Consider the following 144179-nt stretch of genomic DNA (forward strand, 5'->3'; position numbering starts at 1 on the left):
TGAAGAGCGAGTTTCAGGAAAGGAAGAGAGGAGCCGCGACCTGGTTACAACAAAATATGGGTTTTAAGAAGTGTTTTAAATGTAAGGCGTGCCAAAATGGGTTAAATCGCACGCATTTTAAGACATTTTTTAACAAAACCATTGCTGTTCAAGGCTTTTTAACATATAGCTCGAGCTTTGTAGTGTACCTGTTGCAATGCCCATGTTTTAAGGTGTATATAGGGAGCACCACTCTACCTGTGTATCAAAGAATCCTGAAACATCGCAGAGCAATTATCAACAAGGATAGAACTTATCCAATTCCAAGGCATTTTGAAATTCACCATCAGAGTAATTCCTCTGGTTTACAGTATAGCTGTCTAGCGGAAATTGCCAAGAGACACAGAGGACAGGGAGAGAGAACTCAGGAAGCTTGAAACCTATTTTATTCTAGAGTTCAACAGCAAGGAGCCTCATGGGTTAAATATCGATGAGGACTTATCTACCTGCCTGAAATGAGTGTATGGTGGAATTTGAATATCCAAGAAAAAGATAGAGAGAAATGCTGCACACAAAGGAACCATTTGTTTTTATATTGGATATCTTTGACAGGCATGAGACAAAAAGACTAGGCACTGGATAATGATGAAATTTTAAATCTGACGTAAAACAGTACAATCAATTGGTGTATTTAATTTGGAAGTTTTTTTGTATAGTTTTGATGATCAAGGCAGATAATACTGTGTACAGGAGCGCAGAGTAAATGTGAAAATATTTACCCTGATTGAGCACTTGCACTTTAGAATTGAGGGACAACTTGTGTATAAAAATATAATAAGGGTCCCCTCTTGTTCTGTCCTATGTTTTTTTTTTAAATGCAGGATATTCATATATTTATTGTGAAGAAACAAACATGTAGATATTGGAAGTCACCCTACAGAGAAATCATTGTTTGTAGATTTATAAAAAATATTTTTTAGTGAGTGTATAGGAAACTATATGGAATGCATTCTGAGTTTTCATAGAATCAATATACTGTGAAGCATTTGCACTTTAGATCAGTGAAGGGACTGAGTAACGGAAATTAAAGCACTAGCACTTTATGATATTTTGTACTTTTATAGAACCGCCAGAAAAACCTGTGGCACTTGCACTTTAATGGAGTAAGACTGGACCATTTACTACAAACATTGTGAATAAGAACGTTTAAACAGAGGATAAGGGAATTGTACTTTCAAAAAAACTGTTTTTTACATTGGAAATGTAATTGGAATATGCAAGAAATTAACTTTTCTGAGACATATGTTAATTTCCTATTGTTTTTAACCCAAAAAAGCGTACTGTCTAAGTAAGCATTGAATAATAATTTACAGTTTAGAGCTGTGAATATGCTATATTATCCATTTGTGTTGTTTTAAACAATATTTTTTAAAATGGCTGCCAAACTTACAAAGCAAACATTGTGCGCTAAAGTATAGTCCATCATCAGTGTCTATCATTTGAATGAATATTTTAACTTTAATGGAATGGCGTTTCCACATTGTGAACAAAGCAGCGTGAGGCTATCGATATATATATATATATATATACGTATACATATACATATACATGTACATAAAGATTGCTTCTGCAAGAAGAAACCGGAGAAACACAGCAGGGGAGTCAAGAAGATTTGTTTATTTGCTGCATGATCGGCATGATGCGTTTCGGCGGTATGCCTTAATCATAGCCAGTTACGAATCAGTAGAATGCACCAATCACTATTTGAATGTTCCATCTCACTCCCGATTGGCGGGAGTCCAGCTGGGTCGAGTTAATGCTGACCACATCACTGCAACCTTCCTCCACAGGCTACAGTACCCAGCAGGCACCATCTCGGCCAGCTAGGTAAGTTGTTCATGTCGACCTTGAAATCTCATAGTGAGTGCTAGGGAAAGTTCAACACAGTGCAAAATGGGTGCATCTTAGAATATCCTGATCTTCCTGCCTCAAAAAACTCTTCTCCTTGGTCCCCAGACGTCTTAACCACACTGACCAAGTTCCGCACTACCGGAGACTCAAGTACATCATCCAGGTCTCTCCGTGTAGTCACGGACCATGAACACATGGCGGTGCTTTGCTGTCCTTGGAAGTGGTGGGCCGGTGTCAATCCAATACCTCTGAACCACACAACGAGAGACAAGCTCTTGCCCATGAAACACCAGCCACTTGCTAGACTGGTCCCCCAAAGCGCACCAGGGGCTAGAACGCTACAAATGTACAGAAAGATTGCTTTGGCAAGAAGAAACCAGAGGGACACAGCAGGGGAGTCAAGAAGATTTGTTTATTTGCTCCAGAATCTGCATGACGCGTTTCGGCGGTATGCCTTAATCATATGCCAGTTACGAATCAGTAGAATGCACCAATCACTATTTAAATGTTCCATCACACTCCCGATTGGCGGGAGTCCAACTGGGTCGAGTTAATGCTGAGCACGTCACTGCAGCCTTCCTCCACAGACTACAGTACCCAGAAGGCATCATCTCGGCCAGGTAGGTATGTTGCTCATGACGACCTTGAAATCTCGTAGTGAGTGCTGGGGAAAGTTCAACATAGTGCAAAATGAATGCATCTCAGAATATCCTGATCTTCCTGCCTCAAAAAACTCTTCTCCTTGGTCCCCAGACACCTTAACCACACAGACCAAGTCCCGCAGTACCGGAGACTCCAGTACATCATCCAGGTCTCTCCGTGTAGTCAAGGACCATGAACACACGGCGTTGCTTTGCTGTCCTTTGAAGTGGTGGGCTGGTGTCAATCCAAACCACACAACGAGAGACAAGCTCTTGCCCATTAAACATCGGCCACTGGCAAGGCGGGTCCCCCAAAGCGCACCCGGGGCAAGCACGCTACAAATGTGGCGGTTGCCAGTAGGTAGTTATAGTTAGGACCTATTTTCCATAGGAAATCTGCAACATTCTATTCGCAATAACTTTGGCCCAGTTGACGAATCTTCGCGAAATTTTCAAAACTTGTGGGGAGCTCCATCCGCTACTATTTTGAAAGTTTCGGGGTGATTCGTCAAGCGGGGCCCGAGAAAAAAGGGGGTCCCAAAACGTGTTTTCCCCATGCAATTTCCCATAGGAAACTTTAGACACGGCTACATCCCGAACTGCTTAATGGAATTAAACCAAATTTGCCAAAGAGGTAGTTTGTGGTTCAGAAAGAACCCTTTTTGTTAAATGGTGTAAATCCGTTCAGTAGTTGCTGTGAAATTCAAAATTAAACCATTCCCTATCCTACAGCGCCCCCAGCGCAAGTCGTTGTAACGACTTGCGTTGTAAAAGTTGCGTGGTAAAGTTAGTGCGTGGTAAAAGTTGCGTTGTAAACGCTATTTCCTCCCCGAACCCAACCGTGGTACCATGGACTAGAGTTTTTTTAGGAAACTCTCTTTAACTGAAGGGGGCAACTTCGTTGATAATAGAGTTCATCGACTTCAGGTAGTGGTCAGTGAGAACCTGTACGTCAGAAGCGCCGGTAGGGGGTAGGAGAAGATTGTAGCTGGGAGAGGGTAGCGAGTTGGGATTGAGTTTCTTCACGTATCTCTTCCATATCTTTGATCTGGTGGATTGAACCGGGTTAGATTTCACTTTTTCATTGATTAAGAATGTGATAATGTGGTGGTCAGACCAGTCACAGGGTTGGATTGACTCAAGTTGGATGGAGTTGTCTTTGGAAGTGATTAGATCCAGGATAGAGCCTTTATCGTAGGTGGTGCTGTTGCAAATTTGGGAGAGGACTAGAGCGCTGAGGAAGTTTTTGAGACTATTGACCACAGAGTTGTTGTGATCGTTCCAGTGGAGGTTGAAATCACCAAGGAATATTTGTGTGTGTTGTCGTCCAGAGTTCGTTGTGACCAAGTCCATGAGGTGTTCAGTAAAGGTGAGGTTGTCTCCTGGTGGGTGGTAGATAATATGTAGGGAGCATACAGGATTGCCTTCGCTGTTGATGTCAAGGCAGAGGTGTTCACAGGAGGAGAATATAGGGCATATGGCTCTAATTATTGAGAGGTTGCTCCGGTGAATACATGCGATTCCACCCCCTATCTTGCCACTACTATCCAATCTGATGATGTGGTAATTAGGGGGAACTAGAATGTCAATGAGTGGTGAGGAAGATTCTGTTAACCAGGTTTCGGTGAGTATGGTCAGGTCTAGGTCATGTGCGATAAAGAGGTCGGCAATGTCTGATGCGTGTCTAGGGGCCGATCTACAGTTCAAAAGTGTGCATTTAAGCCGGGGAGTGATAAGGCAGGAGGAAGGGTCAGGAGTGAGTGTGACTTTTTAAAGATTATTGGCAACGATACCTCTATCATTCTGTGTGGAGGACCTGTGGGGTTGAGTAGGATAGTAGGGATGGGAAAGTGTGTGGGGGCTATGTGGGTCAAGAGTGCGAGATCATAGTAGTGCAGGAGGGAGCGTATGTCGTACGCTGAAAGTGGGTTGAGGCTTCGCAGAGGACGGGTGGCAGAAATACGGGAGGGAATTGAGGTCCAGTAAGGAGGATTCTGTTTGTAAGAAAGTGGAGGGTGGGTGGTGGGCTTGTTGGTGAAAGGGTTCTGGAGGGTGTGGGGTGCCTGGGTTGATTCGAGATCAACTCTTTGACAGTATGAAGTTCATCTTTAATTTGGAAAGGAGTGGACATAATCTTGTCCAGAGTGTTTGGAACGGTAGTGGTGGTAGACCGAGGTATGATTTGGGGAGGTTTGGCTAGGTTAGGTGTAAAATCTGATGAAGGCAAGGGAGGGGAAGGGGGTGATGAGTAGAGTGTTGGGCACATCGTTGGCATGGATGTAAGGGAAGTGGAACTGGTTAGTGGTGGGAGAAGAGGTATGGTAGGTGTGTCCAGGAGTGTAATATGCTCTGGAGTAGTAATTGGTGGAAACACATTTGAGGGTGTATCTTGTGTGATTAGAGGGGTTTAATTGCAGCTAACTGGGTAGTGGGTGCATTAGGAAGGAGAGGGCAGGTGGGCGGAGTAATAGGGGGTGGGAAAAGTTTTAAAGGCAAGTTAGAGGGAGGTGGGACGATCATTGAGTGGTCGTGGTGTGGAGGCCTTTTATACACCACCTGGTGATCACAGGGGTGTTGAATGGGATGGAGGGGTTCAGAGTTCGAGATGACCACGTGGAATAAGGAAGGTGCAGGGGAGGGTGTAGGGGAAGAGAGAGTTAAGGTGGGAGAGTTGTTAGAAGGGGAGTGGTCTCTGAATGGAACCGGTGGTGGAACATCTTCTGTAGAGGGTGCGTGGGATGGGGGAGGTAGGGGGAAGGATGATGATGGAGGAGGAGGGACTAGAGGTGGTTGGGCTGTGGGCGTTGCGGGGAACCTAACAGATTGGGTAAGAGGTGAGTTAGTTGTTACAATCGAGCAAGTTGGAAGCATGTGAGGGTTAGGTGAAGAGAGGAGACGTGTGTTGGAGGGTAGGGAAGAACGGTTGAGGGAGGTGTAAGGCTCAGAGCTCCTTGATGGCAGGGGGTAGGGGGTGGGAGGGTGGCAAAAATAGTAGGAGTTGCGGTATCCGGGGTGCTAGGTGTGAAGGTCAGCTGGGTGGAAGTAGGTGGATTAGATACATGCTCTTTAATAATAGGGAAGATGTTATCCAATAGGTTTAGATATTTCAATTTGTTAAGGACCCCTCCAGCCCCGGGGACCACCACCCCCGGGGCTTTGTACATGTTGGGAGGGGGGCTGCGTGGCCCCCCTCCTGGAGCATGTGATGCCCTGGGGACTGCCACCCCCCAGGGCCGGCTCCTGCAGTGTCCCGGGGTGCCCACCCCTGGGACACTGTAGTTTGCTATAGCAGGGCGGGAGCATCGCGGCTCCCGTACTGCCATAGCAAACTTTGTTTGGATTTTGAAAGAGGCAAACCAAATTGCTTTTCCACACTTGGAGCTGCATCTTAGCAGCTCTCCATGTGGAAATGCAATGCTGGCTCCCGAGGGAAGTGGGGAGCCGGCGGGACTGTGAGGGTATTGGGGACCCCCCAAAGCCCACAACAGAAAGGGCCAGCCCCAGGGAGGGGGTCCCCGGGGCTACAAGTGGGCCGGCAGGGGGGCCACATGCCCCCCCTCCCCAAAATTTTAAACAAAAAAAAAAATAATAAAAAAACAAAGGCCGGCCCCGGGAATGGAGTCCCCGGGGCCACTTGGCCTGAGGAGGGGGGCAACGCAGCGCCCCTCCAAAAGGATTTTTTTTAATAAGGCCATGCTCCGGGGGCTTGGGTTCCCGGGCCAATTAAGGCCTCGGGAGAAGGGCCACGTGGCCCACTTCCAATTTGTTTTTATTTTTAAATTAGGGGGCAGGCCCTTGGGGATGGAGTCCCCAGGGCCAAAAATTAGAAAAAGATGGGGGGCCACACAGCCCCCCCTTCTTGAAAATTAATTGAATTAAAAGACCTGCATCACGACGGAGGCCACGCCCGCCCCTTGCAGCACTGGTGCGTTTGCAGATGGGGAACAAATTTCCCTTGAATATTGGGGGTCCCTGGGGGCCGACTAGCCCACCAGTAACCTCCACTATGTGCCAGGGGGCTCCGTTGCAGAGAGGTGTTCTGAGGCCACGCCCCTTTTTTCACCTCTCTGCAACGCAGCTCTGAGGCGCTTAATGGAGGTAGCTGGTGGCCTAGTTGCGCCACAGGGACCCTCAGGATTCAATGGGAGTTGATCCCCCAACTTAAATCGCACAGTGGTGAAGGGAGGGGGTGGGGGCTGAGGTGACATGTGTGCAGCCACGCCCTATGGAGCATTTTAAGTTGAGGAATTAATACCTCACATATGCCCCAAATCGTAAATATTAACGAATCCTCAATTCTGCAATATCTGTAAGAAAGCAATAAAAGGATTTCAGGTATAACTGATGCGCCCACGTACAACTCAGAGCGACCGGAATATAGCTCACCTCAAAGTAACTGAGCATATATTTCATCCTGCTGAGTACGCTGAAACGTAATACCGAAAAAGGCCAAATAACAATATAAACAATCAATAGGTAAAAAACCTCCATTTATTGCTTTCTTACAGATATTGCAGAATTGAGGATTCGTTAATATTTACGATTTGGGGCATATATGTGTTTGGGATACAGAGGACTGGATTTCTAATTCTATTTCATGCCATAATGAGGTGAGATGTTAATCAGTGATGTCATGAGTGATGTCGCTGACCATTTAATGAGTGATGTAATATGTGACGTCATCAGCAGTGCATTGCTGGTGCGCGAGTTATAGTTAGCTGAACTAACTATAAAGATATTTGAGAATTCTGCCATCTGATTGGCTGAGGCGTTAAGAGCAGGAGGTTGCTGCATATTGGCTGTGATGGTGTTGCAACTAGGAAGTGTTGGCAACCATTTTGTGATTTCGTTGATGCGAGTAAGGGAAAAAAAGAGCGAAAAAAGTAGGAAAGGAGGATAGGAGCACTGTAAACTTTGTGGGGGAGTGTGAAGCGAAGTAGTCACTGTTACCGGTCTGAAAGTGCGGTGTTGCTCAGAGTGACATGGTGCTGATATGATATGGTGCTACACTCAGGTATGAAACCGATAGTCTAAACCGTGAGGTCATTGCTGTAAAGTGATGTGGTCTGGTGTTTGTAGCATACTTGTGCAAGTAGTGTTAGTAGGCGTTTATACCATACAGGGAGTGGGAAGCGAACTACTGACTGCTACTGTGTGTTGATAGTATACCGGAAGCAGGAAGCAAAGTAGTTATGCCTACTGGTGTGAAGACTTGGGGATGAAACCGAGGTGATTGCTGTAAAAGGATGGGCTCTGGGCTCTGTAGTATATGTGTGCAAGTAGTGTTAGTAGGCGTTTACCATACAGGGAGTGGGAAGCGAACTACTAACCGGTATTGTGCGTTTATACTATACCGGAAGTGGGAAGCGAAGTACTTACGCCTACCGGTGTGAAGACTCGGGGATCAAACCGAGCTGATTGCTGTAAAGTGATGGGCTCTTGGTGCTGTAGGATACTAACCGCCGTAGTATAAGTGTGTTAGTAGTGTTAGTATGCATTTATAGTATATAGGGAGTGGGAAGCGAACTACTCACCCCTACTGGTGTGAAGACTCGGAGATTAAACCGTGAGCCTAAATTGTGAGCTCATTGCTGTAAAGTGATGTGCTCTGGGCGCTGTAGCATACCTGTGGAAGTAGTGTTAGTTTGCGTTTATACAATATAGGGAGTGGGAAGTGAAATACTTACCCCTACCGGTCTCAAGAATCGTGGATGAAACCATGAGCTCATTGCTGTAAAGTCATGTGCTCTGTGTAGTATTCCAATGTAAGTCATAGAAGAATGTTAGTATGTAATTCTACTAGAATCTAAAAATGTAATGTTAGAATGTAGGGCTGTCATGAGGGGAACCTTGCAGAGTTTGTACACGGTGCTGGAGAAGACGGTTGCCTTGCTGTCTGCTCCTGTTTGTGACTGTTTAAGGTGGCTTGTTTTTCTGTAATAAATCTACTTATTGGATCCACTGCTGTCTGCCTCTTCACTAAATAAATTTGGAGATGAGCGGGAGAAGGTAAGAAGAAAGCACCACTCACCAATATTTCAAAATTGCTTGCGTTGTTTTGAAGACCCGTTTTCTTCATGTAGCTGTTTCTACTCATGCCAGGGTCGTCGGCATATTGAACTATGTCATCCGACTTCTATTAGGATTTATATTTTTTAGATTTTGTGCTTCCTCTGCTTCTTCACTACATTCTGGTCGCTGTACTACACGTGTGTAAGTAGTGTTTGTATACGTTTATACTAACAAATGCATCATGGTCCTAGTGAGGGCGACATGTCAGGCGCAGCTCATACAATGTCCCGGGGTGTTCATTCACAGGACATTTGTGTTTGCTATTAGAGGGCTGGTGCATGGCTTCCACACTGTGATAGCAAATCCTTGTTTGACTACTTGAAGCAAGAGGAGGAAAACCTTGTATCGCTTTAATAGAGGGGATGCGATGGGAAAAATGGAGAGAAAAAAAGAAACAACCAAAAAAAAAGCGGGGTCTCACCCGCTCATTTAAATGAGGTCCCTGGTGGGTAATGTTCTGTGGCCAATCCAATTATTATATTGCGGGGTCTCTGTAGGTCTGGGGATCTTAATGTCACATGTAAATTAGGTGCGGAAGGACACAGAGATATTTTGCAGCCTAGGGGACTGCCACTTTCCTGGGTATTGTTTACTAATTGCTCGGGGGGTTCGAGGCCAACTGAAGTCCGGGGATCGCCACACTCCCGGGCTTTATTTAAATATGCAGGGTGGGCCTCTGTAGTCCCTGAAGCCTCGGTGGTCCTAGGCAGTGCCTTATTTGTTCTGTAATAACATGGGCAGTACTTATGGTGTTATAAAGTGATCCACTCAAAGAACTCTTGCAGTTGTAGAGTTAACCAGGCTTCATTTGTCTAATAGTCAGTTAGATTATGTTTAGTAGGTGCACTGTAATATTAGAATGGTTTGCCCTTAAAATCTCCTATAAACAGATGATTTTCACAATAAATAATAGACAAGTTTTTTCAGAAAAAGAAGACCTATACACTCAGTTATTTATTTGAAAAAAAAGGTAACTTTTATTAAAACACAAATAAATAGAAACATAAGTTTAATAGAACAAACAGTATAATATAAAAAACGTGGGTTGGACTCCAGTGGAAGCAGCGTAGGAAACCTGTAAGACAAAAATGAAACATAAGTATGTGTGCTATGTGGAAGAGGAATGAAAGGAAGATAATGAGAATGAAAGGGAGGGGGAGTGGGTGGAAGGGAGAAGGGGAGGGAGAGTCAAAAGAAGAGAGGGAAGAGGAGTCAGAGTGTCAGCCTACTGCACCCAGCCCTTAGTGTTAACCCGCCTGTCACCCATTTGTCTAGGACGCTGGGGTCCGCGAGAAAGAGTCTGGGTCAGCAAGTCCTTAAAATGAAACACATGAGGCCAGGGATTAGGGACCATATTATCAAGGATAACATTATCGCTGCTTTAGCGGCAGGAAACTGCCGCTAAAGCGGCGATGAAGGGTTGATAATATGCCCTCGTGAATTCCTATAGAAGCCCAGGTTCTGGTGTGAACCGGGGCTTCTATGGGAATTCACAAGGGCATATTATCAAGCCCATTATCGCCGCTTTAGCGGCAGTTTCCTACTGCTAAAGCAGCGATAATGTTATAGCCGTTCTTTGAGAATATAGTCCTACATTATTAGTTACGGGAAAATCGCTTGCATGCACCTGTGCACCCAGGGTGCTGCACCCCCACTTCCCCCGCACTGTACTCAATTGTAGGTCTTGCACACCGAGGCTTCACTGCTCACCTGCCACCACCGGTGTGTCCCATGACGTGTTGGTGCAAGCTCCGATTCCGGGGTGCCTCTGTAGGGTTCAGACTTCCTGAATTTGCGGCTGCAATACAGAGAGGCTCGCCTATTGCTGTGTGGAAGTACTTTGGTGATTTTCTCACCTGGCTCTGGACTCTATCTTTCTATTGATAAGGATAGATGCAGCCAATTTGAAATCCAATATCCTCTGGGGCGGGTTGAAGTCCTAATCGCCCTTTTTAATATCTTTTGAAATTCTTCTTCGACCAACTCAATTAAAGAAGGTTGGATTGCTATTTTAAACAGAACTGTTTGTGACGCTCAATGGAATTCTTAGTCCTGATGATGAATGTGTAACTCTACAGTGGTCAAAACGCCGTCGACACTCAAGTGGCCAAAAACTAACGGCAGAGACATTAATTTTGTACATGTTGTTCCTTTACTGTAACATATATTTTTTCTTTTGCCACCTGTCTGGTTTGTGATATGTATTGTTTGTATACCAGCATTTTGTCTTGAGCGCTATTGTCTTAATTGTTTTATAATATGTAATAAATTGTGATCATTTCTTAGAAATTGTTTTTTGCATATGGGTTCTCTCTTTCTATTTCTTTTCTTTTGTGATATTGTTGCTTAATTGTTTTGCTTGTGATTTGGATTTATGTGTAGATATTGTACTTTTAAGCAAACTGCTTCTTGAACCGTTGTTAGGATTGAGGGGCATATTACCAACAAGTAGTGATATTTATTGCTAAATAGGCTTAGCGACGATTTTTTTATCGCTGAGCATCGCTGGAATTTATTGTGCTATTAGCAACGTTTATCTCCAAAGCGATAAATTTTCCGGCGATAGTGGCGAAATGCGTAAATACAGCGATATTCACGCATTAGCGACAAAATGCTCTTAGCCATGTTATCCACCTCTCATTGGATAACATGGCTAAGAACTGGTCTAGGCAGGTGTTAGTATTTGGAGATATTTCCATCGCTACGCCTACCTTGCTAATAGGCGATAGCGATGTTAGCGACTGTTTTCAGTCGCTAACAGTTTGGGTACGCCCACTTTGCATGTCATTAGCGATAAATATCGCTACCATGCAAAGCGGGCTCCAAACCGCTCGCTATCACCTAAAAGCTGTCGCTAACTGCTGTTAGCGACAGCTTGCTATTAGGGCAATAGAATTATCGCCGCTTAGCGGCCGAGAATGGCCGCTAAAGCGGTGAAAATTCCCTATCGCCACCCTTGATAATATGCCCCTATATTCTGTAGGGTATGAGAGCAGGTCTCCAGTCAGGGACTGTGTCTTGATACCACAATGGAAGGTGTCAAAATGCTGAGGGCATCATTGCGGGGTCAGCTCCCGCTACGCCCTTCTTGAGACAATCAATTAAATGTCTGAAAAGGGAGAAATAATTTCATGGTGGAAATGTCTGGAGGTAAATGAAGGTTTATTTCAAACTTGATGGAAAACAGGAGTTGAGTGCATCCTTCGTTTTCGAAGTACGATCTACCAACTGTTAGTGGTATTCGTGGTTCAAAGAGGAGTTGGATTGCTCAAGCATTCACAAGGTTAAATAATAATACGTTATACGAAGGTTCATATGGAAAGGAACAGAGCTCATGCTAGAAGCATAATGTGCGCTTGTAATGCAGTGGCGGAAGCCTGTGTGCATGTACACTTAGTAACGAGCTCCCTACAGTGCCCTGAAAGCCAACGCCACGTGTCTGTAGGACAGAGCTGCCGGCTGGCTGAGGCCTACAGTATGGTACAGCAGGTCCTTAAAATGAGACAGATGTGACTGAATGAGGTCAGAGATCACATCATTACGCACGTCAACATCGCTTTTTTTGCACTAGCGCACTCAGGGTGATGCACCCTATTCCTCCCGCAGCATCGCGTTCAACAGATGTCTGTAGGGCAGCGCTGCCCGCTGGCTCAGGCCTACAGTATGGTACAGCAGATCCTTAAAATGAGACAGAGATGTGACTGAATGAGGTCAGAGATCACATCATTACACACAGCAACATCTCTTATTCGCACGTGCGCACTCAGGCTGATGCACCCCACCCATCCCGCAGCACCACGCTCAAGAGGTGTCTGTAGGGCAGCGCTGCCCGCTGGCTAAGGCCTACAGTACAGTCCAGCAGGTCTTTAAAATGAGACAGAGATGAGACTGAATCAGGTCAGAGAACACATCATTACACATGGCAACATCGTTTGTTCGCACCTGCGCAGCCAGGGTGAAGCACCCCGCCCGTTCCAATGCACCACGCTACATTGGAGGCCCTGTGCACCCAGGCCACTCTGCTTACCTGTTGTCACTGTTGTGTGAGCAAACACTACGGGCAGCAGTGCTCACAATTCAGATGGAATGATGATTGCAAGATGGTGTACACCTCATGGATCCCTTTCGTAGATGACGGGCAGTAAGGCTCACAATTTAGAGCCCATGTAGATTGCCAGGATGGTGTACACCTCATGGATCCCTTTTTTTTGTTGCAGATTGTTATATGTGAGGTGGATGCGGCCATATCACCTGAGGCAGTGTAGAATAACTGGGACCTGTGGCGTTGTCGTTACCCTATTTATACGTACGCAAAGTGGGCTGGGCTTGGGTACGCCAGGCCAGCGTAGGGGTGTGAATAATTATTCTGGGGACCTGAGCGTTGTTCAGTTCCTGTCTGGCCAGGAAGTGTGCTTATTTGTGTTTCTTTTGTAGTTTTGACCTACCAGAGTGTGCAATTTACATTAATGTAGCATGTGTTGGGAGGGCTGAAACTATCGTTAATGAGATGGTGTTTCAAAAGACTGAATGGTGAACATCACATGTCGTTGTCAAGGTTGTGGATACGCGCAGACACGCATGTCAATGGTGTGCGGTATTATTGAAAGTGTTGCTATCGCAAAGCAGACACATGTGAATGTAGTCGGATGGAGGGAGGATCAGCAGTGAGGCTACATCATACACAGTGATAACACTGATTACAGTCAAGGAATGCATGTCAAATGTGAATCTGAAAGTCTCACATATAACACATTAGTATATTGGTAAAGAGGGGCGTGGCTTGGAAGCCGATGGAGCTGGCTGTGTGAGCGCCGAGCTCCGCACAGATCCCCACATTAATCCTGTCTTACTAAAGTTCTCTGCCCTGCCCAACTGCATGGAGAACGATCGGAGGGGTGCTGTACTTTCCCTGCACTCACCCGGTTGAAAATCGGGAGTGGATCCGTACTCTGGGCTGGCTTCTTAACCGAGGTTTGTTGGCCGCGGCACGGCCCAAAATGGTGGCAGATCAGATGAAGAAAGTCTGAGCCTAGGCCGGAAGCCGCGGAGAAATACCCTCCGGGGGGACAAGGCATCAATTGAGCCGAAGTGGCGACTCGTCGTGGGACCAATCGTGGACCGGATTGCAATTGTGTGCGGGGCACCTGGGGGCTGAGACACCCTGCACCGAGGACGTTTCCACCTGGGGCGGATTGCTGAGCTGGGCGGGCTGTGTCCGTCTAAAGAGTCCCCGCAGCGCTGGACGCCTGAGACTACGCTAGGCGAGCAGGAGAAGGTGCGGCAGAGTGAATGCTTCTGACTGCCCGTGGAGGGGTTGTGGCGCCACCAAACCTGTTGCGGTGAGTAGGGTGCGATCTACCCGGGCCCCCGGCTGCAGAGGCGGACACAGGTCCACAGGAGGCAGTCACGACCTGCAAGATGTGGCGGGGGCGGCAGCGTGCACATTCGGCGGACGTGAGCCCGGAGCGAGAGGAGAGCCGCATACACCAACTAGAGACTGGAGAGGGGGGAATCAGCACCCCATAGAAGCCTGGAGCCCCAGTAGAGCTGCCCATGACCCCAGGCGATTGATTGTCGGTGCCTGTCTCGGGGCTCATGGGCGAAATCAACAGCAATGGTTCTGGCCTACTGACCAGAGTCTGTTGAGGGACCTGAGAACGACTCCTGCACAGCCCCCAGGGAGGTCAAGCACCGATTGAGTCTAGGCCTGTGGTGGCGCACTATGATATGTGGAAAGGCCCCAGTTCGGAGCAGTTCAGTGATCAATGCCTGGCAAGGGTCTCAAAGGGGAGCACATCTACAGTCCATCCCCTACTGCTGCTGGGCAGTAGCATGTGGAGCGGCGTACTGTGTAGCTGGGACTGAATGGAGCAGGGCCACAACTAGTGCTCACAGGTCTGCGTTGCCATAGGATTGTGATACTCCGTTTTCTTTTGGGAGGACTGAGCCACTGTGAACGGAACTGATCTATGAAGTGGAGAACTGGCGGATTGAATGTCTGTGCGCACACTATTGAGGAAGGTATCCATTAGAAATGATTGACACGCCTGGGTACACCCGGGGCTGCGAATTAGGACAACACATATGGGGCGGATACCATGGATGAGCTGGAACCCTGAACTTAACTGGGGTGAACTCGGCCGTTGGATAACCCCTGAATTTTGGGCACGGTGGCAAGTCTGCACATAATTGTACATGTTCCGGAGGACAACATCATGGGGAAACCAACAGCGGAAAAAGGTGGGACATCCCAGACCCCAGATAGCGAAACGCCAGAACAAGACACATTGGGCAATTTTGAGTCATCGCACGACCCCATGATGCAGCAGCAATTCGATCGGATACTGGCGGCGATAGATGACTAACGCACGGCCTTACAACAAGACATTGCACAGGTGGCAACAGAGCTTGGCCTCCTACGAGCGGATCACTGAAAGCTCTCTGATAGGGTAAAATAGGTAGAGACGACACTACAGGAGATGGCGCGGGCCCAAAGTTTACTGGAGAATAAAATGACGGGCGCCTTGGATCGGATACAGGCATTGAAAATGTGTGCTGAGGACGCGGAAAGTCGGAATTGGCGAAATAACCTTCGTGTGGTTGGCCTGCCTGAAAAGGTGGAGGGGGCGGACATGGTGCGCTATTTGGAGAACTGTCTAAAGACAGTAGTGGCTGCTGAGGGACTATCGCCCTTCTACACCTTGGAACGGGCACACAGAGTACCTGCGAAGCCTCCACAGCTGGGACGCCCTCCCCGCCCGGTAGTAGCAAGGCTACTGCATTATAAGGATAGAGACTTTTTACTCCAAAAGGCACCATTATCAAGTTGAAAATGGCAAAGTGACTATCTTTCCGGATTATACCCTGGAGATCCAGCGCAGCTGCGCATCCTTCCTTGCAGTTAAAAGAAAGCTGAGAACGGAGGGCCTTCAATACTCATTGTTGTTCCCAACCAGATTGAAAATAATGCTAGATGGTAGCACCCACTTCCACCATAGCCCAGAAGACGCATGGACCTGGTTGGAAACCTATCGAGCTGGAACAGACCGCATGGAGCAGCGCCTCCAAGTGTCTTTGGGGGAACCTCTTAGTCGCAAACCACAGCGCATTAGACGTCGTCGACAAGGAATGCAGAAACCATCTCAGTCCCAGACAGAAATGGAGAAGCAGGAGGCGTTGAAGGCAGTGACTGCTTTGTCGGGAAAACAGTTGTTGCAGTCACCTGGGAGTACGGACTCGGAGAGAGACAAGGCGTGATCAGACGCCAGAAGCCTGCGGATGCCACAGGTCACCACGGCCACGGCAGATGGACTGTTGGATGAGTGAGGTCTGGAGGACTGTTCTGGGAATTGCTATGCGGGGAGGCTTGGGTACAGGAACTGGATAAGCAGTAGAACGTTATCATGCTACAGACCATGGGTGCATTGGGAGCTTGATCCCTGATGGGACGTTCCACCAGTAAGCAGTAGTTTAATAAATTGAGTGGGGATACAACGGTAGGCCAGTGAATCTTGCAGCGAAGATGAAGGGGGCAGGTTTTTAGTACATCCTACTCTGCATTTACAAGGGGGGCAATGATTTGGATCAGGGCGGGGTTCCCCTTTCAGGTAACTAAGCAAACCATAGACTCAGAAGGGAGATTTGTAGCAGTTGAAGGACGCTTATATGGGAGGGACTTAGCGCTGTGTAGTGTCTATGCCCCAAATGTAGATTATAAATGGTTGGTGGTAATGCACTCTGTTAGTCAAGATAAATCACTTGTACGGTATGTGTGCTGCACTAGATTGGTGCCTGCAAAAACCCTAAATCAATGTATGTAGCCAGGGATCGCGAGATCACAAGGACTCAAGTGCGCACTAACTGAAAGATATATTTTTCAAAATTTTCCATTTGTCATATTTTTAATTCAAAAAAAAATTTTTTGTAACTTATGTCATTTTCAGTTCAAATGAATAAAGCACAGTTCATTACAATACATATACAATTATTGTCTTTTCACACATATTTTTTTGCACTGATCAATTGCTACACAACACAGTTATATTTACAACCCAATGCATTTCGGGGTTTGCACCCCTTCGTCAGGGGCCTATGAAAGAAGAAAGAAAGAAAAAGGAAACCTAAATTAGTTTCGATGCGTTTGAAAAAGTATTCTGTGTGAAAGCGACTGTTGTTAAATTACCTTACCTAACTAACTGGTTGGAGACGAGAAAACATGTTTTAAGAAGTTCCTGTAGAGTCTGAAAAAATATATACAAATAGCTTGGTTGTATATACTGAAAGCTTGCGACTAGCACAGTATTAGATCAATGTACTTATGTATCATTACCTTGGCTTCCAGTGGTTGAAAAAACTATCTGTGTGTAATTGTAGAGAAAATCTGATCAAAAAAGAGAGAGGCTGTCACGGTGTTTATCTCAAATAAACCACAATGGGTTGTTTACCATTTAAATCAACAAACGCTCACCTGTGTATTTAGGGACGTTTTAAATGTAGCGTTGAAGGAATCTAGTGGAAATAAATATGAAAATCAAGACCATGAATGGCCTGTCTTATATGTAAATTACCGTCCTTTCTGAATGTAGGCTGAAACTAATTTACCTGCGAGCTTTTATCCAGAATCACGGAGTCTCGCTAATATTCCACATTCTCCCGCACTATAAAAAACAAGTAAACGCGTGACACGTTTAGTATTGTGCTGTTAGAACCAGCGCTCATCTAAACGAAGGAATCTCCCTGTTAGTAACGCTTACCGGAGACTGTAAAGAAGTAGCGTTGTACCGGCGTCTTCCCTTGTTGGATACTCGGGAACCTTTGGTCCTTCTCTTATGTTGGTGTAACGGACCGGTCACGTTATCAAAAACGGACTGATTCTCCCGCGCGCGGGCGCCATGTTGAAAGGGTGTTATGTGTAACTTGTTTGCGCTGATTGCAAACTAACCTAACTATGCTAGTGAAAAAATACCTCCCTGATAATCTGGCTTATCAGAAAGAAATAACGCTATAGGGACGTTTTACCTGATATAGTACTAGAGAACCTTAAAAGCTGTGTTTATATGAATAATTCAGCGAAACCAATCGCGTGATGGAGTAAGGACAAGCGTGTGGACGCCCTATTAGAAGGGGGTTATTTGTGGCTAGTTTATGCTGAGTGCGTAGTGTCAAAAAGTCCTGTGGTATCAAAAGCCACACTTGGATACATAATCTGAAGTGTTGTCATTAGCATAGTGGCACTCAACATTAGTGAGATTATACGTGTTACATTCATCATAAATTAGATATTATTCATTGATTTGCATTTATAACTTTTTTACAGACACTAGAATATAAGAATATGAAATGTATGGAATTATGTTGACATTTACAGTGTTTTCCTCCTTTTTTTTTTTGCTCCTTTTTCTGTCACTGTCTCACTCGCTGTCATTAGTTTCTCAAACGCTGAATTCGTTTATCCACTTCAGATTATGTATCCAAGTGTGGCTTTTGATACCACAGGACTTTTTGACACTACGCACTCAGCATAAACTAGCCACAAATAACCCCCTTCTAATAGGGCGTCCACACGCTTGTCCTTACTCCATCACGCGATTGGTTTCGCTGAATTATTCATATAAACACAGCTTTTAAGGTTCTCTAGTACTATATCAGGTAAAACGTCCCTATAGCGTTATTTCTTTCTGATAAGCCAGATTATCAGGGAGGTATTTTTTCACTAGCATAGTTAGGTTAGTTTGCAATCAGCGCAAACAAGTTACACATAACACCCTTTCAACATGGCGCCCGCGCGCGGGAGAATCAGTCCGTTTTTGATAACGTGACCGGTCCGTTACACCAACATAAGAGAAGGACCAAAGGTTCCCGAGTATCCAACAAGGGAAGACGCCGGTACAACGCTACTTCTTTACAGTCTCCGGTAAGCGTTACTAACAGGGAGATTCCTTCGTTTAGATGAGCGCTGGTTCTAACAGCACAATACTAAACGTGTCACGCGTTTACTTGTTTTTTATAGTGCGGGAGAATGTGGAATATTAGCGAGACTCCGTGATTCTGGATAAAAGCTCGCAGGTAAATTAGTTTCAGCCTACATTCAGAAAGGACGGTAATTTACATATAAGACAGGCCATTCATGGTCTTAATTTTCATATTTATTTCCACTAGATTCCTTCAACGCTACATTTAAAACGTCCCTAAATACACAGGTGAGCGTTTGTTGATTTAAATGGTAAACAACCCATTGTGGTTTATTTGAGATAAACACCGTGACAGCCTCTCTCTTTTTTGATCAGATTTTCTCTACAATTACCCACAGATAGTTTTTTCAACCACTGGAAGCCAAGGTAATGATACATAAGTACATTGATCTAATACTGTGCTAGTTGCAAGCTTTCAGTATATACAACCAAGCTATTTGTATATATTTTTTCAGACTCTACAGGAACTTCTTAAAACACGTTTTCTCGTCTCCAACCAGTTAGTTAGGTAAGGTAATTTAACAACAGTCGCTTTCACACAGAATACTTTTTCAAACGCATCGAAACTAATTTAGGTTTCCTTTTTCTTTCTTCTTTCATAGGCCCCTGACGAAGGGGTGCAAACACCGAAATGCATTGGGTTGTAAATATAACTGTGTTGTGTAGCAATTGATCAGTGCAAAAAAATATGTGTGAAAAGACAATAATTGTATATGTATTGTAATGAACTGTGCTTTATTCATTTGAACTGAAAATGACATAAGTTACAAAAATATTTTTTTTGAATAAAAAATATGACAAATGGAAAATTTTGAAAAATATATCTTTCAGTTAGTGCGCACTTGAGTCCTTGTGATCTCGCGATCCCTGGCTACATACACCAAATGTAGATTAGGCACGATTCCTGGACCGCATGTCTGGCACATTGACACCTTAGTTTACGGGCCCAGTACTGATGGGAGGAGATTTTAATTCAATAACATATGTCATTCAAGATAGGTCACATCTCCCCTTACCAGACTCCCCAGTCCATAGGTTATCCAAATACAGGCATGATTGGCAGACCAGATGGAATTTTGTAGATGTGTGGAGAATCCAACACCCACGTGACCGGGATTATTCCTACTTCTCGGCATTACATGAACACCATGTTCGACTTGATGCAATATTATGTTCAGCATCCATAGTGCCCTCCATAATCCACTCTGAGTATCTTGCTAGGACACTGTCCGACCACAACCCGTTGTTGCTTACTATGCACTGGACACTGGAAAAATCGGAAATCCCTACTTGGAGATTAAGTCCCGAAACATTAGATGACCCGGTTTTTAAAAGGGAAGTTGGGGAAGGGACAGCAAATTATTTTAATGAAAATGCAGGAACAGCTTCAACTAGGGCAATGGAATGGGACGCCTTCAAGGTGGTAGTAAGAGGGTTGTGCATTAGTGAGTATGTAGGAGTGAGGAAAGTATTACTACAGTACGTGGAAAGAGCAGAAAGCAAGTCAAGATCAGCTGAACGAGCTCGACCCGAGCACCCGGAGAAACAAAAAGAGGTAGTGGAAGCCAAGGAAGCAGTGGCTGCAGAATCAGAAAGACCCCGGTGCTTCGATTATAAGAAATATGTTGTAAAGACTCACGCTGAGGGAGACAAAGCTGGGACTTTGTTTGCCTGGCTGGTCAATTCCTCACCTCGAGGCTCCCCGATATTGGCAATGACGGCGCGGGATGGGCGTCCAATATATACTCAGAGAGAGATTACCACTGGGTTCTTTGAGTATTATGAAATCTTATATGAGAGCGCTCAGGTTAAAGGGGAGGTAGACATCGACTACTTTTTGGAGAAACGTGCCCCTCCCACAGCTAAAGGAGGAGCAAGAGAAGCAACTGGGTCGGTATATCACAATTGAAGAAATTAGAGGTGCTGTTAAATACATGGCTCATAATAAAACGCCAGAAGTGGATGGATTACCAATAGAATTTTACTCACATTATGTAGATTTGTTGGCCCGAGGCTGCTGGAGGTCTATAGGGAAGCACGCAACCTTGGCCATCTCCCTATGACCATGCGTGAGGGACTCGATATCCAGTTGTTAAAACCAGGGAGAGAGAGCACAGACACGGCGGCCTATCGCACATTGTCAATTTTGTCAACTGACTATAAGATCTTAAGTCGCGCCTGCTTGAGTATATGACTGGATTGGTTCAAGGGGATCAGGCTGGATTTATCCCAACTTGAAATATAGCCACAAATGTACGGAGATTGCTGCGGATTTCGGGCGAGGACCACCTTGGTTCTCCTATGGCCACGGTACTTTCCGTGGACATAGAGAAGGCCTTTGATAGCTTAGAATGGCCCTGCTTGTATAAGGCAATGGGCTGTTTTTGGTTGGGAGAGGCGTTCATAGGATGGATGAAAGTGTTGAATACATCGGCAGTGGTAAGAGTAAAGGTAGGAGCGATGATCTCTCCCCGGTATCCAGTAACCCGAGGAACGAGGCAGGGCTTCCCACTCTCCCCATTATTATTTGCATTGGCCATAGAACCTCTGGCAGCATGTGCTCGGTTGGGGCAAAGATATGAGGGTTTGACTTTCAGAGGCGAACAGCAATTTATCTCGCTATATGCAGATGATTTGCTGGTGTTTCTGACGGATGCTGAGGGAGCGCTGAAAGGAGCGGCGGCCTTGCTCTCGGAGTTCGGTGACATCTCAGGGCAGAGGGTAAATTGGGCTAAGACGTGAAACCCGGAAGAACAGCACCTACACTAACGCGGACTATTCGCTGGGAATCTACTTGCCTAGCATACCTTGGTACGCATATATACCATGAGGCCAGTGCTATTCTGGAAGGGAATATTGGAAGGTCTATACGACCAGTAAAGGGTAGCATAGCATTCTGGAGCACACTTCCGTTGTCGGTGGCGGGAAGGGTAGCCTTATTAAAGATGGTGGCACTGCCAAGGCTGCTGTATTTTTTTAGAACAACGCCCATATGGATACCGAGCTCCATGTTTAAGTTGCTTAATACCATGATAGTAGGATTCCTCTGGGGGACTGGGAGACGGAGAGTGGCCCTTAAAACGCTGATGAGGCCGAAAGCAGAGGGTGGACTAGCGGTTCCTGACCTGGAGCTTTATTATATAGCAGCCCAACTACAGGTCTTTACGCAAGCAGTTGCAATAGAATTTCGGGGCCCGGAGGATATGAGAGATAAAGGAATACCGAGACACGTCATATCCTTTATAATAGTGCAACAAAGGCTTGACCTTAGACATCTGTCATTGGAAGAGAGAACATTAAGGTTATGTTGGTATCGGAGCCAGCATAGAGCAGGAGTGACGCATCCATACGCCTCTGAAATACCGTTGGGGATGGTTACAGCATTGCCCCATGGTGGAGAATGGACGTCCTTGCTTGAGTGGGAACAAGCTGGGGTGCTGGTGTTTGGGGATTTATACGAGGTTGGTGAATTATTGACATACTGGGCCTTACAGGAACGGTACGACCTCCCTAGAGGGGGATTCCTTGTGCACACCGCCCTGGTGCATGCACTTCAGAAACATTGGAAAGAGGGATTGGCAGAGCCCAAAACAACTATGGCAAGTCAATATGTTGTGATGGCAGCAGGTACGTTTAAAGCAGTTACATGTCAATATATGCGAATGCTGAATGAGGGGTTGGCTCCACTAGACACATTATGATTGAAATGGGAGATAGGTATCGGGAAGCCCATACCAGAAACTGTCTGGGGACAGATTATGCGCAGGGCTTGGGAAAGCACTACAAATGCACGATTTTAGCTGGGGCATTTTTTTGTATTGAACAGAGCATATCTTACGCCTGGTAAGATTAAAAAATACTTCAAGGTTGACAGTGCTGCTTGCCCCAGATGTACAAAAGAGGCAGTGGAGCTAGAACATATGCTATGGGATTGCCCGAACCTCGGGAGTTATTGTTCTGAAATCGGTGAGTTTTTAAATTCAGTTACAGATCGCCAGATAGTTTTTGACATAGCCACGTGTATTTTGCATTAGTTCCGCCATACCTCCAAGACAAAGGTAACAAGCAAATTTGTAGATATGGGCCTGTTGCTAGCAAAGCGGGAAATTACAATGCACTGGAAATCAAAGGAGGGCCCTAGCAGCAAGAGGTGGTAAGTAGAACTGATTAAATGGACTGGCTGTGAAAGTGTCATTCGGTTTCAACAGGCGAAACGCTTGCACAATGAGAAAGCACTGGATACGGCAAGAGCGTGGGAGGGTCTGGTACAATCAATGTCTGACCGGCAATAAGCGGAGGACGCAATACAGAGTGGTCCCATCCAAGACAATCAATTAAATATTCACTGTAGGAAGTTCTGGTACTTGGCTATCCGAGATACCTGATATAATTGTTGTGAGTACTTTGAACACACCGGTGAGGGGGGAGGGGAGGGGCTTTATTTGGTTTTGGGATTACATAATAGTTAGGGATGATTAGTGTTATCTTTACGGGGTGGGTTTCAGCACAAGTGGTGCGCAGTGGGAACATTGTCTTTCTATCATCTTGGAGCAGTGGCTTCCCGTTATATAAAATGTATGGTGCACATTCACCTTATGTTCCGGACATTTGTGGGGGCTATATGTGTCAGTGCTGGCCCTAAAAAACGTTCAGTGTTTGTCATAATGTAAAATCAATAAAAATTTGTTTAAAAAAAAAATTAAAATTAGTATATTGGTCAAAGCCTGTCAACAGAGCGTACAGCAAAATAAATCTAAACATTGCTGTTTACTGTTTGTCACATGTGATCTAGGATGTGCACACTGCCCGTGGCTCCTGATACTTCTTAGAGGCACGAATACCCAGGCCGAAATGGAGCACAATAATGTGCACACACACACACCAAGGGCATCGTGTAACCGATATTTGTTTTTTTATTTGAACATTTGAGATGTACGGCAATCACACGTGGAAGGCTAATGTACAGACCATGAATATTGATCAAGATGATCGTTGCATGTTGGGTGTAGTATAAGATATGTATACACAGCAAAAAAAGTTTTCAATAAAGCTCTCTAAGCAGAAGAGGTGTCTCATCAAAAGCTGTAGAGAGAATAAGTAAAAGGGGTGGGATCGTCCAACTGTTACAATGGGAAATGTTATGAAGCAATCAAATGTTTTTTTTTAAGGTCACATGGCAATCGCGCACTGAGCGCGCAAGTAGGCTGCACCCGACGCGATTTTGACAGTTTATTACAGTTAGAAATATATAAATGTTTGAAATATTTTAGATTATCGGTTTCTCTCATATACTGTTTAAAGTTATTTAGATATACTTTTGAGACAAAAAAAACTGAGGGAATGGTGTACCTGGTGAGAGACCATACGTCTGTGACGTAACACAGGGCCTAGCAGCGTGTACTTGTTGCATATGTAACATGCAACTGGCGCGACCCCATGCGTTCATGACGTAACGCGCGGCTTGGTACTGTGTACTCGTCGGATACCAAAGTAGCAGCGGGGGTGACTTCATGCGTATATGATGTTACGTGGGACGCGGTGCCACAAAGTCATTAGATACGAAATGCTCATCATTTACGAGTTTAGCAATATGGTGGATAGGACTTGCGTGGTGATGGAGCTTGGTATCGGTAGATATACCGAATCGGTAAATAGTCCGAATCGGACAATCTACCGAATCGGTAGAGTTACCGAATCGGTAAATTACCGAATCGGACAGGCAAAAACTCTGATAGAGATGTAGGGAAGCACAGAAATACCGATTTTGCCTCAAAATCGGTATTTCAAAATCGGTATTTACCATGGATTTGAATCAGGTGGTAACCAACTGCAACCTATAAAATGAGACCCAAAATGCAATGCTACTTGCAGGATGGCGGCATTGCAAGGCGGCTACAGCAGGAAGGAGAGAGGGAATGGCAAAGAGAGGAACAGGTCTACAGACAGAGGATCACCCTGTTCATGCTCACAGAGGCAGAGATCCTACAGAGGTACAGGCTGGACTCAGACACCATTCTGGAGCTCATCAGGGACCTTAAACCACTGTTGGACCACCCCACCCCAAGGGCACACGCCATCCCAACGCACGTGCAGGTGCTATGCAGCCTACACCTGCTTGCGTCTGGCAGCTATCAAAGTGGAGTTGCTGCGGTAGGAGGGGTGACCCAGAGCAGCCTGTCAAGGTTTTTCAACAAATTCCTTGACGCCATGATACAGAGGATGGACCAATACATTTCTTTCCCTGCAACCCATGCGGAACTGGTACAAACAAAAGCAGACTTTTACCAGATGGAGATGGCACTATTCCCCCACATCATCGGCTGCATTGATGGCACGCACATTCCGATTTGCCCCCCTGCTGACACAGAATACATATACCGCAATAGGAAGTCTACGCACACCATCAATGTGCAGGTGATCTGCAATGCTAAGTGCACCATCACAAACCTGGTAGCAAAATTCCCAGGGAGTACCCACGACTCGTACATTTTCCAAAACAGCGGCATCTATGCACGGCTGACGGCTGGGGAATTTGGTGAAGGGTACCTCCTAGGTGAGACACATCATCATACCCCCATAACAAAATGTAGCACTGTAAAGTACATGTATGCATGTGAGTAATGTTACCCCTTTTCCTTCTAGGTGACAGTGCATATGCCCTCCGCTCATTCATACTCAGCCCCTACCTCAACCCCTCTACACCCAGCCAAAGGAGGTATAGCCGGGCCCACAAAAGCACAAGGAATGTAGTAGAACGGACCTTTGGCATCTGGAAAAGCAGGTTCAGATGCTTGCACAAGAGTGGAGGTGCATGGCAGTATACCCCATCACCTGCTGCAAGATCATAGCTGTCTGTGTAATGTTGCACAACCTTGCGGTGAAGAAGGGCACTGAGGTGGAGTTGTCAGACTACGAGGACATGACGACGACGTTGCTGTGCCACAAACACAACCTGCTGGGGTGTCTACACCAAGTGATGGCAGATACAGACGTGAGGAGATAACAGAAAACTATTTCTGAGTGAGTACAGATGCACAGACAGGTCATGGATGTGAACAAAAAGAAATGTAATAATGTTGGCACAACGTTACTGCACTGATGTGCAACAAATCAAATAAGTACAGTAAAGGTGGGGAATGTAAATGGGCCGGGTTGCCTCACCCACCCTGGCAGTCTCACTTCCTGCTGCGCTTTGCTGAACCACTGGGATGTGGCTCCCCCCCTTCTGCATGTCCGGCTGCCTCAGCGGAGCGCCTGGTGCTCAGGCGCGGCTCAGACACAGCACTGGCCGGGCTGCTGCGGCTGCTGCTGTCCCCAGCCTCGGCCAGGTCCAGGGCAGGATTCACCATCGTATTGGAGATGATGAGGGCCTCCATGGCAGTGGTGATGCGGGCCATGCCCCTGGTCACCTCTGCAGTGTTCTGAGTGAGGCAGTCCTCCATATTTGCCCCTCGGCGTCATAGCAGGGCGGTTGCTGCGGCAAGCCGGTTGATTGCCCGGTTCTGTACGCGGGCATCCCTGCGCCTAGTGTGCTCATGCTCCTCCATCTTTGCACACAGCTGTGTTATGGCAGTTGTCATGCGCCCCAGTCCTGTTGCTATTTCCCGGTTACTTGCCACGAAATTCACAAAACCCTTCGACATCTCCCCAATCTGCAGGTTGTGTTCCCGCAATTGGTGCTGGCAAGCCAGGATGGACTTGGCCTGCATCCGTTGGATCTGGACCATGCTCCCCTCCAGCCCTTGGAAGACGGTGCCCTCCCGTGCTGGTAAAGCACTGCTGGAAGTGCGTGTCCGGCGCCGATTGGTGCTGCCCTGCTGGGTGGCCTGCTGTGCCTCAGGTGTTGCAGGTGTGGGTGCTGGTGCCTGACCCGCAGCTCCCTCCATGATGGTCAATGGGGCCACAATGATCCTCCTGGCAGGAGATGTGGCAGGTGCTGGCTGGGTCCGTGTGAGTGAGTTCTCCGGTGAGAACTGCAATGGGGGAGATAGTGACAGTAGGGGGGAGTGGGGAAATGAGAGGGTATGTCCTGGGTCATCCTCATTAGCCATGGCACTGCTGTCCTCCTCCTCCTCCTGTGAAGGAACCATGCTGCTTGGCCCTGCCAGCGCACTGTTCGCTGGAGCTAGAGCTGTTGCCTGTGGAGCTGCTGCTCCACTGCCTGATGGTGCCCCTAGGTATAAAGAAGCATTTGTGAACTGAGTGCAAATGTCTTACAGTCACTACAATAAAAGCATTGCACATATCATTTTCTATACTCTGATTCTATTTTTAAGTGCATTGCAGTTTAATGTGCACTGGCATTTGTTACTACATTAGCTGACTACATTTACCATGATGCATTGCTCATGTATGTTGCTAGCAGTACTGGGCTGGGGTTTGGCTGTGCATTGGGGCTAAAGGGGAGGTGTCTGGTAGGGTGTGTCATGCTGCGCATGCTTCTTACCTTTTGATGTAGCTCTGGCTGAGCTGTCCAGGTCCCCAACTCCCACCACACTCTCGGTCTCAATCGTCGTGGACACAAGTTCCTTCAGTTCAGTGAGGGGTGGCGCCGGGTTCCTGCCTCCACCGGTCAGACCTGCCTGCTTGTGCAGCTCTGCCAATTTCCTCTTGGTGAGGCTGCGTATGTCATAAAACCTCTTCTTGAGGTCGTCCAGGCTCCTGGGGGTGACACCAACTGCGTTCACCCTCTCACCGATGCCACTCCACAGCTTCCTCTTGGTGGACTCAGGGACTGTGAGGGACAGCCTCCCAAACAGCTGCCTGTGGACCCTCACCACCTCCTCCACCAATACTTGCAGCTCCATGCTGCTGAACTTGACCTTGCGCTTGCGCTCAGCCTTCTGGCTCTCAGAGCTGCTTGCCATTTCCACTGTGATCAGGATTGTGCTACCACTCTCTCTGCTGCTCACTCTGAAATCTCAGCTCTGGCTGCCTCTCCAGAAAGTTCTAATGAGTTGCACCTGCCTGGGTAGCCACTCCCTGCTAGGGTGGGGGAGGGTGGTTCCACCTCATTGGCTGTTGTCATTAGTTTCACTTTTACTTGTTCGCCGATTCCGTATTTACCGAATCGGTATTTACCGATTCGGTAATTGCCGAATCGGTAAATACCGATTCGGTATTTACAATGCATTCCTATGGGCCTTTTGGCCCATAGGGTTGTACTGCCATTACTGAATCGGTATTTACCGATTCTGTATTTACCGATTCAGTAAAGACCGATTCGATGAATACCGATTCGGTAAGTATCGAAACACAATACCGATTGTTTCCGAATCGGTATTTTACCGATTTTTTTTATCTACATCTCATTTTCCGAATTCAAAATACCGATTCGGTAAAAATCGGTATTTTAAATTCGGTAAATGACTTTTACCTACATCGGGGCAAGATGGTTTAAGTTATGGATGAATAAGGAAAAGAAGAACCAAACCAATGGATTAATATATTGTTGAAGGTTGGAGTAATTCCACTAATTCGCTGTGCTGCTGGGGTGAGGTGAAACGTTCCCTCACACTGTCTGGTGATATTGTACTTGTGTCATTGGGGCATGGCACTAACCCAGCATGCACGCACTTTATGATGATTTGACAAAAGGGGACAAAGAGTTGAAAAAGAGGAGTGCATTCCGTCACTACTTGATGTTCAGAATGAATTATTGCCCTTCAGACGGTTTGCACCCACGGAATAAAAAGGATTATTTGGACACTGGCTAAATCCATAAGTACGGAGATTCCATTGTTTTCATTGAGCAGTTTTTCAACATGAGACTGAGATCTAAAACATTTTTTGTGAAAGTAGCTGTAATAGTGTAGGTTCTTACATGTTAACTCATTGACTAAAGTTAATTGTAGTAAGTGGTTGGTTGAATCAAGTCACTGATCACTTTTGAAATGGTAATGAAGGGTCTTCTGGGTAATGTAGTCCTCGATAATGCCGGTAGTAGTTTTATTAATGAGCACCAATGAGGGAACGTTGTGTGAGCGGTTTTGGTTTAAATATGCACGATTGAGAGGGGGAAGGAAGTTTGTTCAAGCAATGGATGTTGGGAAGGCAGTGTAACAGTCCAAGCAGGTATGTGAAGTGCCATGATAGACACGGGTGCAATGCGTTAGGAAGGAACTTACGTTTGTGTTAAAGGAGTGTGAACAGTTTAAGCAGAAAGGGATTAGAAGCGCAAGGAAGGGGAGTGATGCTTGAAAGTTTTCAGTTTAAAGTATGTAGCATGGAGAGAATGAGAGAACACTGTGAATGAAGGGTGTAATTCTAGAGTTAGTGTTTCGTAGCACAAGAAAAGGTTTTTTCAAAAGCATGTATGAAGATGGGGGGTATTTCGGGAGTTTATGTTGGGAAGGTTAAAGGGGTCGAGCAGAGTTTGAATTAAATCACGTGGGTATTAGGGGGATGCATTTGATGACGGAGTGACATTTACATAATGTTTCATGAGACTTACGATTAATGGCCATATAATGAATAATGAATAGTGTTAATCCTGATGAATTGAGATCGATTTAGTAATGGATATTTTTTAATACTTACAGTTGCCCCAGAAGAAGAGCGTGCTGCGCTCGAAATGCATTGTTTTTTTTTTTTTAATAAATAATAATATTGTATTAAACATTAAGGGAAGCGGATGTGTTGTATTCTGTTATATAGCTTTAAGTAGTATGAGGTATAAGTGTTCTGTATTGGAGTGTTCCTGGCTCATGATGTAATATGCTCCTTGGAAAGTTTGTTGATGGCTGGCTGGAAAGGGAGCACCACCTACAGTCGTTGACTGCACGATTAAATACTTAAACCAAGTGTAGTCTACGGGGCAGATCTACAAGGAAGTGCTGCAGTGTGGCAAAGCAAGCCCTTTGGCGGCGCAACACTGCGGCACTTCCGAAGCACAGGAACGCGACATATTTACAATAATATGTCGCATTGCGGTGCTCTCCCCTGGGCTGGCGGACAAACTGCAGCCATGCGCCAGCGCAGGCACCCTTGCACCATAGTGCAAGGATGCCTGCGTCATGGGGGGAATATTGTTGTGCAGGAAGGGGCACCTTCCAGCACAAAAACAATCACTAGAGGCATTTTCCTCTTTCAATGCGTGCTGTAGAATACAGCACACTTTAAAAGTGGAAAAAATGAGGAGAATTAAAAACATTTCTCCTCGTTGTGCCTGGGGAGGCGTCGCATCGACAAGCATTTCCAGATTTACGATCCCTCGTACATCTGGAAATGTGTCTCGTTCCATGGGTGTTGTGTGGGAAAACCTACAGCAACACCCAAGCAACGCCCCTTCCACGCAAAGTGCTGAAGGGGCCATATTTACAAGGAGAGGAAAAGTCACACAGGGTGGCTTTTCCTCTCCTTGTAAATATGGAGAAGTGTAATGCGCCTCCAATACGTCACAAAAAGTGACGCACTGGTGGCGCAGGGGGCTTGTAAATCTGCCCATATGTGTTTACATTACAAAACCATTTAAGTCTTCTTTTTGGTTTAATATATTGAGGATGCAAATAATGTAATTAAAGGATCCATGAGCATCTCTCCGGGACCTTCCCTTCTGCTCCGCAGGAACACATTGAGGGGTATGCAGCCCTTATATGTGTTAAATTTATAAATGCAGGACTGCAAGTCCCAGAATGCAAACTAAACTAGCCTGAATGAGCTACTCGTGTAACATAAGACAACTTGTGGTATTTGTAACTTCTTGCTTGAGCTAGTTAGAACTTTCTGGAAAATAAATATATTGGCCTAACTCTATAGCGCTTATCTTTTGTTGTATTGTGCCTTTCTTATATATGGTCGATCTCATAGTTCTTCGTAAAATGCCAGTGTGGTCATTCCTGTGTATTGCTTGCTCCAGTCATTGTAGTCTTTCTGGTCCATGTTAAGTAGAGTCCTACTTCTAGTCTAAGGCCTGTCCAAATGATTGTTTTTAGGTCTCACCTGGCATTAGCAGCGCGCATTCGCTGCTCTCGCCATGCAAGAGCTTCTTGGAATCAATACGATTACAGAAGCTCGCTTTCTGCTCCACCTGTGTTTTCCATTGGTGTGCATCATTTTGCGTCACCAATTATACAAAACCGGGTGTTATGATTGTCCAGGAGGCTTTTTAGTCCCTCCTGGTTACCACCCTGTCCAATTTAGGCCCCGCCCACCGGGATTGGATCTTTTACTTGCGGCAGGAGACAATGTCTCCTAATTCGCTTCAAAGCGCTTTTTTCTTTTCTTACTGAGCAACTCTCACTGCAGGCATGATGTGCTTTTTTAACGGAGCATTGCGCTTTAAATGTTAAATACGCTCCGTTCCCCCTTCCCTCCTCCACAGCACAAAATCCTGCAAGGCGGGTGCTGTCTTAATTAAAAACAATCTGGTCTCATAAGTTACATACTTAAATGGCAGCCTTGTTTCTTTTCATTAGCGCTCTGCCAAAGCAAGCCTTCCTATTCATGCAGCGAGCGCCGCGCTTCATCTGACCCCTGCACTGCACCGCTCTGAAGAAGTCAGCGTGTCTAATATTGTTAGATAATAATATGTCTGTGCTTTCTGGTGTTGCATGCTGTCGCCCAACCCCCTCCTGATTCGCAGATTGACCCGTTAGCCACCCCCTTCCTCATCGCTGCTTACTTTGCACACAAGTGAGATGCACTAACAACATCTCTGCTTGCAAGCAACTTCTTTTTTAAATGTTTGATTTATTCGCACACATGCACCTCTTTCTGTGTGCTAGGCTACTCGTGGACATCACGCCCCCTCCTCCACGCCTGTATGAACCTGCCTGAGTCCACTGGAGTAGAGGACGATGTGCTGCCTATAACTACATGTGTATTTTGTTTTTTTATTGTTTATGCTATGAATCGCTTCTTTTAAACCTTTTTCCAGATGGTCGGGCTTGGGCTTCTTTTAGTAGCCCCTGACGATGCTTGGGCTTTTTTTCAAAGTGGTTATGCTTGTCACACTCCCACCATACACCCATACTTAACCCCTTCTTTCCTTTGTTTCCCTGAGCGCATGGGACGAGGGTTCCCTGTATTACACAGAAGTGTGCTGTTAGGGGCTGTTCTCTGGCGAAGTGAATAGCGCTTTTATAAATGCAAATTACATTGCAGGTAAAAGGTACTTTATATCCACTCCTAAAGCCATAGGTTTTCAGATTGCACACAGGTTTGCAGCGGATGTTAGCTCACTAATACAGCTGTAATTCTAGTCTCTCTCTCTGACTGGTGACATTCACAGCATGCAGTGAACTGATGTCTACTGCCTGCGATTGGAAACTGAACACGTTTTTGCAGATTTCTGTAGAGCACCAAGACAAAGCATTTCTAATTTACAAACACAGTTTCTCTCAATATTTAATAAGTCAATGTGTAAATTGTTGGACTTTTTTTTTTTTTTTTAGATTTGTATGTTTACTCTAGAAGGAGACTCTTTTTCATTTAAAAAATGTGTTTGAGACCGCTCATATTGTGAGTGCGCCCAATACAAATGTATAACCTATTATAAGTTGGCGGAGGGTGAGCCCCCTTCTTTAATAATTACTTGCGATGTTTGGACAGTTGTGGCCATACTTCACTTGTTCATACTTGCTCCCCCTGAAGGATGTGCTGAGCGGCTGAAGGCATGTAGCTTGGTTCTCTACGTGCCTGCACACCTCTCCTCACACAGTGGAGTCCTTCAACATGTGTAGCATTCATTCTGAAAAGGACATGCATGCACGCCTACGTTTTGTGGGGTAAGTTACCATGAGTAGTCACAACGCATACTGGTGTTTGGTTTAACATTACATTTAGTATATTCTTTACTTCAGTTCCCACGTGACTCGACGTCTTGCGTAGCACCTTCAAACACTCCTGCTTTTGAGCAAACAGCATTTCTCATGCTGGTATTTATAAATCAATACTATTTCCGGTTAAAAGGAAACCACAAGTTCCAAAATGCAAAGCGGTGTTGGCTCAAAAAAATCATGCACGAACTGGAAGTATCACATGGTCAGTTGACAGCAACACATCTGCGAAGTTAGTGTTCGTGCATTTTGCACGTGTGGATTTGTTTCAAATATCCGATAACGGATATTGTTTCAATATGAGAAACATTATAAACTAGTCAGTCATCAGAAAAGTATGAAAAAGCCGTCGTTGTCTTGCACTTTATTTGATCTTCACAGTTTGTAGGGATGATCCCTTAAGCATTACACTCGAAGCTTAAAAAATCGAGCAAAGCTGTGTATTATCGTATTATATGCAGTTGTAACTGAAATCTGCTATCTCCCTTTTTGTGCAAGGACACATGCTGTTTGCACCAAATTCACATCCAGATGTACATTTACGTTCATCTCCTGAAATCTGCTAGCGTGAAAGCATTCGCAAGAGTTTGCGCTTTTGACTTTGTAAATGACAACGCCTTTTATTTATGTGTTAATTATCAAAACAGATCAATAAAAGGCATTGTCATTTACAATGCCAATAGCTCAAACTCTTTCAAATGCGAGACCTATTGCATTGCAATTGCTTGTTTAATCTGGTTACCCTAGTGAGATTCTGTATAAAACGAATATATATATATATATATATATATATATATATTTTTTTTTAACTAACATAAACTGCGAATGTGGGCTCTGAGCTCCTTCTGACATAAATCCATTTCTAGGTACAGGAAACTGCCTTCGTTCCCCCTGACTGTGAGGGACAAGCTCTCGTCCCTCCTGCGAAGACATCCTCACACCTCCCTGGGGGAGAGCTCCATTGCCATGGCAACATGTAAACAAACATTCCAGAGCCTGTGCGCTGCGACAGCCAGGCTGGGACACGAGGACCTGCACCAGTACATACAGGCAGGAGCTCGGCTATCTCCTTCGAGGAGAGACGCGACCTGCGCCGGCTCCTGCAGGTACAGGCAGAGACTGACGATCCCTGCAGGAACAACCAGAGTCTGTACCGCCCCCTGCAGGAACGACCACAGACTGTACCGATCCCTGCAGGGACCGCTAGCGACTGTACAGACCCCTGCAGGAACAACCAGAGTCTGTACCGCCCCCTGCAGGAACGAACAGAGTCTGTACCGACCCCTGCAGTAAAAACCAGAGCCTGTACCGACCCCTGCAGAGACAACCAGAGCATGTACCGACCCCTGCAGAGACAACCAGAGCCTGTACTGACCCCTGAAAGAACCGCTAGCGACTCTACCGACCTGTGCAGGGATTGCCAGAACTCTACTGATTCCTGAACGGACAGAGATTGTACCAAATCCTGCAGGGACAGCCAAGCCACCCAGGGACGGCCAGGAACACAGAGAACCTACAGCTTCAGCAGGGGCATACGGGGCTCCGCCAGCCCATTCAGGGGCCTAACCCCCACTAACCCCTGCAGGCTTCCCCTCCGGTTACTGTAGAGGCATCGCACGCCCCGCGAGCTGGTAACGGCACTCTGGCCCATCACCTCCAGGGATAACCACTCGGGATAGAAGGGGTCTCCGCCAGCTCCTGCGGGACAGACGGGGCCTCCGCCAGCTCCTGCGGCACAGACGGGGCCCAGCTCCTGCGGACAGCTCCTCCGCTGCGGCACAGACGGGGCCTCCGCCAGCTAGTGCAGGGGCAGCAGGGTTCAACTCGAGGCCCCGCAAGGAAATTCGGGGATCAGGGAAGCCTCGCAGAGACAAATTAGGCATCCAGGAGCCACTTCAGTAATATTCAGCCCTGGGAACTCTCTCGACCTGGTGTTAACCCATTCAGGATATCCGAGGCCTTCAGTAGCCGTGCAGGCCACCCAGCGCCTCTGCCAGCTGCCGCCGGACGTTAGGAGCTACCCCCTCTGTTTAACTCCCATCTCTTCTTGCTCTAGAAGGATGACCATGGCCGTCCAGAGGAGGCAGGACTGGCACCTGACCAGCACCGGGGTTGGACTGGACTACAGCAAGCACCTGGCCTTTCCTCCCCCTCAGAACAGGGTAAGTGGACAGTGTGGGACACTGGGTCAGCAGTGGTCTGGAGTGGGAGGAGCCTAGGGCGTGTTGGCGCCAGAGGTCAGTTGTTTCAGTGCACCTTCCTTTGCAGTCTGGAGGCAGAACTCCCCAGACCAGGTAGGACTCTTCTGTGATCAGTTACTCGCATCCACCTCCACAGGAGAGAAGCATATGTGATGTAAGTAGAACAGCAGGACGTTGCACCGGGGCAAGAACTTGTCTGCACAATCTGGAGACTTCAAATTTCTAACACATCTAAAACTCCTGTATTCTGTTCCCCGAACATATGCACCTCATACTTAGTCAGGGGCGCAACTAGGTCTTAATTTCGGGGGGCGGGGGGGGGGGGGGGGTGGCTAACATGGCAGATGAAGGGGCGTGGCTAATGTAAATCAATGGGGCGGAGCTAAAATGGCAGATAATCAGGATCGGTTAATGCTCAGGTCAAGCTGATAAGAAAATGTGGTGAATTCTGCATTTGAAACTGGACAACAATTAAAGCACACATTTTTGTTAGCTTGATGCATTGCCCCCCAAAACCCATACTCACCCTGAATCTTAAAATTACCCCTGGCACACCAAAACACATACCCACGCTGAACCCTAAAATTAATCCCCCTCACACCCTAAAACCCATACCCGCCCTGAAATCTATAATTACCCCTGGCACCCCAAAAACCATACCCATCCTATCCCTAAAATTATCCCTCCCCGGCACCCCAAAACCCATACCCACCCCACACCCTAAAATTACCCCCTGGCACCCCAAAACCCAATACCACCCTGAACCCTAAAATCACCCCCCTGGAGCCCCAAAACCCATACCCGCCCTGAACCTTAAATTACCCCTGGCACCCCAGAAACCATACCCATGCTGAACCATAAATTCCCCCTTGCCCCCCAAAACCCAAACCCACCCTGAACCTTAAAATTACCCCAGGCACCCCAAAACCCATACCCATGCTGAACCATAAATTCCCCCTTGCCCCCCAAAACCCAAACCCACCCTGAACCTTAAAATTACCCCAGGCACCCCAAAACCCATACCCATGCTGAACCATAAATTCCCATCTGGCACCCCATAACCCATACCCACCATGAACCCTAAAATAGCCCCCTGACATCCCAAACCCACACCTGCCCTAAACCCGAAAATTACCCCTGGCACTATAAAACACATACCCACGCTGAACCCTAAAATCAATCCCATGGCACCCCAAAACCCACACCTACCCTGTACCTTAAAATTACCCCTGGCACCCCAAACCCCATACCCATGCTGAACCATAAATTCCCCCCCGGCACCCCATAACCCATACCCACCCTGAACCATAAATTCCCCGCTGGCACCCCATAACCCATACACACCATGAACCCTAAAATTGCCCCCTGACACCCCAAAACCCACACCTGCCCTGAACCCTAAAATGACCCCTGGCACACCAAAACACATACCTACGCTGAACCCTAAAATGTCCCATGGCACCCCAAAACCCATGCCTACCCTGAACCCTAAAATTGCCCCCTGGAATCCCAAAACCCATACCCGCTCAGAACCCTAAAATTACCCCCTGGCACCCCAATCCGTAACCCACCCTGAACCATAAAAGTACTCACTGGCACCCTAAAACCCACACCCACCCTGAACTCTAAAATTACCCACTAGCACCCCAAAAAAAATAAACACTACAAACTTACACTACATTTGCATATTTGGAGGGGACTGTCCTCTTTGACGTTTCTATGTATGTAAGTCAAGAACAACATTCACAGTAACCTAGATATGCAGGCAGTAGGTAATGCTGTACTGAAAAATGCATTAAAGTTACTGGAACTTACACAAAAAAACTGCTGCCTGCTCTTCTGATACTATACTGTGGAGTCTGGCTGATCAGCAGCACTGTGTCCTGGCATCCAGCTCCTCCCGAAGGTCTCACTGTGTAGATCAATGTGGGTCAAATGCACAGACAGCAGGGGGAAAGGGATGGCCAGTGCAGGTGAAGCTTTTCCTTTGTAAATTAATTCCTGCTGGCGCCATAGCCCAGTGTTTGCTGTCTGTGCACTTGTATGGAATACACATCTATACAAGTGCACAGACAGCACACCCTGGGCTAAGATGCCAGCAGAAATTCCTTTACAAAGGAAAAGCATCACCTTAACTGGCCATGCCTTCCCCCTGCTGTGCACATCTTCACACCCCATGCTCACAACCCATCAAGTGCTTAGGTGAAATCCCTGCCTTCAGGCAAGGATTTCACCTCTGCGCCACTCTAAAGGAAACACAAGAGGTCAGGGCAGGGGGGTCGGTTCACTCACTGAAACTTTTCAGAGGCTCGCTGTCTGGCTCGGGCTGCTGGGCCTCTCAGAAATCATTAAAACAATCACATTCTCGGACCGGATGCGCAGCCTTCCTGCACCATTTCAGTGCGTGTCATCTTAGCCCGGGCAGAGGAGGCGACGGGGGGGGGGGGGGGCTGAAGCCCGGTGAGCCCAATGGGTGTTGCGCGCCTGTACTTAGTGCCAATATTGGCAAAACACCCCACCCACACAACCACAGTGCATACATGCTAAGTAAATAAATACACAACACAACTTTTGTTTGGGAAAAAATATAGCTGCAGGTTTATTCCATATAAAAGTATACAATATGGTGGGTTATCTTACGGGCGACCCAAGGGCAGGCAGCTGTAACCCGACAATGCTGTCCTGTCCACCTGATGAGCCAAGCAGCACTGTGGAGAACCCAATCAGTGCTGCCCCTTATGGGGTGATCCTCTTTCCGGATCACGTCACACATTGGTCCCTTATTACTCACGCCCCTTTCAGGGCAGAGTGTAGCAAGGCAAGCCCCCGGTTGTCTAGGCCCACAACAGTCCAAAGGACTAACAGGAAGCCGACGCGGTTTTCCAGGAACCTCCCCTAAGGCTCCTGGGATTTGGCTCTGACACCCCTATTGTGGCCTGCAGAGGTACCCTTCTGTACCCATTTGCTTCCAGATCACCCTGTAACTCCGCCTGCAACACAAAAGAAAACATTACAACATTCTATGTACGTTTCCTGCCATCCCCCATGCCGGATAAGCGGTAGGGTGGGAGACTGCGTGTCTGGCACAACAGAGGAATTCCGGATGGTGGGGTAAGCATACATACCCCCCCATTCCTCGGCGTGCTGGAAGTGACGAGCCTAACGCATCACAGGCAAGGAAGGGGGACTTCTCCCTGAGTCCCGGCCTTACAGGGGGGTGGGTTAGTGCCCAAATGGCACTCAACGGGCTGGCCTTTTATGGTGGCCCCTTGCGTGGGCCACGGGCAGCCACAGTGTTCTCATTCCCCAACAGGTGCTCTGATTTCCCAAACATTTGCATACACACCAGTATTCCTTTTACTCTAACATTCACACAATAATTGAATTGAAATTGCATTTATGTAACGCTTACTACTCTGGAATCGCTGCCGAAGCACTTTATGCCATATAATCACGGTACTCTCATTCATTCACATCGCAAAAAATACGAGCACTTTCGTTCCCCTAACAAATGCAATCAAAATATGGGTTTATTCCCCAGACATGTACATATATGTATTGATACCCTCGTTCTGCCAATACCGAAAAAATGGAATACTGTCATTTCACTCACGTTTGTAAAATAGTATGAGTAATTTTATTCCCCTGCACTGACAAAAATAGGAGTACTCGTATCCTCCAAACATTTCAAAAATCGAGAGTAGCCTCACTCCCAAATAAAATAAAAAAAGTTGTCCTGTCTCCCCCAGACATTTCACTATTATCACCTGCACTCTCGTTCTCCACACGTGTGTAACACAAGTAGACTACACACCATGTAATGGGGTATTATTATTCCACCAACATCTGCACAATAGTTTCTGTGTGTGTGATATAAGGACGCCAAACTGAAGGTCCGATTACGAGTCTGGCAGACTTGCAACAGCAAGGCTCGCACAGGTGGTCCAGCGCCTGCCATATTATGACTCTTAAAGTCATAGGGGTGCTGGACTGCCGGCTGTGCCAATGAACAGTCGTTCCCTGGCAGCAGGGCTCGAGTCGGGGGTACCACACGGGTGGGCGGCGTCCCCCAACTTATTTTACAAGGTGGACGCGTCCCCCCTGCCAAACGGCTGGAGTTCACCTTTTTGGTCTCTCTGGGACGAGATCGGAGCCACTTTTCGTGCCGTCACTTCCTGTCGTGACGTCACGTCCGGTGACAGCGTCCCCCCACTTCTTTTTTTAGGACTTGTGCCCTGCCTGGCAGTGGCACAGGAGCGCCACAATGCATTATGCTGAGCAGGGACTAGTGCAGTCCCTCTCAGCATATTGCAAGTTCCTGGACTGCCAACTTTTTCATGGTGAAGCCTTCCATCAAAAGGCTGGCGGTGCGGGAACAAAGGTGGCAGTACAGGGCCCCCGTGTCCCTCCTGCCATGGGGATACATTCAGGAGGGCACAACAGGTGCCCCCTTGTCTGTATTCCGCCCAGTTCAAGTACGGCATGAACATCAGCATCCATGCTGTGATGGACATTTTTGACCGTTCCCATCACAGTGCCTGTTTTCAAGGCTCCGCAATGGGAAAGGCCAAAGGACCACCGACCATATTAGAAGTATTGGCCGGCGGTCCATGCGCAGGTTTGACGCAGAGGATCCCGCGCTGAGCCGGTGCAGCTGCACCAAACTCATAATCAGGCCCTAAGATAGTACTCTGCTCCCCTGGAAAACGCATAGCTAGGAACAATAGACCCACGTCACAGCCCATGACCAACATGCCACCATAATACCGTCCAACAAACGAACACAAATGTAAGCTTGTGAGCACAAACCTCACATTCAACCGCACAACATGACATAAAGTAACAACAACAATATTACCACTTCTATTTCTGATGTCACGTTCATTCAGTAGTGCCTTGTTACGTCATTATACATGTTGACGCTGTACTGCCAGATAAAGTGCTTGTGCAGGATTGGAGATGGTGTTAAACCTCAATCATGTATGAGGAAATGTGTCCCTAGGTAGCACCAGAACACAATTAAAACAAGCATTTGCAATGCAATAGGGCTCGCATTAGTAAAGTTTGAGGGATTAGTATTGTAAATGACAAATGTATTACTTATGTTTTTGTTTTGAAATTTTGGAAATTAATAACTTTGTCATTTACAATGCTAATAGTGTTAACTTGTGGAAATGTGACACCTATAGCATTTGCTTGTGCTACACAAGGGCCGATATAACAGCACGTTTAAACATATGCAACAGAAGCAATGAGTAAGAGTTACCACGGACAGCAGGATGACGGCGGGGGTGAAAGTAACTACAGACAGCAAGAGGAGGGCAGGCCTGCGGCCGTGAATAAGTGACGGCGGCCGGCGGGGCAGCGAAGCCTTTGATGTGCCAAATGCTGCTGGGGAACCGAGTTGGAGCCTCGGCGGGGGCTCAGCATCCTGTGATTCTGATCAAATCACTTTACTCCCTGCGCCCACCACACAATGAAAGTGTCCTTGTGTAACATAACTGGTGCTCATGTGAAGCGCTCCAATACCTGCGGGTCGAGTTTGCGTTATATAAAATCTGCACACATTTACCAAACAAGCACTGGGGGAAGAGAGCAGGGGAAGTAGAAGGGAGGCACGGCCTGCGGCCTTGAATACGTGACGGCAGGGGGGCGGGCATCCTGTGATTCTGATCAAATCACTTTATCTCCCTGCGCCTACCACACAATGAAAGTGTCCTTGTGTAACATAACTGGTGCTCATGTTAAGCGCTCCAATACCTGGCAGAAATTGCAAATGATTTTAAATGAGTGGTTTGTGGCATGGCATCAAAACATGATATCTTGAAAGCTATGAAAATAACTATGGGTACTCCTTTCATCATCCTCATGAGGGTGAACGGCTGAGTTGAGTCTGTGACACTTCTCTGTTGTCAACGTTCCTCTTCTGAGCTATCTTTCCTTCTGTACTATTTTTCACGATGAGAGGTTGGAGTCCGTTGCTTGTGCTACACAAGGGCCGATATAACAGCAAGTTTAAACATATGCAACAGAAGCAATGAGTGAGAGTTACCACGGACAGCAGGACGACGGCGGGGGTGGAAGGAACTACAGACAGCAAGAGGAGGGCAGGCCTGCGGCCGTGAATAAGTGACGGCGGGGGGGCGGGGCAGCGAAGCCTTTGATGTGCCAAATGCTGCTGGGGAACCGAGTTGGAGCCTCGGCGTGGGCTCAGCATCCTGTGATTCTGATCAAATCACTTTATCTCCCTGCGCCTACCACACAATGAAAGTGTCCTTGTGTAACATAACTGGTGCTTATGTTAAGCGCTCCATAAATATGCTTCACATAAGCATATGTAAAATCTACACACAAAAGAAGCTATGAGCAGTGTGAAGCGCTCCAATACCTGTGGGTCGAGTTCGCATTATATAAAATCTGCACACAAAAGAAGCTATGAGCAGAACGGGCTACAAGGCGATTCAGGGTAATCGCTGTAGAGTAAAGGGATCAATATACGCACATCCATTTTAGTTGGAGAGCAAAGGTCACTAGTCTGAGTTTGGGAAGATCCTGAACAGCTAGAAAGAGCGCATAGCTCTATTTTAGCAGGACTGGCTGGCTCAATCGAGGGCAATCTACCGAAATGAGCGGTGACATGTTTCCAAGTATCTCTAATGACAGGCAGCGCAGAGTGCATGCATTCTTTATAGCAGACGGAGCATAAACGCAACTCCGGACAAGAGCAAGAGGAACATTTACCAAACAAGCACTGGGGGAAGAGAGCAGGGGAAGTAGAAGGGAGGCACGGCCTGCGGCCGTGAATAAGTGAGGCACAGGGAGGTACGGCCTGCGGCCGTGAATAAGTGACGGCGGGGGGCGGGGCAGCGAAGCCTTTGATGTGCCAAATGCTGCTGGCAGTGGGAAGGCTCGGGCATGCTCGTCCACGAGGAGTGCACTTTCGAAAATCCGCTGGAGAGCCCTTGCTTGGCCTGAAGTATGGTTTGGCTGCATTAGGGCTCTTTTCCTATTCCTGCGGAATAGGAAAGGCGAGCCCTAAAAATAGCATTTCAAGGAAATACATTTTCAGGAGTTAGAAGTAAAATTAAATTCGTGAAGGTTTATTATAACATTTGGGGTGCAACACAGAAGGCAAATTTAGAATATAATCGAAATTCTAGTAAATCAATATAGGGAATTAGAATAAGACTAAATCAAATGCAGGAGGACGGGACATGAAGTCAAGGTTAAAATCTTCTAAGTCTAAATCATAAGAGAAACCGACAAGGGTTCTGCATCTAAAGTCAGGGAGTCAGGAAACAGACTTATCTCCAGAAATGCATCATTTTATAGGCTATTTTACAGGCGGAGTCAATGGAAATCGCACAGTGAGCATAGGGTGAGTAAATGTAGCAATTAATTAACAAATCACAGCTCAGGATTATACAACATCACATAATGCCATGATTCTAGCCCCCGACTGATATTAATGTGCCCTATTCTAACCTCATGTCTTTGGATGTGGATGTGGTAGCACAAATGTGTTACAAAACAAGGGTAGTAACACAATAGCTATTGGCAGGCAAAGCCTTGAATTTTGTAATGGTTTAGTCTGTGCCCACTCGTGCCAAGCATAGGAAAATAGTGTTTCCGTTTTAGTGCAAAATTGTACATGTTGTCCACACATTTTTTTAAATTTAAATCCGCTTTTACACACAGTTCTCGTCTATGATTTCTACATTCCAAGATTACTTTGGAATCCTATCCTTATCGCTAGGGTTATAATGCAAGACGGGGCATGACTCCAGATTTTGATGTTTGCGGTATTTGTGTAGCAAAGACCTAGCCAAAAGGCAGCAGAGAGCTATTCAGGGTCAAAGGCTAAAATATGGGCAGCCAGTGATTGGAGCCGAACTTGGGTTCTGGGAGTGGAGGGTGACTGTTACTTTCTTGTGATTTAGTATTCCTCAAAGAGGTATGCCTTCCACCTTTTCTTAAATTAGAGAAGGGTCGGGACAGTCCTAATGCATACAGTGATGTTTTTCCAGACACTGGATGCGTAAATAAAGCTGGCGTGGTGCCCTGTTTTTTTCTTTTTCCACTTTTTGGTCTCATTTCTGATTGTGCCCTGGCTGCGGGTGTGCAGAGAGCCACAGCATGTGGTGTGCTTGTTAGCTAGATACACAAGAGTGCCAGTCATGAAGACATTACAGATAATGCGAATGGCTGACAAAATGTCGATATACATAATATCGACATACAAATATATCGCAACAAAAATATAGATGTCAACAATATTGACATCCTATCTCAAACAAGGTAAGTACAAAAATATAGGAAAAAAACATTGATGTCAAAAATATCGTAATTAAAATATATTGTTTTTTTATTAAAAAAATATGTACAATAAATTAAATAATACTTATAAATGTAATAAACATAGTTAAAATATGGTATTATACTTAAAATGTATAATTAATATACACAATTTAATAAAAACTGAATTAAACATATACATATAATACATAATATGTATTTACTTAATAATAACTTTTAATAATTATTTGAATAACGTATAAATAATTACAAATATTATAAATTACAAATACATCTATACACATAAAATAATAATATAAATAAAAATTAAATACAAATGTGAAACATATTTTAAAAAGTAAGGAGAATGTTGGATAGCGTAAGGATAAAAAATACTATTCCCACTCCAAAGAGTGCAACAGTTGGGAAAGTTTTGAATAGCGTAGGGGTAAAAATTACTATTCCCACTCCAGAGAGTGCAACAGTAGGGAAAGAGTTGGATAGCGAAGGGGTAAAAATTACTATTCCAACTTCAGGGAGTGGAACAGTAGGGAAAGCGTTGGATAGCATAGGGGTAAAAATTACTATTCCAACTTCAGAGAGTGCAACAGTAGGGAAAGCGTTGGATAGCGTAGGGGTAAAAATTACTATTCCCACTCCAGAGAGTGCAACAGTAGGGAAAGCGTTGGATAGCGTAGGGGTAAAAATTACTATTCCCACTCCAGAGAGTGCAACAGTAGGGAAAGCGTTGGATAGCGTAGGGGTAAAAATTACTATTCCAACTCCAGAAAGTGCAACAATAGGGAAAGCGTTGAATAGCGTAGGGGTAAAAATTACTATTCCAACTCCAGAGAGTGCAATAGTAGGGAAAGCGTTGGATAGCGTAGGGCATGGGTACTCACAAACTTTCTCTCGGGGGCCAAATTTACAGTTTGGTTTCTGTCCGAGGGCCGCATCGGTGGGGGGCGGGGTCAGTGGGGGAGGGGCGGGGCTAGAGCAACAACATAAAACTGACCATAAGGTTGATCACAGGTCCCTGCAGCGGACGCCTTCGTCCACTGAGCCATCCTGGCATACACACATCTCTCGCTCTCTTTCTCTCTCGGTCTTCCTCCCTCTCTATTGCTCTCTCTCCCTTTCTATAGCTCTCTCTCCCTTTCTCCCTCCCTCTCTCCTGTCTTCCTATGTCTCACTCTGACTGTCTCACTCCCTCTCTCTCACTCCCACTCTCTCCCTCCCTCCCTCTCCGTCTCCCTCCCTCTAACTCTGTCTCACTCCCTTTCCCTCCCTCTCCCTCCATTTCCCTTCCTTTCCCTCCCTCTCACTCCCTCTCCATCTCCCTCCCTTTCACTCCCTCTCCATCCCCCTCCCTTTCCCTCCCTTTCCCTCCCTCTCACTCCCTCTCCGTCTCCCTCCCTTTCTCTCCCTTTCCCTCCCTCTCACTCCCTCTCCATCTCCCTCCCTTTCCCTCCCTCTCCCTCCCTCTCCCTCCCTTTCACTCCCTCTCCATACCCCTCCCTTTCCCTCCCTCTCACTCCCTCTCCGTCTCCCTCCCTTTCCCTCCATTTCCCTCCCTTTCCCTCCATCTCACTTCCCATCAGTCTTCCTCCCTTTCCCTCCATCTCACTCCCCATCAGTCTCCCTCCCGTTCCCTCCATGTCATTCCCCATCAGTCTCCCTCCCTTTCCCTCCCTCTCTCTCTCTCCCTCTCTGTCTCCCTCCCTTTCCGTCTCCCTCCCTTTCCCTCCCTCTCCCTCTCCATCTCCATCTCCCTCCCTCTCTATCTCCACCTCACTCCCTCTCCCTCCCTGTCCATCTCACTTCCTCTCTGTCTCTCTCACTCCCTCCCTCTCACTCCCTCCCTCCCTCTCACTCCCTCCCTCCCTCTCACTCCCTCCCTCCCTCTCACTCCCTCCCTCCCTCTCACTCCCTCCCTCCCTCTCACTCCCTCCCTCCTTCTCACTCCTCCCACTCCCTCCCTCCCTCTCCCTCCCTTCCTCCCTCACACCCTCCCTCCCTCCCTCCCACTCACTCCCTCCCTCCCACTCACTCCCTCCCTCCCACTCACTCCATCCCTCCCACTCACTCCCTCCCTCCCACTCACTCCATCCCTCCCACTCACTCCATCCATCCCTCTCACTCCATCCATCCCTCTCACTCCATCCATCCCTCTCACTCCATCCATCCCTCTCACTCCATCCATCCCACTCACTCCATCCATCCCACTCACTCCATCCATCCCACTCACTCCATCCCACTCACTCCATCCCACTCACTCCATCCCACTCACTCCATCCCACTCACTCCATCCCACTCACTCCATCCCACTCACTCCATCCCACTCACTCCATCCCACTCACTCCATCCCACTCACTCCATCCCACTCCCCCTCCACTCACTCCCTCCCTCCCACTCACTCCCTCCCTCCACTCACTCCCTCCCTCCCACTCACTCCCTCCCTCCCACTCACTCCATCCATCCCTCTCACTCCATCCATCCCTCTCACTCCATCCATCCCTCTCACTCCATCCATCCCTCTCACTCCATCCATCCCACTCACTCCATCCATCCCACTCACTCCATCCATCCCACTCACTCCATCCATCCACTCACTCCATCCATCCCACTCACTCCATCCCACTCACTCCATCCCACTCACTCCATCCCACTCACTCCATCCCACTCACTCCATCCACTCACTCCATCCCACTCACTCCATCCCACTCACTCCATCCCACTCACTCCATCCCACTCACTCCATCCCACTCACTCCATCCCACTCACTCCATCCCACTCACTCCATCCCTCTCACTTACTCACTCCCTCTCACTTACTCCCTCCCTCTCACTTACTCACTCCCACTCACTTACTCACTCCCACTCACTTACTCACTCCCACTCACTTACTCACTCCCACTCACATACTCCCTCCCGCTCACTCCCTCACTCACTCACTCTCTCACTCACTCACTCTCTCACTCACTCACTCCCTCCCTCTCACTCCCTCCCTCTCACTCCCTCCCTCCCACTCCCTCCCTCCCTCCCACTCCCTCCCTCCCACTCACTCCCTCCCTCCCACTCACTCCCTCCCTCCCACTCACTCCCTCCCTCCCACTCACTCCATCCCTCCACTCACTCCATCCATCCCTCTCACTCCATCCATCCCTCTCACTCCATCCATCCCTCTCACTCCATCCATCCCTCTCACTCCATCCATCCCACTCACTCCATCCATCCCACTCACTCCATCCATCCCACTCACTCCATCCATCCCACTCACTCCATCCCACTCACTCCATCCCACTCACTCCATCCCACTCACTCCATCCCACTCACTCCATCCCACTCACTCCATCCCACTCACTCCATCCCACTCACTCCATCCACTCACTCCATCCCACTCACTCCATCCCACTCACTCCATCCCACTCACTCCATCCCACTCACTCCATCCCACTCACTCCATCCCACTCACTCCATCCCACTCACTCCATCCCACTCACTCCATCCCACTCACTCCATCCCTCTCACTTACTCACTCCCTCTCACTTACTCCTCCCTCTCACTCACTCCCTCCCTCTCGCTCCCGTCTCCCTCTCACTTCCTCCCTCCCTCTCACTCCCGTCCTCCCTCTCACTCCCGTCCTCCCTCTCACTTCCTCCCTCCCTCTCACTTCCTCCCTCCCTCTCACTCACTCCCTCCCTCTCGCTCCCTCTCACTCATTCCACTCACTCACTCCCTCCTTCCCTCTCACTCACTCACTCCTCCCTCCCACTCACTCACTCCACCCCTCTCACTCACTCCACCCCTCTCACTCACTCCACCCCTCTCACTCACTCCACCCCTCTCACTCACTCCACCCCTCTCACTCACTCCACCCCTCTCACTCACTCCACCCCTCTCACTCACTCCACCCCTCTCACTCACTCCACCCCTCTCACTCACTCCACCCTCTCACTCACTCCACCCCTCTCACTCACTCACCCCTCTCACTCACTCCACCCCTCTCACTCACTCCACCCCTCTCACTCACTCCACCCCTCTCACTCACTCCACCCCTCTCACTCACTCCACCCCTCTCACTCACTCCACCCCTCTCACTCACTCCACCCCTCTCACTCACTCCACCCCTCTCACTCACTCCACCCTCTCACTCACTCCACCCCTCTCACTCACTCCACCCCTCTCACTCACTCCACCCCTCTCACTCACTCCACCCCTCTCACTCACTCCACCCCTCTCACTCACTCCACCCCTCTCACTCACTCCACCCCTCTCACTCACTCCACCCCTCTCACTCACTCCACCCCTCTCACTCACTCCACCCCTCTCACTCACTCCACCCCTCTCACTCACTCACCCCTCTCACTCACTCCCTCCCACTCACTCCCTCCCTCTTACTCCCTCCTGCCCACTCCTTCCTACTCTCTCACTCCCTCCCTCTCACTCACTCCATCCCACTCACTCACTCCCTCCCACTCCCTCCCTCCCTCTCACTCACTCACTCCCTCGCTCACTCCCTCCTGCCCACTCCTTCCCGCCCACTCCTTCCTTCTCACTCACTCCCTCCCTCCCTCCCTCTCACTCCCTCCCTCACTCCCTCACTCCCTCCCTCCCTCCCTCACTCCCTCCCTCCCTCCCTCACTCCCTCCCTCCCTCTCACTCACTCCATCCCTCTTACTCACTCCCTCCCTCCCACTCACTCTCTCTCTCCCACACTCCCTCCCTCCCACTCCCTCCCTCCTTCCCTCTCACTCACTCCCTCCCTCCCACTCACTCACTCCCTCCCTCCCACTCACTCCATCCCTCTCACTCACTCCATCCCTCTCACTCACTCCATCCCTCTCACTCACTCCCTCCCACTCACTCCCTTCCGCTCACTCCCTCCCTCTCACTCCCTCCTGCCCACTCCTTCCCGCTCACTCCCTCCCTCTCACTCCCTCCCTCACTCCCTCCCTCTCACTCCCTCCCTCTCACTTCCTCCCTCCCTCTCACTTCCTCCCTACCTCTCACTCACTCCCCCTCTCACTCACTCACCTACTCCTCCCTCTCACTCACTCCCTCCCACTCACTCACTCCCGCTCACTTACTCACTCCCTCTCACTCACTCTCTCACTCCCTCTCACTCACTCACTCACTCACTCCCTCTCACTCACTCACTACCCTCTCACTCACTCCCTCCCTCTCACTCACTCCCTCTCACTTACTCACTCCATCTCACTCACTCTCCGTCCCCCTCCCCCTCCCTTTCCCTCGCACTCCCTCTGTCACCCTCTGTCATCTCACCCTGCCGGTGTGCCAGCCGGGGCGCATACACACTCACAGCCGCACCCGAGCACTTAACAGGTCTTTAAAAGACCATTTGCATGTTAATGTGGCCTTTGTATTTCACCTCTTCTTAGGCCCCTGCAGCTTTACTCTGGCCATTGCTAGGATCGCCCGGCCGGCAGCTCCCACAGAGCAGCAGAGTCTCTCGCGCTGCTGCAGACACTTAAAAAAACAAAACGTAAAACACAGGTATGATTTCTCGGGGGTCCGCGGGCCGCCAGGAAAGGCTTGCCGGGCCGCCACTGGCCCGCGGGCCGTACTATGAGTACCCCTGGCGTAGGGGTAAAAATTACTATTCCCACTCCAGAGAGTGCAACAGTAGGGGAAGTGTTGGATAGCGTAGAAGTTAAAATATAACATACTTATGAATAAATTAATATTTTAAAACATTAAAAAAATTAATCATTAAATAAATCTAAACTATTTACAAATACCAATACATAATTATTAAAACCATAATTACCAATGAATAATTAAGTAACAATAAATTAATAATAAATACCAATTAATAAAAAAGTAATTACTAATTAATAATTATTCAACAATAATATAATTAGCAAAAACAATTAATGAAAATAAATTACTTAATTACATTTAAATTACTTGCCACCCTATTCCCCTATAAACCCATAACCCGCTACAGAACATAATTATCAATTAATTAAAATGTAATTACCAATCAATTAAAAATAATTACTAATTAATAATTAACAATAATATAATTGGCAAAAGTAAATTATTACTTAATTACATTTAAATTACTTCCCACCCTATTCCCCTATAAACCCATAACACGCTACAGAACATAATTATCAACTAATCAATTAAGTAAAATTAGTTACCAATTAATAAAAAATTATTACCAATTAATTAAAATTAATTTATAATTCCTAAAAATTAATAATTAATTTAGTATAATTAAATTACTTCCCATCCTATTTCCCTATAAACCCACAACCCGCTACGGTTCGAAAATACAAAATTTACTTAAATTACATAGAAAAAATAAAAATACATATTAAATACTTAATAATATACATAAAAATCATATAAAAAATCGATATTAGTAACATCGATATTACTAACATCGATATTAGTAACATCGATAATACTTACATCGATATTAACAAAATCGATATTACTTTACTTCAAAATTCTGTCCCTTCGATATTAAAAAAATCTATATTACTTACCTTCTATATTCTGTACCTTCGATATTTAAACATCGATATTATTGTATGTCAATATTTAAATATCAATATTTTGTCTGCCTACCAGATAATGTAGCTGGTTTAGAAGATGGTGCCACCTGGCAATGGTAGACACTGGAGTTCTATCAGAATGGGGTTAATCTTTTTATATTTCCTCAGGCCCTTGAGACATACTGTGACATGGAGGATGTCCTTACTATGGCCAATAAGGATCTTAGCAGGCCATGGAGGAGAGCATTAACACCATCCAGACGTGAGATGCAATTCCGAACTCACTTTCTGGGAGGAACGGTTTCACATTCTTAAGCACATATAGTTGGCAACAGGCCATCAATGTTTATTTGCCGATGTAATCCTCATAGTTAAGTTCCGTTCCCAGATTGTATCTGAGTGACTTGGCTGTGGGTGAACGTTGAATATGAAATCCATCCATGTTCATGCTGTTGAGTCATGTTTGGACTAGGTATTGCCTGTGGTTCTTAGAAAATTGTAGGAATTTCGTTTTGGTGGGTTTGAGTTTCAGGGGGTGTGCTGGAAGTTCAGCCCTGTATGCGGTGCAGACATTGGCTGAGGTGTTGATGTCTGGAGCGGAGGAGAATTTCAAGTTGAATTTTGTATAATCTGCATATTGGTAAATTTTTATGCTGTCATCAATAAGTTGAGTCTGATAAGGCTCCATGAAGATGATAGTAGACATGATTGGACTCTGGGGGACTGTATAGGTCATAGGGATCTTCAGGTACCTGGATGTGCCTTTGTAAACGAAGTGGCATTCAGGGCCGGACTGGGAACCACAAAGTGCTCGGCAAAGTGCTCGGCCGGACCCCCCCACCCCTCCCCACTCGGGGGGTTGGAGGTGCCGCCGAGCAGTTTGCAGAGGCCGGTTTTCGACCGATTTTGGTACAGAGCCGATTTTGCAGCTATGCTGCAAAAACTGCCATGTTCAAAAAACGGCCTCCAGGGGCCCAAAACCGGCCCCACCCGTGCGGCGCTCTGGGGGATTGCCCGGAGCCCGCTATGGCCAGTCCGGCCCTGGTGGCATTGGTTGGATAGGGAGGAGGAAAACCAGTAAAGAACATTGGCAGTGAAGCCCATTTGAGACTTCAGGAAGTTAATGAGAGCAGGATGATCAATACTGTAAAAGGCTCCTATGAGCTCAAAGCAAAATCAGGGGGCAGGGTAACTTTGTCTGTGGTCAGGAGGACATTGTCTACGGTTTGTAATTCCGCTTTCTTCAGAGGGTAGTGATGGGGTGGCAGTTGTTTAGGTTCCAGTGTGGATTTCCTCCAAAGTGGAAGGATCAGCCACATCTTAAGAGCTTCTGGGAAGATGTTGTGAATGAGGGAGGTACTTCTAAGGTGAGTAGGGATGAGAGAGCTTCTCCAGAGAAAGCTTTGAAGGAAAATCAGTACAAGACATCATCTCTGTGGCAGGTGGATTTGAGGTAGCTGAAGATGTCTGCAAGATCTGCAAAAGACAGTGGTTTTAAGGATGAGCATTGTGGAAGGCAGTGTGGAGGTAGGTATGTATGTATGGATGGATGTGGTATTGGCAAAGAGTAAACCTAATCAAAAGGCAGTTCAGCTCTGATAAGGATCAAAGGCTAAGACACAGGGCCCTATTGACAAACGTAAATTTACACATTTAGATTTAGTCATGTTTAAATTACTATTGCTCTTCAGTCTAAATGCACCCTTTCGTGCTATTCACCATTGACATGTCTCTACCGCCTGAAATCAGTTGTGTGTGTCTCAGTAAGTTGTAAATAGCAAGTGCTTTTCAAAACATTTTACTTATCAGTTACACTGATGTTTTGGGGTTTTAAACAAGCGCTAGAAAAAGATAATTTGATTTCCAGGTCATGGCTGTAATAAGAAACCCTGGATCAAATAATTTGCAGCTGGGATAAACCAGCACATTTCCATTTCTACCAAGTAAACAGTGGCATGACATTAACATTACCATTTTTAACCTACTGAAATATGACGTCAAGAACTGAGGTAGGGACTAAACTTAGCTGAACCAAAGGGAATGCAAGCCCTATCTTCTGCCCTTGGGTTTTCATTATTAGGCTGCAGAGAGGAAGTTCTTGTTGCAGTTACACTTGGGTATCCTTGGGTATCCTACCTAGGAAGGAAATCTGTCCTTGAGAAATCAAGACTGAATGACTAATTCAAATATGGTGATAACTCATTTTTAAAAAATATTTATTTTTATTAAAACAAGGCATAAAATCACTGGTGCACGGTACAGAAGCGGATCGCTCCCATACATCTATACTTCATCCATAAGACATTAAAGAGGGGGGGAGGGGAATCGGGAAAACAGAATAATTGTACATAAGAGGGTCATGGGGAGGCTGGAATATCAAAAACAACATCAGCTGGTGGTACACATATGTCCCCTCTATAACGGTTCCATGGTCCCCAAACAGTTGTCCATTTTCGAGGGCGACCCCTCGCCAGGTACACAGTCTTTTCTCGGGACATGCACCAATCCATTGACTCTTTCTACCCCTCTAGTGTAGGTGGCCTCTCAGATCCCACCAGCTGAGCAGTATCACGTTTGGCTACCATATTACCCAAAGTAACCCATCGAATCTGTGCTGTGTTTAGATCTGTAGGATCCCAGATATTCAAGAGACCTCTTCTAGCCTCTGGTGGCACCGCCACCCCCAGCACTTCCTGCATGACAGTGTGTATCGCGCCCCAGTAATCCACCATGTAGCGACATTCCCAGAGAATATGAAGGAACGTCCCCAATTGACCACAACCTTGTTTACACAGACCTTCTTCGGTTAATCCCATCCGCATCAGACGTGGGCCTGTAACATATATTCTGTGTAAAATTTTTAATTGGACAAGTCTCAGCCGTGCTGGAATAGCGACTTCTTTCGGGGAGGACACTGCCGACTCCCAGTCCTCATCATCTAGTTCAATACCATCTCTCGTCCATTTTCCCCTCAAATCAACTAGCAGGTCTACTCTATTATTTATCAATTTTTTATAAATTAGGGAGATAGTGCTATCAGGTAAGTGCCCATCTAGTATTCTGTCCTCCAGTGGCGAGGCCTCCTGTATCTCTTCCTCCCCTGGAAGTGCCGATTTTAATGCATGACTCACTTGCGCATATCGGAAATACTCTGTTCTGTTCAGTTCGAATTCAGTCTGTAAATCCCCAAAGGATTTACTGCCTGATTCATGTACGGGCCGTTTTGCGTGTCCCTAATAGCGAATCATAGCGATTCGCTATTGAGGACACGCAAAACGGCATTCATGTAGGAATTGCTACTTAAATAGCGATTCCTACATGTTCTTTATTTGCGAGTAGCAATTTGCTACTCGCAAATACTCCCCATTCATTCCTATGGGCCAAGAGGCCCATTGGAATGAATGGGGATTTGCGAGTAGCAATTTGCTACTCGCAACTGAGATAGCGATTTTAAGGGTGACAGGGGTGTCCAAAGGACGCCCTGTAGCACCCCTAAAATGCACTTTTGGACAGGTGTTGCGCACACACATGTCCAAAGGACATGTGTGTGTGCTACATGCAACTTTGAAAAATGCTTTTAAAAGCATTTTTCTGAGTTTTTGCTATTTACCGACAGGTCTGACCTGTCGGTAAATAGCGGCCCCAAAAGTCCAATATCGCTATTTTGTTGTGTGTCATGAATAGCATTTAAGGAATCTCTATTAGAGATTCCTTAAATGCCATTCCACGCAAATATGCGAATTCTTAAATAGCGATTTTTGCATTTGGTATCATGAATACCAAATGCAAAAATTGCGCTCGCAAAGGGCCAGATTCTGAGAATCTGGCCCTTTGCGAGTGCAATTTAGCTACATGAATCAGGCTGTTAATCCTTCCCGTTACCCAGATGTCTCCGACCTTGGTGATCCCTATCAGGTCCCACTTATCAAAACCCTTGGTGTTCCAGAGCTTGCCCAATTTATCTGATCCGAACAGTGGGGTGGCTAGGGTAAGTCGGTCTCTCCAACCCAACGAACTAGTGGCATCATGCCATATTCGTACCGCCACTCTAGTTGGCCCCGTCAAACTTTTCACAACAGATCTGGTGTATAGAGCTCTATTATAATCCCCACCAGGGAGTAACCATTTATCCATAGCAAATCCCGGATCAGTCACAAGCCCTTAAGTACCATGGTTTATGGCTCCCAATTGCGAGGCTCAATCGTATCTCTTAATGTCAGGGAGGGCTATACCTCCATCATACCATGGGAGCGTTAATTTGGATAGCGCTATGGGCTACGCTGCACCCCTTCCACCTCCCGAAAATAGCTAGCCGGTACCACATCCAAAGTATTTTGAAGGGCGTAGAGCAAGCGGGGCAAGGACATCATTTTGAAAAGGGCCTCCCGGTGATAACTCATTTATTGTATATTAATAGAAAAGCACTCCGTCTTTTTCACTATTTAGACTCAATTTATACTGAAATATTCACAACTTTATATTCAATGCGTGCTACAGTGGTAGCACGTTTGTCCTTAACCCTGCCTTCTTCTGAACCTTCCTACCTCAAGTGAAATCACACCCGGCCACTGTGCACTGTTGCTGGAAAAAACGTTCCAATTTAATTTTTAAACACAAACTCTTTTTTCTTTTTCAACTTTTTTTCAAATAATTATTTCATACAGAACTTTGCCTGTGATTGATACATTCACTTCTCAAAAAAACATTTACAATAATTTGAATTCATCACAAATAACCATTGATTGGCATTTGAATTAAACAAAGCAGTAGATTTCACAATAATGAACACTTTATCCAAATTCTGATGTATGCCCAATGCATTTCGGGCCGAGGAGGGCCCTTCTTCAGGGACCTAAAATCTAAACAAATAGAAAGAAACCAGTTTTTATGTCAGAACATGGTTGTTTGTATGTTCTGACATAAAAACTGGTTTCTAGTTGTTTAGATTTCAGGCCCCTGCAGAAGGACCCTCCTCGGCCCGAAATACATTGGGCATACATCGGAATTTGGATAAAGTGCTCATTATTGTGAAATCTACTGCTTTGTTTAATTCAAATGCCAATCAATGGTTATTTGTGATGAATTCAAATTATTGTAAATGTTTTTTTGAGAAGTGAATGTATCAATCACAGGCAAAGTTCTGTATGAAATAATTATTTGAAAAAAAAGTTGAAAAAGAACAGAGTTTGTGTTTAAAAATGTAATTGGAAAGTTTTTTCCAGCAACAGTGCACAGTGGTCGGGTGTGATTTCACTCGAGGTAGAAAGATAACTCATTTATTCCCATAGTGTAAAAATAAGGTTTTTCAACAAACCAACAACTGTGAGATTCTGGTCAAATCCCTTTGCTACATTTAATTGTCTGTGAAAATTGGGAGAAACTGTGGTCAGGATAAACACAAATTAAGACAAAAATCAAACTAGATACAAACTGACTGTTAGGCAGAATCAATAAATTATGGAAAATCATTTGCAACAAGTCCTGTCCTTCGACTTGTGATGTGCACATTAAGGCAACATCTTTTAAAGCTAGCATATGGACCACCTACTGCTGAAGGAGCCACGTGAGTGTGCATCGGTGCATAGGTTAGCCCATCCACCAGTGCCATTCTGTGTAGAACTGCAGGGTCAACCTCTAAGGTAGACAGACACCAGTTGTGTAATTACACTTCCGTTTACACTAACGATATAGTGTAAGTGCTTGGGAACAATGTGCAGAACCAGAACACAAACAGCTGTTGATCGTTGCACGTGTGTTTTTAGCTGTTTTTTTTTAGATCGAAATGTATCCTCATGTTAAAAATTGAGAGGACTATATCACATCAAGGAAGAGTTTGTAGGGCGTTATAGGGATCACGCCAGCCCTTATTTATGTAAACACACACAAATTGGCGTGATAAACTCTGGGCTCTTCTAACTGTTTGCTTGGCTATTTAGCGAGTCGTTGTAAGGGACCTGTGGTGGTCCCTACCATACATCCAATCTCTAGGCAATTCCAAGAATTGGACGAGGATGGCTCACTCACGTAATGTGGCATGCTTCATCATTTGTCACCTCGTCCCACCCTAGTAAGCTGATAATACCAGGGTGGGCTCAACCTCAGACTGGGGCTGACTGTAGGAAGGTGGATATCTGACCATGGTTGCCCCCAACTTTTTGCCTAGTGTTTTGCTGGTTTTTGACATAGTTGGCCTGGGATCCTGCTATCCAGGACCCCAGGCTTCCTGCTCTCTCTGTTAAAATGGACTCCATGTACCTTATGTAAATATCTAATTGGTATTGGGTCACTCTTGTAAGTCCTTGTACAGTGTACCATAGGTACCCAGGGCATAAGTGCACCCAAGGCCTACCAGGGGCTGCAGCATGTATTATGCCACCCCTGGCTGGCCATCCAAATCTGACACAACTGGCTGATCAATCAGCTGGGGCAAGGTGGTGTAATCACCCTTTGCTTTAGATATAGTATACCTATATCTAAACCTAAAATGGACACATATACTCCTATAAGTCACTCCTATGGCAGGCCTTAACAATCCTGGAGGCAGAGTGCTTAGAATTATGTGAGATAGTGTTCTGGCATGAGCTGAGCCTGTCTGTAGCTTTCGAACCAAGTCCTTTAGCTGTTTCCATGATAACGCTATACCATATACTCTTAAGTGCATTATAATCCTCGCTGTTCTTGCTAACTTTGGCATAGCATTATCAAAACATGTTGAGTAAGGTGTCATACGAATTGGAATACTACCCCCTCGCCAATTTTGGCGACGGGGGTAGCCTTCCACCCTTTTAGAGGGACACGACATGTATGTAACTGTGAACCCCGGTTAAAGTTAACTCGAGCCTCAGCATCACAAAATGGATGCTGCCACCACAGACACAAGTCTGATCTCCTGCTGCTGGGAGTCCTTCCAGCGAGAGAGGCCTGGACAAAGTGTTTCCTGCCTTGAGAGGTGCTAGCACCACCCCAGACAGGATTTTGTGTTTTGGGTAGGACAGGCCTGAAAGGAATGAGACATGCCTGGGGCACACAAGGTGCCCTGTGCATACACCGGTTCAAACCAGTTGCTGGGGCACTCCAGCCCCAGCTCTGGCGTGCAACCGGACAAAGGATAGGGGGTGTAACCACCCCCCTTCCTGGCCCAACCCATAGAAGGGACCTAGTCATAGTAAAGCCCCCTTTAGGAGAATAAAGGTAGGAGCAGGTCCCATTCCAAATTAGATTATCCTGAATTGTATCTACAAGAAGAAACTCTGGACTTCAATGTTCTGCTCCACAGAAGACTGAAGAAATCTCCCTTGTGGCCAAGGAGTGACCACCCTGCACAAGCAGGCACCATCAAGCGTCCCAGTGGTTCACTTTGTCGTCTTCCCCAGTGGATCAAGACTTCAGAGCCCGACGAGACCCGGACTTCCAGACCTCTCCGATCTCTACCTACATTTGCAGCACAGCTGAAATCCGTGGGTGCGACGAGACACGTGGGACCGGCCATCTTGAAGAAACTGCACTTTGCTTCCAGCACGACTTCAGAGGCATCCTCCACGAAGTGCTTTGGGGATTAAGAAGCCCCAGCCCTGAGCAGCTCCTGCACAGAAGATCAGCCCTCCGGCATCCACGAGATCTGCGTGGGGCCCTTTTGCTTGATTGCTGCTCGACGCGTTGTCTGGTCACTTGCCGGCTGGCTAGTGGCCTCCTAGACAACGATCCTTGAAATTCACACTGCTGGTCTGGTTGCTCCAGACTGGACCTTGCTTCCCTGCAAAGGAGAAGCACCTCGGACCCTCCTGGTCCGCACCAGATGCCTTTTCCACTCACTGCGTGGGTTGCCTTTGCCAAGGCCTGTTGATGCCGAATCCGGAACCAACACCGCCGACAGCGAGAGCCTGCATGGGACAGCTCGTGCCTCCATCCTGGTCATCAAAGACACCTCCTGGTCTACGTGGCTGCAGAGTCAATCGTCCACTCTTCATCTGATCGCGACAACAGCATCTGGTTCCTTCCTGGTTCCACTCCAGTCACTGGCTAGTGACTTTGAACACTGTCCCCTCTGCTTTCAGGTCTTCATATTCCTTGATCCATCCTTGGATCACTCCGGACAGCTTCCTCCTGGTCGCCTGCAGCATCTTTCTTCAAGGCTCAATAGACTTCAACGCGGAAACCCGACACACTTTGACACCTATGCACCCGCAGCCCGTGGGTGAGGTAACAAGAGCATTTCGGTGCTCAAGGGTAGATTGACTCTCCTAGTGTCCAGATTTCCAGTTGTTTTAGTCCTAACTAGTCAGAACTGTCCGTACTTACCTTTTTCGTAAATTGTACTGTCCATTGACTTTGTTACGCATCTCGCGTGTGAGTTCACACTCTGCACATGCGTCCCGTGGGCCTTCTATTACTTACCTAAGGTTAGGATAGTGTAGTCCCAGCGATCCTACAGCCTCTGGACAGCTCCATTCCTTCTACCGACTTTCTCAACCCACTTTCTTAGTATATGGTTTGACGTGCCCCTAGGGCACCATTGTAATTCGTGCAACTTAAACGTATTTTTCCTAAGAGTCTTGTCATGTGCTTAGCCCTCTGATCTCATAAAGAGTTCAGAGGTGTGTGTTATTAATAAATATATTGTTTATTTTCATAACAACCTGTGTGGTGTCCTTTCATCTGGTATTCAAGGGGTTATATGTGGTAAAACAGCTGGCTTCACATGCCAAAAGAGTTTAGCCTAAGACTGCTTTGTCCATGCTACCATTAGGATAGCTGGTCTATAAGGTTGACTTACAACCAATCACCATGAGGGTTGTTTGGACTGATACAAGGTGATCACTAGAACTAGTGAGCATCATATATCAGGCCAACTTCTCACATTGGTGTGCAGCGGTTGGGATTTGAGCTTGCTGTTGTTTTTACCAAATATAATCTGGAGATATCATTTGAAAGATCACATAATGTACCATAGGTACATATAACAAGCTTAGAAATACTCTGAGTTCTACTGAACCAGCTGTTGTAGTAGAAAGGGAGTAGCACACCCTGACTACAACTCTTAGCAAGGGATCAGTAGGAAAACACATAGTGTAGGTAAGTGCATCACTTACACCTCACTAGAAAGCATGTCTCCCACAGGAGAGAACACAGTGGCTCCCCTTGTGGCTAGTGACCCTCCACAGGTCATTTCAAGATATGCAGCCCTCAGCTTCCAGGAGATGAGACAATTGTGTACCTCCAGGAAACTGAAACAGGGTTCTAACCCTAACCTTCCTTTTCTGATAGGTCTCTTAGAGACATATTATGCTAGAAGGGCTTCTAATCTAGGCCCCTCTGATCCTACAGATGGAAGCATACCTGCCTTAGAGGATGACTCTAACCTCCCTGAAACTGAAGAAGTAGATGGTGAGGAAGATGGGGAATCTTCTGAGGGAGAGGTAGAAAATGGTCCAGTGATAGTCAGTAGACTTACCAGGGCCAACTTAGGCCTGCATGGGGATGGAACTGGGGGAGCCCCAGACCTATCCACAGGTAGGCCTAACTTTGGGAATGGACGAGCTAGGTCTCTCTCCAGAGGCTCTAACAGATCTATTCACACCCATGTCTCTCAGGCATCTTCTCAGAGAGGAATAACTTCCCCTCAGAGAAGAGAACATGAAGCAAAGATGAAGGAAGTGAATCTGAGGATCCAAAGGGAAGAACTTGCCCTTGCCAAAGAGAAACTTGCCTTTGCCAGAGAGCAGAAATTGAGTGGGGTAGAACCCACTGGTGGCGGCATTATCCCTAGAGATAAAGACAGGAGTTTTGATAATAGACACCTGAGTAAGATAGTGCCCCCCTATAAGGTAGGGGATGACATCCACAAATGGATGACTGCTTTGGAAAGGGCCTGCAAAGTACAGCAGGTACCCCAGAGTCAGTGGGCAGCTATCTTGTGGCTCTCCTTTGAAGGTAAAGGTAGAGATAAGCTCCTCACTGTTAGAGATGAGGATGCTAATGATTACAAAATCCTGAAGAGTGCACTGATTGATGGGTTTGGCTTAACAATTGAACAGTACAGGTTGATGTTCAGAGACACCCAGATCTAATTATGAGAGAGCAAGTCTTAAATAATTGTCAGAACCAGTTATTACACCAGCACCTAGCAGACTCAGATCTGACCTCTCCACAAGAATTGGGTAAGAGGGCAGACAAATGGGTCAGAACCAGGATTAGGCCTAAGAATCAGGGTGGTGACCAAAAGAATGAATCAACCAAGACTCGAGAGAAGGGTGGGAATAAATCAAAAGATCAAACCACATCAGGGCCCCAAAAATCCTCTGAAGGGGGTGGGTCCCAGAATCCTTCCAATACCCAAAAGAAAACTTATTGCCACGCCTGCAAACAGGTAGGCCATTGGAAAACTGACAGCAGTTGCCCCAAGGCCAACAATAAGGAAAATATTCCTCCAGGTAATACTCCAATACCTCCTGTTACTACTAGTAGTAATCCCCCAGGTGGTGGGAGTGCCCCCAAGAATTTGGTTGGGTATACTTGGGGAACTCAGGTGGACTCTGGCCTAACCAGGTCCGTTACCACAGATACTCCTGTTTGTGAAAATGGCATGGGGTTTGCCAACTTCACTGCTTGTCCCAACACTTTGGACAAGTACAGACAGGAGCCCCTCATCAATGGTCTGAAAGTTGAGGCCTAAGAGACACAGAGGCTAGCATCACTATGGTGACTGAGAGCCTAGTCCCCTCAAGGCAACTTTTACCTGGAGCCACATACCAGGTGACCAACATTGATGGAGTGCAGAGAGATCATCCCGTGGCAGTGGTAAATCTCAGCTGGGGAGGTGTCACTGGTCCCAAGAGAGTGGCAGTGTCATCAAACTTGCCTGTAGATTGTCTACTGGGGAATGATCTAGAGATCTCAGCCTGGGCTGAGGTAGAGCAAGAAACCCATTTTAAAATGGTAAATCTCCATGGAAAGGTTAGTGGGGCTGTGATGGCCACAGCCCCAGTCCAAGATGTCCTCCCTGAACAGGTCAGGAGGGCTGTGCCAGTCACATCCCAATCTCAGACAGATTCCTTCCCTGAACAGGTTAGCAGGGCTGTGATGGTAACAGCCCGTACCCAAACTGAGTCCCTTCCTGAAAAGGTTGGTGGGGCTGTGATGGCCACAGCTCAAACTCAAACAGATTCATGTGTTGTGAAGCCTGAAACTAAGGATCACTCCACACAAACAGAGAGCATTGAGGAGGAAGAGAAATCTCCCTCCCACCAGACTTTAGGAAAGGATCAGCCTCCTCAGGGAACTGATCTTATCCCTTGTGAAGAAACTGCCCCAGAGGTAGTCAGGCCTAGCCTGGCAGAGCCCCTGATGTCAGTGGACACTTCCAAGGTGGGACCCAGTCTGGAGCAGGTAACCTGCCCCTCTCTACCCTGCCTCAGTCAGCCCAGGGCTGTAGAGTAGGCATGAGCGGATTTTGCGGATTGGCAATCCGCGAATTTGCGGATTTGCGAACTCGCAATCCGCGAATTCCCGCGAATTTGCGGATTTTTTTTTTTTTTGTGTTCGCCCGTGTTTCTGCCAGTTCGCGAGGGTTTTTACAATTTCGCAATTTGCGAACTTACCTGTCGGGTCGCAAGTTTTGCGAACTTGTTGTTTCTACGTGTCCAACCTGTTTGGGACACTCTTCTTCATCACTGCCACTCTCTGTCACCACTGCCACTCTCTGACTACTCATGCCACCCTCTGGCCCACCCATGCCACCCTCTGTTTCATCACCACACCCTCTGGTTGTCCAGTGTACATTATTTTCGGCAAAGCAAAGCACACCTTCCCTGCCTCAAGTGACCTGAATTAATTTGGGGCTGATTAATGTGTCACAGAATATTTTTTTAGCTGGCACCTGCTTCCTTAGTGCGCCCTGATTAGTGATCTTTTGCACTTGCTAAGTGCTTTCATTGTTGCAAAATTAGTTACAACACCTGCCCTGCCCCAACTGACAATAATGAATTAGGGGCTGATTAATGGATTTTAACTTCCAGCCTGGCTCCTGCTTGTCTCCCTTAGCTGTAATTCATGACCTTTGTGGCATATGTGTAACTATTCTGAGGTTCAGAGCAGGGTCACATAATAGTTTCAACTGGCAACTGAACTCTGGAGGGGCCCCTCAGGAAGCACTACAGGAAATGGCTACTAATGATGTGCCTGAACTTTTGAACCTGGTAAGTAGTTACTTTCAGTTTTGCTTGGATCATATTTCTGCAATTTCGCACTTATTCGCGGGGCGCGAACTCACGCGAACAGTGCGAGCAGTGCGAGCAAAATCCGCTGCTCGCGGATTTGCGGATTTTGCAGGAAATTCGCAAATCTCGCGGATTGCGGATTTCCCGAAAATCCGCAAAATCCGCGAGCGGAACGGATTTTCCGCCCATGCCTACTGTAGAGGTCAGGGAGGCCAGTGGTGGACCCCAAAGGGCCCCCTGTCCAAAAGAACTCCCCAATCAGCAGATTAAGGGCACCAAAACTAGCAGTCCTAGCCAGGTGAAAATAAAACAAACTCCTGAGAGCTCCCCCTTAAACCTAGTTAGGGACCTCCCACAGATGGACACTGTTGGGCACAGCCAAACATGGGACCTAAGGGCCCCAAACCTGACCTGTCCCTCCAGTAAGCCAAACAGAGGGACCAAGCCTCCAGCTTTAGGTAGCCAGAGGTTGACCCTGAGAGCACACTGCAACTCAGTCCTGGAAAGAAAGGCATATATGGTGGATAGTGATTGGAGGAAGTTGAGCCCAACATTAGTGGAGCCTCACTTCAGTACTCCATCCCAGCACCAGCCTTTTACTTTGCCAAAACACACCACAGGTAGAGATTCCCTGTGGTGGAGACCCTCAGATACCCTTAGGGTGAAGGATTGCTTAGTGGACCATGAGATAGGGGGTAACCATGCCAGTGCATGCACCTCCTCATATGGCCACTCAGGCAATATAGGCTTACCTGGTCAAGGATTGCCTTATCTCCTTTCGTTTGGGGGGGCGGGGGGGGAGTTATGTAGGAAGGTGGATATCTGACTATGGTTGCCCACAACTTTTTGCCTAGTGTTTTGCTCTTTTTTGACATAGTTGGCCTGGGATCCTGCTATACAGGACCCCAGGATTCCTGCTCTCTCTGTCAAAATGTACTCCATGTACCTTAGGTACATATCTAATTGGTATTGGGTCACTCTTGTAAGTCCTTGAACAGTGTACCTTAGGTACCCAGGGCATAAGTGCACCCAAGGCCTACCAGGGGCTGCAGCATGTATTATGCCACCCCTGGCTGGCCATCCAAATCTGACACAACTGGCTGATCAATCAGCTGGGGCAAGGTGGTGTAATCACCCTTTGCTTTAGATATAGTATACCTATATCTAAACCTAAAATGGACACATATACTCTTATAAGTCACTCCTATGGCAGGCCTTAACAATCCTGGAGGCAGAGTGCTTGGAATTATGTGAGATAGTGCTCTGGCATGAATTGAGCCTATCTGCAGCTTTCGGAACGAAGTCCTTTAGCTGTTTCCATGATAACGCTATACCATATACTCTTAAGTGCATTATAATCCTCGCGGATATTGCTAACTTTGGCATAGCATTATCAAAACATGTCGAGTAAGGTGTCATACGAATTGGAATACTACCCCCTCGCCAATTCTGGCGACAGGGGTAGCTTTCCACCCTTTTAGAGGGACACAACATGTATGTAACTGTGAACCCCGGTTAAAGTTAACTCGAGCCTCAGCATCACAAAATGGATGCAGCCACCACAGACACAAGTCTGACCTCCTGCTGCTGGGAGTCCTTCCAGCGAGGGAGGCCTGGACAAAGTGTTTCCTACCTTGGGCGGTGCTAGCACCACCCCAGACAGGATTTTGTGTATTGGGTAGGACAGGCCTGAAAGGAATGAGACATGCCTGGGGCACACAAGGTGCCCTGTGCATACATCGGTTTAAACCAGTTGTTGGGGCACTCCAGCCCCAGCTCTGGCGCGAAACCGGACAAAGGATAGGGAGTGTAACCACCCCCCTTCCTGGTCCCACCAATAGGAGGGACCTAGTCATAGTACAGCCCCCTTTAGGAGAATAAAGGTAGGAGCTGGTCTCATTCCAAATTAGATTATCCTGAATTGAATCTACAAGAAGAAACTCTGGACTTCTATGTTCGACTTCTATGTTCTGCTCCACAGAAGACTGAAGAAATCTCCCTTGTGGCCAAGGGGTGACCCCCCTGCACAAGCAGGCTCCATCAAGCGTCCCAGCGGTTCACTTTGTCGTCTTCCCCAGTGGATCCAGACTTCAGAGCCCGACGAGACCCAGACTTCCAGACCTCTCTGACCTCTACCTACATCTGCAGCACAGCTGAGATCCGTGGGTGTGACGAGACACGTTGGACCGGCCATCTTGAAGAAACTGCACTTCGCTTCCAGCACGACTTCAGAGGCATCCTCGACAAAGTGCTTTGGGGATTGAGAAGCCCCAGCCCCGAGCAGCTCCTGCACAGAAGATCAGCCCTCCAGCATCCACGAGATCTGCGTGGGGCCCTTTTGCTTGATTGCTGCTCGACGCGTTGTCAGGTCACTTGCCGGCTGGCTAGTGGCCTCCTAGATGATGATCCTTGAAATCCACACCACTGGTCTGGTTGCTCCAGACTGGCCCTTGCTTCCCTGCAAAGGAGAAGCACCCCGGACCCCCTGGTCCGCACCAGACGCCTTTTCCACTCACCGAGTGGGTTGCCTTTGCCAAGGCCTGTTGACGCCGAATCCAGAACCAACACCGCCGACAGTGAGAGCCTGCGTGGGACAGCTCGTGCCTCCATCCTGGTCGTCGAAGACACCTCCTGGTCCACTAGGCTGCAGAGTCAAGCGTCCACTCTTCACCTGATCGCGACAACAGCATCTGGTTCCTTCCTGGTTCCACTCCAGTCACTGGCTAGTGACTTTGAACACTGTCCCCTCTGCTTTCAGGTCTTCATCTTCCTTGATCCACCCTTGGATCACTCCGGAAAGCTTCCTCCTGGTCGCCTGCAGCATCTTTCTTCAAGGCTCCATAGACTTCAACGCGGAAACCCGACACACTTTGACACCTATGCACCCGCAGCCCGTGGGTGAGGTAACAAGAGCATTTCGGTGCTCAAGGGTAGATTGACTCTCCTAGTGTCCAGATTTCCAGTCGTTTTAGTCCTAACTAGTCAGAACTGTCCGTACTTACCTTTTTCGTAAATTGTACTGTCCATTGACTTTGTTACGCATCTCACGTGTGAGTTCACACTCTGCACACACGTCCCGTGGGCCTCCTATTACTTACCTAAGGTTAGGATAGTGTAGTCCCAGCGATCCTACAGCCTCTGGACAGCTCCATTCCTTCTATCGACTTTCTCAACCCACTTACTTAGTATATGTTTTGACGTGCCCCTAGGGCACCATTGTAATTCCTGCAACTTAAACATATTTTTTCTAAGAGTCTTGTCATGTGCTTAGCCCTCTGATCTCATAAAGAGTTCAGAGGTGTTTGTTATTAATAAATATATTGTTTATTTTCATAACAACCTGTGTGGTGTCCTTTCATCTGGTATTCAAGGGGTTATATGTGGTAAAACAGCTGGCTTCACATGCCAAAAGAGTTTAGCCTAAGACTGCTTTGTCCATGCTACCATTAGGATAGCTGGTCTATAAGATTGACTTACAACCAATCACCATAAGGGTTGTTTGGACTGATACAAGGTGATCACTAGAACTAGTGAGCATCATATATCAGGCCAACTTCTCACACTGACCTGAGGGAGTTCTTGGACATTTCTTTTCTTCTCTGGACAATGCTAGGGTACAGTGTGTTAGTTAAAAAGCCTTAGGATAAACCGCTAAAGTGTCCTTTGTTCTGGTGGTATCGTACCTAGGTTAGATAAAGCATTACTAACAGATAAATACAGGTGTAATGACCTATAAGGATCACTATATTTGAATAAAGTTCATGCCAACATGTTTCTGCCTCTTACTAGCCATGGGTCTAAGGCATTCATCAGGGCAGTCTCTATGTAGCTCTACACTGCAAGTAGTAAGTGCAGAGTGTGCATAGATATAACAAATATAGAGAGGACCTACCTCTCCAATGGTATCATTAGGATGAAAAAACCTAACACTGCTTATCTAATTGCTGCATGGTCTGTTCGGGGTGGTTTTCTCCTGTTGTCACACTTTTGTCAAGGTAGAGATCCCACTGGTATCCTACCATGCCCCTTCGAACAGCCATCCAGTGCAAGCCAAAAAGATTTGAGAGGACGCATGCCACTCTCAAATATGGTACTAAATGATGGGCTTGCATTTCACATAATTAAGCATAATTTTGCATAATTTCTCAAAATCAAATTACACCAATTTCACCCCCCCCCCCCCCCCCCCCGATAGCTGTCACCTATTTAAACATGAGCTCTGCCACTGAGCTTCTTCCCTTTGCAGTCTACAAAGTTTACAGCGAATTAACTCCTTTTGGTAAAGGAAATTGTCAATGTGTCTTAATGAATTGGTAAAAGCTACAATGATAGCAGTTGTCGGTACCCTGGGAGGAGCCAGGCGCACAGAATTTCATGTGAGCACTTGATGAAAGCAGCAAGAGATGCTGGAGACTACTCTCCTGTCTATGCCATCAAAGCAAAATGTAAATTTCTGCGAAGTGCCATGGGCTGATCAAAAATGTGAAGGGCAAGTTGCCCCACAAATATCTAAAGGGGGCTGTTCCTAAGCCACTTTCTATTTGATTGATAGATGCTGCATATTGTTGTGTCGATATGAGCTCAGCGAGAAAGTAAGCTGTCCAGCCAGATCTAAAAAAGAGAAGATGCTTTTGTGCCGGGCAAGAGAAGTAATCTCATTCATGCCAAGAAGGCTGGGTGTGGGGCAAGGGAGAACCAGGGCAGGAGTTCTAGCTGTTGAATCAACACTGAATATTTCTGGGTCACCATCGATCGCTCTCTCAGCTTTACCCACTTGCTGTCCCCTCCCAGGCTTCTTGTACTCCTTCCACGGAGGGTGCAGGACTGATCTGGGATGAGCACAGGGTTAGGCCTGGGTGGTGAACACCGCTCAGTTGGTGGATTTTTTTGCACTCCATACTCCGCAGGGCTTGCAGGGTTCCTTAAAACTACAAGCTGGGGTTTTTTCTCGCTCGCACTCGCCAACGTTGTTGGTAAGCGTGAGCGAGAAAAATTCAACTCCAGAACACTTCCCAGTGAGATTTCTGAACGTGGGCGTTCGCAGGTGATCGCTACTGTTCGCATTGAGAAATCTTCCGTTTGCTTTGAAGAAGCTGCTGCTCAAGTAGAACTTCTACTCGAGAGGCAGAAAAAAAGCAGCGTCCTCTTACTCTGCGCGAGATGCTGTTCAAGCTGATTTTACAGCGTGGGACAAACACCTGGCGCTAAAAACCAATGCAAACAGCTCAAGGTAACGCACTTCGCTGCTTGCAGAACTCCGCATAGTGCGGCCTCCTTTTTTTTGTCACTCGCTGAGTTACGGTTAAAACTCCATGAACTCCGCCCAGGCCAACACAGGGTTTGCATCAGACTGAAAGGTGGGATTGGCACTGCCTGGCATTTAACACATCCATGTTACTTTCTCTTCTGTACCCACAGTCTACCCTCTCGGACCCATTGCCCAGATTTCTCCAGGGACGAGAGCAAGTGTCTGCGTACGACGAGCTGGTAAACGCCTACGAGACCACCACAGGCTCAACGCACAACTGGAAGTACGGCGGAGGGGTCCTGTCCCAGCCCAGCCACCCCATCGCCCCGCCGCACTGGAAGGTGCACTACAACAAGGATTTATGGGAGAAGGTAACGTGTCAGCAAGTGTATGGGCTAGGGAAAGGGGGGTATAGGGAGACAGAAAAGAGCAGGGCATCACACAAGAGAGCACACCGGAAACACATGGGGCCTCATTTATGAACCCTTGCGTCACTTTTACACCGCCGGTGCGTCACTTTTTGTGACGCACCATTGGCGTAAAAAACGCGACTTGTTGTGCCATATTTACAAAGTGACTCATCTAGGTAGATGCGTCACTTTGTAAACCCCTATGCCACATTATACCTGCGCCAGGTATAATGTATGCAAGAGGAGCGTATTGACGCAAGAAAGGGTCATAGAAGTGACGCAGTGAAATCTATGAGATTTCACTGAGTCACTTCTAGTACGCCGTTGTGTCAAAATCTTGCGCCTGCCTCATAGCAGGTGTAAGACTGACGCAAGCCCTTTCACATGGGGCTTGCCCTATGTGAAAGGACGCATTGCTGTTGCTGTGTCACTTTTGTGGCACACTCCAGCAATGCGTCACTTTTGCACTTACAGATACGTCAGAAATACTGACGTATCTGTAACTCCTTGCGCAATGATGCGTCATAATGTAAATATGACGCATCATTGGTGTCGCAAGGAGGGCGCAATGAAAAGTGACGCAACGCTGTTTTCACGCAGAGAGGCGTCACTTTTCATAAATGAAGCCCCTGAGGTGAGAGACTCACTGTGGAGCACAAGTGGGAGTCCGTAGTCTAGGGCCCAGCAGGGGTAAGAGGGCCATTGCTGTAGAGACTGAGAACAGACTTTGCACAAGGCGAGAGAGGCAGGAATAGAGAATATGAAAGATTAGTGGGTTTAATGTGAGATTTAAACGTGATGGCACAACATAAGAGAGCAATGTATGCACGTTGTGAGAGAGCCATAAGTGCGCAATTTGTGTGTGATAGAGAGAGACCCTGGGCGTACAAGGTGAGAGAGCTGCACGTGTACACAATGAGAGAGCCTAGAGTGCACATTATGAGAGAAAGAGCCATGGGCCTGGTGCTCACGGTGAGAGAGATATAGAATTTATGGATACACAATGAGAGAGAGCCTTGCATGCAGAACGCGAGAGAGCCCCGGGTGCACAATGTGACAGAGCTAAGCGTGCTTGCACATTGTGATAGAAAGAGAGCCATGGGTGGACCGGGTGAGAGAAAGAACGCCAATGGTGTTCAGTGTGTTAGAGCCTTAGGCGCACAGGATGAGAGAGACATTGGTGCACGATGGGAGAGAACTATGGCTGCACAATGTGAGACATAGGGAGAAAGATCTGAGAGTACAATGTGGGTGAGCAAGGGGTGCAAAGTGTTAGAGAGCATTAGGTGAACAAAGCGAGAGAGCCAAGAGTATACCTTGTATGTGTGATAGAGGGATTGGTGCATAATGTGTGAGCGACCACCAAGGGACAGTGTGAGAGAGCCAGCGGTGCACAGTGTGAGAGAGCTTTATAATGTGACAGAGCCTTTGGTGCACACTTTGAGAGTTCCATGGTGCATAGTCTGAGAGAACCACAGGCAAGGGGTATAAGATCGCCATGTATACAATGTGAGGCAGCCATGGGCGTGCAATGCGGGAGAGCGGTGACAATCTGAGAGAGCCAAGGGTGCACAAATGTGACAGAGTAATTAATGGGTTCCCATTGCAACAGTGAGAGAGATGTGTGTGCAGTGTGAGGGAGGTAACGTGCATATTGTAAGAGAGAGAGACATCAGTGGATAATGCAAGAGAGGACCAAGGGTGTGAATGAGCCATGGGTGCATAGTGCAAGCGAGCCATGGGTGCATAGTGCAAGCGAGCCATGGGTGCATAATGTAAGAGAACCATCATTGCATAGTGAGAGAGCCGTGGGTGCATAGTTTGAGAGAGCCGTGGGTGCATAGTTTGAGAGAGCCATGGGTGCATAGTGCGAGAGAGTCATGGGTGCATAGTGTAAGAGCGGCATGGGTGTACATTGTAAGCGAGCCATGGGGGCATAGTGTAAGAAAACCATTGGTGCATAGTGTGAGAGAGCAGTGGGTGCATAGTGCAAGAGGGCCATGGGTGCATAGTGTGAGAGAGTCATGGGTGCATAGTGTGAGAGAGTCATGGGTGCATAGTGTAAGAGCGGCATTTGTGTACAGTGTAAGCGAGCCATGGGTGCATAGTGTAAGAAAACCATTGGTGCATAGTGTAAGAAAACCATTGGTGCATAGTGTAAGAGAGCCATGGGTGCACATTGTAAGAGAGCCATGGGTGCACATTGTAAGAGAGCCATGGGTGCACATTGTAAAAGAGTCATGGGTGCATAGTGTAAAAGAGTCATGGGTGCATAGTGTAAAAGGGGCATGGCTGCATGGTTTGAGAGAGCCAAGAGTGCACAAATGTGACAGAGTAATTAATGGGTTCCCATTGCAACAGTGAGAGAGATGTGTGTGCAGTGTGAGGGAGGTAACGTGCATATTGTAAGAGAGAGAGACATCAGTGGACAATGCGAGAGAGGACCAAGGGTGTGAATGAGCCATGTGTGCATGGTGCAAGCGAGCCATGGGTGCATAGTGCAAGCGAGCCATGGGTGCATAATGTAAGAGAACCATCATTGCATAGTGTGAGAGAGCCGTGGGTGCATAGTGCAAGAGGGCCATGGGTGCATAGTGCAAGAGGGCCATGGGTGCATAGTGTGAGAGAGTCATGGGTGCATAGTGTGAGAGAGTCATGGGTGCATAGTGTAAGAGCGGCATTTGTGTACAGTGTAAGTGAGCCATGGGTGCATAGTGTAAGAAAAACATTGGTGCATAGTGTAAGAGAGCCATGGGTGCACAATGTAAGAGAGCCATGGGTGCACAATGTAAGAGAGCCATGGGTGCACAATGTAAGAGAGCCATGGGTGCACATTGTAAAAGAGTCATGGGTGCATAGTGTAAAAGAGGTATGGGTGCATGGTTTGAGAGAGCCAAGGGTGCATAGTGCAAGCGAGCCATGGGTGCATAGTGTAAGAGAACCATCAGTGCATAGTGTAAGAGAGCCATGGGTGCACATTGTAAGAGTCGTGGGTGCATAGTGTGAGAGAGCCATGGGTGCATAGTGTAAAAGAGTCATGGGTGCATAGTGTAATAGAGGCATGGTTGCATAGTGTAAGAGAGTCATGGTGCACAGTGAGAAAGACAATTCTATATACTATGAGAGAGCCACATGCGCACACTGTGAGAGGGCCTTGGGTGCCCACTGCGAGAGAGCCAAGAGTGCATATTATGAGTGAGAAAGAGAGAGAGACATGGGTCCGGTGCGCAGTTTGAGAGAGGTATGTATGTATATTGTAATAGAAAGAGAGAGCGCTCGATGCTAAATGCGAGAGAGGCGTGGGTGCCCATTGTAAAAGAGCCAAAAGTGCACATTTTGAGAGCGATCTAACAAGCCTTGGATGCACAGTGAAATAGATCTATAGAACACACTCTGAGAGAGAGCAAAGGTGGGCAGTGTGAAAGAGCCGTGCCTGCACAGAGCCATGGCTTTACAGTTTGAGAGAGCCATTGGTGCACAATGTGAGAGATCTATGGGTGCATAATGTGAGAGAGCCATTGGTGCACAAGGTGAGAGATCTATGGGTGCAGAATGAATGGAGAGAGCCATTGGGTGCACAATATGAGAGATCTATCGGTGCAGACTGTGAGAGAGCCATTGGGTGCACAATGTGAGGGATCTATGGGTGCACAATGTGAGGGATCTATGGGTGCACAATATGAGAGATCTATCGGTGCAGACTGTGAGAGAGCCATTGGGTGCACAGTGTGAGAGATCTATGGGTGCACAATGTGAGAGCCATTGAGTGCAGACTGTGAGAGATCCATTGAGTGCCCAATGTGAGAGAGCCAATGGGTGCAGACTGTGAGAGAGCCATTGGGTGCACAGTGTGAGAGATCTACGGGTGCACAATGTGAGAGAGCCATTGGGTGCACAGTGTGAGAGATCTACGGGTGCACAATGTGAGAGAGCCATTGGGTGCAGAATGAATAGAGAGAGACATTGGGTGCACAATGTGAGAGATCTATGGGTGGAGACTGTGAGAGCCATTGATGCTAAATGTGAGAGATCTATGGGTGCAGAATGAATGGAGAGAGCCATTGTGTGCACAATCTGAGAGATCTATGGGTGCAGACTGTGAGAGAGCCATTGGGTTCACAGTGTGAGAGATCTATGGGTGCAGACTGTGAGAGACCCATTGGGTGCACAGTGTGAGATGGATGTATGACGTTACAACGCATACTTTTACCACGCATACCATTACAACGCGGTATTTACAACGCATACCGTTACAACGCATAGCGCTTAGAGGTGCTGGATAGTGGTAAGTATAATTTTATATTCCAACTCCAGTCCCCGTGGACACTAGGGAAGGTGTTGGATATAAAATTATACTTATTCCCTATCCTAGAGCGCCTCCCAGCGCAATGCGTTGTAATGGTATGCGTGGTAATGCCTGCGTTGTAGTGGCAGTGCGTGGTAAAAACTTCGTTGTAAACGTTGTATACCGTGTGAGATCTGTGGGTGCATAATGTGAGAGCGCCATTGGGTACAGAATGAATGGAGAGAGCCATTGGGTGCACAATGTGAGAGATCTATGGGTGCAGAATGAATGGAGAGAGTCATTGGGTGCACAATATGAAAAATCTGCTGGTGCAGATTGTGAGAGAGCCATTGGGTGCACGATGATTGGGATCTATGGGTGCACACTGTGAGAGATCTATGGGTGCAGAATGAATGGAGAGAGTCATTGGGTGCACACTGTGAGAGATCTATGGGTGCAGAATGTGAGAGATCTATGGGTGCAGAATGGAGAGAGCCATTGGGTGCACAATGCGAGAGATCTATGGGTGCAGTATGTGCGAGATCTATGGGTGCAGTATGGAGAGAGCCTTTGGGTGCACAATGTGAGAGATCTATGGGTGGAGACTGTGAGAGAGCCATTGATGCTAAATGTGAGAGATCTATGGGTGCAGAATGAATGGAGAGAGCCATTGCGTGCACAATATGAGAGATCTGTGGGTGCAGAATGTGAGAGCGCCATTGGGTAAAAAATGAATGGAGAGAGCCATTGGGTGCAAAATGTGAGAGATCTATGGGTGCAGAATGAATGGAGAGAGCCATTGGGTGCACAATAAGAAAAAGATCTATTGGTGCAGATTGTGAGAGAGCCATTGGGTGCACAATGTGAGGGATCTATGGGTGCACAATGTGAGATCTATGGGTGCAGAATGGAGAGAGCCATTGGGTGCATAATGTGAGAGATCTATTGGTGCAGAATGTGAGAGATCTATGGGTGCAGAATGGAGAGAGCCATTGGGTGCACAATGCAAGAGATCTATAGGGGCAGTATGTGAGAGATCTATGGGTGCATAATGTGAGAGAGCCATGGGTGAGGAATGTGAGAGAGCCGTTGGTTGCAGAATGTGAGAGAGCCTTTGGGTGCAGGTTGTGAGCGCTATGGGTGCAGAATGTGAGAGATTCATGGGTGCAGATTGTGAGAGCGCTATTGGTGCAGAATGTGAGAGAGCCATTGGCTGCAGAATGTGAGAAGCTATTGGTACAGAATGTGGGAGAGCCATTGGGTGCAGAATGTGAGAGATACATGGGTGCAGAATGTGAGAGAGTGTTGGGTGCACAATGTGAGAGATCCATGGGTGCAGAATGTGAGAGACGCATTGGGTGCGCAATGTGAGAGATCTATGGGTGCAGAATGTGAGAGATTCATGGGTGAAGATTGTGAGAGCGCTATGGGTGCAGAATGTGAGAGAGCCATTGGGTGCAGAATGTGAGAAGCCATTGGGTGCAGAATGTGAGAGCCATTGGGTGCAGAATGTGAGAAGCCATGGGTGCAGAATGTGAGCGAGCCATTGGGTGCACAATGTGAGAGATCCATGGGTGCAGAATGTGAGAGAGCCATTGGGTGCACAATGTAAGATATCTGAGTCCCCAATGTGAGAGAGCCGTGGATGCACAGTGAAAGATCTATAGGAACACACTCTGAGAGAGAGCCACGGGTGGACAGTGTGAAAGAGCCATGCGTGCACAGAGCCTGCAATGTGAGAGCTCTAGGAGTCCCCAATGTGAGAGAGCTATCGGGTGCACAATGTGAGAGATCCATGAGACCCAATGTGAGAGATCTACGAGACTCAATGTGAGAGAGCCATTGATGCGCCATTTGAGAGAGCTTTGGGTGTCCAGTGCGAGAGCCATGAATTCACAATGTCAGAAAGCCATGGATAAAAATATGATTGCCAATATTGCACAACGTGATAGAGTCAACAGCACACAATATAAGAGAGTCAAGAGCCCACATTGGTGAGTGAGAGAAACATGCTTGCACAATGTGAGAAGTCATGGGTGCACACTCTAAGAGAGCCATACTTACGCAATGATAGTGAGTCATGGGTGCACACTGTGAGAGAGCCACACTTACACACTGAGAGAGCCATGGGTCCACACTCTGAAAGAGCCATACTTACAAAATGAGAGAGAACCATGGGTGCCCACAGTGAGAGAGCCATACTTACACACTGAGCGAGAGCCATACTTACAAAACGAGAGAGAATCATGGGTGCCCACTGTGAGAGCCATACTTACACAATGGGAGAGAGCCATGGATACCCCCTGTGAGAGAGCCATACTTACACACTGAGAGAGAGCCATGGATGCCCCCTGTGAGAGAGCCATACTTGCACAATGAGAGTGAACCATGGGTGCCCACTGTGAGAGAGCCATACTTACACAACGAGAGGGAACCATGGGTGCCCGCTGTGAGAGAGCCACACTTACACACTGAGAGAGAGCCATGGATGCCCCCTGTGAGAGAGCCATACTTACACAATGATAGAGAGCCATGGATGCCCCCTGTGAGAGAGCCATACTTACACAATGATAGAGAGCCATAGATTCACACTGTGAGAGAGCCATACTTACACACGGAGAGTGAACCATGGGTGCCCACTGTGAGAGAGCCATACTTACAAAATGAGAGAGAACCATGGGTGCCCACTGTGAGAGAGCCACACTTACACACTGAGAGAGAGCCATACTTACTCAATGAGAGAGAACCATGAGTACCCACTGTGAGAGAGCCATACTTACACACTGAGAGAAAGAACCTTGGGTGCCCACTGTGAGAGAGCCATTCTTACACAATGAGGGAGAGCCGTGGGTCCACACTGTGAGAGAGCCATACTTACAAAATGAGAGAGAACCATGGGTGCCCACTGTGAGAGAGCCACACTTACACACGGAGAGTGAACCATGGGTGCCCACTGTGAGAGAGCCATACTTACACAACGAGAGAGAGCCATGGGTGCCCACTGTGAGAGAGCCATACTTACAAAATGAGAGAGAACCATGGGTGCCCACTGTGAGAGAGCCACACTTACACACTGAGAGAGAACCATGGGTGCCCACTGTGAGAGAGCCATACTTGCACAATGAGAGTGAACCATGGGTGCCCACTGTGAGAGAGCCATACTTACACACTGAGAGTGAACCATGGGTGCCCACTGTGAGAGAGCCATACTTACACAATGAAGGTAAGCCATGGGTGCCCACTGTGAGAGAGCCATACTTACACAACGAGAGAGAGCCATGGGTGCCCGCTGTGAGAGAGCCATACTTACACAACGAGAGAGAGCCATGGGTGCCCACTGTGAGAGAGCCACACTTACACACTGAGAGAGAGCCATACTTACTCAATGAGAGAGAACCATGGATGCCCACTGTGAGAGTGCCATACTTACAGAATGATAGAGAGCCATGAATGCCCCCTGTGAGAGAGCCATTCTTACTCAATGAGAGAGAGCCATGGGTGCCCACTGTGAGAGAGCCATACTTACACAATGATAGAGAGCCATGGGTGCCCACTGTGAGAGAGACATACTTACAAAATGAGAGAGAACCATGGGTGCCCACTGTGAGAGAGCCATACTTACACACTGAGAGAGGGTCATACTTACACACTGAGAGAGAGCCATGGATGCCCCCTGTGAGAGCCATACTTACACACTGAGAGAGGGTCATACTTACACAATGAGGAAGAGCCATGGGTGCCCACTGTGAGAGAGCCATACTTACACAACGAGAGAGAACCATGGGTGCCCGCTGTGAGAGAGCCATACTTACACAACGAGAGAGAGCCATGGGTGCCCGCTGTGAGAGAGCCATACTTACACAACGAGAGAGAACCATGGGTGCCCGCTGTGAGAGAGCCATACTTACACACTGAGAGAGAACCATGGGTGCCCACTGTGAGAGAGCCATACTTACACAACGAGAGAGAGCCATGGGTGCCCCCTGTGAGAGAGCCATACTTACACAACGAGAGAGAGCCATGGGTGCCCCCTGTGAGAGAGCCATACTTACACAACGAGAGAGAGCCATGGGTGCCCGCTGTGAGAGCCATACTTACACACTGAGAGAGAGCCATGGATGCCCCCTGTGAGAGAGCAATACTAACACAATGAGGGAGAGCCATGGGAGCCCACTGTGAGAGAGCCATACTTACACAACGAGAGAGAACCATGGGTGCCCCCTGTGAGAGAGCCATACTTACACAACGAGAGAGAGCCATGGGTGCCCCCTGTGAGAGAGCCATACTTACACAACGAGAGAGAGCCATGGGTGCCCGCTGTGAGAGCCATACTTACACACTGAGAGAGAGCCATGGATGCCCGCTGTGAGAGAGCCATACTTACACACTGAGAGAGGGTCATACTTACACACTGAGAGAGAGCCATGGATGCCCACTGTGAGAGAGCCATACTTACACACTGAGAGAGAACCATGGGTGCCCGCTGTGAGAGAGCCATACTTACACACTGAGAGAGAACCATGGGTGCCCGCTGTGAGAGAGCCATACTTACACACTGAGAGAGGGTCATACTTACACACTGAGAGAGAGCCATGGATGCCCGCTGTGAGAGCCATACTTACACACTGAGAGAGAGCCATGGATGCCCCCTGTGAGAGAGCCATACTTACACAACGAGAGAGAACCATGGGTGCCCGCTGTGAGAGAGCCATACTTACACAACGAGAGAGAACCATGGGTGCCCGCTGTGAGAGAGCCATACTTACACAACGAGAGAGAACCATGGGTGCCCGCTGTGAGAGAGCCATACTTACACAATGAAGGTAAGCCATGGGTGCCCACTGTGAGAGAGCCATACTTACACAACGAGAGAGAGCCATGGGTGCCCGCTGTGAGAGAGCCACACTTACACACTGAGAGAGAGCCATACTTACTCAATGAGAGAGAACCATGGATGCCCACTGTGAGAGTGCCATACTTACAGAATGATAGAGAGCCATGGATGCCCCCTGTGAGAGAGCCATTCTTACTCAATGAGAGAGAGCCATGGGTGCCCACTGTGAGAGCCATACTTACACAATGATAGAGAGCCATGGGTGCCCACTGTGAGAGAGCCATACTTACAAAATGAGAGAGAACCATGGGTGCCCACTGTGAGAGAGCCACACTTACACACTGAGAGAGAGCCATACTTACTCAATGAGAGAGAACCATGGGTGCCCACTGTGAGAGAGCCACACTTACACACTGAGAGAGAGCCATGGATGCCCCCTGTGAGAGAGCCATACTTACACAATGATAGAGAGCCATGGATGCCCCCTGTGAGAGAGCCATACTTACACAATGATAGAGAGCCATAGATTCACACTGTGAGAGAGCCATACTTACACACGGAGAGTGAACCATGGGTGCCCACTGTGAGAGAGCCATACTTACAAAATGAGAGAGAACCGTGGGTGCCCACTGTGAGAGAGCCACACTTACACACTGAGAGAGAGCCATACTTACTCAATGAGAGAGAACCATGAGTACCCACTGTGAGAGAGCCATACTTACACACTGAGAGAAAGAACCTTGGGTGCCCACTGTGAGAGAGCCATTCTTACACAATGAGGGAGAGCCGTGGGTCCACACTGTGAGAGAGCCATACTTACAAAATGAGAGAGAACCATGGGTGCCCACTGTGAGAGAGCCACACTTACACACGGAGAGTGAACCATGGGTGCCCACTGTGAGAGAGCCATACTTACACAACGAGAGAGAGCCATGGGTGCCCACTGTGAGAGAGCCATACTTACACACTGAGAGAGGGTCATACTTACACACTGAGAGTGAACCATGGGTGCCCACTGTGAGAGAGCCATACTTACACAATGAAGGTAAGCCATGGGTGCCCACTGTGAGAGAGCCATACTTACACAACGAGAGAGAGCCATGGGTGCCCGCTGTGAGAGAGCCATACTTACACAACGAGAGAGAGCCATGGGTGCCCACTGTGAGAGAGCCACACTTACACACTGAGAGAGAGCCATACTTACTCAATGAGAGAGAACCATGGATGCCCACTGTGAGAGTGCCATATTTACAGAATGATAGAGAGCCATGAATGCCCACTGTGAGAGAGCCATTCTTACTCAATGAGAGAGAGCCATGGGTGCCCACTGTGAGAGAGCCATACTTACACAATGATAGAGAGCCATGGGTGCCCACTGTGAGAGAGCCATACTTACAAAATGAGAGAGAACCATGGGTGCCCACTGTGAGAGAGCCATACTTACACACTGAGAGAGGGTCATACTTACACACTGAGAGAGAGCCATGGATGCCCCCTGTGAGAGCCATACTTACACACTGAGAGAGGGTCATACTTACACAACGAGAGAGAACCATGGGTGCCCGCTGTGAGAGAGCCATACTTACACAACGAGAGAGAACCATGGGTGCCCGCTGTGAGAGAGCCATACTTACACAACGAGAGAGAACCATGGGTGCCCGCTGTGAGAGAGCCATACTTACACACTGAGAGAGAACCATGGGTGCCCACTGTGAGAGAGCCATACTTGCACAACGAGAGAGAACCATGGGTGCCCACTGTGAGAGAGCCATACTTACACAACGAGAGAGAGCCATGGGTGCCCACTGTGAGAGAGCCATACTTACACAATGAGGAAGAGCCATGGGTGCCCGCTGTGAGAGAGCCATACTTACACACTGAGAGAGAGCCATGGATGCCCCCTGTGAGAGAGCCATACTTACACAACGAGAGAGAACCATGGGTGCCCGCTGTGAGAGAGCCATACTTACACAACGAGAGAGAGCCATGGGTGCCCACTGTGAGAGAGCCATACTTACACAACGAGAGAGAACCATGGGTGCCCGCTGTGAGAGAGCCATACTTACACAACGAGAGAGAACCATGGGTGCCCGCTGTGAGAGAGCCATACTTACACACTGAGAGAGAACCATGGGTGCCCACTGTGAGAGAGCCATACTTGCACAACGAGAGAGAGCCATGGGTGCCCCCTGTGAGAGAGCCATACTTACACAACGAGAGAGAGCCATGGGTGCCCCCTGTGAGAGAGCAATACTAACACAATGAGGGAGAGCCATGGGAGCCCACTGTGAGAGAGCCATACTTACACAACGAGAGAGAACCATGGGTGCCCGCTGTGAGAGAGCCATACTTACACAACGAGAGAGAACCATGGGTGCCCGCTGTGAGAGAGCCATACTTACACAACGAGAGAGAACCATGGGTGCCCGCTGTGAGAGAGCCATACTTACACAATGAAGGTAAGCCATGGGTGCCCACTGTGAGAGAGCCATACTTACACAACGAGAGAGAGCCATGGGTGCCCGCTGTGAGAGAGCCATACTTACACAACGAGAGAGAACCATGGGTGCCCGCTGTGAGAGAGCCATACTTGCACAATGAGAGTGAACCATGGGTGCCCACTGTGAGAGAGCCATACTTGCACAATGAGAGTGAACCATGGGTGCCCGCTGTGAGAGAGCCATACTTACACAATGAGGGGGAGCCATGGGTGCCCCATGTGAGAGAGCCATACCTACACACTGAGAGAGAGCCATGGATGCCCCCTGTGAGAGAGCAATACTTACACAATGAGAGAGAACCATGGGTGCCCACTGTGAGAGAGCCATACTTGCACAATGAGAGTGAACCATGGGTTCCCGCTGTGAGAGAGCCATACTTGCACAATGAGAGTGAACCATGGGTGCCCACTGTGAGAGAGCCATACTTGCACAATGAGAGAGAACCATGGGTGCCCGCTGTGAGAGAGCCATACTTACACACTGAGAGTGAACCATGGGTGCCCCCTGTGAGAGAGCCATACTTGCACAACGAGAGTGAACCGTGGATTCACACTGTGAGAGAGCCATACTTACAAAATGATAGAGAACCATGGGTGCCCGCTGTGAGAGAGCCATACTTGCACAATTATAGAGAACCATGGGTGCCCGCTGTGAGAGAGCCATACTTGCACAATTATAGAGAACCATGGGTGCCCGCTGTGAGAGAGCCATACTTACACAACGAGAGAGAGCCATGGGTGCCCACTGTGAGAGAGCCATACTTACACACTGAGAGAGAACCATGGGTGCCCACTGTGAGAGAGCCATACTTGCACACTGAGAGAGAGCCATGGGTGCCCACTGTGAGAGAGCCATACTTACACACTGAGAGAGAACCATGGGTGCCCACTGTGAGAGAGACATACTTACACACTGAGAGAGAGCCATGGGTGCCCACTGTGAGAGAGCCATACTTACACACTGAGAGAGAGCCATGGGTGCCCACTGTGAGAGAGCCATACTTACACACTGAGAGAGAACCATGGGTGCCCACTGTGAGAGAGCCATACTTACACACTGAGAGAGAGCCATGGGTGCCCACTGTGAGAGAGCCATACTTACACACTGAGAGAGAGCCATGGGTGCCCGCTGTGAGAGAGCCATACTTACACACTGAGAGAGAGCCATGGGTGCCCACTGTGAGAGAGCCATACTTACACACTGAGAGAGAACCATGGGTGCCCGCTGTAAGAGAGCCATACTTACACAACGAGAGAGAGCCATGGGTGCCCGCTGTGAGAGAGCCATACTTACACACTGAGAGAGAGCCATGGGTGCCCACTGTGAAAGAGCCATACTTACACACTGAGAGAGAGCCATGGGTGCCCACTGTGAGAGAGCCATACTTACACACTGAGAGAGAGCCATACTTACACACTGAGAGAGAGCCATGGGTGCCCACTGTGAGAGAGCCATACTTACACACTGAGAGAGAGCCATGGGTGCCCACTGTGAGAGAGCCATACTTACACACTGAGAGAGAGCCATGGGTGCCCACTGTGAAAGAGCCATACTTACACACTGAGAGAGAGCCATGGGTGCCCACTGTGAGAGAGCCATACTTACACACTGAGAGAGAACCATGGGTGCCCACTGTGAGAGAGCCATACTTACACACTGAGAGAGAGCCATGGGTGCCCACTGTGAGAGAGCCATACTTACACACTGAGAGAGAACCATGGGTGCCCACTGTGAGAGAGACATACTTACACACTGGGAGAGAGCCATGGGTGCTCACTGTGAGAGAGCCATACTTACACAATGAGGGAGAGCCATGGGTGCTGAATACTAGGAAGCGCGCCAAGTGAAAAAGCCAGGGGGCTCTGTAAGACTGCCATGACTGCACAATTTGAGAAAGCTGTGGATGCACAATGTGGGAACTATCAATGCACAATGTGAATAAAACATTGGTAAACAAAGTGAGATTCATGGATCCACAATGCGAGAGAGCCATGGGTGCAAACTCAAGGGTTCATATTGCGAAATCCCAAGGCTATTCAGGGCTCCTGCAAGGTATTGGTGAAAAGGGTTTTGTAGTGTGAGGACAGCGGTGTAACAAAAGAAAGTAAAAGAAACTGAGTCCCTCAGTCTTTATATTAGTGGCGGGGGGAAAAACAGCTAGACCTGGGGTGTAGGGGCCACTCACATCCCTGGGCCCCGGTGCCACTGCACCTGGTGCACTATGTACAGCTCCACCCTGTGTGAGAATTTTGGTCAGCACTGGAGAAGAGTCCCAGTGCTACACAGTATGAAATGCCATGGGCGGACTCAGTGTGAAAGCACAAGAGCTATGCGGTTTGCGATATCCAGGGATGTCCAAAGTACGGGTCTCAGAGCGTCACAGGGTACAGTCCCAGAGCAGAGCAGCGTTAAATCAGAAGCGCTATACAGTGAGACGACGCTCATCGCTGGCTGTGCAGTGTACAAATAACATTACAGCCTGAGATTGTGCGAGCTGTGCAGTGTTCTCTCCAGTGGTGTAGAGTGTAACCCCTGGCGGACACCGCGGTAAACAGGTAAGTGGTTTTAAGTTTCTTTTTAATTAAGGTTAACTTATTTCTTAGTAGTGGGGTAGAGGCGGCGGCGTAGCGTAGCGGCGAGGAGCTCCATGGAGTTTGTTTGCAACTCTGTGGACCTCCACATAGCCCCGCTACACACACTACGCCTGGGTTAGTAGCATGCCAGAGGTTTGAAGGCTGAACAGAGCGAGACACCCAGGGGTCTGGACAGTCTGTGAAACCTGGAGCAGTCTCGTCTCATAATGCAGGGCTCTATGATGGTCCGGGGTGTAAGTTGTGAGAGTGTGAGGGAAGCACAGTGAAGCTTCCAATGGGGCAACAGGTTCAGAGGGACTGAGGCCTGCTGAGTCCAATGAACCCTTATTATTGATATATAATATAATTTAACAGTGGCCAAGGGCCCCATTTTCTTCCTGGCACTATGGCCCATGATACACTGGTTACGCAGTGTGGACTACAAAGGCTATTAGTGTGAGACTCGGTACTCCACAGTGTGAGAGTGCGATGGTATGCACAGGGTCAGAGTCCAAAGGATGTACAGTTCGAGACTCCAGGGCCCAGATTTACTAACATTTAGCTCAACGCAGTGCAGCGCAATGCAGCAAGACATCTCGCTGCACTGCGTCAAACAGAGAAAGAAGGAATGCGCCATATTTACTAAGATGTGGCGCATTCTAAACTCTCTGTCCGGCTGGCACACTAAGTGCTGCCTAGCACCAACACAGGCACCCTTATACCATGGTGCAAGAGTTCCTGCGTTATAGGCAGGATTGTGTTTGTGGAGGTAGGGACATGTTCTTGCACAAAAACAATCCTCAGAGACATTTTCCTCTTTCTACAAGAGCAGTAGAGAGTGCAGAACACATAGAAAAAGAAAACAACAATGAGAAATAAACATATTTCTTCTTGTTACGCCTCTGTTGGAATGGTGTACCATTTTGACACAGCTCCCACTTTTTTTAGTAAACATGGGAAAGAGCCAAAATCCATGGGTGCATATATGGGAATGGCCACACGCCTCACATGGAATGCCTTCCCAGCGCGGAGTAACACAAGGCAGAGGCTTATGCCGTTTTGCATTACTCTCGATTTACTAAGCCAAGTAGAGCCTCGCATGGTGGCTTAGTAAATTGACTTAAGAGTTGCAAACCCTTAGTAACTCCGGGCCCAGGTCTATAGAGTTTATGAAAGTCCCAGACGGCACCATGTAAGCATCTGCCTGGTGAGATAATCCAGTGGGGTCCACTTGTGGCCTCTGATGGTGGTAAAGCCCAAGATTTCCACTGAAACTCATTGTTGGAGATCAGCAACAGTAAAGTGCAATTGAGTCTCGAGGTTGCCCTATGGGAGGGATTAGGGCTGTGTTACCTGAGAGTCTAGGGCTGTGAAGGCTGTACACAGGCCTCTTCATCATTCTGGGCTGAAGGGGGGGAAGGCCCGGGGAAACCAGTGCTAGAAATGTCCAGGGATGTACAACTGTGGGGAAAAAAGAGAACTTGGGGGCATATTATCAAGAAATGGCGTTAAAATTATCGCTGTTTTAGCGGCAGAAAACTGCAGCTAAAGCGGCGATAATGGGCTTGATAATACGCCGTAGAGAATTCCCATAGAAGCCCATGTTCACACCAGAACATGGGCTTCGATTGGAATTCTCTAGGGCATATTATCAAGCCCATTATCGCCGCTTTAGCAGCAGTTTTCTGCCGCTAAAATGGCGATAATTTGAACACCCCGCTTGATATTATGCCCCCCGGAGTGTGAGAGCTAAGTGCTGTGCAACATGAGTTCAGGATGCATAGGGTGAGAGTTCAAAGCTGTACTTTCTGAGTTAAAAGTTGTTCAAATGTGAGAGCTCAGGGTGGACAGTGTCAACATTAACAGCTGTACATTGTGAGATGTCAGGGCTGTGAAGTATAACAGCATGGGCTGCAGGGTGTGAGAGATCGTGCTGCATAGTGTGAGAGTTCAACGTTGTACTTTCAGAATTAAACATTGTGCAGTGTGAGTTCGGGAGTATGTGAAAATGAATGTCTGTGCATTGTGAAATTTCAGGGCTGTGCAGGGTGAGAGTTAAGGGCTGTTGAGTGTGAGAATTCAGGCTGCCTAGTGTGCAAGTTTGAGGTTGTACTGTGAGAGTTAATGGGTGTGCAGTGTAAGAGCTCAGGGCTGTACAATTTGAAAATGAATGGCTGCACCATGTGAGAGTTCAGGCCGCACAGTGTGAAAGCTCAGGGTGTTGTGCCTGAGCACAGGGCTGCACACCGAGCTCAGGGACGTACAGTGTGAGAGTTAGGGCTGTAGAGAGTGAAAGTTCAAGCTGCCTTGTATGAGTTCATGGGTGTCCTGTGTGAGAGGTCCGTGCTGTACAGCATGACAGCTCAAGGCTTTGCAGGGTGAAATTTATGACTGTGCAGTGTGAGTCTGGCACTGCAGAGAGTGAAGCTCGGGAGATGGTCAGGATTGCACAACGGAGTGAGAAGTGCAGACTCTAGCATGTGAAGGTGCAGCCAAAATGTGCCACACCCCAGTGACTGTTCATGGGGTCCCAGCACTCCAACTCATGGATATCAGAACCTGAGATCAGAAGAGAGACCGGTGGGTGCACAGGTGGCACGTGCCACCATGGCTGTCCTCTCTGGGGCATCATGTTCATCCCTGGCATGGGAGTCTCGGGCCCTTCAATCACTGACCTCTTTCTCTCCTCAGCTGAAGCTCCGCGCCTGGAGGACCCCGCTGCACACTGGACACCAGCACAGCGAGACCAAGGCCCAGTTCACCGGGGAGCCATGCCTCCCCGCCAACACCATCTTCCATGCCGGTCCCCAGCCCTTCACCCTGGAAGGACACCACGCCAAGGGGCCCTCGCAGGTACTGTACCCGGGCTGAGGAGATAGCATCTATGGGGGCAGCTGGGGCCATGATCTTGGCTTAGAGGTGGGTGCTAGCCATGGGCATCTGCAGAATTTTTTTGCAGGGGGGGGCTAACCTGGCAAACAAAGGGGCGTGACTGATGTTAATCAATAGGGGCCGGGCTAAAATAACAGACAATCGGGGTCGGGTAATGCTCAGGCCAAGCTGAGAAAAAAAAAGTGGTGAATTCTGCATTTGAAACTGGACAACAATTAGAGCACACTTATGAACCCTAATATTACCCCCCTGGCCCCTTAAAACTCATACATTCCCTGATCTCTAAATTAGCACCCCGGCACCCCAAAACCCATAACCCAGACCCGCCTTAACCCCTAAAATTGTCCCCCTGGCACCCCAAAACCCATACCCGCCCTGAACCCTAAAATGTCCCCCTTGCAACCCAAAACCGATACCCACCCTGAACCCTAAAATTACCCCTGGCACCCCAAAACCCATATCCACCCTGAACCCTAACATTTCCCAAGGCACCTCAAAACCCATACCCGCCCTGAACCCTAAATTTTCCTCTGGCACCCTAAAACTCATACCCACATTGAACCCTAAAATTATCACTGCTACCCCAAAACCCATACCCACCCTGAACCCTAAAATTACCCCACTGGCATCCCAAAAGCAGAACGCTACGGGTCAGATTTACAAGCATGGGTGCAAATTCAGGACAGTGAGTGTAAAAATTCAGGACAAAGGGTCAAAATTCAGGACAAAAGGTAAGGTTTGCAGACATATACTATTGCGCAACCTTCTCTGATGTAAGTAAGTAAATAGACACCCACTAAAGTACAAGTGAAAAAATGTTTATATTAGGTTGAGACAATTGTGCACTTCATGGTTTGTCAGTAAACGCGCAGCTTTAAGCAAACGTGCAGGTAACAAAACTATCCCCACCTTTCCAGCTCCCAGAGAAAACACCTGATGCCCGGTCCGCCCAGTCTGGCCTTGATACCACCCTCCAATGGCACCCCGCATCTTCACATAGACCCTCTCTCATGTGTATTTAATTTCTTCTATAGTGCTACTCATCCCAAGTATGTGGGGCAGAACGTTGGAGTGCGTTACAACACACACATATTATAAAGAGACAATCACTCATATAAATGGCAAAGTCAATGTATAGGAAATGTTGTTTAAGATAATGGAGCTTACAATGTGTAATCATACTTTCATCCATCATTCAGTCTTTCACCATTAATTCTGTCCTTCCATCTGTGTGCCCAACAATGTCCATATTCATCCATTTACAAACCTATCCATCACATTTCCTTCCATCCATCATTTCACTTATCTATCACTCAATCCACCTTTTTACTCATCCATCATCCATCCATCTACCCTTGCACCCTATCCATCCATACACTCATCCATCCACTCTTCCACCCATCCATCCATTAACTCATCCATCCAGCCCTTCAGCCGTTCAGTCATCCATTTACCCATCTCCCTTCCTCTTCCAATTCCCCTTTCACTTAGCCATCCATCCTTCCATCCATCGACTCATCCACTCATGAATCCATCCATTGAACCTATCGTTCATCCGTCCTTTCACTCATCCATCCACCCTTTCATTCCTTCACTCATTGATCCATCCTTTTGTCCATCTACCCGCCCTTTCACTCACTCATCCAGCCTTACATCCACCCTTTCACTCATCCGTCCATCCATTCACCCTTTCACTTATCAATTCATCAATTCACCCTTTCACTTATCAATTCATCAACCATTTCACTCATCCATCCACCCATTCACTCATCCGTCATCCACCCTTTCACTCATCCATCCATCCATCATTTCACTCATCTATCCAGCGATCAATCCACCCATTTCTTCACTTACTTATTCACTCAACTTTTCACATTAATTATGAGACCTATCAAGAACTCCACCCTTGCTGTAGTTCTTAAAGCAAGGGGTGGGGTGGAGCAGGATTTACTATGCCCCTGCACATAGGCAATCTGAAAAAGTGGAAGTCATGTGTCATGCATGATGCACAGTGCCTCGACGTGGGGCGACTGACATGGTGTTGTTTCCAAAGCGTTAAGTGGGATGAACAAACTAGGGGGGTCTCTCCAAAAGTGTTTTTGATGTAATAAAATGTGTGGCTTTAAACACATAAGCTTAAAATGTGTGCTTAATATAATGTGCTGCCCGACTGGTATTTTTGTTGCTTCTGTCATTGCATCCAGATATATAATACAACAAGTAACGTTACACTTGGAACAAGTAACGTTACACCTACAACAAGCCAGAACTATTTGCTTTGTCTATGGTTGTTAGTGGCATAAAATAACATGCATTTGCAATGCAATAGGTCTCGCAGCATTAAAGTTTGAGTTATTGGCATTGTGTATGACAATGCGTTGCATAACATTTTTAGCATACTTTGAACTGGTGAGCAGTTTGAGTGTGTGCAAGAGTGCTGTTGCTTACAGCTGTTATTATTCACGCAGCTCTAATGATGCACCTGACGCACGGGGCTGACGCAGTTATTATTCACAAAGCTCTGATGATGCACCTCATGCACGGGCTCACAGCTGTTATTATTCACGCAGCTCTAATGATGAACCTCACCACGGGGCTGACGCAGTTATTATGCATCTCAGCACGGGGCTGACGCAGTTATTATTCACAAAGCTCTGATGATGCACCTCAGGCACGGGGTCACAGATGTTATTATTCACTCAGCTCTAATGATGCACCTTAGGCATGGGCTCACAGCTGTTATTATTCACTCAGCTCTAATGATGCACCTTAGGCATGGGCTCACAGCTGTTATTATTCACACAGCTCTGATGATGCACCTCAGGCACGGGCTCACAGCTGTTATTATTCACACAGCTCTAATGATGCACCTTACGCACGGGGCTGACGCAGTTATTATTCACAAAGCTCTGATGATGCATCTCAGGCACGGGCTCACAGCTGTTATTATTCACACAGATCTGATGATGCACCTCACGCACGGGGCTGACGCAGTTATTATTCACACAGCTCTGATGATGCACCTCAGCCACAGGCTCACAGCTGTTATTATTCACACAGCTCTGATGATGCACCTCACGCACGGGCTCACAGCTGTTATTATTTACACAGCTGTGATGATGCACCTCACACACGGGGCTGATGCAGTGCCAAGGCAGTACATCATCTTCACTTGCTGCGCTACGCTGCATGAACTCTTTGCAAATATACCCCTAGTTAAGTATGTTGCGAGGATTATTTGCGAACATTGCCTAAGGCACCATTAATTAAGAAGCAATCGCCTGATTGCACAGCCGTTGACATGTGAACTCGCACAGCTCGCCTCGCCACAACCTATCTGTCAATCAAAGACGAACCTGCACACTAACAGTTCCCAGTGAGGCCGAATTGCACATGATGCATGTGCCCAAGGTCACAGGAGGCGTCAGATGAGAGCAGACAAGACTTTAGCGACGGATCGCGCAGTCCAACCCTTTAATACGCGCGTTAATGAGATGAGTGATGTGAGTAAACCATTATAGGGTTTATTTACAAGCCCCTTGCGATGCCGGTAAGTCACTTTCTCCCATATTAAAAATGACTCACTTACTGCGCAGGGTGCCTGTAAATAAGTCCCTATCAGTGCGCTTCACACGCACTCATATTTAGCAATCCCACATTTCGAGTCCGCACTTGACGCTGCACTCCCTGAGCCACTGCACGTCCCGTAGTTTGAGTAGTCTGTAATACGCATTGGCAATTATTGTTACAATCAACAATATAATCATTTCGCTGTAGCACATGTACAGCTGTGTGACGTAAAAAACCAACGCTGTTTCATAAACGACCTGCAAGCAAAATAATCCAGCGAACTAGCATTTCTCTTGGAGGCAATTAGGTGTGTTAGAATTCTGGGTTTAAATTTAAACTCAACATCCCATTATGAGGATAAAAGCGTTTTCCACCAAATCACAATTTCGACTGTTAAAAACAGCGACTTTTCAAAATACTACAGAGGCAGAAAATAAAATAACCATTTGAACTAAGGAAGCGCCCAGCCTTGCAATATTTTTCAGGAAAGATTTTAGGATCTAACCAGAGCAAAGAAAATGTTCCATAATTGAGTGGTCATGTTCCTGCGTATATCTCGGTAGAAATCGTACGACTTGATTAGCGAGCATTTGCAATGCTGTCATCCGAGAATTATGCCTTACATGGGTTTGGCACACTTGTGCACAGGTGGCAGTATAGGGTTACCGATGATGTAATAGGGCCACAGGTCAAGCACGCCCTGGCGTTTAGAAAGTGGTGTCACCAGAACCCTGGGAGGGCATTATTTTACCCCAATTCATGTGTTTACATAAATATGCTTTTTAACATGCAACACCTTTGGTGGGGGCGGGACTTCCGTCTTGTGCGCGAAGCCCACTCTTAAGAAGAAGTGCGCACGCAAAACGAAACCTATCGTGGGGCGGTACTTCCGTTTTGTGAAGCCCTCGCCCACGGAGTGCCTGGAGGAGCAGTGGTGACGCGGGGCTCCCATGCCCGAGGGAGAGCCCCGCGGTCGGAGGCTGCACAAGTCCGGAGTGCCGGTGAGCGGGGAAGGGGGGGATGCCTGTATGTGTGCGTGTGTGTGTGTCTGTGTGTGCGACGGCAGAGGGGTGGGGGGGACGTCTCTCCGTGCGTGTATGTGCGCTTGTGTATGTGTGTGCGCATGCGTGCAGGGGGAGGTGTGCCTGTGTATGTTTGCGCTTCCCAGGAGACAGCCACGGCGAGCGCGTTCGGCCAGGTGCTGTCTCCTGGGAAGCAGACCCAGTAACAATAGATCTCGGCGAGACAGCGCTTAAGCGCTGTAACGCTACGAGACCTAAAGCAGCAACCATGGCTGCTATACTATAACTATGATCCTTTCCTTTCAACTTCTTTCGCCGCCTTTCTTTGGCTAACTGGATTCTCACCTAGCAGCAGCATGGGCGTTTTTGCACTTCCAGGTGGCAGAAAGCCCTGCCCTAGACCAAGGCTGGATGAGGCCACCACATGCTGTGCCAGCCCAGACTGACCCATTGTCATTCTGTATGTGGCTTTCAGCCCCCCCCCAGAATGATAATGGGCAGGGTGAGGCTGCTCTTGTGCACAGAGGAGTGCGTGGCGGCCCCATCAGGGAGCTGAGGCCTTTTGCACGGAACTGCTCTGTACCCTGCAATGCCTAAAATTAAGGCGGACGGTTGGATGATTTCCTGCCTGAGGATGAGCCCCGGCATCAGGCCTCCCTCCGGGATCCATATGTGCACATGGGCGTGCGCAGGGGGGGGGCAAGGTGAGACGCTGGGGGGGGGGGGGGCAAGCGCCCATCCTTGCCCCCCCCCTGTTGACGCCCATGGTGCTAGCACATAATGCGTGTTTATCTCAAATTTATTCCAGAGTTAATTCCTATGATGGATTGTCTTCCAGCTTTAACAGGTCCTCTAAAGCCGGAGGAATTCACATTCCCGCCCAACTCCCCGTCAGGGGCTGGGGTTTGCGAGGCACATCTCTTAGAGGATGCAAACATGAAAAGGGGCACCCTCTGTGGGTATTTGTGGGACACACGCCGGGTGTAGAGGCGTTACATTAGTGTGGGAATGAGTGTGTGTGTGCGTGCGTATGTGTAAGTCTGCTTGCACGTGCGCAGGTTCACGCCAACTGTGCGGAGTTGTCCGGAACTGCCCAACCTGGAAGGGGCACCTCATCTCCTTCATCTCCCTTCCCAGAATGTGGGCAAGACCATGGACTGCAAAACAGCTAAACACTGGGGAAAGCTACAGAATTTTCCCCAGCAGAAATTAACAAACGTGCAACGTTGCACTGGAGAGGTGAGGTGTGGTGCAGCAGCCAAGGCAGCTGACTTGGAGTACAGGGTTCATGGTTCGAACCCCGGCTCCCGTGGTAGCTCAGCTCAGCACCATGTGACTCTGGGGAATAGCTCACTTAATTTCCACGACGACCCTCAACCCTCTTCAGCTTCCCAGCAGCAACTGCCACCAAGAGAACGTTACAGGCTTCATCCTTCTGCATTCCACATTCCAAGGTTGGTCAACCTGATATGCGGAATGCATTACATCACAACACTTTTGCTTTAGAAAGGTGCACTTTTCATAGTGAAAAAACATTTTGCACAGCTTTGCATCAAGTGGGCAGTACTTGAGCAGATGAGCAGTGGCAGCTCCTCCTGTAAGGTGGAGGAGCGTCACCTCACTGCTTTGGGCAGTGGAAATAAATGGAAAATTATACCATAATAACTGGTGTTTATTATCATTTCATTTGTTCAGGCTGCGGCTTGGTGGGCGGGGCGGGTCTTCTTTGCTATCAGAGCAGGGGAGGAGTAGAGGCACCCTCCTAAATGCGCAATGACTATTTGGCCTGCTTTCTGGGGCCGGCCAAACAGTCATGCACACTTAGCATGTTCTTCATGCAGGCTGCATTACAGCCTGCATAGAGAACATACCCAGGCCTCCATCGCATGGTTGTGATTGGTCCGGGGAGCTTGGGTGCTTACCAATCACAATGCTGCATTGCAGAATTCTGATTGGTCAGGGGAGCCTGGGTGTGCTTCCTGGTTCTTGTGGAGCAGAGGGATGACAACGACAAGAAGTGGCGAGGAGGTAACGTACATTATTTTTCCCCTTATTTTACCCCCTCCTCGCCACCCGCCTTGCCACCCCAGATCGGTGCCAGCCGCCACTGCAGATGAGCACAAACACCTGTAGGTTTGAGACAAAGGTCAGTCTAATAACACAGATGGACAAGACTTTGCATCAAAAGCTAAGTCCTACTTGAAGTAGGCACAAAGGAAATGTGTTAATTCCCCCCAAAACAGTACTCTGAATATGTGCCACAGAGCACAGTGCAGAGCACACATCCACAATGTGTGGTAATCATCTGAGTATGCCGACACATAGAAATTTGTACTTGAAGGGTAACAGCGGCTCCACCGTTATGGCGCATGAGCTTCACCGCACTGCATGAAAACATGTAAAAAAAAAAAAGATAAAGCAATTCATAAAACAGCTTTATTATCATTTTATTTTTCAATACGGAGCTGGAGCTGAGTTTTGAGGGCTGGACCATCCTCTGCACTAGGCCAGGGACAGACTGATTTGCATATAGCCAGGTTCTGAGCTGGGATGGCGCAGTGAGCTAAAAAACGGTGATGGATCAAGCCCTGATCTTTGGACTGGGTAAGAGTGGTCTGCTTAATTCAGACACTCTGTTCATCACCCCCCCCTTTTCTGAATCGTTTTTGGCCACTATAGGTGTGGCAGGGTATACTCAGACATGAGTCCCTTGCTCACTGCACCATCAGGATTCAAGCAAGCCGGGCCGACGACGGCTGAAATGTCAGAATCCGGTCCCCGGTAGCTTGTCTCCTTTCTGGTGAAGAATTGGCTTGGTAGTTTAGTCTGCCCTGTTCCCATGATGCACTGGGCCAGGGACAGACTGATTTGCATATAGCCAGGTTCTGAGCTGGGATGGTGCAGTGAGCTAAATAACGGTGATGGATCAAGCCCTGATCTTTGGACTGGGTAAGAGTGGTCTGCTTAATTCAGACACTCTGTTCATCACCACCCCCTTTTCTGAATCGTTGAATGGAGAGCAGCAGGCATGGGCTTCCAGTCCTTGTTGCAATGTAAATCCAGCCCTCTCCGCCCAATCCCGGTGCTGCTCTCATACTGGCTAATAACAGCGTGAGAGCAGCGTCTGGATTGACGTAGGGATGTCTGAGTGCCTGGGCATCGGTAGTAGCAGTGAGGTGGTAGTAGGTTTTCTTTTCTTTTTTTTTTATTATTGTCACCCGCAGTGCCCTACCACTTTTCCCTGCTAGCAGCCACCACTGTTGAAACGTATGCTTTCACAACAAATCCTTATCAAGCGGCGCACACTTACTTTTGTACCATGGTGCAAGGCTGTGAATCACGTAGAGCAGAGTTGGCATCCAAAGCAGGGGAACGACACCAGTAGCAGGCCAATCTTTGTAGATATGGTGCTGAATTTTCTCCCTTGCACAATGCAGCACAACAAATTTGGACGCAGCATTGCTTAGTGTTGAGAAAATCTAAGCCATAGTGTTGGTGGCAAAGAGGCATAGATTAGAGATGAGGCACGAGAGCGGCGACACTGAAAAGGCAGTGAGACAGGCTATTGGCTGAGAGGCAGGTACAAGAGAGAGGTATAGATTTGGATAAAGTGTTAGAGCGAGTGCTGGAGAGCACGAGAGGAAAGGAAAGAGGGAGACGAGAGAGATAGAATCACAGAAAGGGGATAAACGTAGATAGGAAGCAACTGAGCACCTATAGGGGGTATATTGCATAATGATACAAGATTGTGGACATCAACTGGAGGTTACATTTATATTCGTCACATATTTACATCTCACATTTTGTTAGGCGCAGGGAGAATAAGTGACTTGCCAGAGTGACACATTGTTGAATTAAGTGGCGAGGGTTGCTGTTAGAAATGGGGTAGCCAATTCTACAGGGGGTATCATGGAGCAGAGGGGGCAGGCCAAACTTCTGAGGACATGTGTGAAGCATCCATGCAGTACCCACAGACGACACACCAGGCACAGCACAAAAAGAGACACAACACCAGTTTTGGTTGAAAAAGAATAACTCTTGTATTATCTCAAATACGTAAAAGATGGCACATTAATCACAATAGGGCGCCAGCGGGCGCCAGGGTAATGAATACCAGAGGGATTATTTACAGGGAAAAAGGGCAAAGCAAGAAAAGGTGAGTCCATTAGTTTCCAGGGCTGAAATAAAACAAAGCATTAACCTTAGCAGTCGGCTGTAAGCGTAAAATAAAACATTAGGCATAAACATAGCATCACCAACATTAGCAACAGGCCTGAACCTTAGGATGTGTAATCAAGTGGCCATTGGCATCCTCATTAGGCACACGGCGGCCGGTGCAACCTTCCCATGAACCTAGCACACTATGCATCAGGTGGTAACATGAAAACACTAGGCATCAAAACGTGGGAAACCTTAGGCACCCTATTAATAGTGGCATAACACCTGAGGCAGGGAATGCCTTGTACTTAACCCTGGGCACAATCCACCAATAACCAGGGTGGTGACTCCTCTCGCAGATTTCAGGGGCTCTCCTTCTGCTCTAGGTATGATCCTGGGGACCTGCGGAGTAAAAAACAATCAGGGGTACCCCCGCGGTACCAGCTGCAGTACTGGCCCACAATCACAAGTCATAGAAGGCCCAACGTCGCAGGTGCCCGCTGCCAGACGGAGCACCTGGAAATGCAGCAATGTCACTGGGGGGATGGGCACCGACCCTGTGCCCCGACACACCCACAACCTCCACACGGCGGTGCCCCACTCACCAGGGTCCTTGTGGCAGCCTTGGTTCTCCCTCGGGCTCCTCCCTTGCTGGGATTGCGGGGCTTACTGCCAGCACGAGAGCCCCGGGGCAGCTTCTGGGATCTATGCGGGCCACACGGGGCCCGCAGGCTTCACTTAGACCCCTGCAGCTCAACGCTCGACTGGCGGGGCTCTCTGTAGGACACAAGAGCCCCGTCCGGCACTTCCTCCAGCTTCACCCAGACTCTTCCTGCTTCCCAGCCGGGTAGCCAACCAGTGCGCTGCTTTTTGGGGGGCGCGGCGTCAGCCGCAAATCAGGGTGCGCCACTCAGTGGGCGCGGCAGCCGGCCCAATTCGTGTGTGTTGTCATCGGGGGCGCAGCCTGTGACGTGGCCGACGCCCCCGTCATGTGGTGGTGGCTCCCTCCATCACAGTTCTGGCGTGGCCTTCGGGACTACGGCAGCGGGGACTCCTCTCGCTCGGCGCCGGCATTGGCAGTGACTCGGCCCTTCAGGCGCACTCCCGGGCAGCACCTCTTCTGTGACCGGACCGGGCCAGCAGCGGTGATCGCGGTAAGGTATCCACTTCTGCTTTACCCCAGGCCGCGCGGTGATTCCAGGCGGCGATTAAGTGGGGTAGGCATCCGCTTATTAATGGGTCATGAAGCGGGGTAGGCACCCGCGAAAGTAATGAGCACCAGGTCGCGGCGCACACGCGGGGTAGGCACCCGCTGATTAATTATTCATGCCGCAGTGCAGCCTCGCCTCCTCCTCGCTCCCGTCGCTGCTGCGGTGATTCCTGGCAGTTCCCGAGGCGGCCCTACTGGGGGGTAGGCTCCCGCTTTGATTTAGGATGGCAGAAGGGCGCTATCACGCGGGGTAGGCACCCGCGGCACTATTCAGTTCCACAGTTCCCTCGTGGGCCACACAAATTCAAGATTATAGCGCTTTGCAGGCCGCACAGCGCTTCTAGGCACACAGCGCTTCTAGGCACACAGTGAAAGGGGGGCGGACTGTCCCAGCAGCAAGCCTCAGGGCAACACTCCTCCCCTCCTGGGGGGGGTCCAAGATGCTCCTTCCCTTCTAGGCGCTTCCGGGCACAGCACTAGCGTGGCGCAAGGTCCCAGCAGTTTCAGGGACCTAGGAGGGCCTGCCCTCTTCAGTGGGCTGGGGGGACAGAGCAGTAGGCACTACTTGGCCAGGTCAATAGTCAGTGGGGGCTTCATCAAAACAGGGCGGTAGGCTGACACCATCCTCCACTGCAGCATGGCCCTCCTCCTGAACAGCAGCCTGAACTCCTGAAGTGGGGCTTCCACTAGCTCTGGGGACAGTAGAGGGGTGATGGATGGGTGCAGGGTCCAGCACACAGGCCCAAGTGGCGGTATCCCCTGGCAGCAGGTCCCCTCACATTCCTGTCCCAGGTCTGTCTCAACACATGTTGGCACATCCCCCTTATTTATATCCCCCTCCCCCCACCTTCCAGGCAGTGCCAGCAGCTTCTGGAATTCTGTGGTGAACTGGTTTAAACTGGCTCAGGCCTGGGTGCCAGGCTTTCCCTCCAAAAGCAGGGGTGGCTGGGTACCTAACGCCTAGACCGCTAACCTACTGCAGTCAGGTGGCACAACGCACAGCCATGGTATCCATTTTAAATGCAGCATTCAATCAGGGTACATTTTACACCATGGGGGAAAATAAGTGTACACACCATTGCATGACAATATCACATTACAAAGGGCATATCATACCTCACATGGCCTATACAGTGACCTTTACCATGGGGGAGACATCCTGAAATTAGGGGGGCGAAAAGCGAAAAATTTGGGGGGAAAAGGGCCAAGTCCAACAGTGGGATTGAAACCTAGAACCTCAGATTCTAAAGTTGGCTACTCTAGTCACTTGATCAACTCTCCTCCCACATCTTCTACTGGTGATATCATCAGTATACTATTAGTAATTTCGAAGTCAGAAAATCCTACTTTTGGTCACAGAATGTTGGGATGGAAATAATGATATTGGGGATGAAAGTCGCTGGAAGGATGCCACGGGTTCCCGGGGAAACAAAGCATTCTGGTTGAAAGAACCTTCATTCCAAAGGAAAAGAACCTTCATTATTGATTGTTTATGTGCACTTAGTAACCGTTGCTGATGATTAACCACAATTGGAGCTACAAGGTTTCAAAGATTTAGTCAAACATGAATAGTTAATTAATACCATCCCATGCTTAAAAAAGTAAAATAAAAACAGTTATTTACAATTGTTTTCACTACATTTCCCTTTTGAAAATATTATTTTATAAATCGTTTTAAAAGTTCCATTTTGTGCAAATTGCAAATGGTCATTGTGTGCTGTTTTGTGCTACGTTGTGCAAATGGCGAATTTCCTTATATGCGGTTTTGTACTACATTACCAGCAGCAAAACGCTAAGGGCTCATTTACAAGGAACTGATGCATCTGCATAGATGCGTCAGTTTTCTTGCATCAGCGAAAAATGTCCTTGGGCCACCATGGATGTGCTGTATTTACACTACAGTGCTCCATGGCGCAAGGATTGACGGAAGCGTCCGAAATTTTGACGCATCTGTTGGCAAAAAAGTGACATATTGCTGGAGTTTCTCATGAAAGTGACGCAATTCCAGAACTGCGCCACAACAGATAGGTGAGTCCCATTCAAAAAGCCTTTACGCCTGATCTTAGTAGGTGTAGGGATTTTGATGCAGTGTAGGCATAGAGTGACACAGTGAAATGTTGTAAATTTCACTGCGTCAGTTCTACATGGCTTCTTTGCATGGGAACGCCCACCCTGCATACATTATACCTCCCGCAGGTATCATGAGGCGCAGGACTTTACAACGTAACGCAGATCCCTAGATGCATCACTTTGTAAATGGGCCGCAACGTGCCGCATTGTTTACGCCACCACTGTGTCACAAAAAGTGACGCAGCGATGACGCAAAAGTGTTGCAAGGGGCTTGTAAGTCTGTCCCCAACTTTCTTCACTCGTTCAACTGCTGGGCCAGATTGCTTACAGGAATGGTAGCTGGAGAGGGCTCCAAGCTTTTTTTCAAACGATTTTATAAATTTGACCAATCGAGTGTTCAGAATATTGTCTTTTGGGATCAATGCTTTAATGACTGCTTGCCACACGTTGGCATCAACAGTTTGTTAAATTATTGCCCCAATAATAATCTTCGCTCATTTAACCACCTCGCTGCGGAGGCTTTTCCCGCTGTGCGCAGGGGTTTTGTAAATACCGCGTTACATGACGAGCTCAGCTCGTCATGAGCGCACGGCAGGTAAGCCTCATGACGAGCTGAGCTTGTCATCAGCGCGGAAGGGGTTAAAAGTGCTGGACAAGAACAGGCTATGTGAGATATTGTTTCTTTTGTGCTGTCACTCGACCTGCAGAAGGAACCATTTGCTCGTTTTAGCCACGGTGGTAGGATGTCCAACATAGGGAGCAGTGTCACAAAAATATATATTTTTTGATAGTGAGAGGTGTACATGTTAAAAAGGAGGGTGCAAGAACGCATCCCTGCTTTAAACCCGATGTGGTGTAGACACCGAGCCAGGTGTTAGCATGCAGTCATTCTATTGATCTGAGTAATCAAAGAGCCTACATTTTAACATAACCCTGTGTGCTTTTAGTAGGTTGATAAAGGTAGGGGTTCTCAAAAGTGGCTGTGTTTAAATAAAGTAACTAAGAATCTTTTATAAGCGGTATGGCTGTGTAATTGAGGGCCTGTCCTTGCACATGTGGCCTAGAATCGCATCTGCCGCTCTTTCCTACTGGTCCTTTACCTCCTCTTCCTCTTTATCCGGCTCCACCTCCTTACTGTCCTACTCACCATCCTCCTCCAGGTCCTCCTCTGCCTCCTCTTCCTTCTAAACACAATCATTCTCCTGGTCCTGCCCCGGATGATTTTCCTCCTCCTCTGAATCTGGATTTTCTTTCTGGCACCTCTCCTAGTCCTGCTCCTCTTCTACCTCCTAGCCATACTCTGGACCTCTCTGTCTTGGTCCTTTGGCTCATCCTCCTACTCATGTTTCTCATCTGCGCCCTGTCCCTGTTTGATCAGTCTTGATTGACTGATTGTTTTTATTTTATGAGTAACATATTCCAAATTGTTTCTTGGTGCTAGAGAGCATGCAATCCTCTTCTCCTGGTCATGTGCCTTTAGCTCCTGGTCCTGATTCCTGGCCAGCCTCATTTTCCTGATCGCTCTCCTCCTGCTTCCCGTCTCCTTACAGATCTTTCTACTCTTGCTTCTGTTTCTCATCCTGGTCCTCCCACTTTGTCCCGATCCCATTCATCCACCTCCAGATCCTCCTCCGGGTACTGAACTGATCTTTCGTCCTGATCCTCCTGGTCCTGTTCTTCCTATTGTGGAACTCTTTCAAGCCTGGCCCTGTGTTTTTGATCTTACTCCTAATCATCCTGATCCTGCCCTCCCACTGGATCAGGCCACTTGGGTCCTCCTTGCCCTTGTTTCCTGCTCTTTCTTGTCCTATTTTCCATGGATCTCCTACTCTTGGTTTTCCTAGCCCTCTTGGTCATGCTTCACCTCTTTCGTCTATTTCTCTGATTTGATTCCTCCTGGTTTTGATCCTCCTGCTCATGTGCTCCTGCAGATCCTGGACTAAGACTGTATTCTGGCAGGTTTTTGTCTGTTTCTGGCCTTTCTAGCTCAGTCTGGATTCTGGTAGCCCTTCCTCTGTTTCTGGCCTTACGAGCTCCCATCCTGGTCCTCCTTCACTTTAGTCTCATAGTTCTCTGAGACCTAAACCTCCTGACGCTGGCCCTCCTGGTGCAAGTCGCTGTGCTCCCAGCCCTTGTCCATCTGGTCTTCCTTTTCCTGGTTCACCTGGTCTTCTTTGTCATGGTTCACATGGCCGTGACCTTACAGCTTTGGGCCTTCTATTTCTGGTGCCCTGCTCCTTGCCCTCTTGCTCCTTGTCACTTTGGCATCTCTGGTTTTGATCTTCCTGTCCCTAGGCCTACTTGCACCACTGATTCTGATCTTTCTCTTTCTCATGGCCCTGGTTCCCTTGGTCTTGAGTTTAATGAGTTTATTGGCCCTGCTTCCCTTGATCTGACTCCTTCTGTGCATTTCTCCTCAAAGTCCTGGTCCAATGTATGGTCCTCCTGAGTCTGGCCTCAGCTCCTTTTGCTCCTAGTTGTCCTTTTCATCCTACTCAGTGGTTAATTTGTGAAAAAAAGTACTTAGCTCTCAACAGGAGGCAGTTTGTATCAGCCCCTTGCTCCTATTAGCGCCACCCATATCAGAACTAACTACTAACCATGAAACCCTACAAGGGGAGAGGATGAGGCTTAATGGCCAGAGCTGCTGACTTTGGAGCCGGGGAACAAGGTTCGAGTACAGGCATAGGCTCAACATCCTGTGATTCTGGGCAAATCACGTATTCTTTCCGTACCTACAAAAAATGAATGTGTCCCTAACTGGTGCTCATGAAAAGTGCTCCAATACCTTTGGGTCGAGTTTGCATTATAAGCGCCGGTGTTGACGATTAAGTGCTGGTGCTGAGCACCGGAAAACACTGGCTCAAATTGAGCACTGATCCTACTACTCCTGATGTTGGTCCCCATGGTACTAGTCACCCTGGTCCTGTTACTCATAATCCCTCCTAGAACTGTGCCACCTGTCCTTGTCCGGGTCCTTGACCTGGTCCTCCTGGGCTTAGTCCTGGTCCATGTAATCTTTGTCCTTATGGCCCTGATCTTGTTGTTCTCTGCGTCCTCTGTATCCTAGCTCTCCTGCCCCTTCCCACCCCCATGCTTTCCTTCTGGTGTTTCTCTTCCTCCTGTTTCTCCTGGTCCTTCACCTACTGCCCCCTCACCCAGGCACCCCAATGCCATCATCAGGTTTTTGTTATACTTTCTTTTTCAGCATCTTCTGAATTTTTATGCTAAGGGATTGTGTGGAGGACAAAAAGAAAGCCCACCAGGGTATTTCTCAAAACCTGTATTTTTGTTTTTTCCTTTGCCGGAGCAAAGTACTAGCAGGACTTGACCCCTAGTATTGTGTTTAAGGCACCTTCTGCAATTATCTATGCATAGACAGAAAATTTCAGGGTTTATTATTGGTAAGTTAACTCACTTGATGTTGAGGTATGCATGCCTTTCTGGTCACAGGTTTGAAGGGTCATAAATTAGCACAGAGTGTTAAGGTGCCTGCTTCACTTTCACAATATAGGGTATAACGTGCAGATGACGGACGTGTGTTTTATCGAAGAAAGATCAGTAGGTTAATAATCTTGCTGTAGAGATCCTTGCATTACTTGTAGGCTTGAAGTTACAATCCTGGTAAACTAGCTGCACAAGTAAAGTGCCCGTGAAGAGCTCCATGTAAATTGCAAGGTATAATTTGAAATCTTGCAGCTTTTTAATTCTATCTTTCATTATACTAAGGTTGATAAATGGGTATCATTGGATAGTACTAAACATCTACTATAAGTGCTTAAAGATTAAATTAATATTGTGTGCAATGTAAGTGTTTTTTATGGATCGACTTAACACATATTGACAGATACATCTGGTGTTCTCATAGTCCACATATAGAACTCCATATCTCACAAACATTTTCAGCTTGTGAAAGTCTAAACACATTTTTAGATCTCAGTTTATCTCTGGGGAACCAATGAAGTCTCATGTTGAGTATATCTTACTTTCCGCTGATGGGCAAGGCTTAAGACTCGGTGGGAGCTTCATCACCTCCAAGCCAGGACCCAACTCAGACAAAAGGTTAAGGAAGCATTTCTATTACCCTGCAGGCCGGTGCTCCCAAGCAGCTGAGCGAACAATGAATGTGTATCGGCACTGCTTCCTAGTCCCTCAGTTGGCACCCTTCACCAGGCTACAGACAGTATGACTAGTTGTATCCTGCGGAGGTGCTTGAAATCAGTCTAGGCACCTCACCCAACGTTTATGTTGTCCTACAAACGTGCAGATCCTACAGATTAGTGGGAACTACACGACAGGACAGGCATGAATTTCAGGTCCATCTCAAGAGTACCTGGCAGAGACGAGATCCAACAGGATCCCACTCTGTTCCCGCATGATCCCAGGGTGGAAGTTCCTCGGTTTGTGACAGTGTGTGAGAGAGATTCCCTTGCTCTTAGTGCATCAGCAAGAAGAGTATCCTCCGTATGTGACAGTGAAAAGATTTCCGCCAGTCTCTACCAGTGTGTCATTGCGATGGGGGTCTACAACTGTACGTGGCACTAATAGAGCTTTGTGCTCAATTGATTAATGGACTGAATTAAAGAGGCCCTTTATAATGGCATAACAGTGGCCTGAATTCACTAATAGAAAACTTTAAAAAGATAAAATGAAGTATTCAAAAGTCCACACAACCCAGTTACATAGTGAAAAATAAACAACGAAAGGAAATGACAGGGCAGTTACCTTATACAGTGAGAGTTACTTCTCAGAGAATCAAAGCAGTTAACCAGACCTCTCATCCTCCTTCTGACTGAACCTCAGAATGAGACTAAAAGGCTCATTTAGACCTTGACGGGCTGTGGTGGCGGCAGAGACAACGCCATTGGGACTACTTCAATTCCCATAATTCTAAATGGCGCTGGGGATGGCTTAGGGAAAGGGAATGGAAGACCGCCAATGTTATGGCAAATGCCATATCTCTGCCCTCTGTAAATGGTTCCTTAGATTCAAATGCGTATGTACCACCTATGGAACACCCCTCTTGATGGACAGTAGGAGGCTTTTTGCATTATTTTAAAGTTACTTTCTGGGTCAAAATATGTATTGTGCTGGGAATTAAATCCCAATTCACTTTTGTGATGCCAAACCAATGCAAGGTGTTAGTAAATATAGGCATTAAATTCCTTTGGGCTTTTTTGCACCACACTGACATGTTGCCTTTGCAGCACCCAACAATCTGCCAATACAGAGTACGTTGCCTTCTCGGCACTGATGTGTAAAAATGTTTAGACTACCTCCGGTTCAGCCCCCATCCTCAATTCCCTGGTTGGGTAGTAAAAGACAGCTATAACTGAGATGCAGTGGGTTCGTCTAATCCAGGGGCCCTGATGCCACTGCACCTGCTGCATCATAGATGGCTTTGCCCCTACTCAGGTTAGTGAAGAAGAAGCAAGAGTACTCGCCTCTCTGGTCAGTCTCCTCTGGGATTGGCCTACGTGAGGTCTGCCCTCATCTACACTGCTGTGTGGGTCTACGTGACGTCTGCCTGTGTGGGTCTACGTGACGTCTGCCCTCATCTACACTGCTGTGTGGGTCTACGTGACGTCTGCCCTCATCTACACTGCTGTGTGGGTCTACGTGACGTCTGCCCTCATCTACACTGCTGTGTGGGTCTACGTGACTTCTGCCCTCATCTACACTGCTGTGTGGGTGTCCGCTCTCTTTTTAACAGGGCAGGTCCAGCAGTAGTTGGGCTGATGCTGGAAGTCTCCTTGAAAGGTTGTGTCACCAAGACTTTTTTAAAGGGTTGTAGGTTGGTGTGTTCCTCTGGTGGGGATTCATCATGCTTCAGCGTCCAGGCCACAGCGCCTTCTTGATTTTCTTCAGTGTGTTTATGCTTGCAGGTAGTTCGCCCACTTGGGTGTACCTTCTTTTAAGGTGCACCTGCTTTTAACATTACTTCAAAGATGGTGTCGAAAACAAGGTTATACTAAGGTCAGCAATAATTTGCCATGCATTTATTTATTTATTTAGCGGTTTTATGTAGCCCCCCTGCATCGCCAGACCGCTACCATGCTGAATTAAAAACCAGGCTTGTGCAATAGCAACACTGCAGTCATTTGCAATGAATGACCTTTACCCAACTTTCCTCACTCGCCACCTTGACAGAAGAACAGCAGCGCTGCTGAGGCTGGTCTTGTTCAGAGGCCCCGCCCACTTGATATCAGAATTAAAACAAAGGTCACAGCTCCGAAAATATCCAGAGTCGGAAAAGAAAAGCTTCCCTGGCATCATAAGAGATTATTATATAAAGGCCTGGCTCAAAACACAGCTGCCCGTGCCCTTGAGCAGGCTTGAGTTACCTGCTGCCGAATGCAGGTGCCCGGGAAGGCGGATGCAAGGTAATCTGTGCCGCCCACGGGCTCTCAGCGGGGCCTCATGGTCTGAAGGCCAAGGAGCTCGTGTGATGAGCCATACTTTCCAAAGCCGGCAGCCCGCGGGCCAGAGGAGCAGCACCCCAGCCCCATTGACGTAACAAGGTTGCCATGGGCGCACAAATGCTAATAGACCCCTCCCCCTCTAGATCTCAGCTGGATAGTAAAAGATAGCCATAGCTGGGGTGCAGTGAACTGCTCATGCTACATTAATGATCGTTCTTCCAGCTCCTGAAATGCATGCTGGGAAAATGGCCCTGATGACCCTCCGTATAGACTGGACACAATTGAGGCCTCTGAGTTTAATCTTCTTCAAGCCGGGACTCAACCAGAAAGGACAGATGGCCTAGTCCAACTGTCCAGACTGGCTGAAGTCTGCAGATAACACTCTTGCACCTGCCAAAAGCAGAACACATAAGAGAAGCAAACCTTCTGCTTCCTGGTTTAATGACAAACTGAGGGTCTCAAGACAAGGTATGTCATAGGCAGGAACGCAAATGGAGGAAGAACTATAACATGCTGGAAATAGAGAAATACAAACACTGCATTACAGAATATAAAAACCTCTCACTGAAAGAAAAATCTAATTTTTGTATTAAACAAATGGAAATGGCTAGAAACTCTACTAAAGAACTTTTTCAGACCGCTACTAAACTTACTATGATGCCGACCAGTAACTCTGCAGGATGCAGTCAGGCTTTCTGCAACTCATTTGCTAAATTCTCTCAGAAGAAGTGGAGGGAATTTTCAAAATGTTTTCCACAACAACTGTATTCGTCTTATGGGTAACGCCACTTCACCTCTGATCTCAGAAAAAAAAAATTGGGGAATTTAATCACCTCACAGTAGAACAGGTAAAACAGGGTATCCCGGCCACTAAATCAGAATCCCCCTTGAACCCATGTCCACCTGCAACGGTCCAACTTGCACCTGACATTCTGGCTGACGTAAGAGTTTTAACGCCATGTTCAGTTCAGGACACTATCCTAAACAGTGGAAATTGGCCTCAGTTCTCCCACTAATAAAAAAGCCAAATTTAAATCCATTAGATCCAAACAGCTACCAGCCCATCTCCCGGCTTCCTCTTCCAGCCAAGATAGTGGGGAAGGCCATGAACGTGCAATTGACTTCTTTCATAGAGAACAACCATCTATTAGGCACAGTTTGGATTCAAAAGTAGCCACAGCACTGAAACGGCGCTAATCGTAGCACCGCGGAAATTAGGTCAACACTAGATAGGGGCGGCAGTGCAGCCCTTATCTTACTTGATTTGTCTGCAGCATCCGGGATCAAAGATGTAGACCTGGCCTTGCTCCGTTCCTTCCTTTCTGATCGTGTTCAATCGGTTACCCTTAAGGAGTTTACATCTGACCCCCCTTTGCCTGGCCTGCGGGGTCCCTCACGGCTCATGGTTGAGCCTGACTCTGTTTAACCATTATGTTACACCCCTGGCCAGCTTGATTAAATCTTTTGTGTTCTCGTTGGTATCCTACACGGACAACACCCAGATTTTGGTCTCGCTGTCTAACAGTAACCTTAATATGTGTGAGTTTTTCTAAAACTGCATGAGCACAGGCAACACTTGGATTAATGACAACGGTCTTAAATTGAAGTCTTCTAAGACCAAAGTCATCTTGTTTGATAATAAAGTTTCTTTCTGGTCCTCTTCTTGGTGGCCTCATGATTTAGGGACCCTCCCTATGCATATTAAGAAGGTAAAAAACCTAGGTGTAACAGTTGACGAGAACCTTACCTTTAGAGATCAAGTTAGCACGGTTATTTCAGCTTGATTCTATGCGCTTTGAATCATAAATACAATTGCCCAATTCATTTCCTTAACCTATTGTATTGTATTGCATTTGCATAGCACTTACTAACTGTGGCGAACCGTAGAAACGCTTTTTTCAGCAAGTAGCACGCTACTCTTGTACCCATAGAGGATTCGTGTTGAATTAGTATAGTGGAACATGCAAGTACATTTTAATTGGTGGATAGGTTAGTCCGCTATCTGGATTCAGAAGGATAGCAGAGGAAAAAAGGTTTGTATTTATATAGCGCTTGTTACCCCTGATGGGGTGTTGAAGCATGCTACTCCAGAAACCCATAAAGGATTAGTGGTGAATTAGTATGGTGAAATATGAAAGTAATTTGAGTAGTGGATATTAGTCAGTTATTTGCAGTGAGAAGGATAGTGGAGGGATAGAAGGGGAAGAACTGTTTGCATTCATATAGCACCTGTTACCCCTGATGGGTGTTCAAGCGCTTTTCTGGTGAGTAGCATGCTACTCCGGAACCTATAAGGATAGTGTTTAAAATTTGTATTGTGAAATATGAAGTTATTTGAGTGGTGGATACTTTATTCAGATATTTGGATAGAGAAGGGTAGGTGGCGGGATAGAAGAGGGAAAGAGGTTTGTGGAGTGGTGTGGCTCACTGGTTAGAGGCGGCAGACCCGGAAGCAGAGGACGGCCCGGGACCAGGGTTCAATTCCCGACGCGGCAGGGTCGTGGACCAGGGTCAGCGGAATCGATAATTCTCGCCTCGGTGCCTACTCTAACCAGGGATCACACTCGGCAACTCTGGGCATTAGCTTGCCTCATCTCCACAACGGCCCCCCACATACGCCGGGGATGCCTGGTTTCACCTTGGAGATACCCAGTAGGGACCATCTCACAGGGAAAGCCAAGACGGGTTCCCCAGCTGTCTACAGTGCAGAGATACCCCATGTGGGGTGATTTAGGTGCTTTACAAGACATCATTACATTAGATTATTTATATAGCGCTTGCTACTCCTGATGGGGTTTTGAAGCGCTTTTTTGTCGAGTAGCACGCTACTCTGGAACCCATAAGGATTAGTGTTGAATTAGTATGGTGAAACATTAAATTAATTTGAGTGGTGGATATTTTAGTCAGTTTTTTGGATTGAGAAGGGTCGGGGAGGGGTAGAAAAGGGAAAAAAGGTTTGCATTTATATACCGCTTGTAACCCTGATGGGGTGTTGAAACGCTATATTGGTGAGTAGTACGCTTCTCTGGAACCCATAAAGGATTAGTGATGAGTTAGTATAGTGGAATATGGAATTTGAGAAGTGAACCTGTTAGTCTGTTATTTTGATTGAAAAGAATAGTGGAGGGATAGAAGAGTCATGAACTTTATTTATTTTATTTAATTTCTTTTTTAGGTCATAGCAGTAGGAGGAGGCTTTTGGATGAGTAAAAAGGGTTTTTGGAGGGGAAGAGTCAGAAGGAAGAGTTTAGAGGTTTGTTTTGGGGGATCGGTATAGTAAAAGAGGTGTCTGATGATGCAAGGAGGGGTAGAGTAGGAGAGAGTCTAGAAGGGGTTATTTTGGGGATCATAGTAGTGGTATGGATCTTGGGATACATGAGAGAGTGGATGTAGAGGATACATTGATAGATGTTTAGGGTGAGAGATATGGTAGTGCATTGGAAAGAGTAGTAGAAAGTAGTTTGAGATGAGTCATGGCTAGAAGATTTCTCAAGAGAAGTATAGGCTGAGAAATAAGGTAGTGCACTGTAAAAGCCAAATTAGAAGAAAGTGATAAATATATAGATTCATAAGTACATTGAAAGTATATAGCTGCATAATGGAGGTAAGTATATGTGGATTAAAGACATTGATAGAGGTACAGGATGAGAAATAGGGTAGTGCATATGCGTTCGCAGGTGAAAAGTAACAGACACACAGATCCAAGAACATAGAGGTACAAGGATGCAAAATGGAAGCAAGTAAATGTAGACTAAAGATGAATTTTTATTTTTTTATTTTTTTTAACAACATAATTATTTTGCATGTTTATACAAAGCAATGCACAAAGATAGGCACATACCTAGAGTGAAAATAAATTGTGAGTGGGTATTACTGAATGGGAACATGGGCAGCATTTCTGGCCTTGGACCAGGCTCGAACAGGCAACTGTCCTTGTCCTCTCCGCCCTTGGCTGAGACGCCCTAACCCTGGCCTTTTATAGTCCTAGTAATCAGGTGACCCCTCCAGCCAATGTGAGCCCTAACACTATCCAATCACAACAATCCCTCTGAAATCTGGAACCAGTAGGAGACCAGGACCTTACAGCCAATTTTAGCCCTAGTCCAAGCAACCAATTAGTTTTAAATACCCTGATCTCTACGTCCAATAGAGGCCCTAGCCCTACCAGTTGTCCCAACCCAATTCCAAAAACCCAATGGCACAGGAAGCCCTAGTCCCTAATTTCAATAGAAAGCCTAACCCTACTCTTAGTCCCAACACCTAGTCCAGCAACCAATCACACCAGAAGCCTTAATAGCTACTTCCAATCAAAGGCCTAACCCTAGCCCTAGTCCCGCCCGAGTACCACCCTAGTCCCAACAACCAATAACACAGGAAGCCCTAGTTCCTACTTCCAATAGAAATCCTAACCCTAGCTCTAGTCCCAATCCTACATTGATTGAATCACAGACCCAGAAACCAAACAGAACCCTCAAATACCCAACCAATGAGGACATTAACCCTAATCCAATAGAAACGTCAGATACAACCATCAATCGTTGTACAGATGTACCAAACAATAGCAGACTATATAAGGTCCCAGCTACCTCAGACAAGGTTTGCTGGCCAGGGAGTTGGAGGCTGCTGCTCTATTCAGAAATCTCCTCGGAGACAGACAGGCTCAATCGACACTTTGGACTTCTGCAGGTAAGGGCCTTACAAACTTGTCCTGTAACAATATTGTTTGAATAAAACTTTACTCCCTCTCCTGGCAAAAAAACGAAGTCCACAGTCCCTATTGAATACAGTTTAAACAGCACACAGCAGATGTTGCTGTCTCAGAGCACCCTCTGATGTAGAATATCCCTGTTGCTGGGGGGAGGGGGGAGGAGGGTGGGGACTGAAGACAGTTGTCACTGCATTTGTTCTATCTAGGTTAATGGCATTTACCAAAATCTGCAAATAAGATCCCTGAACAAACTTCTGATTTTGAAAAACTGTGCAGCGCGGAAGGTCCTGAATGTTCCCAGATTTTAATCTGCTTCCCCTGCCATAGGCAGGTTACATTGGCTACCCTTAAAGCAGCGTACTATGTTCAATACCCTTTGTATCTCATTCAAAGCACTCCATAAACAAGGCCCTGTTTATCTGAAGAATAGCTTCAAATGGTACTTGCCCAGCAGAACACTGCAGTCTAGCTCTGCCAATATTTGGGATGTTCCTTCCTTTAAACGTTCTTCATGGGGAGGCAATAGCTTTGTTACCTGTGCTGCTTTGAATTGGAGTAATCCGCTTTTGGATTTTAAATCTGCTACTTCCTTACTAACATTTGGGAAATCCCTAAAAACATGGTTATTTAGAAAGTAGTAAGGCTTCTGATCCTTGTCACTAACAGCGCCAAGACGCCTCAGGCATTTGTGTGCTCTACAAGCTCATTCATTCATTCATTCATTCATTCATAATATGCCTCCTTCAGGTTGCATTCGTGCAATTTGTGGTTTTGGTAAAGTCCTTTTCTCTTGACACAATGTCTCATGCCTCCTTCTTTCCATTTCTCCTACTTCTTACATGCAGGCCCTGGTTGCCACCACTGAGAATAAAGCTGTGGCTGGAATACCGTACTACATCAGAGACCAGGGGATCCTCGCCCAGACAGACATCTATGCCACAACCACAAAGCGAGACTTTCGTACTTATACAAAGTGAGCATTGCATATGAGGTTCAGCAGTAAACCCTATGGATCTTTCTGTATGTTTGTAGCTCCACTGTTTTATTTCTATATCGTGTTGTCTTTGTCTCTTGTGTACACTATTTACTCATTCTATCTTATGTATTTCTACCTATTTGCATGTTTTGTTTCTACTTTTGCTTTATGATCTCTTTCTCTTTTCTTGCCTCTCTTGAGCTCTGTTCCTCACACCATCTTATTGCCTATGAGTATTTCTCTGCACTCTTTCTGTTCTCTCTGGTCAGAGATAGCTTCTAACATTATTTTCAACTTCTTTAGTAGATTGACTTCTAAGGTTTTCAAATATTTAAAAATATCAGTGGTGCATTAGGAAGTTCTGTTCTTCCTGGTTCTTCATTGTGTTTTTAGTTGTGATTGAGTCCATTGCTCTTCAGTATGTATGTATATGGTATTTCTACAGCATGTTTGTGAACAGTAAATGCATTTGATGTAGTGTTCTCTAGAGAGGTGAGTCATCAACTCTTTCCTGATGGATACAGGCATGTTGTTCCATTTCTCGGGTGCAAAGATGTAAAAAGGCCAAATGCCTTATTTTTTTTTTTATATACTTCTTATTTTTCAGTATGATTGTGACCTAGCTTTGGGTGTACCTGGAATCACCAGTGATAAACTTGTCCGCAAGATAAGCTTGGGTATTGGTCATAACTTTGTAAATGATGCACCTGGTTAATGAGGCTGGTGCAGGATGGCAAAGGGAGCCAATGGAGTGCCATCAGGATGGGGTGATGTGGTCATATTTTTTCAGGATGAGATATGCCGCATGTGTAGGATGCTCTTAAGAGGTGCCAGTGTGTTGTATAGGAGGCCATTGAGTAGGGCATTAGGACCAGCCAGATGCAAGAGTGCAAGGGCTTGAACAGCAGTTCTGAAGTCTCTTTCCTCTTTCTGGAAGAAACCTATTTAAGAGTGTCCAATGATGTATGAATATGCCTGGTGAATTTTATGTAAACCAATGTGGCTCTTGGAGTCTGAGTGTCAACAACTGATCCTACATCTTTCGTTTGTATGATGGAACAATGCAGGAAAACACTCTGCATACCTTAACCACACATTTTTTACCCTGCATTTTTTTAGATCGCATATTCTTTTTAAACGTATGCCTTTACTTCGCACCGTTTACATATATATATTTTTAGATATAGAAACAATGTATTTGCGGGGGGATATCCCCCACACCCTTGAACTTACCTTAAATGCATGGTAAATGCATATGTTGTAAAAGCATATGCATTCTAAAAACATGCATGGTAAAAAATGCGTGGTAAAGGTACAACATTGTAAAACCCGCATTGTAAAGGCTGTTTCCCACATATTTCTAATAGAATCCTGCTCTCTGGATTTCTAATAATGAATGAAACTGCCATTTGTTCCTTAGGTATTTGATATATCAATCAGCCTATTGATGCCTGGCAGTGTCAAACGATTTCTAAGCTTCTGAGAGTGTTTTTGGGTACATGCTGAGGTCATTAGGCCTCTGGATGTCTGAGAGTGACCACTGGTCTCTCCGTGCTTAATAGTGCTGGGAGCAGCTTAGCTGATACTTATGGTTGGCCATTGATATGTGCTAATGTGTACAGTCCTCTGATTGTCTACTATTGTCCAATGGACCCTGGGTGTTTCATAGTGTTCCACTGTCTCGTGTGTCTCATGATTATTTTGTTGTGTCCGATATTACCAGTTGGTCCAAGTGTGGGCATCCTATTTATTGGGTTTGGGTTTCGGGATCTGTAGAAATTACAGTGATTGTTAGCAACAGCACTCGTTGCTCTCACCGGCAACCCCGAGGCTGTAGCCCATAAACAATCACCAGGACTGACGCAAATATCAAGTAGTGATTATTTTCAAGGTAACCACAGGCCACCATACATTATAACCTGGTGATAGGCATAACATACTTTGGGGCATATTATCAAGAACGGCTTTAAAAATTATCGCCGGTTTAGCGGCAGAAAACTGCAGCTAAAGCGGTGATAATAGAAGTCCATGTTCTGATGTGAACATGGGCTTCTATTGGAATTCTCTAGGGCATATTATCAAGCCCATTATCGCCGCTTTAGAAGCAGTTTTTCGCTGCTAAACCGGCGATAATTTTAACGCCGTTCTTGATAATATGCCCCTTTGTGTTTTGTGGCTTCGAAAAATCAGGCAGTGTCTTCTCTCGGTTTGTGTATCCCTTGTACAGCTCACTCGCCGTTCTCTTCTTTTCTCTTCATCTTGTTATTTATAAATGTCTCAATTATTTAGACTGTGTTTTCCGTGTTATATGATCTCTTTCTCCTCCGTCCCATTGCCCCTTTTCTCCTCGTCTCTCATTCCTTTCTTCTGCTTTGTTTTTCTTCCCTTTCTATTTCCATCTCAATCATCTCTACTTCATTCTCTTTAAATAGTTATCTATTTATCTATCTCTCAATCACCTATCTATCCATCCATCCATCCAACAGTCTGTTTCGTAATCACTCTTAACCTTTCTTGATCTGTTTTCAATACCCCAGCGCATTTCCTATCCTCTTCTTCATTTTACCCTCTGTCACCCCCCTCTCTTTCTCCCGCTTCATTTTTAGGTTTCGCCTAGCGGAAGCTGCGCTCTGCGCAGCTTTTCCGCGCAGGCGAAATCCTGTTGAGAACCGTAATGTGGCTTTTGTTCGGCCCTCGTCCTTGATTGGCTGGCTCCGTAAACGGAGCCTTGCCATTGGACGAGGGGCCTGTCCGTCAATGCCGGACCAGACACGGGGGCGTTCCCGACATTCTTTGGCTTTTGCCGACGTCACGCGACGCCGGGAACGCCCCCGTGTCTGGTCCGGCATTGCCGGCACTTCTACGAGAGCGCTCCAGCCCCTCCCGCTGGAATCCTTTAGCGGTCGGGTCCAGCAGGCTGCAAACGAAGCCCCCGCCCGCGTGACTGAGGCGGCGCTGGGTCCTTGGGCCTTCCCTCCCCCTGGATAGCCCTGAGGTCGGTGGTTCCCCCCCCCCCGAGTGGGTCCTGTAGACCAGGGGGGCCATCGGTGCGAGCCGCCCCTTCCCGCTGACTCGCACCGCTCTGTGTCTCTCTGCCTGCCTGCAGCTCCGCGCTGCGAGAGCGCTCCAGCCCCTCCCGCTGGAATCCTTTAGCGGTCGGGTCCAGCAGGCTGCAAACGAAGCCCCCGCCCGCGTGACTGAGGCGGCGCTGGGTCCTTGGGCCTTCCCTCCCCCTGGATAGCCCTGAGGTCGGTGGTTCCCCCCGAGTGGGTCCTGTAGACCAGGGGGGCCATCCGCTCTACAAGACCCGACCGGGCCGATCGCGTCTCACGCGGGAAGCGTGAGACTTGTTTTATGTCTGACGGGCTTGTCGCGGAGTCCATTATTTTCGTTCTCTCCGGCTTCTCCGAGGCCGAAGAGAAGAAGATGGGACCGAAAGTTACCCACAAGGTGAGTCCGTAAGAAAAGCTAAGTATGGGGCGCGTGATTCAACAAGGGTACTGTACGGCACGGCACGGCCCAGCCCATGACGGGGGGAAGTGGAGGTGTAAGGTACCAGGCTTGTAATGCATTTGTACGGTCTGGCTGCGATTAAGGCCCTCCATTTCCCCCATGGTGGGTCACAATGCACCTTACCGGGTGGCCCGGGATGCTCTGTCCCGAGTTCAAGCGCACTTTCTTTCAGCCCTTGACAGGGCGCATCTAAAGCTACATTTCGGGGGGGCTACTAAAACAGATTTGCCACAGAATTAAGGCCCCACTTGTGTTGTCCTCAAAGCGAGGTCAGACCACCAAGTGCAAACGGAACTAGTCTTGGAAGGGTTTCAGCTTCAGATTTTTCGGTTCTGGCATCAGCTCCCTGAAACAGTTTCCATTTCATGCGAACTCTCTGCAGCCCTGCCTGCTAGTGTGCGTCTGCCAGTGCGCTCCGGAGCGCCCCGACTGCAGCCTCGCAGCGCACTGCCTGACTTCTGGCTCAGCGATTGTGTGAGTAGCCTTGCGTCTTTTTTTGTTTATAGTTTTCACATTCATCCCAGTGGCGCGAGGTATGCTGTACGTTCTATACAACACAGCAACAGCATACCAGCACATAACTTCAGGTTCTACGTTGGTATATTCAGGCTTTGTGGGGGAGTGAAAGGAGATGGGTTGTGCCAGGGTCCTATTCCATTTCGGGCTTGGGACACCTTCCGAAAATGCCCCCCCTCAAGAACGCAATGTTTCATTTTAGAGGCGGTGACTGCAGCAAATTAGGAACACAGATATATATATATATATATATATTGCGTTGGTTTTTTTTCTTGTAAAAAGATCAAAATGATAAAAGGATGGAATTGTGGAACGGACATAACTATTTAGACCAATAAGAAAGGGGATTTCATGTTAAAAAGCGGCTTTTTGGATATGTTAAAACCTGTATTGTGACGGGAATTGAAAATGCATAAAATATTCATTTTTTGCTTGCTCATCAGTCCATGCAGAGATGGGTTTAAAGAGCAGCACGTTTCCCATTGCACGAGGGCATGTCTGGGTGATCATTTGATGAACGCCTCGGTAATCACACAAATAGGAAAATAAGTAAACAGGAAAACAAATCCCCAAAGAACTTGCTCCTAAAACAGCTTCGAAGCTATTTGACTAAAATCCATAACGGTATAATTGTGTTATATTCAACCGCACCTTCCGTTGTTTATACATGTATGGGGCTAGACTAGGCATGTGTTGAATTGAAAAGATTGTTGAAATGTGTTCTCTCGGATTTTCAACGTTGTGTTGAGATGCATGCTTTTCTATAAGGAGATTGAGGTAGTGCCTTGAAAATACGTTTTTAGAGCGCTAAAGGGCGAGGCGTCCTCACAACAAGCACTTCAGCAAAGTAAGTTGAAACGAAACAACAGTTCAACACCAAATTCAAAAGTTAAGCACAAACACCAGGGGCACTTTATTTTCTGTGTAGCGCTTTAATTACTGCTATATTCTCTCTCTGAGTATCTTTCTTCCTCGATAGTTCTACAGAGGTTAGGAAGTAAGGGATTAAAGAAACGGACACTGTATATTGCCCGGATTTACATCAAAGAAATGTCGAACGGATGATTACGCCACACTCTGATACACATCCCAATTGACGTGCTTGCTCCAAAGCTTCCTTCTCTCGTGTGGTGCAATATCGTGATTTCTAGTGCCAGCCATGTATGCTACTCACCAAACTTCTCCATATCACACTTTATGTTTCGCTTTAAAATTAGGTGCTTGCCAAGGCTGCTCGATTTCTGTTCGATGTTGTGCGCTGCTTTTCCAATTGACAATGTGTTTTCACATGAATGTTGAATTTCAAGCAGTGGAGGCCTTTCTCATTTAGGCAACATTCTGCATTGGACGAGTTGTCAAGGGTCTACCTCCCCATTTTCTCCTCACTCTCTATCCTGCACTCCTTAGATTTTCTTTTCACACTCTCTGGCTTCTGCCCTCCTTCCTGCTCTCTTCTTCTTACCTGTCCTCCCTATCCCTTCTGCCTTCTCTCACTCTATTCCCTCTGCCCTCCTTCTTGCTCTCTCTCTTCTACCATCCCTCTCGTTTCTGCCTTCTTACTCCCTCCTGCCCTCCCTTTCCACCTCTCTTCTGCTCTCTTTCACCTTCTTGTCCTCCATCTCTCTCTTGTTCTCTCTCCTTCCTGTCCTCTCCTCCTCTAGCCCTCATTCTCCTTCCTGCCCTCCCTCTCCTACCTGCCGCCCTCTCCTTTCTGCCCTCTCTCACACACTCCTACCTTCCCTCCTGCCCTCCCACTCCTTCTTGCCCTCCCTCTCCTTCCTGCCCTCCCTCCCTCTCCTGCCCTCTCTTCCTTTTGACCTCTCTTCCTTCTTCCTTCTTACTCCTGTTCTCCTTAACTTCTATATCTATCACTTCTTCTCTTGCACTCAGTCTCCATCTCTCTCCCTCTTGCCCTCTCTCTTTATCTTACACTCTCTCCTTCTTGCCCTCTCTCTCCTGTCTTCTCTCACACTCCTGGCTTCACTAACATGATTTATGAAATAACTTGTATTCTAATTCACTGTGCATCTGCAACTAATTGCATTATAAATGCGATCCATATTTCTGTGTAAAGTAAAACACATCAACGTTTTACACATAATTCAAAGAAGTTAGAAAAGACCATTTGTCAAAAGCAATACCAAAAGCTCAAACTTTAACAAAGGCGAAACCATTGCATTGTAAATGCTTGTTTCTCTATGTAATCAATGTAGCTACCTTTGCCTAGATCTATTTGTCTTGCTCTCCCTCTTTAGTCATCTCTTTTGCTTTATCTCCTCACTGCTCTTCCCCTACCTTGTCTCTGTTTTGGTTTTCCAATATTCCTGATACATTTTCTAGATTGTTCTAGAATAACAGAGTTCAGTTTCCTAGACCTCCTGGTACCAAGGACTCAGTCAATGTGCTAATCTAAGACAGGAAACCAGTTGGATTGCAAACACCCCACAACCCACTGAGCAGTATTTGAGTGAGATGTGCTTCTAGTAATAATCAATCCCATAAGACGAGGGACAATTAGTGGAATCCCAAAACCTCTTTTATTAATGAAAAGCACATTTAAGAACACTAGGACAGGAGGACTATATTTTAAAGATGTAGTTTAAAATCAAAATCCTATATGAATTGTAACCCCAATAATATTAAACACAATAGCAGCAGCACCGTTTTCCAAAAGCATTAATAAAAGGAAGAACTGCAACATGATTGCAGTTGTACATCTAAAGCAATTCTATGTCAATTCTGCAACTTCTAAGCACCTAAACTAATTTGAACATAGATAAAAATGAAACCTATTTAAAGTTTCAGTGCTGGTTCACACCTTCATACCTGTTTGAAAAATTGGGCTTCTGTTCAATATTATAGCTAGGCCTGCAATTCTTGTCATGGGAGGCCAGCTGCACCGATAAGTTCAGCAAGTGAAGGCTAAGTGCATTCCTTGCCTGTAGCCTTCAGTTGCAATAAGTGATATTATTCTGCAAGGCCTGTCCCACTGTCCCCTGGTGTGAAGCCCCCCTCTAACTTCTTAGTGTTTGTGCTCAGCTTTTATAACATTATTTCACTGTTGAAATTATCAGCCTTCCAGAAACTCTTCAGAAATCCACAATAAGTAATGTAAAACAGAACAGTCAGCACTTAGATTAAATAATGCAAACATATGCAAGCAGTATGATAAAAACCTTGTGGTAGACAGTAATATAAGCTAAATGTGTATTCTATTAACCATGCTTATTTACTCTTGATTTCCTGATTAGCACATGTAACTCAAGAATGGTAATGCTCAAGAGAAAATACATAATATTCATGTCACTCTTTCTTACATAGTTTGTCAGACCCTCTTTGTATATATTTATCTCTGCCTTCTTCGGCTGCCTTTCTTTTGCCCTTTCTACCAATTTTTCATTCAGTCCCTCTGTTTCTTGCAGTCATTTGTTTCCTTGCTTTCTTTACACACTCTTCTGTTTTCATATGCTCTTTTCTCTTTATTTCTGTTCCTTTCTCTTTTGTTCTTACCTTTTTCCCTTCAAGCCTAATTGTAATGCCAAAACTTGTTTTCATTCTTTCTTACGCATAATGTTTCCCTAGCTCTATGTTATTTTACTCTTTCTCTTTTACTCTCATTCCACACTTTTTGCCACAACTCCCTGTGACGCTCCCTCTTTTGCCTTATCACATTGCCTGCCTCACTGCCTCTTCTGTCCTTCTCATGTTCTGTCTTTCTGTCCTTCACTCGCTATATTTTACCTTTCTCTTATGTTATTTTCTATTTACCTCTCTCTCTCTCTCTCTGTTGCTTCCCATCACCTTTTTAGTGAAGTAGTGTGGCTCACTGGTTAGAGGCGGCAGACCCGAGAGCAGAGGACGGCCCGGGACCAGGGTTCGATTCCCGGCGCGGCAGGTTTCTGGACCAGGGTCAGCGGACTCGATAATTCTCTCGCCTCGGTGCCCACTCTGATCAGCGATCACACTCGGCAACTCTGGGCATTAGCTTGCCTCATCTTCACTAACGGCCCCCCAGACCGCCGGGGATGCCTGGTCTCACCCTGGAGATACCCATTAAGGGACCATCTCTCAGGGAAGCCAGGAAGGGTTTCGCAGCGGTCGAAGCGCCAGGACGCCTACGGGTAGCAGTGCGCTATATAAATGCCTACACATTTACATTTACATTTACATTTAGCAGACCTTTTCTCTCTAACTCTGTCTTTCATTCTCTGCTTGTTAATGTGCTTTTTGTTCTTTCTTCCTGTAGGAAGGAGCTCGAGGGCTATCCCAAGAAAGACATCCTTACATATTGGGAGAGCGAAGACTACCCTAAGGCCTGGGGTCACGGCCTCAAGGAGAACCCCCTGTCCAAAGAATCCAACCCAGCCCTCAGACGCCCTGGGCCAATGCGCGACACAATCCAGTTTCCCATTGCCACAAAGCTGCCCAGGATCCCACCTCGGGCTGCGCATGTCCCACACCGCGGCCTCTGCACCCTGGCCCAGGAGACCTACCAGCTACCTCTAGATGTGAAGCAGACCCAGGACCGCTCCTCCTGCCTGGAGACACCTTGGAGCCTGCCACATGAGGGCCCGTTGCCCGCCATCATGGCTATCCCAAAGATGTACGAGACGGAATATGAGACCTACGGGAGTGAACAGCCCGTCAACATTTGATTATGTGATGGAGGTGTAGATAGAGCTATCTCAGAACAAAGAGACACCACACAGCACCTTGAAGAGGAAGGCGAGGTGTTATGCTGAGCACCGCTTTATGTGTTGTGTTCACATATATATATATAACATAATAAAGAGAAATTTAAAGCGACCTACCGAGTATAGGTGTGACTGTGAAGGGTGCCAGGTCTGCGAGTAATGTACACTGGCACCAACTCCAAATCATATCATTTTTCTTGGTGGAAAATGGAGGTGCCCAACAGCAATGAGCCTTGCTTTGAGAACATTAATTCTCTTCTAAGCCTCTGGTTCAAAGCATGTAAATACTGAATGGATGGATGTGGAGCAGCATCAGTGAGTGGGCTACTGTGGGATGATTGTGTGAGTGATTGTATGTTGCCCGAGGCCTCTGTTTTACAAAGACCCTAGATAAGAATGATATAAAAAATAAATCTTCGTAAAAGTTTAATTGACGAGCTTCCGCAACCACAACCTGATGCTCTCATAGGCCAAGCAACCACTTATAGAAGTATTCACTTAAGTTGTACTCTTGATCAACTTTCCAGCTCATGGCCGCTGCTTCATGAAACACTGTAGTAAAATACAAAATGTTATTTCGTGATGGAAGGAAAGCACCTGTCATGTAACTCTCAAGACACTACACATCCACTTGCTTTCAATATACCACTAGATCCACAACCCCGTTCAAACAACAAAGGCCCACATTGGTTGGCCAATATGGTTTTTCAGATTACTAAATCCTTTGAATTTGCTGGCACATTATGACATTATGCTGGCACCAATCATTCCTGGTTATAACTCTGATACTAGTTTTTCACTTACACTAACCACTAACCACTTCCACCTTTTTCCTAAAATGGTCTGCGTCTTTTATTCTAGTTGACTGATAGACCCCCAACTCTCACAACCATAACATCTCCATCAATTTTACAATAGTTTTGTCTCTTCCCTCATCTCTCACAGCATAACAACATTTTAATGACCACTCTTTGTTTAGCATATTTCAACAACTCTTTGCCTATTTCTTCTCGTTTGTGATCTAGATCCATTCTCTTATCTACTCCAATGCGTTCTTTGCACACCATTTCTTTGTTGTACAACTACATATAACATCCCTGGTCACTTTCCCACTAAACAGGTTCATCACTTTGAGTTTCTCCATGGACTAGGTTCCAATCTAGAATGGGAATCCGCCATCTATTGAAGATGAAGGGTGACTCTCCTGCGACACTTACCTACATGTTCATAGCTCATGCTTGAGGACTTATCTTCAGTTAAGCCCTCCTTGTTACTTTCTTGGAATACTTTATTAAAAATCCCCACTAATCTGTTTCATAAGAATGACACAGCCTTAGGCAAAGGGAGAGAAAGTGGAGAAAATCACTATTCTCCATCTCCTACTGTCTTCAAAAATCTAAACGAAAACTTTCAAAAACATCATCCTTACTTCAAATATTTCTTTTTCAACTTACAGAAAATTTGGTTAAAACAATTCAAAACACTTTATGAGATAATAAATCATGACACTGGCAATCTTGCACTCAGAATCCCCCGCTCCCGGGTTAAGTACCACAAGATGTGACATATTTACCTCCTTATTCCTATTCTAAAGACGATTAGCGATGAACTTAACACTTCTACCCCCTTAGAGCCCTTACATATAACAACATCAAAAGAGATAACCCCTATGGACTAACTCGGACCCCATCTCTGTAGGCGAAACGACAATCGTAGTCTCCAACACCAAGCTATCAATACACACTGCTGGCCCATTGCATATCCTATGGCCTAAAGATGGCCATGTCAAACTAAAGAAGCAGAATTTGGATCTCATCCACACTGAGATCTATTTCTTATCACTGTCCTTCCATTATTTTTTGGCTACAGACATTAAAACGTGCATGGTATTTCAACTTGAACCTCATATGCAATAGAGAACTCTACACCACCCATCAATTCATTTTCATCAACCCTACTGGTGATTTATGAAATCCTATTTTATATTACTTTCTAACCTCCTTATGTAACTGCAACCTTTGACACCATTGATCATGAAGTACTTCTAAAGGGGACGTGGCCGAGCCGCCGTCGAACATGGACGTGCGGTGTTGAAGCTCCGGCCGCCGATGCCCGCGAGCAGCTTCTAAATAGACTGCCGAGTTCGCCCTCAGCCCTTAAAATGACTCCAGGTGCCCCGTAAATCGACGGAGCTGATGACTGCCACTGGAGCGGGGCGGGAGCACAGCGTGCATCACCATCTTCAGGCACCCGCCGACGGTTGGGGCAGAGTCGCCTCCCCTGCGCTGATTAACTAAGCGGCAGCGCTGTAAATCGAGCCCGGGGCCTCTGCAGCTACTTGGGCCCCGCGGCCTTTGCTGCGGGGGGGGTGCCCCGGCCAGACCTCTCAATCACAGTGGGGGTCCAGCGGGGGGAGCGCTGCCTCATACCAGGAGCACACCTGGTGAGTGGAGGCGGGGAATTGGAAAACTGGGCCTACCCGAGTGGTCTCATCACTGCCCTGGCCTGCTATTTGTCAGCTTGGGACTCTAGATTGGGGGCATTGCGACCACCTTTGGCTGGCTCTCTGGTTTGAGGCTTGTGACCGCAGACTCCTTTCCATACTACACTTTGCCATACACCGGTGCACCTGGGGCTACACGTTGGCGAGTGTGCTGCCATATCCACCACAGGGGCCCCGATCAGAGGAGGCGCAGACTGCTTAGGGTCCGGAAGACCGTAAGATTCGGGCCGTACTTCCCACTCGCTGGATCGTGGGAGCACTTTTGGCGCGACAGGCCATCAGTCGACAGTGGGGGGGATGTCGGCTATTTTGGCGGAGCTCCGTGCAGGTTTCCGCGGCCTGGATGACCGACTGGATACCCTGACTTCCAGGCTGGACAGAATGGGGGAGCGCATCGTCGGCCACCACACCCACCTTGGAGAAGCCGAGCAGCCCCTCTCTGACCAGGAAGACTGCACCAAAGATATGGCGTGTAGATTGGAGCGCACGGAACACCTCTTGAAATCTGTTGCCATCAAGAATGAGTATTTGGAGGCCCGGTACCTGCGCAACAACGTTCGCATAGCCGGACTGGCAGAGACCACTAACATGGGCCGGCCGGAAATCTTTCTGGAGGGGCTCCTAAAAGAACTTTTTGGTGCTGAACACTTCTCCGCCACGTTTGTTGTGGAGAGAGCTCATCAGTCTCTGGGCCCACGCCCGCAGCCAGGATGCCCCCCACGACCCATTGTGGCGTGCCTCCTGAATTATAGGGACAGGGATACCATCCTCTGCCTGGCAAGAGAGACCGCCCCAGTAACCTATCAGGGATCGATCCTTTCCTTCTATCCCGACCATGCTCTGGTTGTCCAGGAGGCCCGGCGCAAGTTTACTTAAGCCAAACAACGCCTCAGTGCCGTGGACTTAAAATACGCAATGCTCTACCCTGCACAACTCAGAGTGTTGGTGGATGGTAAGCTCGTTTCTTCGAAAATGCCCCGGACGTGCTGGCCTTCTGCAAACAACGTGTGGCCAAGTCCCGCCGCAGTCCTGCCCGGTCCTCCCAACACTCCTCTCCAGACAATACCCTGGCTCCCAGTGCTGAACTCTTCACATCGGATTGAAACGTTGCTGTTGGTAATACTACTTCAGGCTCCTAGCCCGTTGTGGCGCACTTTGGTAACGTTGCTCCAGTTTTAGATACTCTTTTTGTCCATTTTGTAAGGGGTGTTTCATGCTATTGCAGTGTTTGATTCTTGTTCTTCTTCGTCTGGCTCCGCCCGGACTGCTTGAACCCAGAGTGACATAATGCCCTAGCTGTCTTCGGCCTGCTTATTCGATCCTTGGTGAACTCTCAGTATAGTAAATCATTCGAGATTCCATTATGGGGGGCGTTATTGAGGTCCTTCCCGTACTTGTTGTTGCTAAATGAACTTCTATTCTTTCAGCTCTGTGGGCATCGGCTGTCCGAGGCATTGCCTCCCCCCATGGATGAGTCTGCATAACTTTATTTTGGGAATTGTTGTTGGGGTGTTGTGGGGTTTTGGGGGGGAGGGATATGGTTCTCGGGGCCTTAGGGCTCAGGTGTGGGCCGCGGGTGGGATCCTGGGGGTGGTAGGGTCTGTGGGTTTTGGTGTGTGTTTTATAATGGAAGTATTGTGTTTTTTATGAATATTGTTGGTTGTGGACTCCGCACTGCTCCCGCTATTGTATGGTTGCCGTTATACATGCTCAGAGTCCTCCTTTTTAAGCCACGACTGTAGTTCCATCTGTAAATGCACGCTTGCTTACATGGAATGTTAGGGGGCTTAATAACCCAAGAAAATGTAAACTGGTGCTCGCATATTTGAAACGCCACGAAATTAAGATAGCCTTCTTGCAGGAGACCCATCTCCCACCCCAAGGTTCCCTCCCTTTGCCTCCTCCTGGGGTCACAATAGATTTTTTTCAAGCTTCAGTATTTATTTGCGGGGGTCTACACACTGATACACAATTCCCTCCCTTTCACTCTACTGCATAAGGAAGAAGACCCTCTTGGACGCTATCTGCTGGTTAAGGGTACACTATTGGGTCAAACGGTACTGCTTTTCAATGTTTATGCCCCAAACACTGACAACTCAGAGTTTTTTACTAATCTACATGCCCTTCTCAATCGGCACGATTATGATGTTCTATTCCTGGGGGGGATCTTAACATTTGGCTAAACCCCGCTCTTGATTCCTCCAACCCTCACGCCACACCAAAGGGTCAATCTCTTGCGACACTCACCAATCTGGTTAGTGCATTGGACCTCCGAGATATTTAGCGACAACATCACCCGTTGGCCCCTGGCTACACTTTTTATTCCACACCCCATTCAACTCACACGTTCATTGATTATGTCTTTGCCACGGCGGCGGGTTGTCGCTGAATTGCGGGGATAGACGTACTGCCCCGACCATTCCCCCTTAATTTTACGCTTAGTGATCCCTCAGTCAGCGGGGTGGGAGCGTTGTTGGTCCTTTCCTGCCTCGGCCCTCCTTGATGAGGTGTTTTGCGCTGAGGTCCAGGAGGCCATTACAGAATACTTCACCCTAAACACTGGATCGGTGCCACGCTACTCCACTCTCTGGGATGCCTTTAAGGCGTACATACGGGGAGTCATTATTTCTATGCAGGCGGGGTGTTGCGTTTGATCCGGGGCAGCCTTGCAGGAGCGGAGGCTGAACTAGCCCTTTTGGATGAGTCTTCCCGTAACCCGATGGTGCAGGCCAAGCGAAATGCGTTGTTGCTAGATTTTAATGACCATGTGGACAGGGAGGCGTCTCCCCAAACATTATTTGGCAAGGCGCTACGGGGATGGTGAGTGCCCCGGTAGGACTTTGGCCCATCTGGTAAACCCCCCTAGAGGGGCTGGACATATTACATCTATCATCCGTGGGGACGGGACTGCTGCACCGTCTGACTCGGACATTGTAGCAGAACTTGTGGCATATTATCGATCACTCTATTCCACCAGGCTGCCGGAGGGATTTTGGCAGCACCTTTCTTATTTGGAGGAGGTGGCAATGATCTGGCTGACCAAGGGCCAGGCTGAATTCTTGACGCACCCCTTCACTGTTGATGAAATTTAATTGGCAATAGACGAACTCTCGGGCTCTAAGGCCCCAGGCCTCGATTGCCTCACCGGGGTCTTTTATAAAGCATATAAGGAATGTTTAGCACCCCAAATCTTGGAGGTGTTTGCTGAGGCGTTGGAATCAGGCATACTCCCTCTTACCATGCGCGAGGCGGCCATCTCCTTGATACTTAAACCCATGCAAAGATCCAATGAGGTGCTCTTCCTATCGCCCGATATCCCTCATAAATTTTGATAACCAGGTTCTGGCCAAAACGCTCTCCTCGAGACTATCATTATTGATGGACCAAATTCTCTACCCGGTGCAGTCGGGGTTTATACCACACCGTTCTACCGCCATCAATCTTCGCACAGTGTTCTGTCATTAACCGTATTGAGCCCACCATGCCTGTTGCGGTTGTGCTGCTAGACGCTGAAAAGGCCTTTGACTCCCTTGAGTGGCCTATTCTGCTGGCATTGCTTCGTAAACTTGGCCTTCCTTCAAATTTCATAGCCATCATTGCCCTGCTGTATTCTTCTCCTACTGCCCGCCACCGGGTTAAAGGGTCCCTCTCTCCTTCCATTCCCATCACCCATGGTACCCGCCAGGGTTGCCCCTTGTCCCCGCTTCTGTTTATCATCGCGATAGACCCTCTGGTCCGACACCTCCAAGAAAAGCACTTGTTTCGAGGCCTACAGTTCGCTGCTAATGTCTCTGTACGTGGATGACGTCTTGCTTTTTGTCCAACACCAAAGAAACAATATTCAACCTTTAATTGACTAAATAGAACGTTTCGGTTCCATATCGGGTCTTAAAATCAATTAGTGCAAGTCGGTACTGTTCCCCATAACTGATGCAGCTGTGGCTGACGACACTGAATATCCTTTGCAGGTGGACCGAGAGACTACCAAATATCTGGGGGTGCACTTACACTGGGATAAGGGACAAGTTGTACAGTTGAACTATGGACCAGCTATTGAACAGCTCTCCTCGCAAATAGATAGGTGAATACAACTACCTCTCTCTATAGCTGGCCGCATCGCTCTTATTAAAATGAAAGTACTACCGCATTTTCTTTACTATTTTCGCACTATACCCTTTCCGCTGACCAATGCGTTTTTTGCCCATTTACGTGGCCTTCTCATCTGTCTGGTGTGGGCGGGTCGCAGACCCCGGCTGGCTTGGGACACTCTTACCCTCCGGTATACCCGGGAGGATTCGCAGTTCCAGATCCCCAACTGTATTTTCTGGTGGCGAAGGCGCAATATGCCCACCATTGGTTTCATCCTGATGCCAGAATACCTTACACAAAAACAGACAAGGAGCTGGCTGCCCCAACACCTTTAGCATCCCTACTCCCAAAGGGAATCCCCCTTGACTCCCACGACATTCAACCCCTGGCCACCACGTGTTGGGCTTGGCGAAACTGAATCGACTATACGGGTCCGGTCCCCTTTACTCATCTACTCTACCAATTGCCAATAACCCCTTTTTGCTGTTAACAACTGATAGAGGGGTGCTTGTGACCTTGGCCAAGCTGGGGCTCGACACCTTTGGTTCTCTATTTCCGGATGGACGGGCACGTAAGCTGTCTGATTTGACACAGCTTCCTGGGCTCACCGGTGTGGATGCTCTTAATGTGGCTCAGCTCCACGGGACACTCCGCTCTGCCTTCGCTACTTACCCGGCCCCTCATGACGACCTCCCCCCACTCACCCTTCTTATAGATGACACTGCGGGAACACATTTTGTCACTAAATGATATAAGGCATGTATGGCACTCCGGCCGGGACGGGATAGAGGGGCAGGTCAAAGATGGGAATCTGATATTGGACGTCCTCTTACGTACAAGGAATGGGCCTACTGCTTGGAGCAGACACATAGGATATCCCCTAATCATAGATACAAGTTATTCCATTTTAAATTTCTCCACAGAATTTATGTGACTTCTGTGCAATTGGCTAAATCTGACCCTTCTAAACTGACGAATTGCCCCAAATGTAACGCCTTGAATGCTAACTTCGCCCACATGTCCTGGTCCTTCCCCCACGTCTTCCCCTACTGGCAAGAGATATTTGATGTGCTATCTCAAATCATTGAAACGCCCTTGGTCGCCTCACCTGAATTGCGGTTGCTGGGCTTGGTACATCGACTCAAACTATGCTATAGACGTTTTACAGCGCTTGCCCAACTGCTTGCAAAGCGCGAAGTTGCCTCTCTCTGGGGAGCCAGGACCCGTCCCACTAAGGCGGCCTGGCCTCAGGAGCATGGCATACTGCAATGTTCACTTTAAATTTTACGCCTCGCTACAGCCTCCGTCCTCCAGGACTCGTGATATCTGGTGCATATACTGCACATTTCTACAACTAACACTTCATGCTTCCCAGGCTGTCCCTGCCTCGTCGGGCCTCCAGTCGAACTGAGAGGACACGTACGGGACCCCTGGCTGCACCACACGGCGTGCTATTTGCAATGGGTGTATTTCCCATGACTCTGGAATAGTTATAGCGGGCACGCCAATGACGCCATTACTGGCACTACACAACTTCTTTATGTTATGTATTGCGTGGAGTCCACCTCACTTAATATGATATATTTTCTATTTTTATTCTTTTGAGTAATAAGTATGTATGTATAATTTGAATTTGGTATTTTTTTACTTCATTTATTTGCTTATTTTTTCTTTTGGCGTATCCATCCCATTGGTATTTTCAAATTGTTCTCTGGTCTATTGTAATCCATGCTTTATCCTACCCAGATGTAATGTCGATATTCAGTCCGGCTGCCGATTCAAACGCCTGTCTTGTCTATTATTGTATTGTCTTTTGCGTTGTTTTGTATTATAACTTTGGAAAAATAATTAAAACATTTTTTTTTTAATGAAGTACTTCTAAATGCCCTCTACGTCAGAATAGGCATAGGTGACTAAGTTCTGAAATGTTTAAATCATGCCTTACTGATTGCACACCACCAGCAAATTTGGGAAGTCTCTATTGGACTCAGTAATGTGTCCTGTGGCATCCCGCAGTGCTCCAATTTGTCCCCCATCCCATTCCGTCTCTATGTATAAACCCTCGGAGACTTGCTCACTGGTCTCGGAGTATCCTTGAATCTATAGGTGGAAGAACCCCAGGTATACCTAAGGACTGACTGACCAGAGCCTACCAGCACTTTAGATCATGGATGGATAGCATACAAAAATAGATGAAATAAAGACATCTGAAATGTAATTGCCTAATTTCTTGCACAACAATCTAGCAATCGAATGTTGCAACACAGAGAGAATCTATACGGGCAGCTGGGATGACTCTTAAAATGGTCACCTTGGTTAAATCTCTTGTCTTCCTCCTTGATGCAACATCAAAGCAATTACTACATGAAAGAGATTTTGTTTATAGAAAATAAGAAGCCTTAAACACCTGCTGCCTGATCATGATCTGGAAACGGCGTACACATGTAGAACGTGTCTATGCTCACCTTACAGGACTCCCAAGAAATTGCTTGACGCCCCTGGAAACATTACTGCACTCAACAGCGAGATTATTGTCAAAGATTTGAAAACTGACTGTATATCCAAAAAAAGCTATTTAATCACGTTGCTCTCTCTGAACTGCCTGCCCACCAATAAAGCCTTAAATCTGAGAACTCACAAATACCTGACTTTGGAAAAGTACAACACCCTGCAGGCACATGTAGTAACAGCGTAGTTTATTAAGTGAAGAGTAGCATCAGAAACATCCCATTCACAAATGAAATCAGAAGGCAACTGACTGACTGCATTCTACAACCTGCATTCTACATCCCACAAGCCACATATACTAACCCAGGATACCACACACCTAATATAACCCAGCAAAATGCAATAAAACATAACCCTTTACGTTTACGAGCAAAGACACATATATATGATACCAGTCATAATAAGGTGACCATATCCTTCCTTAGAAACCCATAAGAAAAGTGAGACCAGCATTTACATAAAGTCAAGCAAACTGCCATGGCTTCTCCCAGACATAGAGTTTTCATGACAAGCGTAATCAGAGGGAACAAAAGTTACCCTGCTTAAATTCCATATGTTATTGACGCTCACTTCAACCGCAGTACGTAACACTTTGATAACCTTGAATAGAGAGGAAAATTCAGATTTTCCACAGTTGTCGGTTGAAAATCATGATTTTATTAAAGACACGGAGGCTGATTTTATGCATATTTCTTTAATTGCCAACTCACATCAGCAACAGCAAACAATGTAAAGAATTTAGAATTTAAAAGATAACATTCTAAAGTTAACAAGGTTCTGTGAAGGGCAGCCATATTCCTTCTTCAAGTTGCGAACAGTCCATAGAGTTAATCCATGAAGAATTGAGTAAAACTAAAACTTGAAATCCAAACAGAGTAGAATCCATAGCAGATTACTTCTTATTATCAGCACCTGAAAAAGTTAAAACAGAAGTTATCAAGGGTGGGAAAAAAGACAGGGAGGGATAATATCAGCCTCCGTGTCTTTAATAAAATCATGATTTTCAACCCACTGAACTGTGGAAAATCTGAATTTTATGGCAAGGCACGGAGGCCAATATTATGCATGTTTAAAGCCTTTCCATAATATTCGAAACTGGACAGTCCAGAGGTTTGAAATAGAATTTCTTAAAAACAGAATCAGAAGACCAATCAGCTGTTGACACGATGGCTGATAAACCACCACCTAAAAAGAAGGCCTTTGAAGCCATTGCCCCTCTAGCAGAATGTGCTCCAAACCTGGATAAATCAATCCCCGCCCTAGACATTACCTCTCTAACCCAGCGAGCTAGAGTAGGAGGGGAAACAGCTTTATGAGGGTGTCTAAAGGAAATAATTAATTGGTATTCGGAATTTGCCCTCAGACATTCTGTTCTTTTTTTCATATTCACGTATACATCTTACAACACAAAGTTTTCTACAATCGTCAAAGTTGGGATAAAAAATAGTCCTAGACATAGTTTTAGTTCTTTTTGATATGGTGAAACAAATACCCTCTGGAACAACCCTGCGAGCAGAGATTTCTAGAGCTCTCACATCAGAAGTTCTCCGAAATGAAATTAAACATAACAACATGACTAATTTCAAAGATGGATCCCTGAGAGACAAAAATTCATTTTCGCTCCAGGACATGAGTTCTTTTAAAACGAAATCCACGTCCCAAAGCGAAGAGTATTTAGCTCCAGGTGGAGCTTTAATTCTTACACTTCTTAAGAGCCTTCTTACGACATCATGTTGCCCAACAGGGAGACTATCGACTAAATCGTGTCCCGAAGAGATAGCTGATCTAGCGATATTAACAGTACTATATGCTTTTCCTCCGAGGAAAATTTCTGAGAGATAGTTTACAACCTCAACTAAAGGAGCTGAAAATGGATCCAGATTCCTTGAAGTACACCAACAGTACCATTGTTTCCAAGCCAACCTGTATGCCTTTGAGGTTCCAGGTGCCCAAGAGTCCTTGATAAGATTCGAAGCCTCAGAAGATAAGCCTGACATTTGGGAGGCTCTCCCGAAATCAAACAGGCCATTAGTCTGAGATGACCTTGAAGGACTAAATCGTGAAAATCTCCCGAGGCGTTGATTAATAAATCTGGTATGTCCGGAAGAAGTACTGGGTCAGAAAATCTGGATGACCCCCCCACCCCAAGGGATACTTAACTCTTACAGTGTCACCAACCACCACTTTGGTTGTGGCAGTGGCATGTCTAATATCAAAATTACACTTGCTCTTCCTGATATCTTCTCTCTCTCTATCTCCTTCCTCCTCCCTTCCTCAGAGAGCAGACCCACCTTTTTACAATTCATCCACACAGGATACACCAATGTATTGTATTGGGCCTTCTTTGTCTGAACACTTCAAGTGGCATTCTGTTGGTAGTAGAATGAGGTCTGAGCCTATACAACTTCACCCTTTCCATGATTTCCAACCTCCGGTCTCTGTTCTGTGACCTAGCAATTTGGATAGCTTCTTTAAGGACTCTGATCAACCTCTCTACCATATTGTTGGTTTCAGGATGGAAGAGGGGGCAACTTTTGTGTTTGATTCCTCTTAACGACAAGAACTCCTCCGTCTCTTTTGATACCAGTTGCACCCTGTTATCAGTGAAAAAGCAATCTGGTAAACCTTCCCTACCAAATATTTCGTTAAGAAATTCAATAATTTTACAAGTATCAATATGTTGAGTGACACAAATTTGTTGCCAACATTACTCCAACACCAGAACGTAGTACTGACCAGACTTGCCAGTGATATGCCCCAGAATATCCAAGGCAACTTCCTGCCAAATCTTTCCAGGAAACGGTCTTATGACCATGGGTTGTACCCTTGTCTTACAGGTCTTATCTCTGGCACCAAATTCTATGCTGTCTCTCACCACGCGGTCAACAAGCAAATCCAATCCAGGCCACCAAAAATATAATCTAATCCGCTCATTTGTTTTTGTAGCACCCTGATGACCTTGATGCTCAAAGCATATCAGTATTCCTCTAAACACAGTGGATGGTACCAACCAGCTTCCCTTCCAGAGAAGCCTGTCCTTGACTGACAGTTCTTCTCTTCCATTCCAGAACTTCCTTACTTCTACAGCCATCACTTGTTTCCCACGCCAGCCACCAGAGACACATTTGATGACCTACTGCAACACTGCATCCATTGTGAGCATGGCCTTCCATTCAGCTCTATTAACAACCCCATCATTAATCTCGCAAACACTAAAACTTTTCAAATCTCAGTGATCAGCCTCCAATTCCACATCATTGCACATCTGTTTCTAGTGGAGCTGACACCAGTCTTGACAAGCAATCAGCTACCTTACTTTCTGTTTCCAGAATGTATTCAAATTTGAAATCAAAGTCTTGCAAGGCAGCCACCCATCTACAAATCCTAGAAGACACAGCATGCAGATTCTTTTTAGAAAATACATCCTTCAGGGGCTTATGGTCAGACCTAACAACAAAGATACCTCCCCTCAGAAACTTCTTACATTTTCTTATGGCCCAATAAATCTACAGGGCCTCTTTCTCGATCACCGAGTAATGATTTTCTGGTCCAACAAGCGCCCTTGAGAGAAACAACACAGTTACCTCTTTGCCATCTTTCACCTGCTTAGGAACTGGCCCCAATCCTTTTGCACTAGCATCTGTAACAAGAATAGAACAACTCTTAATATCAAAACTTTGTAACAACGGGACACAGCTCAGAGCCTTTTTACTATAATGGAACTCCGAGTCTCATTGAGGGGTCCAAGAAAATCTCACCCCCTTTCTTCAAAAGAGACCTCATAGTAGGGGTGTGAGCAGCCAAATGTGGCACAAATTTGTTTTATTAGCCAAACCGAAGAAGGTGACCAAGTAATCTCTATTTTTTGGAACTTAAAGACTGACAATAGTATTAACAAATTGTTCTTTGGGTTTGACCACTTCACTTGTCAATCTGTGACCCAAACAATCCATCTCAGAGAGACAAAATGTACATTTATTTTCTCTTAGGGTAAGCCCCTTTTCTCTGAACCTCGCTAAAACCTGCCTTACCATTGAATCCTATGCCTTCGGAGATGAGCCATATATGAAGACATTGTCCTGATAAATGTTCACACCAGAAATTCCATCTAAAACATCCTCCTTGGCCCTCTGAAATACAGAGCCCACAGAATGTAACCCGAAAGGCAACCTTTAAAATATGAACATTCCAAATGGAGTTATAAACTAGGTCAACTTGGATGAATCACATTCAAGTTTTATTTGGTGGTAAGCAGTTCTGAGATCTAACTCCAAAAGAGCCAGCATCTCTGTGATGTTTAGGAGTGGGTATCTATTAGTAACCATATTTCTATTAAGCTCAGTTTCAGTTTTTAACGTCTTTATTTCGATTTCTCATCATAAAAGACACACATATACACAAAATTTCTTTAAATACAATTAGTACAACAAAGTCATAAGATCATAAATATTCAAATTCATATGCTAACCAAATCCAATAGAAACAAGGCAATTAAAGTGAAGACAAAACAAAACAAATCTAGTTAAAAATATTCAAATTCATATACCAACCAAATTCAAAAAGAAAAACAAGGCAATTAAAGTGGAGACAAAACAGGTCTAGTTAAAAATCTCAATTAAACATACTTATAAAGACGTCAGGGAAAATTTTTAAAACATTTAAGTATATAAAAATAGCAATCAGCAAAAAAAAAACCAGTAGGGTGACACAGAGTACAGGTTATTTAGGTCAAGATACTATGAGCTGACTGGTTGATTTAAACCTTATCAACCAAGCCCACCCTAGGAATTTCGCCAATCCTATGGTTAGCCATTCAGAAGTGTTGGTTCTCAGAATATACAGTGCTTCACTACTCACTCGGGTGTTAAGTCTAGTACATATAGGTTTCAGCCACTTATTACGTGGTTCACAATAAGCAGAACAGACAAATAAAAAGTGGCCAACTGTTTCCTTACAAACATTACAACAGGGACAGAAACTTGACTCTGACCTCTGCCAGCCGCTAGTAAAAACCCTCAGCGGCAGTGTACCTACACGGAACTGATGGTATAATTTCCTATCTAATGTTTTAAGGATAACATCCCAATATACTTCTTTATTAGGTACTGCTTTATGGAGCAAGAACTGGCCTGTCAAATTCATTTTCTCAGAAAGTGCCACATGTTCCATTTTTACCTTGGACCAGAAGAGAAGTTTGAATTCATTCTTAGTAGGGAAGGTTTGAGAACCCGGCTCCGACCAAAGCAAGGGGAGACCCATTTCAGTGAGGGTGTACTTAATTAGCTTTAGCCAAGGTATACCACCTGCCCCTTGCTGCGTTCTCACATCCTGTAATTCCCTGGCGAACATGGCCAACTCCGGGGTGGACCATATACGTCTCCATAATGCCACCATCCTATAGAGGGCCTGATGTTTAATAGTGTGCATGCCCATATCCATCAGGAGTGGAAGAACTGGTGTTGAAGGGGGGAGGTTAACTAGGTTTCGGAGGAATTTATTCTGTATCCTATCCAAGGCAGACAGGTCCACTCCACCCCAAATATCGGCCCCATATAATATAGCTGAACTGATTTTAGCACTATAGATTTTAAGTGCGGGCAGTACTCTTTTAGTCAAGGAGCACAGCTGCTCTTTAACTAGACAACCAGTCAGGCGAGCAAATTTCAAACAGAGAGCCGATACTTGATCTTTCCATTGTAGCCTATAATCCAAGGTAACACCAAGATAAGTCATTACATCAACCTGCTCTAGTCTAGACCCATTCATTAAAACATGTCCTCTCAGTGGCTTTTTCTTAGTTAGGACCATGAACTTGGTTTTATTAATATTGATCTCAAGATCATTTATAGTACAAAAGTCCATGAATTTATTTATGGCTACCTGTAAACCCTTCTGCGTCTTGGCCAATATGAGGGTATCGTCTGCAAAAATTAAAAGAGGGAATTTGGACCCTCCCAATGAAGGAGCATCGGTGGGGGTATCTGAAAGGAACTTTACCACCTGGTTAATGAAGAGTACAAATAGGGTGGGGGCCAGGACACAACCCTGCCTTACACCGTGAGTTACGGGGAAGGATTCGGTAACCTGGCCCTGACGACCCCATCTGACTCTTGCAAAGTTACCCTCGTGCATCCTGATGGTAAGTTCTAATAGTGCACTAGGGACCCCCATCCTTCTCAGTGCTGCCCACATCTTCCCTCTGGGGACCAGATCAAACGCTGATTTGAGATCCACAAATGCAGCGAAGATCTTCCCATCTCTCAAAAGCACAGTTTTCCAATAAATCATGACGAATCTTAATATCTGATCAACTGTGCTAATGTGAGCCCTAAAACCCGCCTGCATTGGAGACAGAATATCTACTTCTGTCATCCACGAGTGGATTTTCCCTAACAGCATTCTTGCTATTACTTTCTGTAGGGCATCGATGAGGCTGATGGGACGATAGTTTCCCGCATCAGACCTATCCCCTTTTTTGTGCACTGGCAAAATTTCGGCCCCTTTCCAAGAATTTGGGATCCTGGTCCCTCTAGCTATAGCATTTGCTAAAATTAGTATATACGGGACCCAGTGTTTTTGGTCATATTTAAAAAGGTCCGCAGGGATGCAGTCCATGCCAGGGGCTTTGCCATTCTGCACTTGTTTAAGAGCAGAGATAGCTTCAGTTTCAGTAAAAACAATGTGTTCAAGTGAGGCCACCTCAGACTGCACACTGGCATCTTCCCTAATGGTAGTAAGGGAGATCCGTTCCGTGTGACTGAACTGTGCCCCGTAATGCTTGACCCATTGTTCTGCCGAAACGTGATTTACTGGAATATGTAGTTCTCCCGCCCCACCCCATTTCACAACCTCCCAAAATTTCTGTTGGTTAGAAGAGGTACTTGCCTGATATAAATCTAGCCAACGCTGGTCATCCCATTTGATTTTTGCCTCTTTTAGTGCTTTCCTATAAGTCACCCTAGCTATCCTTATATTCGGGCAAGATTTAGATTTAATGGCCTTTAATAGGGAGCTGTGGGCAATTCTACATGTCTTATCATACCATTTCAACCTGGATTCTGCTGGGACGTTTTTTCCTCCTTTCACAGGTTTGATAAAAAAAGATTTTAATTTATTAAAAAGAGACTCATGAATTGTCCCAATCTGATCAAGTGAAATTCCAGCCTCTAGTAAGGGTACCATCTGTCTTGTGGCCGCTAGGACCTCCGTGGCAATCCTGCTATTAATGGCAGTATTGTCTTGGAGCCCAGCCCATCTTACCCTTCTACAATCATTTGTGAGACCAGCATCTGCTGTCTCAATGTTAGTTACAGGGTTCATGTGAAGACCCTCATCCACAGAAAGTTTTATTATCAAGGGGTTATGATCACTCTCAGGTCTAGTGACTATTTCCATGTCCACCAGTATTTTCCAAAACTCTATCTTCAACAAAAAATAGTCAATACGGCTCGAGTTAAGGGAGTTATCAAATGTTACTTTTCCCATCTGATCTGATTTGGTCCTACCATTCGCTGCACGCAAGTCCCATTCCAGGCAAAGGCCCAACCATTGCATGGCTGCCTCCGTTACTTTTTTGATTGGAGGGATAGACAAAGGAGGAATATTCCAAATCTGGTCAATATCCCCATAACCCCCACCATCAAGATTAGGAAATGGTTCAAAGCAGCTATTAAGCCCTCTCAGATCCATACAGAGTCTAACTTCACCAGATGGTTTACTTGCAAGCGCCACAGGCGCCAGCCATTCAGTCACCTCATTATTCAGAACTATTCCTTCACTCTTCAGCCTATTAAGTTCAGAGAGCAAGCACTCCCTCAACACCAATGGGACATCTCTCATCTTACAAGCTACAGGCTCTGTCTCCTCTTTAAGGGTGATTATGTGAGGGTAATTGGTGAGGTACCCCAACTTATCACTGAAAACCTCCTTGAGCTCACACTGCAACCTCTGCATCACACCATGTCCATACTCAGCCAAGACATTGAGCCTGCATTAGACTCAGTATTTGACACCACCTCTATGAATGGCATAGAGGTTCAACAAGATACTAGGATCACTATTGGGATCTAACATCACATTGAGAACCCTCTGGTGAATCCAACTGATGATGCTGTCACCCTTGCATAATTCCAGCTGCTAAACAGCCCTTATAATACATGTCATCCAAGAAATAGTCCAGCAACTTAATAGGCTGACCCCCATAAGCTAATGGTCTTATGTAGGGTCTGAAAAGTTGTATGTTACCCATCATTTCTTCTTAAATAAAACTCCTTTGGAATTAAAGAGATTTTTACACCTGAGTTGACAAACATTCTCACACACTGACCATTTACGAGAACCTCGCCAGTGGACCCTTTGCCTTACCGCTGTCCTACCTGAAGTACAATTTCCCCACAATGTAACAAATCCTCTTACTCATCACTCCCACCTTCATTTTTTTTTTTTTTTTTTTTAACATCATTTTTATTGCATCACCAATATAAATGTACAGACAATACAATTATCAGTTAGAATACAACATGTACAGGCTCAGTATGATCCAGTCGATCTCCATCCGGGGGGTTCACCTCCACCTTGGCGCGGGTGACCTCATCCCTGCCCACTTCTCGTAGCTCCTTACAATGTCTGACTGCTTCATTAGGCAAATAACCCTGGGTTGCTTTTGCGATTTTCACCCCTCCCCCTCCCCAAATTTCGGTACCCCAACATCCCTCCAAAACAGCCTCCCACCCACCCTCCCCCGTGGTCGCTCTGCGCTGGACTAACAGTGTAAAAGTGTCCGGTGTGATGCAGGAGGAAGTAATCTTTCGCTAAGGTGTGTTCTCCTGTGTAGTGATAGGGTCTGCCCCGTCCAGTTCGCTCTCGCCATCCTGCCCCTCATCGTCCACATCCCGGAGCGCCTGCACCATCACTTCCCATGCAGTCGCCCTTTCCAGAGCTTTCTCGTTATTCAACCTCCAGGCCATCTGGTACCGTAAGGTACTTTCACACGCGGCCCATCTCAGGCATACCCCATACCATCTTTTATACGTGGGCCCCACTTTGGACTTCCAGTTTCTTGTGATCTCCCGCTTGGCCAGAATAAGCCCTAAGTCTATAAATTTACTAGTCATCTTGTTCCTAGGCGTGTGCGGGAACCAATGAAGGACGCCAACCACTTTAGTAAACTGGATATCCCTATCTGTCGCGACGTTAAGGGCCCGCCCAACTTCCTGCCAATAGTCTCCCAGAGAGGGGCAATCCCACAGCATATGGCACAAATCCGCCCCAATTGTATTACATCTGGGGCAAGCAGCGTCGGTCGCCCCAAAATACTGTTGGATTTTCCCGGGGGTGAGGTATGCCCTGTGAACGATATAGAAGTGAATCAATTGAAACCTGGCATTTCTCGAGCTCTTCCGTGCCCGCCTTAGCAACTGGCCCCAGGTCGTGTCTGGGATCTCCACCTGAAGGTCCAGCTCCCACTTGGCCTTCAGGGCTGCCAAAGGCTGCAAGGCCTCCCGCTGCATCCTAGCGTACAGGCACGTGACAGCCTTAAAGGTTCCCGCCGCCATCATGGTGTACTGGCAGGCCATCGAGGTGCCCGGTTCCTGCAGCCCTTCCCCCCAGTGAGCTTGCATAGCGCCCTTGACTGCTGCGTGCAGCAAGTAGTCGCCCCTCGGAAGGTCAAATCGCTCCTGCAGGCCCTGGAACGGCAGCAACACCCCATCTTCGTAAAGGTCACCCAGCATTTGTATTCCCGCCTCCTCCCATCCTAGTAAGCGCGACCAGTCGCCTCCATGTGGGAGGGCGGTGACCATCCCCAGCGGAATTTCGGGGGCATACATAAAGCGGACACCCGCCCGCTTACGGGCCCGGTCCCAGCAAAGCCGGAACGTCTGCTCCTCGACCGTCAGGTCTCCCACCCGGAGCTTCTGGTGCAGCGTAATATACGCCAGAACATGTCGCGGGGTGCCTTCCACTCTCGCGTCCTCGGGGCCTCTATACACCCTCGCCACCTCCTGAGTAAAGGTCTGCAGCTGCGCGGCTAAGTAATATCCTTCAAAATCCGGCACCGCCATACCTCCGTCATCTTTGGGGCGCAACAGAGTGTCGAGCGCTATGCGCCTCCTTCCCGTGCCCCACAAGAAGGCTATGACCAATGACCTCAGGCGTTTGAAAACAGAGCTCGGGACCCATACCGGGAGCGTTCTAAAATAGTACAAAAGCCTGGGCAGGGCTATCATCTTAAGCAGGGAGATTCTACCAGCCAGGGATAACGGCAGAGTTGCCCAGAAGTCCATGGACCCCCGCAGGGCGTTAATACAGCGAGTAATATTGCCATCCAGTAGGTCGGACGGGGTGTGGTAAACATAGACCCCCAAATAATGCAGGCAACGCGGCTCCCACCGGAGTTCCTGAGCAGTGAGTGGGCACGGTTCTCCCGGCCTCAGGGGGAACAGACAGGATTTAGGCCAGTTGACCCTCAGGCCCGACAACCGGCCGAACTGCCCCAGTAGCTGCCGCGCCCCCTGGAGTTCGGGGCCCGCATCGGCCAGAAACATCAGCAGGTCATCTGCGTACAGGGAGATGAATTGCGGTCTCCCCCTAAATGATAAGCCTGCGTAGTGGCGGCCCAGTCTGGCTTCCGCCGCGAAGGGTTCCATCGCCAACGCGAATAGGAGCGGGGATAGGGAACAACCCTGTCTAGTGCCACGCTTAATCGGGTATTGTCCCGAGATCAGTGTGCCCACCCGAACCCTTGCTACCGCCTCGGTGTACAGGACCTTGGTCCATTTTATATATCCGTCCCCCAGCCCGAAGCGACGCATCACCTCATACAAGTATCCCCATTCAAGGCTGTCAAATGCCTTCTCAACATCAATGGAGAGGACAAATGGGGAGACGGCATCCGGCCAGTCCGCACCCATCAGTCTCGTGAGTCTACGAATGTTATGAGTGGTGTTGCGTGTCGGTATGAAACCACACTGGTCACCGTGAACCAGGCTTGTCATGTGTACCAGCAGTCTGTTGGCCAGAATTTTACTGAGGATCTTGTAGTCCGTCGTCAACATAGACAACGGACGATACGAGGACAGAGCCGCACCCTCTCTGCCCGGTTTCAGGAGCGGGATCATGAGGGCCTCGCACATGGAGCCCGGGAGTCGGCCCCTCGCCTGTGCCTCGTTGTACACCTCGCGCAGCCGTGGGGCAAGGTACTCTAGGTATTTACCATAAAATTCGATCGGTAGCCCGTCGAGTCCCGGGGTCTTATTTCTAGCCATCTGCTTTACAGCACAACCTATTTCTCCAAGAGAGATGGGCCGACCTAGCTCTTCCGCCTCCGAGTCCTCTACTCGTGGCAACTGTAACCCGTCCAAGAACTCTTCAAGCTCCTCCGCCCCTCCCGTTCCACCACTCTCATAGAGCCCCTCATAATAAGCACGAAACTTATTCAGGATCCCGGGTTGAGTGTGGCAGGGCTCCTCCCCTGGCTCCTGGATCCCCATGATCGGCACACCCCTCCGGACGGGGTTAGCAAGCCAAGCCAGCATCGACCCCGCCTTATCACCTTCCGCATGCGCCCTTGTCATGTACGCCTTGTGGTCGAAGCTGCGCAGCCGCTCTAGCTCTACCGCCAGCCCCTCCCGTGCCCCGCTAAGCCCCTCCTGCAGCTCAGGGTGATTCGGGCGCCTCTTCTCTAAGTCCCTCAGCCGTGTCTCAGCCTTATCTAAGTCATCCAGCAGAGTCTTCCGAGCCCCTGCCGTGTGTCCAATACAGTGCCCCCGCACCACCACCTTAAACGCATCCCATTCAACCGCCCTCGTGGAGGCCGATCCACTGTTCTCCTCAAAATACCTCTCAATGCTCTCACCCAGGGCCTCCCTGAACAACAAGTCGTCCAGGGTGTCAGGTTGCAGGCGCCATGTTGGCACGCAGTTAACAGTCACCATCCATTCCAGAGACATCAACAATGGGTTGTGGTCCGATAGCGTCCTGGCCAAGTATTCCGCCCCTCCCACTGCGGGGAGCACACACGCCGAACAAAGAAACGCATCCAGCCTCACATGCAGGTCATGCAGGTGCGAGTGAAAGGAATAGTCCCTAGTGGTGGGGTGCAACGCCCTCCATGCATCCGTGAGGGCCCAACTCTCCTGCCATTCCAACCTACGCTTAGCGACCCTATGCACTGGGGACGCGCGCAGCGGGGGATGGGATCTATCTAGTAACACATCCTCAACCGAGTTGAAGTCCCCCCCCAAGAGGACCGGCCCTGCCAAATAACCCGCCAATTTGCCCGAGATGGTAGACAAGAAGGCGGGTAGGTCTACATTAGGAGCATACACATTACAGAGAGATATCACCCTGCCTCTCAGCCTCCCCTCCACCGCCACATATCTGCCCTCCGGGTCCACCAATGACTTTGAGACCTGGAAGGGGACCCCCGCCCGTACCCAAATCAGTGCCCCCCTTGCAAAAGCCGAAAATGTCGTGTAAAATAGCTGCCCCCTCCAGCGCCTCTGCAGAGCAGCCCCTTCCTGCTTGTTAAGATGTGTCTCCTGCAGGAACGCTATATGAACCCCCCTACGCTTGAGGTACGCCTGGACTTTATGTCTGCGCGTCATGGACTGCATACCCCCCACATTCCAGGTCACACATTTCAACGCCCCGGTACTAGCCATCCCCCCCTACACAACCGGACCAGAGAGCAAAGAACAATGTCCGCATAAGTCCCGCGACCACGGGTCCACCCACCCACCCTCTCCAAACAGGAAGCCGAACCCCTCCAACAACAACTACCCCCCGAGCAACCCCAACTGCTCGCAACTCCCACCCCCCCAGGACAGGCCCCCCCGCAACTGGAAGTACCCCCATCCAAACCAACACTCCCGACCACCCCTCAAGGAAAGGTGGTAATGGTCGCAGTCCCCACTGCGGTGACCTTAGGGGCCAGTAAGGCGTGGCTCAATGCGATGTAACCTCAAAACAAATCAGCCCCGTGCGCTCCACCCCACAATCCCCACATTACAGCTCCCCAAAACCTCAATTAATAACGTTCCATTGCTGCGGGCCCATTGCCCCGGTGTCCAACCAACGAGTTCACTCCACCAGTTCAGTTCAACACGCCTCCAGTATCTCCCCCGAAGTCTGCGGTGTCACAATAGGGCCCCGGGCTCCACCAAATTCCGATTGTCCCGTCTCCGAGCCCGTGCCCGGGTCCTCCGATTCCGTGCCCTTCCCGGACCGACTCCTGGCGGTCCTAGATAAGTCCACTACCGCCTGCAGTGCCGCCTGCCTCTCCGCCTCCGTCTGCGACACCGATGGTTTTCCGGTCCTCTTGCGGTTCCTCCTGATCCGTTGGGATTGCCTGACCGGTTGCGCCACCTTAGCCTCCTCCTCCCTGGCCTTAGCACCGTCCGTACCCGCTTTATAAGTGTCCCACCAGTCCCAAGCGTCCGCGGAGGTCGTGAAGAATAATGATTTCTCATCCACCACCACTCTTAGCTTGGCAGGGAACAACAGGGAGTACTTGATGCCTTCCTGGCGGAGCTCCCGTTTGAGGGACAGAAAGTTTGCCCGGAGTCGCTGCGTCTCAAATGTATAGTCCGGGAACATGGTGACTCTGTTGTTATCCACTTGAAATGGCCCTGCTTCTCTCGCCCTCTGTAAGAGCCAGTCTCTGTCCCTGTAGTGGAGCAACTTGAACACCACTGGGCGAGGTGGAAGGCCCAAGGCTGGCGGGCGCGCTGGAACTCTATGTGCCCGCTCCAGGGAGAAGAAGGGGGACAATCCTTCCGGTGCCACCTCCGTCCGCAACCAATTATCAAGGTAGCCCACCATGTCGTCGCCTTCGATTTTTTCCGGCAGGCCCACTAGGCGAACGTTGTTGCGCCTGTTTCGGTTTTCCGCATCTTCGGCCCTCCTTTCCAGCACCTTCAGTCGGTCCATCACGTCCGCCATCTGGGCCTTCATTGTGGCTTGGCCCGGGGCTAATTCTTTAACCGTGGTCTCCACGGACTTCACCCTGTCCTTAAGTTTGTCATGGTCGGCCTTCAGGAGGCCCAAACCCGTCGCCACCTGAGCTATATCTTGCTGTAGGGCGTCCTTTGTGGTGGCGATGGCCTCCAGGATACGATCCTGCATCCGCTGCAATGCCGCTTGGTCTCGCTCCGCTCCCTCCGCAGCCTCAGTATCGGTCGCGCCATCTCCCTTCCCTTTCGTCTTCCCCATCTGGGCCGGCTCGTTCGGTGGCCTCCGAGTACGTTCCTGGTCGTCCTCTGTATGCCGTTGGGCTTCGCCCTTCGGCAGGGCTCCCGGGTCCGAAGGTATCTCCAAGAAGCAGGAAACACTGAATGACCGCAGCCCGGCCGGCGCCAGTCGTGCCAGGGGCCCGGGGCTCTCGTCACTGGGTCACTATCGCACTGTCGTCGCCCCTACCAGGGGGGGTCCCCAGTCACCGCCCGAGGGCGCGCCCAAGGTCCACTCGGCACCTGGGGGGAGAGGCGCGATGCAGCCGTCAACACCCCTGTGTCGCCAGGGAGCAGTCCTTAGTAGGTCTCCAGGCAGATGTCTCCGTCGCTTCAGAGTCTCATGCCCTCGCCGCCATTTTGGGGTCCGCGACTTCTCGCCTGGGTCCAACTTTCAAAGTCGAAATACTGCTGTGGAATGGCTCGGTGTCGTCCTCCGTGGGCCCCGGACCCTCCGCAGTACCTTCCAGTACCGGATGATACTGGTTACATCGGGGTCCGATCAGATTTTCAGGATATTTTCCGGGATCGGGCACGGAGCTCCGAGCTCACGCTGCCTACCTCCTCGGCATCCAAGCCACGCCCCATCACTCCCACCTTCATACCGCACTTCTTCCACACATTTGGAATCTTTCAAGGAATTACAACACTTGGCAAGGTAGCCTTTCTTCCCACAGATACAACACTACACCAAAATGGCTAGACATGATTTATTGTTAGCCAAATAGCCAATTTTGCTACAGCTGAAGCACCGTCCCTTAAATGGCTTCCCAGGGTATGAACTACTTCACTTATTAGTATCAAATTAACCAGCTGAATGTTTCTTCACAACAGATAAACTCTCAGCACATCTGGTCATTTTCTTAGTGACAGACAGTACATTGCCTGTAGATTCAGAGGTATTGTTGCACTTTATTACCTCTGTACAGGCAACACAGTGTTCCACTCGCTTGGCAACCACCATTACTTCATCTGGGTCGTCTTTCACCCACAACTCATTCTTGACCCTCTCGATATTGAAACCCAGCATGAATTAGACATGCAGTCGCTCCTCCAAACTGCCCCCAAACATGCAGGTTGCAGCCAGCTTACGCTGGTTGGTTACGTAAGCCTTTAAAGACTCTTGAGAATTTTGGTTTCTCCTGTCAAAGTGATAACGTTCTAAAATTTTACTCACCTTCTGCAGGTAATGTGCACATAATTTTCTTAAACATGTCTCAAATGTGTTCAATCTATCAGATTCATCATCCCCTAGGTCTGGCAAATGCTTAAACACCTCCTGGCCCTCAGAACCCAAACAATCCAACAGTAACAACGCTTTTCTCCCTGTAGTGAGAGAGGTCTCACAAACGTGGGCATAGTGTAAGAAAACTTTTTTCTACTTTGACCAGATGATCGTGGGCTCACCAGGGGAGGATAAGAAAAAAGACGGTGGTGTGACATTCTGCATGATAGAACTTACTTGACACTACCAACATTATTTCTGAAAACACATGCGGCTCAATTATGCTATACAATTATATAAAACAGCATACCCACAGCACCACCTCCAACACCAGTGTGCGACTCACACCTGAGCTCCACCTGAAATAAAAAATTAATTACAACTCTAAGAGCAGAACGTGAGCAAAATAGTCTTCCTCAAAAATGTCTATAAATCACAAAGGTTATTAATGTCTTCCAACTTCGTTGTAGCCTTTCACCTAACATGAAAACCAGATTGTATGTGCGTTGCAGCTCCTCTCATCACTCTCCTCCACAATCAGAAACTTGCAGCTACAATGTTTCTTTTTTCAATAGCCTATAGTAGCCAAGAGCCCTTATGCTCTAAATATTACAGCGGTTGCTATAAACTTCCTTTAGACACTCGGCGCAGCAAACCAGCACCACTGAGTGACATAGGTTGCTATAGCAACAAAATACCTACCGGCCCAGCACTCCACCAGCAAAACGTGGAGTCAATGTCGATCTGTCGCCCTGCAACCCACACACAGTCCAGCCGCTGACATGCAGTAAGATAAGAAGCTGCTGACAATGAGGTACACGTCACAGCGTCAGGAGGCGTCAGCGGGGTGTGACCAAGATGTCTATGTAACAGGATTCTAACCCAGGGCACCTCGAGACGAGGCTCAAGTGAATTGAAAGGTATGTGGCCCTCGCTCCCACAAGGTCACAGGCGCAAGACTAAATGACAGTTGGGGACCGCAAAACGTTCAGTTTAAACTGTCCTCACAGGGCTAAGTACCCGAAACCAAACGTGTTGAGATGTTTCTGCCTACACCAGAGTCCAAAGGCCAACGCGTCCATCTCAAAATAGTACAATGTTGTGTATAGAAAGTATTGGTATTGGAATGGGGCATGGAATGTGTTTAGCATTCTGTAGGCTGGGTTCAAATCCAGGGCATTCATTAGACAGAGGTCTTGGAGTGGAAGCTATGCTGCCCACCTGTTCCCCTGTAGCATAACATACAACAAGACGGTTCCACGGTTTCCTTCCTTTGATTGTCAGTAGTGTGGAAAAGTACAACACCCAGCAGGCACATGTAGTAACAGCATAGTTTATTAAGGGAAGAGTAGCATCAGAAACATCCCATCCACAAAGGCAGTCAACAGGCAACTGACTAAGTGCATTCTGCAGCCATATAACTTTCTACGCCTGTATTCTATATTCCACAACCCACATTTACTAACCACACTGACCCAGAAACTAACTAGCTCTGGTGGCTCCCTTAGTCTCACACTAAACTGCAAACTCGCCCTTGCCTCCTGAGCACCCCTGCCAGAATCCTTCTCTGAATCTGCCCTAAAATATGGAATGTGCTACCCACCTAAATCTGAAATATCCCTTCCTTTACTATCTTCGAAGGTACTCAGTGTCATTGTAGGGTGTCACGAGCCCTGATGTAAGCAATCACAATGGGCCACTCTTCCCCACTGGGTGTAGTGGACCTTTTAGGCTTCACCTTCTGCATTAATAATATTTACAACACTGGCAAAAACGTTAAAAACGTGTTGATCCAGAAGTGCTTAAAATCTCTGAGCATGAACACATGATGTAGAAAGAATTTGTGGGCTGAATGCAGTTTTCCTTGTATTTGCAAGGACATTTACCCCTTCAGGATGTGCTGTCGTTACTTATGGTTGCACGTTCCTCTTAGAAATATGTGGCATATTATCAAGACAGGTGATAACATTGTAATGGGCTTGATAAAATGCATTATGGAATTCCAATTGAAGCCCATGTTAGATATCCTTCACATCAGGTTATCACCTGTCTTGATAATATGCTCCTATGTTATCAGAGCGTTCTACAAGTCTTCAGTGCATCTGACAATGTTTTCAGAAAAGGAAATCTAGGCAAGGCCCAGATGTAGACAGATCTTTGGGGACTCTGGATGTTCTCGTTACTGCTCTATGTCTTATTGGGATTCGATCCCAGAGTAGGAACAGGAAACATCTGGGTCTTGGATCACCAGGAAGAGAAGAGATGGCTGTACCCTTAGTGGTGAGAGAAACCAGAGTGTTACCTTGTGTGGAAATGAGCCAGAAGGGTTTGCAGGCGAGATCTGGAGCATTTATGTGTTTCCCCAGTTAAAGCGTGGTTGGCTATCTGGCTTTCTTGAGAGCCCTCATACGTCATACAAGCTATGTTGCTGC

At 47.5% G+C, this 144179-nt stretch overlaps 1 protein-coding gene across 1 annotated transcript; it reads left to right on the forward strand.

The window, feature by feature from the left end:
* Positions 1-34264: 34264 nt before the first annotated feature.
* Positions 34265-117305, forward strand: SAXO3 (stabilizer of axonemal microtubules 3). The gene is made up of 5 exons (XM_086928667.1): positions 34265-34514; positions 67011-67211; positions 84135-84296; positions 108341-108468; positions 116747-117305. The coding sequence occupies exons 1-5, from the start codon at positions 34413-34415 to the stop codon at positions 117153-117155; spliced, it is 1002 nt and encodes a 333-aa protein (XP_086784793.1). The 5' UTR covers positions 34265-34412; the 3' UTR covers positions 117156-117305.
* Positions 117306-144179: the final 26874 nt, after the last annotated feature.

Source organism: Lissotriton vulgaris, chromosome 7, assembly GCF_964263255.1.
Source record: "Lissotriton vulgaris chromosome 7, aLisVul1.2, whole genome shotgun sequence".
Classification (NCBI taxonomy): Eukaryota; Metazoa; Chordata; class Amphibia; order Caudata; family Salamandridae; genus Lissotriton; species Lissotriton vulgaris.

Excerpts from the sequence above, each read along its gene's own strand:
- SAXO3 (XM_086928667.1), top strand. The coding sequence starts at position 34,413 with ATGACCATGGCCGTCCAGAGGAGGCAGGACTGGCACCTGACCAGCACC. Across the intron at positions 67,212-84,134 it reads ACAAGGATTTATGGGAGAAG|CTGAAGCTCCGCGCCTGGAG; the intron begins GTAACGTGTCAG and ends TTCTCTCCTCAG. Across the intron at positions 108,469-116,746 it reads GACTTTCGTACTTATACAAA|GAAGGAGCTCGAGGGCTATC; the intron begins GTGAGCATTGCA and ends TTCTTCCTGTAG.